The sequence below is a fragment of the Stenella coeruleoalba genome, assembly GCF_951394435.1.
Source record: "Stenella coeruleoalba genome assembly, chromosome: 10".
Lineage (NCBI taxonomy): Eukaryota > Metazoa > Chordata > Mammalia > Artiodactyla > Delphinidae > Stenella > Stenella coeruleoalba.
This window is the reverse complement of record NC_137156.1, coordinates 100,414,187-100,542,829: the sequence shown is the minus strand read 5'-3', so window position 1 is coordinate 100,542,829 and position 128,643 is coordinate 100,414,187. Positions and strand designations below refer to the sequence as shown.

Here is a 128,643-nt window from a genome sequence, read left to right as displayed (position 1 = left end):
TGAGGAACAGAATATCATCCCCATTTTACAGATGTAGAAACTGACTCTCAGCACAGTCGAGGAATTTCCCATGTCACGGCACAGGGAAGCCAAAAACCAGCTTGCATGGGCCCCTCATTCCTCTGTTCCATGCTTCCTCCAGGCTGGAGTTCCCACAGCAGCCCCCAAAGCGTGTGGGGAGCTCCAAGGTGACCACCCTGGAAAGAGAACTGCCGTTTACACACTCGCCCTGAATTTGTCATAAATATATACCATTAACTCCATTATTCAGATGAGGAAACAGAGACAGTTTCTCCCAGGCTGGTATAACCCTGCACTATTTCTCACCTCAGCACATGACTTGGGATCAGCAAATACCACAGAGACCCCCAGCCCACCCAGCTGGCTCTAGGCCTGAGCTGGGGCTGAGGTTCACTGACCCCCAGGAAAGGTCACTAAAGGACCACCTCCAAATCAGTAGCGGCTTAAGTTAGTTTTTTCTTTTTATGAAGGAAAAATAATCCCCCCACACACACACATTAATCAGGAGTAAGAGCCAGGACAGAAAAATTCGTACAATTTAAACAAAATCCCAAAAATACCAGTTCTAGAATTGAGAACAGAAAAATGAGAAAAGTAAACAATTTTTAGCTTTAAAAATAGCCTCTTCCTGTAGTGCCTTCTGGGCGGAGATTCTTTATCTTTTCAAATTCTCTATTCTGATCACTGATGCCTTTTTATTAAGCAGCAGACTTTCTAGTCTAAGTTATTTACACAATTTGATAAGAATTTTTTGGGGGGGTGTGATGCTAGAATGTTTTCTGCAGAACTATCAGGAAGTACGAAAAGCCTGAAGAAAATAAAAGCTACCCTAACCCACCCATGGTTAAAATCTGAGAGCATGCCATTCCAAACTCCAAATCGTGTGCCTGCCTGGGTCGGAGGCTGAGGAGTGATAATCGAGATCAGGATGTACTCACCATTTCGCAGCTGCCTCATCCCCCATGCAACATCTTCCTATGCCATTAACTATTCCATGGCCTGTTTTAATGCCTGATTAACATGCAATTCCTTCTTGAAGCTTAAAAACGCATTTGCACAGGGAGGACATCTCTAGTTTCTAGGGTCATTTCTCGGCACAGAAGGTGGCCAACCACTGTGAACCACCCCCAGTCCTTGTCTGGGGCCCTGAAGACTTGCCTTGCAGCTACAGGTGTCCCTTAGCTCCGTCTGAGGGTCACAGGAGGTGGAAACTTTGGCGTAATGTCTGTCCTCAAGCAGGGGAGGAGGCCCTCCCAAGTCTCGTGGGTGCTGGGTGCTGTCCGGCCTCTGCCAGGTCAGGGCTACTGGCCTGCTGCCAGCTCGTGGGGGTGGGATGCCCGGTGATGCCCAACCGCCCCCCCCAGAAGCTGCCCAGGGTGCCTCCCCCAACCAGAACCCCTAAGGGGGAAGCGCCAACCCAGCTCACTACCGTCTGCTCACTGTGCCCCTCGGGGCTCTGCTGGCAGCCACGTTACAGATGCCCCAGGGAAGCCAGGAAGCCATCGGCAGTGAGACAAAGCCTCACGTGGGATTCGGGGACGCGAGAGCAGGGCTGAGGGAGCAGCGGCAGAAAGGGGACAGTCTGATGCTCCATGCTGGGCTGCCTCAGTTTCCCTTTGTGTCCCATCTTCCCCTTCCCAAGTGCCATCCAGCTTACCTCTGACTCCCTTCAAATCCACCCCTTCCGTCTCTGCGCACTCCCTGGCTCAGCAGTCACCCCTCATCTGGACCTCCTCTTGGCAGCCCCCTGAACGAGCTGTTCTCGCCCCAGGAGGTGATCGCCACACAAGCACTTGTGTGGACCCCAAACTGTGGACCCCTTTCTACATCCACTCCCTCAGCATATCCCATCCACCCTGCTTAAACCTCTACCCAGAATCCACTACTTCTAACCCCTCCCTCCATGGCGGCCCACCCCTCAGCTGGACCATTGCAGGGGTCGCCTCCTTAGCCCCCTGCTGCTTCCCGTGTCCCCCCTGCAGGCACTCCGCTGCTCACTGGCCTCTAATGGCTGTTCATCACAATTAAACAAAACCCAAAATTCCTACCCTGGCTTACAAGGCCCTTCAGGATCTTGCCCTAGTCTACCCTGCAGCCCTTGTTATGGTATCTACTGCTGCGTAACAAACCACCCCAATACATTTGTGGTGCTTATGTGTCTGCCTGGGGCAGGGCTCGGCAGGGAAGGCCCGTCCCTGTTCTACGTGGTGTCAGGGGGGCCACTCAACTGGGATAGGCGATCCATTTCCAAGATGGTGCACTCCCATGGCTGGCAAATTGGTGCTGGCTGGTCAGGGAGCCCAGCTGGGGCTGACAACTGGGGTGCCTCAATTCTTCTCCACCGGCTGTTTGGGTTTCCACACAGCATGGTGGCTGAGTTCTAAGAGCAACTATTAAAAAGCGAAAAAACAACAAGAAACAACCCCCACACAGGAAGTAGAAGCTGCCAGTCTCTTAAGGCCTGAGCCCAGCAACTGTCCTAACGTGAATTCCACTGTAGTCTATTGGTCAAGCAATCAACGAGCCCAGGTTCAAGGGGCAGGGGCACAGACTCCAGCTCTCCATGGGAACAGTGTCACATACGTTTTTAAAACACCCCAGACCTCACCTCTGTCTCCATCTGGGCTTTAGCCACACATGCCTGTCAAGAGCATTCCCACCCCACAGCCTTTGCGCTTTCTCTTCCTTCTGAGGATTCCCGAGGGGCCCACAGTCCTACTCAGTGACTAGTCGAACAGTCCACACCTCCTCTCAGCTCCTCTAACCCCTCCTCTCCGCAGCCACAGGGATCCTTCTCAACACACACCACGTCAGCCTCTTCCCTGCCTATAACCCACCCTGGCTCCCCAATGCCCCCAAGACGATGTCTGCCCTCCTTAGTCCACCCTTCCACACCTTCCTGCCCCATCTCCATGGCCCGGGGCTCATGCCACCCCTCCCCCACCTGTTCTCCTCTCAAAACTACAAATCCCCATCCTCCCAGCTCCACCCCACATTCTGGGCCCTCTGCCTGCAAGGCCCTTCCCCTCATCTATCTGGCAATTCCTACTCATCCTTTAAAACCAAAAGCTGCCCCCTCCAGGAAGCAGTCCCAGATCTCAGGCTGCATTAAACACCTTTCCAGTGCCTCCACGGGTGCCTAGGTGACTTTGGATCCCTGCAGCGGTCTGCATCTCCCCAGGGCAGAAGCTTCTATCTGGGTCCTAGCACTGGCTGGCCAAATCCTTAGACCTCAGCCTCCTTCCACACCAATTTGTGGGGGGAAAAGTCTTTATTGATAAATAGGTTACAGTGAAATAGAGTGATAGTTTTTAGGGGAATAAAAAAGTAGAATCTCAGTCTGTCTCCACCCCGCCTCTAGTTCTCGGCTTCTGCCTTCTTACTGGCCGCTTTGGACGCAGAGGACTTGGTGGGAATGCCAGGCTTTCTCGGGCCTTTAGGGGCCTCTGCCTTCCTGGCCAGTGGTACAGGCTCCATCTTGGACCCACTGCCCTTGGGAGGAACAGGGGCCTTGGCTTTAGGCCCCTCCCCGGCCCCCTGCGCAGCAGCCTTTTTAGGGACCTTGCTGCCCATCTTCTTTTTGGCTGGGGAAGCAGCAGCATCCTCGCCCTATAAGAAAGCAAACCAGGAGCAAGGGGACAGAGCTGGGCAGGGCTGGGTGCACAGCTCAGAGCCCACGAACTTAGGGGTGAAATCCCAGCGCTGGGTCACTTTCGACAAGTGACCTCACCTCTCTAAGTCTCAGCCTCTTATCTATAAAATGGGGATGGTGATCCTCACGGCGCTGAAGGGCCGGGGAGGGGAGGAAAGTGCTCTGTACTTTGTAGGAAAATAAGTTGCCCCCTTCCTCGGCTGACCCCTCTGGGGCCGGGTGGGGATGCCCAAGCTCTGGTCGCTGGAGACCCGGAGCAGGAAGTCACCCAGGCACCTACCTTGGTGACCGTGGGTTTGGAACTCTGACTCCCAGGCTTTGTTTTCCTGTGGGCCTTGGTATCTGCTGGAAGAGGGGATGGCATGTGAGAAACACCCCTTTCAGGAGGAGCTGCTGCTGGGCAGGAAGGTTCAGGGGTCCCACAGCCCTCGTCCTGCCCAGGGCCCAGTCCTCACTCTGACACTTGCAGGCTGTGTGACCTGGAGCAAGTAGTTTAGCCTCTCTGAGTCTGGGTGCCCTAGTCTGCCAACTGAAGGTAGCAGCCTCTCTCCCACGGACAGTTGGAGGATTAACTGGGCAGTGGATGACCACCCCTCACTCCGTTCACAGCTCCACGCCTGCCCACACCAAATGCCCCCGACAGGTGTATCTGCCTCTAGCCTTTAACCCATCTTCCACATGGCAGCCAGGATACATTTTTCTTTTATTATTATTATTTTTTTGCAATACGTGGGCCTCTCACTGCTGTGGCCTCTCCCGTTGCGGAGCACAGGCTCCGGACGCGCAGGCTCAGCGGCCATGGCTCACGGGCCCAGCCGCTCCGCGGCATGTGGGATCTTCCCGGACCGGGGCACGAACCCGTGTCCCCTGCATCGGCAGGCGGACTCTCAACCACTGCGCCACGAGGGAAGCCCCAGGATACATTTTTAAGAACACCTTGGGCCCTAGCTGTCCCCTGTTCAGAGTCTTTCTGTGGCTCCTCATCGTCCTCCAGATAAAGTCCAGCCTCCTGCTGCCCTTCACAACCTCCCCTCCCCCTCCCCCAGTGCACACAGACACAACTATTTGTACTTCTTCCACCTTCTTCAAGCTTCCAGGCCTCTGCACAAGCTGTTCTGCCTGGGACACCTCCTCCAGGAAGCCTCCCCTGATCCTTCTCAGAGATGACCCCTCCTCCTCTCTCTGCGCTCTTCTCCCCCATACCCACCCCCACCAGCTACCATGCATTCTCTGTCTCTCTGAGTCAAGCCAAGTGCTCAGGGCACACTGGCTAGAAACCCCTCCTCCCAGAGCTGGCCCCTCCATTCCAGCTCATGTCCCGTGGCTGCCAGAAACCCCCTCCCATGCCCTCCTCTCACCCCATTCACATCCATACCTCGGCTGCTCCTTCCACCTTTGACCTCTGACTTCCCGCTGGGCCCACTGGCAATGGGAGGGGCCTTTGTGGCCTTGTCTGGCTGTTGGGAGGACTTCTTGGCCTCACCCAGTCTTGCCTCTTGGTCCTTGGTCTGCTGGCCTTTCTTGGGGGCCTTCTTGGCTGCACCTGGTTTGGGGGGAGCTGTCCTCCCCTCTCCCGGCTTCCTGGATCCTTTTTTCACATCGCCTGGGTTGGGTGGGTTCTTCTTTGACTCAGTTGGTTTCTTGGAGTCCTTTCCCTCAGCTTGACCAGGCCTCCTGGGGGCCGTCATGGTGGACGTCTTCCGGGGCTGGATTTTCCTTTTGTCTTTGGGAACTAACTGGAGGAGGAGAGAACGGGGTGGGATTGAGAGCAGAGGTTCTGGATGTCTTACGCCCCTATACCCTACATGAGGCTCAGAGAAGACCCCATCCCAAAGGAGGGGGAGAGGAAGGCGGCCAAGGGCTTGCGGAGAGCACGCAAAACCACCTCCTAAATGCCGGCTGCCAGTAGTGCATTCCACCCATTCATGCACTGTGAGGAACGGTGCTGCCATTAGGAGCTAAGGAACCCGAGTCTCCAAAACTCGCCCAAGCTTCTCCTACCCTCCCTGCACAGGTGGCGGGCACGCGCCTCCCACCCCCGCACCCGGAAGCCTCAGAGCCAGGCTTCTGGGAGCACATCGTGCACACTGAGCCCTAACGGTATCTCTGAGATGCTAACCTATACTCTCCTTTGACCCCCCAACACCATCCACAGACTGTGGCTCGGACTCCCCACCTCCCCGCCTCACACCACTGTGTCCCCAAGTCTCCCTGCCGCTTCGCTTCTGTGTAGCTGGACACGGACATGGAAGTCAGACGGCTGAGAGTTCGTGGCTTCCTGGGGCCTCAACCCCAGCCCAAGGGCGACTCGCCCAGGTCTTCTCCTCCCCCTCTGGTCTCGGTCTCCTCATCTTTACAATGGGGCCAACAGAGAGGGTACAAGTGGCAGGAGGATGCAAGCGTCCCCGGCAAACAGGTGGTCCCTGCCCCTCTAGAGCCCAGCTGATGACGCTGCTCCCAGCATCCCTGGACCCTCATGGCTCCCCGTTACCCACCAAGACCAGAATCAACTCCCACTCTCTGCACACACACATTCCTGACTCCGTGGTACCCAAGACCCCCTTCCCTGCCTCCCAGCTCGTTGGCCCACTTTCCTGACCGTCTCCCAGTCACACGCACTCCCAGTGCCCTCTCTTGCTTCCCTTCACCCCACCCTGTGCCCCTGGCCTTGCCATGGCTGGTGTCCAATCTCTGACCCACACACCCAGAGTTCCAGGAGGGGGGATCCCCTGTGCTCAGCCACCCTATTCCCACAGGGATTGGAACGTGGAGGTTGAGAACGTTCCACCGTGTTCCATGGAGCCTGTCAGAGGAACTGCTACTTGCTGGGGCACAGCAGTGACAAGACAGACCCCATGTCTGTGTCACTGAGATTTCCCTGGTGGCAGCTGGCAGTCATGATGCTGGGGCTTAATTCTGTGGCCAAATTTGCCCTTAGCTCTGGGTGACCCTCCCCTTTGAAAGAGGAGGATGTAGGGGCTCAGGGAGGTGTCAGCCCTGGTCTGGAGACCACGGGTCTGGAGCCAGACAGCACGGGGAACAAACCCCATTTCTGTAACCCCGTAGAGGCCAAGGTTGGGTCTGTGCCGCCCGTGGTAAGGAATTCCAGGAAGGGGTCACGGACGCCAAGGACCCAGAAATGGAACAGCTGAGACGGTCTCTGGTCACTCAACACACCCGACAGGGATGGAGGCGGAAGCAGCAGGGTGACTGGGGCCGTGTGGGTGCTCAGCTTTCCCGGGGAGACGGGGGGTCTCGGCAAAGACAGAGGAAGAACGAGAAGAGAAAGAAGGAGAGAGGGAACAGGGCAGGGAACCAGCACCCAGAGGCTGGGAAGAAAGAGCTGGAATTGGGGTTCAAGCCCTCGGGCAAGTCCACCTGCACCCTGGGGCCTCTCGCCACCCCCCACCCCATTCCCAGTGCCTGACTTTGAAGCTGCCAGTGGCTCCCCGGGCCTTGGAGTTGACGGGCCTGACAAGGAGGCCGCGGTGCATGCCTGTGGCCAAGGCCTGCTTCAGCAGGTACTTGAACCGGAGGACGTTCACTGTCGGGTACTTCTGCAGGATGTAAACCTTGATGGCCGCCACCGAGGTACCCCGGCGCTGCTCCCCCGCCTGCAGCGCCTCCAGCACCATGCGCAGCACCGGAGGGTGGCGGCGGGGCTCTCGGACGCCGCTCCGGATCAGGCCTACGGACAGACAGCAGGACATCACCCGGGGCCCAGACCTCCCTCAGACCCCGCTGAGGACAAACATGCCTAGTGAAACACCCACTAGGCGCTGGCCAGGCCCCACTGTGTGTGAGCAAGCGGCCGGGGGATCAAGTACACACCCCTCACCCCCACCCCAGGTCAGGGCCACTGCCCCCTGGCCTGGGAGCAGACGTGGGGGCACTGCTTGGCCACCCGGGGTCTCCCGGTGCCCACCGTGGGGCTGGGCACGCAGCAGCCCTCCACGAAGGCTCAATAAAAGCATTAAAGCGTTCTTTAACAAACAAACCTACACCAGGTCAGTTGTCTAGCTCTAACTACCAGTTTACAGGAAATGCAAGGGCCACGGGCATGAAATCAGTAAAACCCAGACTGTGAGGAACGCTCCAGAACACACGGCCCGGTTTCTCCTACAAACAAGCAAGGAGGAAAAGACAATGTGGGAAGGGCCCCAGAGAGGAAAGATCCTAAGAACCCCTTTAACCAAATGCAACATGGGGGCCTTGCTGAGACTCAGAATAGGATTTGGACAATCCAACTGGAAAAAAAAAAAAGGCAACTAGACAAATGTGAACATTGGAATATTTCATGATATTCAGGATGATACTGTTTCCAGTGTGCTGATGGTATTGCAATTATTTTAAGAGGTTCTTATCTTTTAAAGATAAATACTGAACTGGGACTTCCTCGGTGGCACAGTGGGTAAGACTCCGTGCTCCCAGCATAGGAGGCCTGCGTTCGATCCTTGGTCAGGAAACTAGATTCCATATACATGCCACAACTAAGAGTTTGCATGCCACAACTAAGGAGCCCATGTGCTGCAACTAAGGAGCTGGTGGGCTGCAACAAAGGAGCCTGCCTGCCACAACTAAGACCACGTGCAGCCAAATAAATAAATAAATAAAAGATAAATACAGAACTGTTTACAGATGAAATGATAAGTCTAGCATTTACTTCGAAATAAGACAGTAGGTGAAACAAGGGTACCTAAAGGCTGTTAGCTGTTGAAGTCGGGTGATGGCTGCCTGGGGTAGGGGCGCAGGTCACTGTATCATTCAGTCTAATTTTGTGTCCATTTAAAAGTTTTCATCGGGGCTTCCCTGGTGGTGCAGTGGTTGAGAGTCCGCCTGCCAATGCAGGGGACGCGTGTTCGATCCCTGGTCCGGGAAGATCCCACATGCCGCAGAACAACCAAACCCATGCGCCACAACTACTGAGCCTGTGCTCTAGAGCCTGTGAGCCACAACTACTGAGCCTGCATGCCACAACTACTGAAGCCCACACACCTAGAGCCCACGTTCCACAACAAGAGAAGCCACTTCAATGAAAAGCCCATGCACCACAACAAAGAGTAGCCCCCGCGCACCACAACTAGAGAAAACCCGTGCGCAGCAATGAAGACCCAACACAGCCAAAAATAAAATATAAATAAATCAATTTATTTAAAAAAAAGAGTTTTCATCATAAAAAGTAACAAAAGAATTTCACTCCTATGCCCAAGAGAAAAGCAAATATACATCCACACAAAAATGTGTACACAGATGTTCATAGCAGCATTATTTATAATAGCCCAAAAGCAGAAACAACCCCAAAGTCCATAAACTAGTGAATGGATAAATAAAACGTGTTATAGACGTAAAATACAATGTCATCCAGGCAACAGGAGGAATGAAGTACTTCCTTGAAAACATTATGCAGAGTGAAAGCAGCCAGTCACAAAAAGTCATATATTGTATGAGTTAGTTTATATGAAATGTCCAGAATGGGCAAATCAGAGCCAGAAGGTAGATTAGTGGTTGCCAGGGGCTGGGAGGTGGGCAGGGATGGGGAGTGACAGCTAATGGGTACAGGTTTTCTTTAGAGAGGATGGAAATATTCTAAAATTGACTGTGGAGATGGGTACACAACTGTGAATATACTAAAAGCCATTGTACACTTTAAATGGGTGAATTGCATGGTATGTGAATTGTTGAGATATCTCGATAAGCTGTTGTTTTTTTTTCCTCAGTACGCGGGCCTCTCACTGTTCTGACCTCTCCCGTTGCGGAGCACAGGCTCCAGACGCGCAAGCTCAGCGGCCATGGCTCACGGGCCTAGCCGCTCCGCGGCATGTGGAATCTTCCCAGACCGGGGCACGAACCTGTGTCCCCTGCATCTGCAGGCGGACTCTCAACCACTGCGCCACCAGGGAAGCCCGATAAGCTGTTATTTTTAAAAAGTTGCAAAGGAGAGTAGGACCCAAGGGTGAGGAGGGAGACAGTGTGAGAAGTTGTCAGTCACCGTAAATCACATAAAAGTGGTTTAATTATGAAACCTGATTTAAACATTGTGATTAGAAATGTTGATTTCCAACCAATTTGCAAAAACTAAAGACAAAAAAGGAATCAAGTGGCTAAAATATATATATATATATATATATATATTTTTTTTTTTTTTTTTTTTTTTTTGAGGTACGCGGGCCTCTCACTGTTGTGGCCTCTCCCGTTGCGGAGCACAGGCTCCAGACACGTAGGCTCAGCTGCCATGGCTCACGGGCCTAGCCACTCCGTGGCATGTGGGATCTTCCCGGACCGGAGCACAAACTCGTGTCCCCTGCATCGGCAGGTGGACTCTCAACCAGTGCGCCACCAGGGAAGCCCATAAAAAATATATTTTTTAAAAAACCACATTTTAAAGTGAAAAAATAAAACAACCTTGTACATATACAGACTGCTATATCAAAGCCACGTGGGAACTACAAACCAAAAAACTACAATAGATACACACACAAAAAAGAAAAAGCAACCCAAACACAACACTAAAGATAGTCATCAAACCACAAGAGAAGAGAACAAAAGAAGGGAAGAAAGAAGAGCAACAAAAACAAATCCAAAACAATTAAGAAAATGGAAATAGGAACACATGTATTGATAACTACCTTAAATGTAAATGGATTAAATGCTCCAACCAAAAGACATAGACTGGCTGAACGGATACAAAAAAAGACCCATCTATATGCTGTCTACAAGAGACCCACTTCAGACCTAGGGACACATACAGACTGAAAGTGAGGGGATGGAAAAAGATATTCCATGCAAATGGAAAACAAAGAAAGCTGGAGTAGCAATACTCATATCAGACACAATCAACTTTAAAATAAAGACTGTTACAAGAGACAAGGAAGGACACTACACAATGATCAAGGGATCAACCCAAGATATAAAAATTATAAATATGTATGCACCCAACGTACAAGCAGCTCAATATATAAAGCAAATACTAACAGCCATAAAGGGAGAAATTGACAGTAACACAATAAAAGTGGGGGACTTTAACCCCCCCACTGACACCAATGGACAGATCATCCAGACAGAAAATCAATAAGGAAACACAGGCCTTAAATGACACTTTACACTAGATGGACTTAATTGATATTTATAGAACATTCCATCCAAAAGGAGCAGAATACACATTCTTCTCAGGTGCACATGGAACATTCTCCAGGACTGACCACATGCTGGGCCACAAAGCCAGCCTCAGTAAATTTAAGAAAATTGAAATATCAAGCATCTTTTCTGACCACAACGTTATGAGATTAGAAATAAAAAATACAGGAAAAAAAACTGTAAAAAACACAAACTCGTGGAGGCTAAACAATATGTTACTAAACAACCAATGGATCACTGAAGAAATCAAAGAGGAAATTAAGAGAGACAAATGAAAATAAAAACACAACAATCCAAAACCTATGGAATGTAGCAAAAGCAGTTCTAAGAGGGAAGTTTATAGCAATACAATCTTATCTCAGGAAACAAGAAACATCTCAAATAAACAACCTAATCTTACACCTAAAGCAACTAGAGAAAGAAGAACAAACAAAACCCAAAGTTAGGAGAAGGAAAGAAATCAAAGATCAGAGCAGAAATAAATGAAACAGAGATGAAGATAACAATAGAAAAGATCAATGAAACTAAAACCTGGTTCTTTAAAAAGATAAACGAAACTGGTAAACCTTTACTAGACTCATCAGAGAAAAAAGGGACAGGCTTCCCCTTTCAATAAGATTAGAAATGAAAAAGGAGACTACTACAAGCAACTATACACCAATAAATGGACAACCTGGAAGAAATGGACAAATTCTTAGAAAGGTACAACCTTCCAAGACTGAACCAGGAAGAGATAGAAAATATGAACAGACCAATCATGAGTACTGAAATTGAAACTGTGATTTAAAAACTTCCAACAAACAAAAGTCCAGGACCAGATGGCTTCACAGGCACATTCTATCAAACATTTAGAGAAGAGCTAACACCCATCCTTCTCACTCTTCCAAAAAAAATTGCAGAAGAAGGAACACTCCCATTCTACAAGGCCACCATCAGCCTGATACCAAAACCAGACAAAGATACCACAAAAAAAGAAAATTATAGGCCAATATCACTGATGAACCTTGATGCAAAAATCCTCAACAAAATACTACAAACCAAATCCAACAACATGTTAAAAGGATCATACAGCATGATCAAGTGGGATTTATCCCAGGGATGCAAGGATTCTTCTATATCTGCAAATCAACCACTATGATATACCACATCAACAGACTGAAGAATAAAAACCATATGATCATCTCAGTAGATGCAGGAAAAGCTTCTGACAAAATTCAACACCGATTTATGATAAAAACTCTTCAGAAAGTGGGCACAGAGGGAACCTACCTCAACATAATAAAGGCCATATATGACAAACCCACAGGAAACATCTCAATGGTGAAAAAATGAAAGCATTTCCTCTAAGATCAGGAACAAGACAAGGAAGTCCACCCTGACGACTATTATTCAACATAATTTTGGAAGTCCTAGCTACAGTAATCAGAGAAGAAAAAGAAATAAAAGGAATCCAAATTGGAAAAGAAGAAGTAAAGCTGTCACTGTTTGCAGATGACATGATACTATAGAGAATCTTAAAGATGCCACCAGAAAACTACTAGAGCTCATCAATGAATTTGGTAAAGTTGCAGGATATGAAATTAATGCACAGAAATCTCTTGCATTCCTATACACTAACAATGAAAGATTAGAAAGAGAAATTAAGGAAACAATTCCATTTACCATTGCAACAAAAAGAATAAAATACCTAGGAATAAACTTACCTAAGGAGGCAAAAGACCTGTACTCAGAAAAGAAAGAAATCAAAGATGACACAAACAGATGTTCTTAGATTGGAAGAATCAACATTGTGAAAATGACTATATTACCCAAAGCAATCTACAGATTCAATGCAATCCCTACCAAATTACCAATGGCATTTTTCACAGAATTAGAACCAAAAATTTTACAATTTGTATGGAAACACAAAAGACCCCAAATAGCCAAAGCAATCTTGAGAAAGAAAACAGAGCTGCAGGAATCTGGCTCCCTGACTTCAGACTATATTAGAAAGCTACAGTAATCAAAACAGTTTCATTGCAGCACTATTTACAATAGTGAGGACATGGAAGCAACCTAAATGTCCATCAACAGAGGATTGGAAAAAGAAGATGTGGGGACTTCCCTGGCAGTCCAGTGGTTAAGACTCTGTGCTCCCAATGTAGGGGGCACAGGTTCGATCCCTGGTCGGGGAACTAAGATCCTGCGTGCTGCAGCCAAAAAAAAAAAAAAAAAAAAGATGTGCTACATATATACAATGGAATATTACTCAGCCATAACAAAGAACACAATAATGCCATTTGCAGCAACATGGATAGATCTAGAGGTTTTCGTACTGAGTGAAGTAAGTCAGAGAAAGACAAATATCATATGATATCACTTATATGTGGACTCTAAAAAAAGGGTACAAATCAACTTGTTTACAAAACAGAAGGGTCACAGATAAAGAAAACAAATTTAAGGGCTTCCCTGGTGGTGCAGTGGTTAAGAATCTGCCTGCCAATGCAAAGGACAAGGTTTTGAGCCCTGTTCTAGGAATATCCCATATGCTGCAGAGCAACTGAGGCTGTGTGCCACAGCTACAGAGCCTGCATTCTAGAGCCCACAAGCCACAACTACTGAAGCCCGCATGCCACAACTGCTGAAGCCTGCACACCTAGAGCCTATGCTCTGCAACAAGAGATGCCACCACAATAAGAAGCCCACGCACTACAACAAAGAGTACCCCTGCTCGCCGCAACTAAATAAAGCCCGCACGCAGCAACGAAGACCCAACACAGTCAAGAATAAATAAATAAGTAAATGATTTTAAAAAAGAAAACAAATTTATGGTTACCAGGGGATAAGTGGGGGGAGGGATAAATTGGGAGGTTGGGATTGACATATACACACTACTATATATAAAATAAATAACTTATAAGATCCTGCTGTATAGCACAGGGAACTCTACTCAACAATCTGTAATGGCATATATAGGAAAAGAATCTTTAAAAAAAAAAAAGGAGTGGATATATGTATATGTATAACTGATTCACTTTGCTGTACACCTGAAACTAACAACATTGTAAATCAACTATACTCCAATACAAATTTTTTTAAAATGAGACCCAATTAAACTTAAAACTTTTGCACAGAAAAAATAAACAAAAAGACAACCCATGAAATGGGAGAAAATATTTGCAAATGAAGTGACTGACAAGGGATTAATCTCCAAAACATATGAACAGCTCATGCAGTTCAATATCAAAAAAACAAACAAACAATGTAATCCAATCAAAAAATAGGCAGAAGATCTAACTAGACATTTCTCAAAAGAAATACAGATGGCCAAAAAGCACATGAAAAGATGCTCAACATCACTAATTATTAGAGAAACGCATATCAAAACTACAATGAGGTTTCACCTCATACCAGTCAGAATGGCCATCATCAAAAAGTCTACAAACAATATATGATGGAGAGGGTATGGAGAAAAGGGAACTCTCCTACAGTGTGGGTGGGAATGTAAATTGGTACAGCCACTGTGGAGAACAGTATGGAGATTCCTTATAAAACTAAACATAGGGCTTCCCTGGTGACGCAGTGGTTGAGAGTCCGCCTGCCGATGCAAGGGATGCGGGTTTGTGCCCTGGTCCGGGAAGGTCCCACATGCCGCAGAGCGGCTGGGCCCGTGAGCCATGGTCGCTGAGCCTGCGCATCCAGAGCCTGTGCTCCGCAACGGGAGAGGCCACAACAGTGAGAAGCCCACATACCGCAAAAAAAAAACAAAAACAAAAACACAGAACTACCATATCATCCAGCAATTCCACTCCCAGGCATATATCCAGAGAAAACCATTATTCAAAAAGATACATGCACCCCAAGGTGCATTGCATCACTATTTACAATAGCCAAAACACGGAAGCAATCAACATGTCCATGGAAAGATGGATAAATAAAGAAGATGTGGTACATATATACAATATATACAATGGAATATGACTCAGCCATGAAAAAACCGAAATAATGCTATTTGTAGCAACACCGATGGACCTAGAGATGATCATACTAAGTGAAGTCAGTCACACAGAGAAAGACACATATCGTATGATATCACTCATATGTGGAAGCTGAAAAAAACAAGGTACAAATGAACTTATTTACAAAACAGAAATAGAGTCACAGATGTAGAAAACAAACTTACAGTTACTGGGGGGAAAGGGAGGAGGGATAAATTGGGAGATTGGGATTGACATTTACACACTACTATATATAAAACAGGTAACTACTAAGGACATACTGTATAGCACAGGGAACTCTACTCAATACTCTGTAATGACCTATATGGGAAAAGAATCTAAAAAAGCGTGGATATATGTATACTGTACCCTGAAACCAACACAAAATTGTAAATCAACTATACTCCAATAAAAATTAAAAAAATAAAATAAAGTGGGAAAAAACCCACCTGAAAACTCTAGATCTCAGCAAAAATTGTAAAGAGGCTTAATCAAATTCAACCTCTATTGCCTCCTGGCCAGGAAGGGCCCAGTGTCTGAGAATATTCATTTTGGGGCCAGAGCCTGCTAATCAGTAGAGTCTGAGATCAGTCAGGACCTCTGGAGTCTCACTCTCCTCTTGCAAATAAAAACTTCCCCATCTCCCATGGTGGGGAGGGGGCCCTAAGGAGCTCTGAGCCCTCCCAACTGCAGTGACAGAGGGTTTCTGGAGGGGCCTGGCCTGGCGTGACAGCTCTGAGACAGGCTGGGACCTGGGATCGTCTGCTGCAGTGCTTGCACCTGGACAGACATCTCCTCAAACATCTACATACAGAGAAACTATAAGGGACTAAAAATAACTGCATGCATGCCCAGTGGGGCAAATTATGGACAACAAGAATCAGAAAAACCAAAAACCCAACTGCTACTTCTGAAGAGCTGAGAGCAAAAGCAGGGTACTGCGCATGCCCCCTGCACACACCACCTAAGGGGTGGGCAGACCACCTAAGCGCCCCCTGTGGCCCGACCCCTGGACACACCCTTCCCCCCCACCCCATATGCGGAAGCAGTTTGCACCCCTCCCTCAGCAAGTGAGCAAGGGAAACTGTTACTTGTTTTCGCTCCCCTGCTGCTGCAGCAGGGGTCCCAATAAAGCCTTGTCTGAATTTTTTTTTTTAATTTGTTTTTGGCTGCCTTGGGTCTTCGTTGCTGCGCGCGGGCTCTCTCTAGTTGAAGCGGGCGGGGGCTACTCTTCATTGCGGTGCGTGGGCTTCCCACTGCGGTGGCTTCTCTTGTTGCAGAGCACGGGCTCTAAGCACGCGAGCCTCAGGAGTTGTGGCACATGGGCTCAGTAGTTGTGGCTCGTGGGCTCTAGAGCACAGGCTCAGTAGTTGTGGCACACGGGCTTAGTTGCTCTGCGGCATGTGGGATCTTCCCGGACCAGGGCTTGAACCCGTGTCCCCTGCGTTGGCAGGCGGATTCTCAACCACTGCCCCACGAGGCAAGTCCCTTTGCCTGAATTTCTTATCTGGCCACTGATCAATTTCTATTGATAAGGAGGCCAAGAACCCTGTTCAGTAACATACTTTGTGGTGACACCTCAAAGGGACAATTGTTCGCTTCCCAGAAGAGCATCTATGCACCTCCGGACCACTGAACACAGCTTCCCCATGGGTGATAAATGGGCTTCTGAACCTCGTGTTTCAGGGTCACCTCATTTGGTAAGTCTGCCTTCCTGGCCCCTGGGGGCCTCAGTACCCTCATTCAGGCAACTCTTTCCCCTTCCCCTTTGTCCTTTTTCCCTCCCCGCTTTCCCTTTGTCCCTTTTCCTCTCCTGAAATCTCTCTGCTTCTCTCTCTGTCCTCTCCTACTGCTGTCCTGTCTTTCCAAGAGAGTGGACATCGGGCAGCTACAGCATCACTCCTCTCAGCTTGTGAGACCTGCTCGCTCTGGCCGGCAACAGCTCACCTCGACAGGTGACAAGCAGAGGTGGGAGAGGCTCGCCTCACACAGTGCAGATCCTGGTCCAGCAGGCTCTCCTGACAGGAGATTTATGAGAATGATAGAGGTTCAAACCTGAACATGTGGCTGGAAGTCCGATCATCCCAATATTCTCACCTTTATTTTCCTGCCACCCAGAGAAGTCCCCTTAGACAATAAATGCTGGAGAGGGTGTGGAGAGAAGGGAACCCTCCTATACTTTTTGTGGGAATGTAAATTGGTACAGCCACTATGGAGAACAGTATGGAGGTTCCTTAAAAAATTAAAAAGAGAGCTACCATATGATCCTGCAATCCCACTCCTGGGCATATATCCAGAGAAGAACATGGTCTGAAAGCATACCTGCACCCCAGTGTTCATTGCAGCACTGTCTACGATAGCCAAGACATGAAAGCAACCTAAATGTCTATCAACAGAGGAGTGGATAAAGACGACGTGGTACATGTGTACAATGGAATACTACTCAGCCATAAAAAAAGAATGAAATAATGACATTTGCAGCAACATGGATGGACCTAGAGATGGTCATACTGAGTGAAGTAAGTCAGACAGAGAAAGAGAAATATTGCATGATATCGCTTATATGCGGAATCTAAAAAGAAATGATACTGGACTTCCCTGGTGGCGCAGTGGTTAGGAATCCACCTGCCAATGCAGGGGACACGGGTTCAAGCCCTGGTCCGGGAGGACCTTGCGTACCGCATAGCAACTAGGCCCCGGCGCCACAATTACTGAAGCCCGCACATCTGGAGCCCGTGCTCCGCAACAGAAGTCACCCGCAGTGAGGGGCCCACGCGCCGCAGTGAAGAGTGGCCCCGCTCGTCACAACTAGAGAAAGCCTGTGCATGGCAAGGATGATTCAACACAGAAAAAAAATGAATAATTAAAGAAATAAATTTAAAAAGAAATGATACAAACAAGCTTATTTACAAAACAGAAACAGACTCACAAACTTAGAGAATGAATTTATGGTTACCAGGGGGGAAGGGTTGGGGGAAGGGATAGTTAGGGATTTTCAGACTGACATGTATACACTGTTGTATTTAAAATGAATAACCAACAAGTATCTACTGTATAGCACAGGGAACTCTGCTCAATATTATAAGATAACCTAAATGGGGAAAGAATTTGAAAAAGAATAGATACGTGTATATGTATAACTGAATCACCTTGCTGTACACCTGAAACTATCACAATGTTGTTAATCAACAATACTCCAACAGAAAATTAAAAGTTTAAAAAAAGGAAAAGGAGAAGTCCCACTGGGAATGGACTAAAGCGGCAGTTTTCTATATACTGGTGTATGCGTGGGTGAGACTCCCACAGATGATGTACAACTGGCTGATTTCCAGGCTTGATCACCGCAACGGGCAGTGGATAGGGTCTTCCCTCCTTCACTGGCTCTTTCTGGAAGCACGCAGGTTGGTGCCTGAATAGATACCCACAGGGGGCGGGTTGAAAGGGCAATCTCTCTCTCTCTTTCAGTCTTTTCTTTCCCTCTTCCCTTCACCTGTCCCTCGGTTCCCAGCCCTGCACTCTCATACCCTTAATCCTAAAGATTTCTTGTTTGTGTGTTTAAGTTTTTGTCACTGGTGTCTTTGTATTATGTAGTCTTGTCTGTCCAACTGCTCTTGCAAGTCTCTGCCAAAGCACAGTGGAGCATTTAAGCCTTGAAGTACAAACACACACAGCCACATCGCCTGAAACTCCAGTCGTGGGTTACTTGGTGGGATTTTAAAGAACAACAACAAAAAAAAAAAAAAAAGAGAGAGAGGGGCTTGCATTTCTCTCCTTTGCCTTTGCAATGTAACTATTTGGCCTGAGCTCCAAGAATCACCTGATCCATCTGTAGTCCCCTAGTCTGAGGGAAAAAAAGAGGCCTTTTTAATTTCAAGAGGGAAAACTATGAGATCTCTGATTCTGTAGAAATTAACTTGTCTAACTTAAGCTTGTCAGTTTAATTGATACAGACCTGTCTTTAGAGTCATCAACATTAATTATAATATTTCATTTGTACCTAGGGTTACTGAAAGTCAATAAGTACATATTGTTCCTGTTTTAAAATCTGTCATCAAGGAGAATGACATGATGTGATTAAACTTTTAAGTAAATTTAACTATGATAAGAGCTTTTTGATAAACTCTATGGGAATAATTATGTTTTGGAAACTTCCATCTACAATAGTCCCTCCAAATTTTGGTAACGTAAAACTAAATTAAGGCAAATGATAGGAATCCATCGAGTATCCAGGCCATTTCAAATGAGATGAAATACTGGAACATCAATGGCTAAACAGGTCTGTATTTACCTACTTTTGTCTTCTTGTGAGAGGGAAACTAAAGATGTTTGGGTTTATTAGACACATGTCTTGCACCACATTAAGGAAAGAAATTGTGTTTTGGGAAGATACATGTTTCTAGATGTTATGAGATATTCCAATCAAGGAATGCTAATGTAAAAGACAGTTCATGGTTGCTTAAGGAAAGTAGGATGTGTGTTTTCAGAAAAGAAGGTATGAGGGTGGCTTCCTTGGTGGCACAGTGGTTAAGAATCCGCCTGCCCCATGTTAACCACCAGGAGGGTGTCGAGCTAGAAGTCCTTGTCCCTGCGTGCTCCTTCTCCCTGTCACCTTTCACCATTCTTGTCAAGCTGCCCAGCTTGGAGTTGTCTGTCGTGCGCTAGTGTCCCATGGTTATAGTTAGAAGAGCAAGAATCTCCTGATAATGCGTAATAGCTTGAGAAGAAGTTCTTTTTTCCTGCTAACCAGGTAAGCAGTCTGAGGAGAGCATGGGCATCGTTTCTGTGTTTGTTGGGATCCTGGTCAGGGTGAGACTGGGACTTAGATAAGATTCCTCTTGGGACATCCTTAATATTTATTAGCTTCTAACTAGTGTTGTAAGCCCAGTTGCCAATTTGGAGATCTCAGTTCTTCTGTTCATGGATTTTTATTCACTGTGACTAATAAGCTTCCTAATAAATCCTTGCCAGACTTAAAAAAAAAAAAAAAAAGAATCCGCCTGCCAATGCAGGGGACACGGGTTCAAGCCCTGGTCCGGGAAGATTCCACATGCCACGGAACAACTAAGCCCGTGCGCCACAACTATTGAGGCTGCACTCTAGAGCCCACGAGCCACAACTACTGAGCCCGCATGCCACAACTACTGAAGCCTGCGTGCCTAGAGCCCGTGCTCCGCAACAAGAGAAGCCACTGCAATTAGAAGCCCATGCACTGCAATGAAGAGTAGCCCCCGCTCGCCGCAACTAGAGAAAGCCAATGTGCAGCAACGAATACCTAACGCAGCCAAAAAATAAATTAATTTAAAAAAAAAAGATATGAGGAACAGAAATATATTTTATTAAAAGGAAAAAGTGATTTTTGTCCTAGGGCTGATTATTTCTGAATGGAAAGAATAAGGGACAGGATAATATGGCTACACAAAGTTGCAGAAGGTTTGTAGAAAAGGATCATTGGAAAAAGAATTTTGTATGTGGTCAGGACTTTCTAAGGTTGGGTCAAATTTAATTAGGAAAATGGATTTTATTAAGAGGAGGCTGATGCAAGACTGGATTTGGTTTCTCTCTCTAGGAGAACAAAATTGTCCTGGAGTGCTGCTTGTGATAAAAGATCGTATGAGTTCCTGTATTTACTTTTGAAATCTTTTTTTCACCTTAGCTTAAGGAGTAACTACTCTCACTTTATTCTATGTCCAAAAATCCCCTGTGGGAATACTCCCACCTCTAGGCCCTCAGGTTCTGACCCCTGTGGCCTTTTCCATTGAGAATCTGTAAGGAGAGGTTTGGCAGGTTCTCAGAGAACTCTGACAAGTTTAGGGACGAATTTATCAGGCTGGGGTTGACATTCTCTCTCACCTGGCAGGACATCATGGTTATTCTGGCCCACTGTCGCACCCTGGATTAAAAGGAGTGCATACTGAGAAAGGCCAGGGAACACGCAGATGGCCTGGGGGCCACCAATCCACACCACCAAATTTATCAGGTGGGTGGGGATGCAATCCTAGAACATGACCCCCACTGGGACTGTGGAGATTGTGCAGGCCAAGCTAGGATGAAACATTATATTACTTGTCTATCAGAAGGAAGGAAATGGTATATGGTGAAGCCTTTAAATTATGATAAGGTCTGAGAGGTTACACAGGAAAAAGATGAAAATCTGGCAGTCTTCCCGAGCCGAGCCGGGCGACAGAGGCATTCAGGAAGGACACCAGTACAGACTCTGAGTCCACAGAAGGGAGGACACTGTTGGCCATGCATTTTATCACCCAGGCTACTCTTGATATCAGGAGAAAATTACAAAAGCTTGAGGCTAGGCCCCAAGCCCTGTTGTCAATCTTGGTAGAGGAGGCCTTCAAGGTCTGTAACAACCAAGACTTAACGGAGGAGACCAATAAGAATAAGAGGCTAATAAAGAAAATGCAACTTTTGGCTGCTCTGATCCATCCACCACCTCGAGGGGATCCTGGAGGGCCGAGAAGGCTGGACAGACGGCCAAGAAGCTGCCTAGGCCAGAACCAGTGTGCCTTTTGTTGGAAGGGGGCACTGGAAGGGGGAATGTCCTGAGGGCCCTCCTGTGGGATGCCCTAGGGGCAACCCTGCCCCACCCCAGTTCCTTGCAAATCTCTCAGATAAGAGATTCCTGCACACCGACTGAGGGGGCCGGAGCGCCTGCCTGCCTGGCTCCAGATCCCACTGATCCATCCTCATCACTCCAGGGGAGCCTTAGGTCACCCCTGATGTGGCAGGTAGGAGAACTGACTTTCTTGCAGACCCTGGAGGCTCCTGTTCTGTTCCGATTTGGCCAGCTGGCCCTCTCTCCAACCGTGACTACTGTGACGGGAGTCGATGGGCAGCCAAAGGTAAGGCAATTTAGGTCTCCCCTTGCCCGTGGAATTGGGTCCATTATTATTACTCACTCCTTTCTGTATATGGCAGAATGCCCTGTCCCCCTCCTCAGAAGAAATTTGCTAAATAAATTAAGAGCTAGTATATTCTTAGGACAGGGGAATCCAAGGAGGTAAAGAATTAAAAAAGAGAATGCATCTATTTGTAGCCCCAGATGGCCCACCTGCTGGTCATCAAAATGTTCCCCAAGACATCCCCCAGGAAATTAGAGAACCGGTAGATCCTGCAGTTTGAGATACCTCGGTGCCAGGAAGGGCAAAACTTGTTCCTCCAATAAAAATATGGTTAAGGCCTGGGGAAAAATACCCCTGGAAAAGACAATATCCTTTAGATGCCACATGCCTGGTCTTGTGCTGCTCGCTAGGGGTGTTGCCTTAGAGATTTGCATGGGCTGCGCTTGTGAAAGGATCAACATGCCTTTGGCTAGCGATTCCAAGATCCTTCCTTGGAAATGAAAAGAAAAAACATAAAAAGAAATGGCTCGGGGCTTCCCTGGTGGCACAGTGGTTAAGACTCCGCCTGCTAATGCAGGGGACACAGGTTTGAGCCCTGGTCCGGGAAGATCCCACATGCCGCGGAGCAACTAAGCCTGTGCACCACAACTGCTGAGCCTGTGCTCTAGAGCCCGTGTGCCACAACTACTGAACCCGCATGCCACAGCTGCTGAGCCTGAGTTCTAGAGCCTGCGAGCCACAACTACTGAAGCCCGCACACCTAGAGCCCGCGCTCCGCAACAAGAGACGCCACTGCCATGAGAAATGAGAAGCCCACACACCACAACGAAGAGTAGCCCCTGCTCGCTGCAGCTAGAGAAAGCCCACGCGCAGCAATGAAGACCCAACACAGCCAAAAGTAAATAAATAAAATTAATTAATTAAAAAAAAAGAAACAGCTGGTTCAAAGCACAAATTCTTATTTTATGGATGTAAAATGTCCAGGTTGCTACAAGATTACCACGGTTTTCAGCTGTGCTCAGACAGTGGTGCTTTACGTAGGTTCCTGAATTTGTGTTCTATCGCAGAAAGCCTTATCAGTTCAGTAATTCCAGTTAATCTACCAAGATAATGTAATTATGTTTAATTCTGTAAGGTATACAACAGCGCTCTTCTAGTTGGGTGTCAGTTTTTCAATCGAGTTTTGATTATGGGGAAAAAAAAAAACGCACAATATCCTTTAAAGCCTGAAGCCCTGAGAGGAATCCAACCACTGCTCATCAAATTCCTAAAACACAAACTCATTAGGCCCTGCCAGCCCCCTTGCAATACCCCAATCCTCCCCGTTCAGAAGCCTAACAGGGAGTACTGGTTTGTGCAAGGCTTATGAGCAGTGAATGAGGCCGTCATCCCTATGCACCCACTGGTGTCAAACCCATACACCTCCACACCCAAGTGCCAAGGGGCACGCAGTATTTCTCTGTTTTGGACCTCACTGATGTATTTTTCTGTATTCCCCTAAATCCAGACTCTCCATACCTTTATGCCTTTGAATGGAGGGACGCTGACACCTGGAGGCTACCCAATACACCCGGACAGTACTTCCGCAGGGTTTTCAGGACAGCTCCCATCTTTTTGGAAACACGTTAGCAAGGGAACCGAGGGAATTGAGCCTTGAGAAGGGAACTCTGCTACAATATGTTGATGATTTCTTGATAAGTAGTGAGACCAAATAAGATTCAGATAAAAATACTGTTACGGTCCTAAATTTTCTGGCAAGAAGGGGATATAAAGTATCTTCAACCAATATAAAGTATCTTCAACCAGCAACAGTTTCAATATTTAGGATTGGGTTTGACCCCAGGGGCACCAGCACTTGCCATAGATTGAAAAACAGCAGTTAATGCATTACTATCTCCAACCATAAAAAGGCAATTCTGAGGCTTTCTCAGGATGGCTAGGTTCTGTCGTATCTGGATTCCAAATTATAGCCTTATAGCAAAACCCCTATGTGAGGGTCTAAAGGGAGAAGAAAGGGAACCCCTTCAACGGAATAAGGACCACCAGCAGGCCTTTAAGACTCTGAAGACTGCGGTGAGTAGAGCACCAGTGCTGGGGCTTCCAAATTCGCACAAGCCCCTTACCCTACACGTTCGTGAGAGGTCAGGGATAGCACCACGAGTCCTGACCAAAAAGCTGGGACCGGATCAGAGACCAGTGGCTTACTTCTCAGCACAGTTGGACTCAGTGGCCCTGGGATGGTCAAGCTGCCGGCAGGCAGTAGTGGCCACATCCCTGTCGGTAAATGAGCTTCCAAGCCCACCCTGGGACAACACTTAGGCGTGTCAACCCCTCATCAGGTACAATTTGTGCTGGAAGTCAAAGGACATCATTGGTTGACTGGAGGAAGGTTAACAAAATATCAGGCCCTCCTATTGGACGCCCCCGGCATTATCTTAAAGGTGTGCCAAACCCTGCGACTCTGCTTCCAGCTGTCTAGAGTGGAGACTTAGTGCATCAGCGTAAAGAGACCATAGAACAAACTTGCTCCAGCAGGTCTCATCTAGATGAGCCCCTTGACAGCCCTGAGGTCAAACAGTTTACTGATAGGAGCAGTTTTATAGAAATGGGAACCCAAAAGGCGGGGTATGCCAGTTAGTCTAGATGAACGGAATCGAAGCCAAGGCCCTGCCCGCCACAGACATCAGCCCAGAAAGCTGAACTAATTGCATTAATGAGAGCTTTGCAATTAGGGACGGATAAGAAATTAAATATTTTTACTGACTGTAAATATGGGTTCCACGTGCTACATTCTCATGCTGCCATTTGGAAAGAGCAACGTTAATCGCTACAAATTCCCCCATAAAATATAAAGATTTGATTCTGGCTCTTTTAGAAGCAGTGCAGCTCCTGACCCAGGTAACAGTAATCCGCTGCAGGGGCCATCAGAGGGGTGGATCCCTTGCGAGTCAAAAGAACAGCAAAGATGATCAAACTGCAAAACAGGCAGCTCAATTGCAAGAGCCTGAGCAAATTATGGCCCCAGTGATTGGCCCCCCTGAACTCCCTAGCCTTCTCCAGTATTCCCCACAGGAACAGGAAAATGCTGAGAAACGGGGCTATGAGAAGAGAAGCACAGGCCGGTATAGAAAGGAGGATACGGTTCTAATTCCTGAGGCCCAAAAATGGAAACTCACTAAGAGCTTACACGGTGCCACCCACTATGGGAGGGATCACTGCGGGACTTGATGCAAAAGGCTTTTTCAGGGAAGGGGCTTGAAAGAACAGTAAAACAAGCAACACTTGTCTGTGATTTATGTGCCCATAATAACCCACAGGCCCATCCAATCCCCCCTTCGTTACTCAGGCCAATTCAATGCCGAGGGACATATCAGGGGGAAGACTGACAGTTAGGTTTCACCCAAATGCCCCCGCGGTCAGGATATAAATATCTTATGGTGTTTGTCAATACTTTCACAGGATGGGCTGAAGCCTTCCCCATCCAATCTGAAAAGGCTATGGAAGCCTGTAGGTCCCTTTTAAAAGAAGCAGTTCCTCGGTTTGGACTTCCAAAGTTCCTCCACAGTGATAACGGGCCTTGTTTTATAGCCAGAATCACACAGGGGCTCACAATGGCCCTAGGGATAGACTACAAACTACACACCTCTTGGCACCCCTAGTCTTCAGGGAAGGTAGAGAAAATGAACCATCCTTTGAAGAAAACCTTAGCAAAACTCTGCCAAGAGACTCATGTACCCTGGACCAACTCGCTTCCTACTGCACCCCTCAGGGTCCATGTAGCCCCAGGAGTGGTCTGAGGCTTAGCCCATCTGAAATGACCTATGGGAAGCCTCTTCTTACTACTGACATTCTACTGGATGAGGAAGTGAACCAGGCCCTGAGATATATTATTAATCTAGGACAAGTTCAGGAGGCAATCCAGGACTGTGCCCACAAGGCACTGCCAGCCCCCACTAACACTACAGAGGAAGGAGCAGGGCCTTCACAAATAAACCCCGGGGACCAGGTTCTTCTTAGAACTGGAAAGAGGGGTCCCCCAAAGACCAACGATTGCTAAAATGGAAGAGCCCCTATAAAGTAATTTTAACCACCCCTACTGCTGTCAAACTGCAAGGGATATCTAGTTGGGTACATTTGTCCAGACTAAAGCTTTTACCTCCAGAAACCTGGCAGGTTCCAACAGAACAATACACCTGTGAGCCAGTGGAAAATGTGAGATACCTATTCAAAGACAGGCACCATCAACAGATGAGTAAAATGATGTGGTAGACTGGGCTCCAATTTTCCATTCTTGCTATTGTGCTCAGCAGGAGCATACACGAGCATCTTGTTAAAAATGTTGTAGAGCTTTATGTGCTGAATTATCAACATGAGGGTCTGCTGTCTGCTAATTTTTTTAAAATTAATTAATTAATTTATTTTTGGCTGCATTGAGTCCTCGTTGCTGCACGCAGGCTTTCTCTGGTTGCAGCGAGCAGGGGCTACTCTTCGTTGTGGTGCGCGGGCTTCTCATTGCAGTGGCTTCTCTTGTTGCGGAGCACGGGCTCTAGGCGCACGGGCTTCAGTAGCAGCATGTGGGCTCAGTAGTTGTGGCTTACGGGCTCCATAGTTTTGGTACAGGCTTAGTTGCTCTGTGGCACGTGGGATCCTCCAGGACCAGGGCTCAAACCCGTGTCCCCTGTGCTGGCAGGTGGATTCTTAACCACTGCGCCACCAGGGAAGCCCTATCCCCTAATTTTTTAAGTACTAACAAGAGTTATGTCCTTCAAGGACTGTCCTCTCTTAACAACCGTGAGACAGACATTCAGTTCTGCACCCCAGAAGTGTTTGTTTTTCCTCTGCGGACACCCAAACCATCAGATGTTATGGAATTATGGCCAGGCCCCTGTCCTTTTCCAACCAAGCTATAGCATATAAATGCATTGATAATGTTCACTTCATAGGAGAGTGCACTCTAGGGACTATAGGGATAAGAGGGGGTTTTATTGGTAACAGGACCACTCCAGCTCATCCGCGAACCCAGAGAGCACTAGAAATGATCTTAACAGGGGCAGGGCTGGCCATAGGGCTGGCAGCTCCGTGGGGAGGCTTTACCTATCATGAAACAACACTGAGAAATCTCACTAGACAGCTTGGTTATATGATGGAACAGACAAGACAAGCCTTAACGGGACTGAAGATCTCTTGTTTCTTTGGCTAATGTAGTTCTTGACAATCGTCTAGCTCTTGATTACCTTCTGGCAGAACGAAGTAGAGTTTGTGCGATAATTAATACATCCTGCTGCACCTGGACCAATGCAACAGGACAGGTAGAATTTAATATTAGGGAAATATATGCCCAGGCAGAGCAGCTTCACAATTTTGGCAGGGGCGACATCGCCTCCGCTGTCTGGTCAACAGTTAAGGAAGCCCTCCCAAAGTTAACCTGGTGCCTTCCCTTTCTAGGCCCTTTAATGGCTATTGTTGTTCTTCTCCTTTAGGGCCCTTGTTTGTTCAACCTTCTGGTTAAGTTTGTGTCTTCCAGCCTCCAACAGTTTCAAGTAAAGACTCATGATGTCTCAAGGAATTCAACCCATTCCAGTGGAGAGGGGCCCAGGTCCATACAGGTCCTTGGAATAGTCAGTGAGGGACTTCTACACCACTAGGGTAGGCTAGGGTCTGCGGCCCCCGTCTAGCAGGAAGTTTCAAAAGGAGAGACCTTTGGCCCCTTACCCTTTAAGAATAAGGGGTGTAGAATCCCTCAGGGGGGAATGAGACAGGCTGGGACCTGGGACACTTTGCTGCAGTGCTTGCCCCTGGACAAATGTCTCCTCGATCAATGACATACAAAGAAACTCTGAGGGACTTATGTATGTGTATAGCTGATTCACTTTGTTATAAAGCAGAAACTAACACACCATTGTAAAGCAATTATACTCCAATAAAGATGTTAAAAAAAAAAAAAAGAAACTATAAGGGACTAAAAATAACTGCGTGCATGCCCAGTTGGGGCAAATTATAGACAAGATACAAAAAGACCAAGGTGCCCAAGTGCTTCTTCTGAAGATCCAGGAGCCAAAGCAGGGTACTGGGCACGCCCCCTGCACACAACACCACCACAGAGGTGGGCAAGCCTCCTAGGCCACCCCTCTGGCCTGATCCCTGGACACACTCCTACTCTCACCCCATAGAAGGAAAAAGTTTGCCTCCCACCTGAGTGAGCAAGCTAGCAAGGGAAACTGTTACTTGTTCTCAATCCCTGCTGCTGCAGCAGGGGCCCCAGTAAAGCCTTGCCTGAATTTCTTATCTGGCCTCTGATCAATTTCTATTGATTAAGGAGGCCAAGAACAGCTGGTTGGTAACATATGTGTGGGTGGGGAAGCTGGGAGTCACCGTACCATTCAGTCTACTTTTCTGTCCGCTTGAAAGTTTTCATCATAAAAAGTAACAAAAGAATTTCACTCCTAGGTATATACTCAAGAGAAAAGAAAATACAGGTCCACACCTAAACGTGTACACAAATGTTCATAGCAGCATTATTTGTAACAGCCAAAAAGTAGAAACAACCCAAAAGTCCATAAACTAATGAATGCATAAACAAACCGTGGTATAGCCATAAACTGCAATGTCATCCAGGCAACAGGAGGAATGAAGTACTTCCTAGAAAACATTATGCAGAGTGAAAGCAGCCCGTCACAAAAAGTCATATATTGTATGAGTTAGTTTATATGAAATGTCCAGAATGGGCAAATCAGAGCCAGAAGGTAGATTAGTGGTTGCCAGGGGCTGGGAGGTGGGCAGGGATGGGGAGTGGCAACTAATGGGTACAGGTTTTCATTTAGAAGGGATGAAAATATTCTAAAATTGACTGTGGAGATGGGTACACAACTGTGAATATACTAAAAGCCATTGTACACTTTAAACGGGTGGATCGTATGCTATGTGAATTACTGAGGTATCTCAATAAGCTGGGTTTTTTTCTTTTAAGTTGCAAAAGAGAGTAGGATCCAGGGGTGAGGAGAGAGACAGTTGTCAGTCACCATAAAGCACATAAAAGTGGTTTAAATATGAAAGCTGATTTAAACATGGTGATTAGAAATGTTGATTTCTGACCAATCTGCAAAAACTGAAGACTCAAAAAAGGAATCACATGGCTAAAACATATTTTTTTAAAAAACCGCATTTTAAAGTAGAAAAAAACCACCATCCCAAAACTCTAGATCTCAGCAAAACTTGTAAAGAGACTTCATCAAATTCAACCTCTTTTGTTTCCTGGCCAGGAGGAGCCCAGTGACTGAGAATATTCGTTTTGCTAATCGGTAGAACCTGAGGTCAGCCGGGACCTCAGGAGAGTCTCATTCTCCCCATCCCCCATCTCCCACGGTGGGGAGGGGCCCTAAGGCAGTCTGAGCCCTCCCAGCTGCAGTGTTAGAGGGTTTCTGGAGGGGCCTAGCCTGGGGTGACAGCTCTAACCCTTGCCCTGTCTCCCCCAAACCATGCCCTGTCCCAGGGAGCCACCCCCAACTCTCCTTCCTCCCCCCCACCCCCACCCTCCACCTGTGTTCAGCTTCTCATTCCAGTTATCCGATGCCTGCTGTATACCAGGATGTCCAGAACAGAGCTCACAGGTCCCCGAAAACCTGTCCCCCATCTTCTCTCCCCCACAAATGTGCCCACCCCCACACCTACCCAGACACCCAAACAAGTGCCCGGGGAACATCCTGGAACCTCTCCTGCTCCCCATAGGCTTCTCTACCTCCATCCCCAGGGCACAGTCTCCTCCCCCTTTCCGACCCTCTCCTCCATTACCTTCAGTACAAGGGCTAACACACCTGACCTGGCCTTGGAGGCCCAGTCTGATCAGCCCCTGCCCCCATCACCGCGTTTCCCCCAACTCTGCTCCAGCCAGCTGGAAGACGGCGCAGCTCCCAAGCACTCCACCAGCACTCTCCCCTCCAGGCCACAACCTGTGCCATGCTGTTCCCTAGGCCTGGGCGGCCGTGGCCACCCAAGCAGCTTTCATTCATCCTTCAAGGCCTAAACATCACCGAGATTTGGACCCCAGCCAAACTGAGCAACTCTCCCTGTGCTTCCCAGGCAGATGGGACCCCTCACTTCCTCCAGAGGAGTCTTTGCAAGTACTCAGAACATTTGCCCTGCCTCAGCCCTCCTTCCCCTGAGTGAGGCTTATCCCTCCTTCAGAGTCACCTCCTCTAGGAAGCCTTCCTTGACCTCCCAGAGGGGGTTAGGCGACTCCTCTGGGCTCCTACAGCCCTCTGGGTCCCCACCACTAAAGCACACGCCACATTATCAAATGGCATCTATAATGAGGCAAGCTCGCCTACCAGACTGGGAGCACCTGGAAGGAATGAAATGGGTCTCTTTGCCTCAGTGGACCCCATATCCAGAGAATCCTTGAGGCGTTGTCCGTTGATTGAAAATTGGGACGCAGCCCTAAATCCAAAGCCCAGTCAAGCGTCGAACGCTTGCTTCGTTGTTGCTCCGACCCCTTCAACTAGCTGCCCTGCAGCTGCAGCTGGGCTGCCAGCCCTCGCCCACAGCAAATGGGCTCCAGCTGGGGAGGCCCCCCTCTGCTCTCTTCCCTGGCCCCCGCTACCACTGGCATCAGCTCTTCTGCCCCTGGGGTGGGTTCAGGGGCCAGACTGAGAGAGGAGGAGCAGGGTCGGGGAAGAAGGGTTCAGGACACCCAGGGAACGGGCTCGCGCGGATGAGGGAGGAGCCGCTCCCTTTGCTTACCTGGCTTTTCAGACCCAGATGACCTGGACGACCCCAGTGTGGAGGTTGAGGAGGTGTCGCTGGAGGCGAGGCTCCCAGGAGCCATTTCACAGGCAGATGCAGATGGCCCCCTACCCAGGCGTGAGGCCCCCAGGCCTGCCTGCTCGCCTTACATACCAGCAGGCCCGGCCCCACCACTCCAATTAGCCCCTGATTGGGCTGGAGGCTCTGAGCCGCTGATTGGGCAGGAAAGCTGAGAGGGGGGCACTGCAGCCCTGCCTTGCGTGCTGATGCCTCAGCCGGGCCACCTGCTCCTATGTGAACTTGGGTGTATCGGCTTGACTTCTCTGGGTCTCAGCCCCCATGGCAACATGATGGGGGCTGAGATGCCTGATCCCTCCTGCGCCCTCTGCTCAGCAGAACCTGGAATGCTGATGGGGAACTGGGCACACCTGGGCTGTGGAGGTAGCTGCTGAGGCCCTCCAATCCCACTGCCCCAGGGTCCACTCCTGTTCCCAGGCCACTGCTGGCCTTGGTCCCTCAGGAAGCAGCAGTTGGGGGCCGACCAGTGGGTTTACCTGGAACAGACACCCCAGGTCAACCTGTGGCCTCCTTTTGTTTTATAAGAAAGAATTTTTAAGGGATGAATGAGCAATTTTTAAATTACTTCCCAAAAGTCTCCATAAAAAAGGACAATGTCCTCTGGGAAAATAAACAAAGAATATTGATTCATCAGAAAGGCTGATAAGCACAGGAAAATATCTTCGACTTCTTTGACACTCAGGAAATTTTAAATTGAAACAATGATGAGATACTATTTTCTCATCACATTGACAAAAATTGAAGACAAAGCGTTGGCAAGGATGCAGGGAACCAGGCCCTCATTGCCTTTTCCAGGGGCATAAATTGGGTGCAGCCTACTTGGAAAAGGTATTCCCTTGAGCCCAGCACTCCACTTCTCTCTCCTAGGAGTGCATTAGTCGGAAAAGAAATAATTGCTGCATTATTTGGAAAAGGAAAAAAAAAGAAGTTCCAAATGAATCACTCAGGCTCTGGCTGAATTACACCCTTACTGCAGAATACTCTGCAGCCATTTAAAATGACGAGATGGATTAAAACAAGGATGAGGTGGTATTTCACACCCAGTAGAATGACAAATATTTAAATGCCCATCAATACCGCGTTGTCTAGGATGTGAAGAAAGGCACAGCTGTCGGGAAGGTAAGTTGGTGGCCACATAGAAAGAATTGAGTAACGTCTAATACAACTAAGATAGATTCGTGCCACATCCCATCCATGTCATTCTGGGTATAAATCTGAGAGGAACTCTTACACTGATACACTGCAATCTTAGCAAAAATTCAAAACAACCTAAATGCCCGCCAAGGGGAGATTGGACAAATAAACTGTGATCTGTTCACACGGTGGAATAGTACACAGCAGTGAAAATGAAATAAAACAGAAAGTATCTGTGGAATATGTCCCCACTTCTGAGAAGACAGAACTCGTGTGTGTGTGTGTGTGTGTGTGTGTAAGTGAAGCCACAGAAGAAGGTCTGAAAGGGTTCATTCTAAGGTAATAGCAGTGGTTACCTCTGAGGAGGGTGTAGGATTTGAAGGGGACAGGTTTAGAACAGACTTGCAGTTTTCTCTCTGTAGTCCTATTGTTGGGATTTTTCCAGGGGACTCTCCATCACCAGAGGTCTGGATTGAGGGAGGCAACGTGTTCTAAAGTGAAACTGGGTATCACTGCCCTGCCTAGCACCCTTCGTGGCTCCCCACTGCCATGGGTGAAAGCTTGACCTCTGTCTTATGGAGCCTCCTTCCCCCTGGAAACCCACAGTCCAACCACAATGAGGCTCTTGGAACTGGTTAGGTGTTGAGAGCTGGGTTTTCCCCTTTGTGTTTCCTCTGTGTGTGTATCTGTTAGATTGATGTCACAATGGCCCCAGTTTTTCACCCCTGTCCATATCCATGCCCATTTGCAGTATAAGTTTGCAGCTCCTCCTACATGCCTTGAATCTGAGCTCGCCTTATGACTTGCTTTGACCAACCCTGCATGGTGGACATGATGTCCAGTCCCAGTCCCATGTGAACAAGGCTTCTGGATGCTGAGCATCCCATGGCCCAGTCTCCCCTGTCACCCAGCCCACAGCCAACTAGCCAGCCCTCCAGCTGACCACAGATGCTTGAATGAACCCAGCAGAGATCAGCCAAGCTTGGTCCAGATCACCTGGCTGACCCGCAGAGTCACGAGCAACAATACATGGTGTGTTGTTTGAAGCATGAGATTTGGGGGTTGTTTGTCACACAGCATAAGCTAGCTGATACACTCTTCCTAGAAGGCCCTCCTTTATCTCCACCTACCTTCTCTGGACCATTTCTCACTCATCCTTTTGGCCTCAGTGTAGACATCACTTCCTCAGAAAAGCCCTCCCTGACACCCTAGGATGTTTGGGGCCCCTGCTTGTGCTGCCAGCAGCCCCTCAACTTGCTCTGTGGGAGCCTCTAGCACCCCAAGTTAAAACACTGCCTTACCTGTCTCCTTGAGTTCTGAGAGGGAGTGGGGGTGGGCAGGGCTGTGTCTATCTTGTTCCTGGTGGTGTTCCTTGGTGCCCAGCACAGCACCTGGCACGCAGTAGGTTCTCAGCACCCATTGCTGTGGAAGCCCCAGTGCCAGAACCCAGCTTGGCTGAGTGGAGGGAGGCCTGAAAACCATCTGCGAGAACCATCTAGAGCAGGAGATGAAATGAGGCAAAGAGGCGCATGGAAGCTGGTGCCAATGGGGGCAGCAATTTTGATCACATTTCCAAGAACTGAGAAGTAGAGAAAGACTCAGTGATACAAACATTCCCACGAGCTTCATCTGAAACCCTGCTCCAGGGCTGTGCCAGGACAGAGTTTTGCATTTGGAGGGAAGAAGTTCTAAAATGTGCTACGTGATCTAAAAATTCTTCTAGAGGATTGCCTTTTCACAGGGAAATGGTAATTGTGGGGATCAGGCTTCTGGAGAGAGGACAGGTTCCTTGGTGAACTCATGAGACGCGTTTACTGAGGCCTGTACGAAATGTAAGTTTTGCCAAAAACTTTTTTTGCCATCTTGTAACGTTGAATGAAGTCCTCCTATGTGTGAACTTACAGTTCTGCAGGTTTCAGTTCTAAACTCTTTGAAGCAGTGCCTGTTTTGTGTTAACTCTAACCCCTGTAGCATGAGGACATCTGTGACTTTAGGTCAATAAATGCATAGACGGCAGGGTAGAAAGAGCTGCCATGTTCAATGTCCACATATTTTATATTCACTGTTATATTTATACGTGAAAAAGCTAAAGTTCAGAGAGGACCTGCATCAGGTCTCCCTAAGTCCAGACCCTGGGCTACAACCTGGAAGCTCTCTGCTTTAGTTAAGAAACCATCCCTGACTCCAAAATAACAGTGGCTTCAACATGAAACCAGGAGACTGTTCTCTCATGAAACCCCTCAAGCCTCGGTTGTGCAGGGCTGGTGAGGCAGCATGGGAGACCCAGGCTCCTTCCTTCTTGATGCTCTGCCATTATCTGCCCACAGATTCTACCTCATGATCCAAGAAGCTGTTGCAGTGCTGGTCATCATGACCACATTCTAGCCACCAGGAAGGAAAGAAGAGAGGACATGGTGGACACCTCCATTCTCTGAAATGCACAACCCAGAGACTGCACATATCACTTCTGATTATAGTCCTTTGGCTAGACCTTAATGTCACCTACATGCCATTGCAGATGCAGGGGAAGCTGGGAGATGCAGTCTTGTGCTGGGTGGCAAGGTGCCTAGCTAGAACTTGGGCTGATAATACTAAAAGAAAGAAAGGGAATGAATACTGAGGGCAGTTAGCACTTGCTTCCCCCTTTCCTGAGACACCTCCAGTATTTTAATCTCTCTACACATCTATCTCTCACTATAACAGGAGCTGCTCCTTTGAACTTCGTTCATGTCTCTGGGACGGGAACTCACATTTATTGAATGCCTATTATGCACCTCATCTCTTGTATCAATAATCTCAGTCCCTTTAGACAATTCTACCAACTGGGATGATTGATTCTCCCCTTTAAAGCTGAAGGGCCTGAGCCCTAGTGAGGTTCAAGGATTTGGCCTGAGGTCACACAGCTGGGAAGGGCACCCACTGTCTCCCAGGGGCACTTTGGGGTATGTGGAACACATGTCTCTACTAGAGGGCAAGGGGCAGGCTGTCATCAAGCCCTGCTGCCTTGGGGTGGAGGTTCATGCGCTCTCCTCCCAGAGGCAAAATCAGGGGTGAGAGAGTTCTGTGGCCCCGACGCTGGCCAGGTCACAGCCCAGAGACTTGCTCCCTCCAATCCATCTCTGAGTCCCCAGCACGTCCTGGCCTAGGGTCAGCTTCCTTAGACTGGGTTGAGTGATGATACGATTGTACACAACAGGCACTCCATAAACCTGTTGGCTTCCTGGAGCCTGGACATGAGCTGGGTGACACCCTCTCTCCAGCCTCAGTCAGCAGCTCTTTGCCTTTATTTATGGCGGGTTCTCCATCAGTGGCTGTCAAATCAATTATAAATTAAGGAAGTAAGGAGGCTTTTCTCTCTATCAGGAAAAGCCAGCGAATGTTCTGGTTTTAGAGTAAATTTTTTCTCTGGATGTGAGACTGAATCCCCGCTGTGGGGGGAGGCTGGACTAGCTGGGCGTCACCGACATAGAGTCCCTCCCCTCTGGCCCGCTGTTGGTTCTGGCCACGCTGTCTCTGGCCCTCCTCCTCTAGAAACAAGCCCCTGAGGTTTTCTTTGGGCTCCTTCCTGTCCCCACCCTCAGACCATTTGGTTTCTGTGGGGTTAACTCTACCTTTGGCTGCAGAGGCAAGCAGGTAACCCAGGCCTGGCCAGTCAGAGGATGAATCCCCATCCCAGCCTGATCATAGGCTTAGGGGCTATCAGGTGACCCAGGCCTGGCCGACGAGAGCCCTACCTGGGAACTGTGCTGGAACAGATGAGAAAGGGAAGACCACGTTCTGTAGGCCTTGCAGAGCCTGGAACTGCTGGTGGCCTTTATGCCACCTCTTGAGAACAGTCAGCCTTGCATGAAGCCAGCACAGAGGAAAGTGCAGCCAGAGCGGAGACGTACAAGCCAGATTAACATCATCCGAGCACTGCATCCAGCTGTGCCTGATGCCCTGAGAGTTTCATTTCTGGGAGCCAATAATTTTTCCCTTTTGCTTCAGTGCTATTGAGTGGGATTTCCTGTCACTTGCAGCCAAAGTAATCCTGACCGACATCACCTAGGGAGACAGAGTTAAGAGGGGCATTACCCGCTCCAGTCCCTCCATGGCACTGGAGATCTTCCTTCTCAGGCTCCTGCCGCCCTTTCCTACCTTGGAGGATGAGGGTAATTTGGGAGCTACATCTCCATCCCATTCCCCTTGGAGATGAGGTCCCTGGTAGGGCCAGCTCTGAGCCAAGGCTCCGGTAATGCCAAAAGTCTCCCACTGTCTGCTGTGTCCAGGAAGCAGGTTGGCTGCATACTGAAAGCTCAGCAGATCCCATCAAGGTCAGCTTTGAGATTCCTTTTTGCACATAAGGAGGCTCAGAGAGGTGACAAAACTTGCTTGCGGCTTCACGGGTCACCTGGATCTCTGTGACTCCAAAGTTGGGGGCTTTTCTCATTCCCAGGCCTGCTCCCCCCACCTCGTACTCCCAGGGGGCTCTGACGTTGCCCAAACCAGGCAACCCAGGGTCAAGGGTCAGGTGGACGCCGCCCTGTTCCAATCCATCCTGCAGATAAAGAGCTTGAGAGTGACACAAACCACCACCATCAACACCAGGTATAGGAGCTGAGCTTTTAATACCCCAATTTGCCTTCGTCTCCAGGCAGAGCTGGGGAGAGGTAGAGCTTCCAGCTTTGGTTACGTGGAGGAGCAGGGGCAGTTGCTGAAGCAGCTCAGTTTCGATGCCCCAGCGTCCCAGCCAGTTTCACAGCAAGGACTCTCCGCAGTGCAGAATGGACTGGAGCTGCGGAAGGCTCGGCCAGCAAGGGAGCCGAAATCTGAGACCTGTGGACATCCCCAGGGAAGGTGGGCCCAGCCAGATTTCCCATTCTTTGTTTCTAAGCTCTGTGAGACAAGGGTGACATTGGGGACCCAGCTCCCCATTAAATGTGGGCAGGTAAGCATGGCTTCTAGAAGCTCCATACTGGCCCAGAGACGCTGCAGCCTGAGTGCTGGGGAGGAGAACAAGTGGTTTCCGGAAGCTGAGAGAAAGGCCTGTCTCTCCATGGGCCACACAGAAAAGGGGTGGCCCTAGTCCTGGGGCTCCATGCTGGAGGTGAGATTCCCCAGGCCTCGGTCCCACACTCTGAACCCCCCATGTTTTTTCAGTCCTGATGACTGCGTTCTGCACTTCCTTGACTGTCCCTCCCGTGGCCCGACACCCAGCCCTGGTCTGGCCTTGACGTCTGGCTCATTTTTATAAACCTGCTGAGGCTGGTTGCTCAGGGCCTTGCCCAATCTCAAAATGGTCACTATCAAGAGGAGATGATCATAGCAATGAATTAATTATATACATTGATATTATTTATAATGTTAACTACAGCCTGTACAGCTCCTTACCATTTACAAAGTGCTCACACACACATACACACACGCACACGCACACACACAATCTCATTTGATCTTCACAGCAGCTGTGTGGGGGATTTGGAATTTCCACTTTATGGGGCAAGAAAGTGAGGCCCAAGGAGGAAAACAACTGCTCAAGGGCATCAGACAAGGGTGAGCTGCTGCTGCTAACATGGTTTTGAGAGGATAGATATGCTCTCCCTGCCCATTCATCTCTCCATTCATGTCTCCATTCATTCCTTCCTTCAACCATCTAGCATTTATTAAGCACCTACTATGTGCCCCACTCTGTGCTACACACTTATCCCTAAGCTGGGACACTTTTCCAGAGCAAGAGTTCTCGTGTGCCTGAGAGATGAGTTTGGGGGGAAAGGGGGGTACAGATCCCACCGGCCCCTGGGAAATCAGGACTCCAGACTGGGCCGTCCCTGCCAAGTGAGGAGCCTCATTTTTCTCTCATTAATTCTCTTTTTGTTTGTTTGTTTAAACTCAGGGAGCCTGTGTGACCTGGTTCCGACAGGCACGGCTCCTGATGGGGTGGCTGGGGTGGGGGGCGGGGGCTGGGAGACTCCTACAGTTGTCCACAGAGTCCTTAGGCAGGCGCCACCTGGCTGGTCTCTGTCTTGGAGGCAGTGGTGGAGGCCTCATCGTCACCCAGTGGGTTCCTGCCACAGCACAGGGTGGTGAGCATGCAGTTCCGGAACTGGAAGAAAGGGCATGAGTCAGTGTCAGGGTCCCCCAAAATGTGGGTGGCAACCGGCATGGTCGGTGAGATTTGCCTCCACCCCCGTCCCGCTTCTGGCCTTCCCAGCCTCCACTCCCCTCTCAAATGGCTCCCTGTAGGAACTTACTAAGCCTTCACGACCCCACCCGGAAATGCCAGGACCAAACCTCAGGGGGCTTTGTCACTGGTAATCCATGATGCCTTCTGTGTGCCAAGGGCTATCTGTAAATTATCTCATTTAACCCAAGAGTTTAGGAGTTCACCCTTCCTATGGATGAAGAAACTGATGCCCAAAGAAGGGAAGTGACTTGCCCAAGGTCACACAGCTAGAAACTAGCAGAGCTGGGATTTGAACCCAATATGTCTGACTCCATGTTTTCCCCACTGGATCAAGGGATCCGCAGAGGAACCACTGGTCTGTGTTAAAGGACCGCTTTATCCTTTCATTCCTTGGAACAAGACTTTTTAGCTCCCTGTCCAGCTGTGCGGAAACTGTCACCTATTCCCAGGCTTGGGACTTTGACCGTTTGACCTTTAAAGCAGGCCTCCGAAACCATCTGGATGGGTGCTTCTCATTCTTGAGCCAGCATCAGAGCCACCTGGAGGGCTTGCTAGAAATGCAGGTTCCTGGGCCCACCCTGAGCCTCTAATCAGAAGGTCTGGGGGTTGGCCCAGGAGTCTGAATTTCTCCCAGATGACTCTGACACCCCGGGGAAGACCAACTCCCTGACCATTTTGCAGGTGGAAAGACCGAGGGCCCAGTCAAGAATGTGGCTCGTCCTCTTGTGGCCTTGGGGGACCTGGACCCTCCCGCCTCACCAGCAGGCACCTGCTTGTTCATCATGATGTAGATGACGGGGTTGTAGATGGAGGAACTCTTGGCAAAGAATGACGGGATGGTCATGAAGATGGGGCCAAAGTCGGAGCCCTGGTGGGTGAAAATGTAGAACGCCACGCTGGCATAGGGCACCCAGCAGATCAGGAAAGCAACGACCATGATGATGACCATGCGAGTGACCTCCTTCTCGGCCTTCTGCGTGGTGGCTGACTCCTGCTGTTGGGCAGCTGCCTGCGGGGAAACAGGGCCTGGTGTTCAGACTGAGGCTCCTCTGGGACGGGGGCTGGGCTCAGCCCAGTCAATGTGCGTGTCCCCAGCGCCCAGCATAGGACCATACCTCCTTGACTGTGAAGACCAGCTGCCCGTAGCAGAAGAATATGATGACCAGGGGGATGGTGAAGTGGACCACGAACATGTAGATGACGAAGGACTCATTGTTGACCTCTGGCGAGAGCGTGTAGTAGTCAATCCCGCACGAGCACTGCATTCCCTCTGGGATGTACCTGAGGACCGGTGGGGAGATGGGGCGGGAGGGGCAAAGGGAGACCCACATGTGAGGGACTTGGGAACAGGCCCAGCTGACCAGAGTCCCCTGCCACCGCCTACTGTAGGGCTGGTCTCACTCTGGGCCTCACTTTCCCTCTCTGTAAAATGGGGATAATAAACCTCTCCTTGGTTGTGTGACTGAGGATCACATTGACTGAGGTAAGCGATTCAAATGTACCTGTGGAAACAGTGTTGTTTCACTGTTCGTTCAGCGCCGTGTTATCCCGGGACCACAGTCTCTCCAAGTCTCTCATTCCAGAGGCACGCCCCCAACCCTGTGCCCACCACCGCGCCGCTCTGCCCCGCCCCTCCCAGCCTGCCACTCCCCAGCAGCCGGAGGCCAGGCTTTGGGCCACACAGGGCACAGGTTGGTGGGGAGAAGGGAAAAGCCCTGCCAAGCTCTGTATTTGAGGCGCCCAGGTCTTTCTAGGCCAAAGAGGGGTACACAGGGTAACTAAGGGATCTTTGCACTTTCTGGAAACAAGAGGCCCCGGGGCATCTGGTTAAGATGTTTGGGTGATTTCAGACGATGGTGACACTGGACCAACCTCGGAAAACCCAGTGTCTGTTAGCTGTGCCTACCAGGATGTAACCGGGCCAGACTGGAGAAGACAGGGAAGGGGACCAGAGTTGTTTGTCCCTTGCTGAATTGCTCAAATTCAGCACGGGGCAAAGAACACTGGCCCCAGGAAGACTGAGAGAGGAGGAAAGTGGAGAGAGATGGGAGTTTCCCGGAAGCAGAGGGACACGAGGCCGCCTACAGAGTCACTAGTCCAATGTCCGGAACCACTGTCCACCGCAACCCCAGCTCATCTCAGCCCATTTGGAGATAACAGCCTAGAGTCTGGACAGGACTGCTTCCCAGAGGCTACAATGTCACACCTGCACGAGGAAGGCTCTGCCTCCCCAGGTGCTGAGGCCTAAGGTCAGAGGAACTGCTCAACAGGGCGCTGGACCAAAGAGGATTGGAATCTGGCCCTGGCTTAGTTGCGGATTAGGGGCACAGCCAAGGTGAAGGGTTGGGGCGTCTTGGAGTCCCCTTGACATGGGGACCAGCCCCATAGCAGTGTCAGGGGCTGACCCTCTCTTCCCTGCCCTAAACCTCAACCCCATGACAGCTGCCAGCTCGGGACCTGGAACCAGACAGCCCCCCTGGCTGGAGGACCCTACAAAGAGCCCTGGAGACCCTTCCTTCCCTTCCACTCGGTGATGTTACCTGGACCAGCCGACGAGGGGGGGCGCGGCACAGGCCATTGCCATGATCCAGGTGAGGGCGAGGCCCATGATGGCATGGTTCTCCCCGAAGCGGAAGTTGCTCATGGGCTTACACACCACCACGTACCTCTCGATGGCCAGGACCACCAAGGACCACAGGGCAATTTCACCTGCAAGGTAGCCAGCTGTCAGTCAACACACCACGTGGCTGGACCTGTCTAAGGAGGGGGAGCTCCCCTGAGGGATGGGGTGAGGGCAGTCAGGAAAGCACCTGGGGGCGGGCCTGGAGCAAGGCCTTAGGTTGCGGAGGGCCTGGACATTGAAGAGCGGGTGCGGGGCAGAGGGGCCTATATGCCGCGCAGAGTAACTCCCAGGAAGGTTAGTTCAGCTCAAGGGCTCTGGGTTCTTGAGGGACACAGAAATCGGGTCACGGGGTCATGGCTGGACCGGGAGCCCTGTAGGAAGTTTTTATAGAAAAATGTGTCCTTCATGGGGCAACAGGCAGAGTTCCTGTCAAAAGATATTGCAGAGGCAGCAGAAGCCTGGAGTTGGGAAGCCTTCCCTCCCTCCTGGGCAGCGGCCTCTCCCCTCCAGGGAAATGTAACAACATGAGTTATGTGGGACCCTCTCCTAGGAGCCAAGGAACTGCATAATGTTTTGCTCAGAGAAAGGAGGAGGAAATAATGATGTGATTCAGACATCTGCCCTGCATATCACCCCAGAAACTCAGGAGGGAGGGTGGCCATAGGAATTATCAACCAAACTAGGACATTTCTGAGTGAAAGGGAACACTAGTGAGTATTCCAGGACCATAGTTGTAGCAGAGACGAGTCCGCCTGTGTGTGGCACCCTTCTGGCCTGAGACTGTGTGACTGTGGTCACTGAAGGTGACAAACACCCAGTGATGGCCAGAGTCCCAGGAATGGGGCGGAGGCAGCAGCCTGGACACAGGTGGGAGAGAGAAGACAGGAGGCAGAGCGTCCTTGTGGCTGGTTCTAGGCTCTCCCTGTCACCCTGGCTTTGTAATAATGACCTCTCGTGTCTCCTGCTTGCCTGAGAGGCCATGTGTCCCCAGAGAACGTTCCTCGATCTGAGCCAGGAGACCTAGGTCCTGGTCACTGCCCTGCCATATCCCTGAGTCACTCTTCCCCTCTGCACACTGCAGTTTTCTCATCTGCTAAATGGGATCTATTCTCTGCAGAGAATCAGTTTTTCAGTTAAAGAAAGTATTTTAAACTATGGTTCAGAGCTACACAGATCACCTCACAGGTCTAACGTCTCCCTGTAAATGGACTCATCAACGCAGAAAGCATTCAAGCATGGCAGAGAGGCTGGAGGTGGGCTGGGAGGGAGTCAGCTAGATGTTGGAGAAGGACCGAGCCCATCGCCCAGTACAGGCAGTCAGTGACTGGAGGACTCAGAGCCCTCCTCCCGCCCCAGGCTGGGAGCCCTGAACACAGGGATCTGTCTTGTCCAGCTCTATCCCCAGTGCCCGGCGTGGGTCTGACCCAGCACAGCTGCTGCGAGGGAAGCAGAATATGTCCTGAAGGGCCTCAGAGACATGGGCTTGAAACTGAGCCCCGCCAGACACTTGATGTGACCCCAGCAAGGCCCTTGACTTCTCTCATCTGTTTCCTTGCTGGAAAGCAAGACAATGACCCCACTCCAAGTGAGATCAACAGTGTTCAGTGCCCACCCTCGACAAACGGCAGCCTAGCTCATCATCACTAAAGTGTTTGTTGATTAAGTGAGGGCTTTGGATAATGGCCTCTCAGCCACCATCCCCAAGGCATAGGCTGTCCCCAGACACTGGCCCCCTCACGCCGCAAGCTCCCGGCTCCTGTAGCCCCCGTCACCCGCACCCCAGCTCATACCGCCCAGGGTGGCAAAGAAGCCCTCCAGATTGCATCCCGTGGGCCCGAAGACGAAGTACGCGTGCAGAGAGGTGTAGAGGGTGGTGGTGAAGCCACCGAAGACCATGAAGAGGTTGGCCACGGCCAGGTTGAGCAGGATGTAGTTGAGAGGCGTGCGCAGCTTCTTGTGCTGGACCGTGACGTAGAGCGTGAGGAAGTTGATGGGGAAGCCGAGCACGATCAGCAGGAACATGTAGGCGGCCAGCACGGAGAACTGCCACGGCTCAGCCAGGTAGTACTGCGGGTACTCGAAGGGGCTGCGCACCACGCCTGTCTTGTTAGAGAAAGGCACGTAGAAGTTCAGGCCCTCCGTCCCGTTCATGGCTGCGGCCCTTGTGGCTGCCCTGCGGCAGCTCCAACCGGAGGATGCTGCTGAGGCCTGAGCTCAGCCACGCAGGGCTCCGGCTGGATGACTCCAGGCTCTGAAACCCGCCCCCCCCCCCCAGGCCCTTATAAAGTGACCTCCCCTCCCTAAGCTCCTGGCTGAATCAGCACCTGCGAGATTGGGGGCGTTATTAATCATATTAATCCTCACTGCTGCAACTGGGGGCCTAATTGGCTTCCAAGAGGGGCCAAGGTGACTCCAGGTAGAAGGCTTCTGTCCGGGAAGGGAGGTGCTGGGGACCCTGGGAAAGGGCAGGAGGCCCGCCCCCAACTCTCCTGTCCCCGAGGAATCTCTGTCATCTCAGCTGATGGCCTTGGCCTGACATTGGGACCTCTGACTCCATACCCCCACTTCCCTCTGGCTTAGTGCAAGCAAACTTCGTCTTCCTCCCAAATGGACCATGAGCTCCCAGAGGGCAGAGGTGCCGGTTATTCTCTCATCCCCTCACTCAGCCCCTCACCCATTCCTTCCCCACCTAAGTCACCTCCTGGCTCATGCAGTAACCGCATACTGAGAGTAGCCCATCTGCCAGGTTGTGAGCTTCGCAAGGGCAGGGCACTCCCCATGGCAGACACAAGCCCGGCATCACCCAGGAGCTCAAAAAGCATTTGTTACATTGAATTGGAATTCACTCGCTCACTCGTTCCACAATCATTTATGTGCAGGCCACTGGGGAGCCGAAGCTTGAGGAAGGAGGAGCTTACAGGCTGAGGAAGACTCCCGTGTGGGAAGAACAGCTCCTGGCCCAGGGAGGAAGCGTGCCTACCTGTGGAGATGTCCAGGGAGATAACATTTTGAGGGAGGGGGGACACTGTGCCAGGTTGCCAAGTGGGGAAGACAGCGTAGACTGAAGACAAAGGCTGGGCAGAGGCCTGAGGCCCACGTGGGATGTGGCCAGCTCTGGTGGGGCTTAGTGCCAGGGGCTTTATCCAGGGGCAGGGGGCAGTGCCTTGGGCAGATCTCGGCAACAGAAAGGTGGCTCAAAAGCCCTCAAAGATGGATTGAAGGGAGCGAGGATGGAGGAGGGTACCAAGCGGGGGCGGGGGGGTTGACCGAAGCAGGGAGGGGACAGAGGCCCTCGGGGCTCCGGAAGGAAGGCCCTTGACTGCAGGAGGTGAGCTGTGCCAAACGCGTGTCAGGCACCAGATCCCTGCAATGAGCGAGGCAGGCGTGGTCCTGGGCACCCCCGCATGAAGGGGAGGTGGACCCCGGAAACAGGACTGGGTGGACACTGCAGCACACAGGATGCGACCCGGGATGTCTGGTCAGGCTGGGTTGGGACCATGGGCCTTGGATGCCAGGTGACAGGCAATGCCATGAGGGTGGGTCCCAGGACAGCGGGATGAGCTCTGGGGGAAAATGAGGGCCCCCATGTATAGCAGGATGGTGAGGACATCCCCCAGGAGTGAACTGGGAGCCTGGCCTTCAGGTGCTCATTGACCACGGGCCAGCCACAAATTTTTTTTTTTTTTTTTTTTGTGGTATGCGGGCCTCTCACTGTTGTGGCCTCTCCCGCTGCGAAGCACAGCCTCCGGACGCGCAGGCTCAGCGTCCATGGCTCACAGGCTCAGCTGCTCCACGGCATGTGGGATCTTTCTGGACTGGGGCACGAACCCGTGTCCCCTGCATCGGCAGGCAGACTCTCAACCACTGCGCCACCAGGGAAGCCCCCAGCCACAAATTTTTATCCAGCACCTACTGTGATCCACACAAGGTGCTCAGTTCTGGGGGACAGAGTGGACAAGAAGGACCAAGGCCCTATCTGCAGGAAGTGTTTTTCTTGGACACAGGAGAGCAAGGAGGGCCCCACAAACAAATAATGAAACCAGTAACAACAGGGTAAGTTCAGATGGCAACTTACTCCCAGAGCATGGTTGTCTAGAGCAGCCCAGGAAGGCCTCTCTGAGAACTCAAGGGTGGAAGGAGTTCTGTGGGGGTAGAGACGCTCAGCGAGAGAGAACAGCACGTGCAAAGGTCCTGAGTCTGGGAATACAGGCCGGCCAGGGAAGTGTACCAGTCTTCAAGACTTCCATCACTTAAGTTCCCTCATGCTAGTTTCTCTTCCCACCTGGGTTTCCTACACCTGTCTGCTTAGAAATGTGCCCCCTTCCCTCCAGCCCACCTGGGGCTCCAGACCCCTGAGGCCCCGGGCAGGGTCAGGACTCGTGCACAGAAGCCTGATGAAATGTGTGCTGGTGAATGAGCCAGGGGCAGGCGTGGCGGGTGGGTGGGGCGTGGTCCCTCAAAGTGCAAGGCGCTTGGCCCAGTGATTAGGCCTGTTGTTAATGAGGTCAAGGGGAAGAGTTTCTGACGCGGCCCTTGGTAGCCAGACAGAAGGAGAGACAGTGGACACCCTGGGTCAACACCAGCCCACACAGCCCTGCCCAGGCCGGGCTGATCCCTCGACCCTCGACCTCAGGACCTTGCTTGTTACCTCCTAGTGCTTATGACAATCTGGAAGCTTTTAATTCCTATTCTGTTCATGTGTCTTTTGTCCATCTCCTAGGCTGTAACGTTTGAGTCCCTCGGGGTAGGCTGGGGCCTGTCCTGCTCACCACAGGGCCCCAGAGCCCAGCTCCACACACAGCAGGAGCATGGAAATCATTTTCCCTGAAACTGAATGAGCTGGGATTTCTGTTTGGTTCACTGAAGTATTCCCTGAGGTCCGGCACATAATAGGTGCTCAAGAAATATTTGTGGACTGAGGCGATGGATCTAGGTTACATCAGGAAGTGCTTCCCTTCTCTAAGACTCAGGTTCACCCTCTGTAGGACAGTCTAATAATCCCACACTCACAGGGTGAGGAGATGGGGGGTTAAAGGCCATCCCTGATGTGATGGAGCTCTGTTCTGTAACGCATGATAAAAAACTAAAAAAAAAAAAAAAAAAGCTCTTTTTGTTCAGAGGAACAGGCTCATGGAGCGAGCAGGAAGGTCATTAAAAGACACCTACTCTGACCCCCTCCTTGCCGCATTTTGCAGGTGGGGAGACCAAGGCCCCTAGTTGGCAGGGAGTCACCCAGGTCATGTGACAAACCTGCCTGGCCACATCTCCCTCCTGCCCCAAAGACGGCTCTCAGGAAGAGCTTCCCTTCATAACTCACACCACGCTGCCAATGACAAAAGAGGGCTGCGCTGGGGTGCTGGAAAAGGCCTGACTGAGTCGGTCAAGCCTGGGCAGCAGTGGTGGAGGCGGCACTGGGCTCAAGCCTGTGGCTCTCGGTCGCCAAGAGAGCCCCGGAAGACCCGCTTCCCCTCTCAGTTTGCTGGGGCTAGAAAACTCTGGGGATCCCCGCCCACCTGCATGGTAAACCTGACCCGCTTTCCCCACCAGGGAAAGCACTCACAGACCTTCAGGCCTGACGATACAGGTCTCATGGTCCTCCCTCGCTGGACTGAGGCTCTGCGGCCACAGCGCCAGGTGTAGCCCAGCCCTCCCCACTTCCCTGTGCCTCAGTTTCCTGTAGGTGATCAGTGAGCATTGCTGAAAGCGTTATCCTCTTCTGAACCTCGTTCAATCCACAGCCATGGAGCGCCCCCGCCAGCTCTAAACGTCTGGGCACCCACCCATCACACATTCATTTCCTATTCGGTAGTCATCACTGTTAGCAACGGTCTTATGTGTCTCCTGATTGACGGCCCATCTCTCTCTAGAAGGCAGGGCTGGCTCGGCCTGTTCTTGGCTACACCTGAGCTCGCAGCCCAGAGTAGGTGCTCAGTAAAGATTTGCCCAGTGAAGGAACATCTGCTCCCAGCCCCGTGAGGAGGCCTCAGTCCCCTCTGACCACTGGGGGAAATGATGTTCCTCGGCAGAACCGGAATGGAGGCCAGGCGGCTAGCCCTCCAGCCTGAGCTCTTTTGTCCCCTGTGTCAGGAGGTTTAGAGAGCGGCTCAGAGCACACGAGGGCCAAGTCCGGGTGTGGGCAACCTTCTGAGCCGCTGCCCCTCTTGGCCAGGCTGAGAACAAGCTGCGAGGAGCCGTGAGGGGTGGCGCCGGGGCCGCCGGGGTTGGTCGTCTCTGCTTCCCCGGGCCAGCCCCTCTGGCACGCCAGGGGTAGGGCTCCTACTTGGCCATGCAGGATTAGGGCTTAGGGGACAGCGCGCAAATAGCTCGTAAGCCTCTGCGTGGAGGTGCTGCTTGGTCAGCAGCACCCCCCCCCCGCTGCCTCCCCTCACTGGCTTAACCCCACAGGCTGCGTCACCACAGCTGAGTGATGCCTTAGACTGAGCTGAGAATGTCAAGGGGGGAGAGGGAAGGAGAGGCCGACTCTCCTCTCCTTCCGGCCTCCTCTCCTCCCACCCCACTTCCTTCCTCCTTCTTCCTTCCCTCCCACTGCAACATTTGGCCTGAGCTGGGTGCTGGGGACACTGAGATGAATCCTAGACAGTCCCCGTCCTCAAGGAGCGCCCAGGCTTAGGAGGCAGCAGACAAAGGGAAAACTAATAACCGTGAGAGGTGGGAATACGCTCCAGCCCCAGTGCTGTGGGGGCCCAGAGGAGTGAGATTTGGACCAGGAAGTGGCGAAGCTCCCCAGCCTAGGCAGGGGGACAGCTGGGTCCAGGTCCAAGGAGGGAAGGGCCGGCTGGCGTAGAGGTGCTGGGGCCGCGGGATGGGATGGCAGGGGAGGCAGGAGCGCCTACGAGTCCGGGGGGCCAGCTGGCGGCCAGCAGGGGCCACTAAAGTTACAAGCAGGGGAGGGGCGTGGCCGGGTTCCATTCTAGGAGATGTTCTGGAGTCTGGCTGGAGGAGTATCAGGGTGTACTTGGGCAAGTGCTGGGCCCAGGGTGACAGCTCTGCCCAGTGGTGGCCTCTCTGCTGGGGCTCCTACCTACCCTGAGGTCAGGGCTGGCACAAGTGGAAGGTCATCTGGTATCTGCCACCGGCAGCAACCTTGGAGAAGGGGCACCTGCCCACCTGTTCGAGAGCCATGAGGGGCTCCCGGCTTCGGCAGCCTTGCTGGGGGTAGGTGCAGACACCAGTGGGCTGAGGCCGGGCCAGAGCCAGGGCCACCTAAGGTCTGGCCTGGGGCTCTTTCTGGGCCACCCAATCCCTGCTTCCGTACCTCCTCCTTCCAGGAACTGGGAACAGTGCTGAGGACCTGGAGCCAAGAGGTCAGGATCAAGTCGCAGCCTGAACCACTTCCAAGCTGCACAGCCTCTGGCAGCCGCTCCCCTCCCCGGGCCTCAGTCTCCTCTTAGTGAGACAGGCATCTCGAGACCCCCGTGGTGCCTGCCTCACTGTGGCATGGGAGGGGCTGTCAGGGTCATCTGACACAGACTGAGGCTGGAACCTCAGTGTCAGAGCTGGAGGGGCCTCTTGTACAGATGGGAAAACAGCCTTGGAGAGAGGGCTGGACCTGGCCAAGGCCTTGTCCAGGTTGGAACAGGAGAGCAGCAGGACACAGTGCTCACGCACAAAGGCTGTGCCTGCCTGTGACTCTGTCTCGACTCAGTAAATATTTGATGAATGAAAGAAAAGAGAATGTCACTGAGCCTCAGTCTCAGCATCTGTACAATGGACATCCTTGAAGACGGAGAGGGTTACAGAAGATGGTGCATGGGAAGTGCTCGGCACCATGTCTGGCGCTCGGTCAGGGCCAGACTTAACGGGAGCTCAGACCCAGGCCTCTGGCACTCAGCTCCCCTGTGGCAGCAGAACCCGGCACAGCACACCCTCACCTCTGCGTCGTTCGGCTGACAGGATGCACGCTGGAGTCTCAGGCTGGGCCCCTCCCCTGCCTCTAGCCTCTATCTTATCTGTCACTGTGATTGACGCCTGTTAGGTGGCGGGGGGCTGTTTTTTCCCTCTCCTTTCTCCCAGCCATATGCAAGTGCTTTCAGTTCAAGTAATGCGCTAATGGAAACCCTAACACATTAATAAATGTTTAGCGAGAGAGAGAGCATGCATGATCGTACGTAATTAGACACTCAACGGAGGAGTTCTGTTGGCACAACTCTCTGGCTCCCTTTCTGTATTTTCCTCCATCATCCCCTAAGAGAGATGCAGAGGGAGGCAGGGAGGAGAGGGTGGGGCAGGGTTCAGCTCTGGACTCACCACTGGGTGGCCTCTGCAGCTGCTCCCTTCTCCAGGCCTCAGGGTCTTCATCCCTCCAATGGGGACATTTGTCCCGCTCTGCCCACTTCACAGATGCCCTGTAAAGTATCAATATCTAATCACCAGGGTGGTTTTCCACACATTCCCTGGCAGCCCAGTTCCCTTCTTCCTGCCGTCAGGACTTTGTATAAAGCACTGGACTGCTCGCTGCCTCCTGGGCAGGTAGAGCGGAGGGCGAAGGGAGAGGCCTCAGGACAGGACAGGGGCTTCGCAGCCAGGGCCCCAGCACCTCCACTAGCCCCCATGGCAGCAGAAGGGAAATCACCCCCCTCCGTCACTGAGCCAGCCTATGAAGCACGGCGGGCACAGAAAAGGTCCCCAAAAAACGTCAGCTCCCCTCCCCAGCTTCTCATCGGCCCTCGAGCTGCCGAATCGGACACTTGCCGGTGCTCGGGAGAAGGGACCTTCCTGGAACTTCAAACGAAACCCACCCGCTCCAGGAGCTGAAGGAAGGGGAAAGCTTCAGGTCACCTTGGGGGGCTAGGGGATGGTGGGGAGCAGGGGGGCCTGGCCCCAGCTGGGAAGTAGAGAGTCGACTCCAGAGCCCCTGGGAGCGGCAGCCCTCTTTGCCACCTTCTTTAGAGCCAGATATCTTATCTTCTCGTTGAGATGGAGCCCCGTTAAAACCAAAATAAATAAATATTTTTAAAAACCCGTTCCCCTACCATTCCCATTTCGATTAGATTAAATTTTAAGAGCACACAAATGTAATGTTCCTCTCAGATCAAATTAGAAACAGGTGCACTTTTGCATAAGGAAATTAAGTTGCAGACAATACGAAGATTTGTGAAAATGCAGGCACGGATGATGAAAATAAGTAGCCCTTTTATTTGTAATTATTGAGGCAATCTGTTCACAAAGTGTACATGTTAATGGTCTGACAGATCTGTGGACTCCAGCAGGCTGCCGTGAACAACTCAGAGCCGTTCTGAAAGTAACAGATTTTTTTTTCTTAGAAAATATATGTACATTCTCTTCTCCCTCTCCTGGCAGTATTTACAAGGCATGAAATGCCATAAATAGGAATTCCGTGGTTACACAAGGCCCCTCCCTAGAGTTCAAACTTGATCTGGGCAGAAGACACATTCTGACAGTTTAACTCTTCCTTCGATAGCCCAGCTGCCTGCAAGGCGGCCGGGAGGGGGCAGGTGGTCCCGAGGCTGCCGGTCAAGGGCTGGGGTCGTCGATGCGCCTCCGGCAGTAGGGGCAGCAGGTGTGCTGAAGCACCAGCAGCTCGTAGTCCTCTGAGTGGAACATCTGAGGAGAGACGGCCGGGACCCCAGGCCGCAGCTCTGGGCGCTCAGCAGCCCCAAGCTTGGTGGGGACCACTGACCTTCCAAGGGCAGGTGGCTTGGCAGTGAGTCGGGACTAGAAACACCACATCCAGGCCACCTTTGTCTGAGGACTGGGAGGGAGGGGGAGAAGGTCGGAGGCCCCTTTTTTTCCTAAATGAAGTTCAAAGGTGCATCACATTTGCCCAGCCCTCCTGGTTTAAGGGCAGGTACAGAAAGCACAGGGTCAGGGGCAAGTCCACTCCAGACAGCCCATGGAATGCATGTGAGAGTGGGGAGGGCCTAAGGATGGCCGAGTCTTTCTCCCAACTCGGAGCCCTGGTCTTGGCCTTGGCCGCTGAGGGACACCTGTGTTCCTCCCAGATGCCTGGCCTCCCTAAGGGGACATCTGGGAAATGGAAAAGCAGTGGAGACGAGAAACTGGGAACCACACACGAGCTGCAGGCAGCAGGCAAGGTACCTGGAAGCAGGAGGGGCACATGGTGATGGAGGCGTCGGGCAGGAGGGAGCGGAAGTACTGCCACCGCAGGGGCGGGGGCCAGCGCTTGATGAGCACGTCCCGCCGGCTCATGGAGCGCAGCACCGAGCGGTTCACCACCACGGGCACAAACTCCAAGCCACCTTGCTGTAGGGCAGGCGGGGAGAGGGGCACCAGGGCCCTCACTCAGCCACGGGGACATGTTTACGTGGATTATGATCCCACAGAGGACCCCAGACACTTCCCCCACCGGGTCCCTCAATAGAACCTGGCCAGGCCACCTCTGTGAAGGCACCTTCTCTCCCCCGAGTGGCCCCGACAGGGAGTGTGCGCAGAAAAGGGACCCAAGACCACCCTGCCAGCAGGCCTCATGGGCCTCAGAAGCCCGTCACTCAGAGGGGCGCCCTCACCTCAAAGCTGAGCTTGGCTGTGAAGGGGTCATCGTCTCCCATGGAGTCCAGGGTCTCGTCCAGCCTCAGAGTCTGGGAAGCTGCAGGAGCTAGTCAAGGACGGGACCTGAGGCCGAGGGACAGGCCCCAACCTCCACCCGATGCGTTGAGACCCACGGGAGCTCCCTCCAGGCCTTGAGTGGCACTCTCCCTACCAGCCGTGGGGAAGCGTGGCAAGGTCTGTGGAGTGGCTTTCCAGATGGAGGGATGGAGGGAATGTGGGCCGGGGTGACGCCGCGGTCACACGAGGCCGGGGCCACACCCAGAGCACAGGTGGGGAAGGAGGAGACAAGGGGCTCTGACGGGCCTCTGCTGCCTCCTCAGACCAGGCACGGCTCATGGAGACCGGCGAGAAGCGCCGTGTGAGCGGAGGCCTGTGGGCCTGCTGGTGTGGGAGCAGCAACGATGGGCCTGGCTGGGAACCACGGCCGGCAAACCCGCCAGCTCCTGGAGAAACACTCAGCAGCTGCCGGGTGGTCTGCAGGCACCTGAGGTGGCCTCGCAGATCCTGTTTCAGGGAGAAGGCGGAGAGCGCCTGCGGATCCCAGGGAGCCGCCCCTCTGCCAGGCTGGCTGGGTCCGATGAGGAAGGGCCCCCCAGGGGAAGGGAGGCTGCTGGTGCCGAGTCAGGCGCGGGACATGGCCCCGCACAGCAGCTACGACCCAGCCTAAGCATCTGACGTGAGTGTGTAGAGGGTGGGCGTGAGTGCAGATACGGTTCCCGTCTCTGTCCTTCAGTAAACAACTGCCTGGGTGTTCCTCAATCCTGCTCCTCCAAACGTGGTCCACAGACCAGCGGCATCGGCCTCGTCTGAAAGCTCGTAGAAACACCGGCTCCCAGTCCACCGAGACCTGCCCACCCAGCTGCCGTGTGCTCACAAGGCCCACCGTGTGCACGCCGTAGCTCGGCTGGGACCACGACTGCGGTCCTGGCCACAGGGACACCTGACGTGTTCCAGGGAGGGCGTGCCCCGGGGTTTATGCTGACACGCTGGGAGAAGCGCCGGGGGTCGCAGGGCTGATGGGATGCAGGCTGGGCACTGCTGGTGGGGACAGGGCAGGTGCGGCCTACGAATGAAGCTACCAGAGGATAGCAGGCCCCAGAGGACAGGAGGCAGGCTCCCGTCAGCGCTGAGCAAGCATCTGGGTGAGGCTGAGCACCCGTCCATGCTAGGTTTCTCTACACCCTTTTGTTGCCTGGCCTGTCCAAGTTGTGTCTCTGTCCCTTGTCCATAAAAGTGACCTGACCAGAAGAGCTGGGCCACCGATACAGGCGTCATACGCCGCGTTGGCTGCTCACCAGCCCCACACAGCCAGAAGCAGGGGAGCGCCTTTCAGGAGCCAGGGGTGGGTGGGAGGCCCTCCTGGGTGGAAGGCCAAGGCGGCATCTCCACTTCCATGTGCCACTTCTGGCCTGTGGGCACGTGCTGTCCCCTCCTGCACCGCTGCACCCTGGCCAGCGCTCTGCCCATTTCTGGCCCTATGCCTGCTCCCACATGGTCCTCACCATCACACAGGGTGGCCTGCCCTGCCCTGGCCTTACCCCCCAAGGCCCCTGCCTCCTGGCGTGCTCCCAGGCCGACGCTCAGCTGACCCACACAGGGTCTGGCCAGCACCCAGGATACTGTTGCTTGCGATCTCTTGCCATTTATTCTCACGCTTGTGTCTTGGCGCCTCCAGGTCAATTAGGGAGACGGCTTCTTCATCAGTAATCCCCTCCTCCAGGTGGAATTCAACCAGGTGCAGCACCTCTGCAGGCACAGGGAGGGGGAGGGGCTGGGGCTGGAATGCTCTCACCAGGCAGCGCGAGGGGGTGGAAGGGTCCCAGAGCTCCTTCCCCACCCAGCACAGGCCTCTCTGAAAGCTGGCAGGTGCAGCATTGCTGCCTGCCACACATCTGGGGTAAGCAAGCATGTGTGCGTGTACGTGTGTGTGCGTGCAGGCATGCGTGTGTACGCAAGGGTGAGCACCGGGGGCCTTTACCCCTGCTCTGTCCCCCTAGGAGCCGGAGGGACTCCTCTACAACGGAAGAGAAGCGTCTCTGCACAGCTACTGGGAAAGGGCTTTTGACCCTCGTCAACATGGAAGAAGCTGGGGCTTGAGAGCCACATCAGCCTCGCAGATGGAGGGCCTGACTAGCAGCGCCTCTTCCCAGGCATTTTCATCAGGCAGCGCTGCACACTGGGCTCTGAGGGGTGGGTGCTTCAGGTCGGGGCAGCACTGGGGTCCTGCCTCTGGGAACCTGGAGTGACTGTGTGTGTCAGGCGGGGTGGGGGTCTCACAGTCCCCGATTTCCAAAGGAGGACACAGGTGCCCCACCCACATGCCGGCCGCCCCAACCGCACACAGCACTCACCATAGGAAGAGGCTGAGAAGACGAAGGGCTGGCGGCAATTGATGCAAACGTTGCCCAGGTTGTTTAGCAGCGGGTTGTTGGTGGAGCAGCGGTAGCACAAGGGCACCAGCTCCTACAAAACGCCAGCACCACAAAGGCCCGAGGGCCCAGCAGGGGTGGGGTGGGGTCCAGCCCCGTCTCCTCCCCTGGCTTCAGCTCCCTGGGGCCTGGCGGCTGAGAGGAAAGGCCACCTGGGTAGGTGGGGAGGGGGCACTGGAGAGGGCACAGCACACAGGCTCTGAGCTGTGGCAAAGCAGCATAAGGGCCTACAGGGACCACAGCGGTGCTGGACACCCCCTTCCCAGGCAGGGCTCAGCAGCGCGGTTCTCCTGGCAGGAATGACAACCACCGCGGCCCCCGTTTACCAGCCAGTCCCTGTGCTCCATGGACTGCGCTAAGCACATTACCCACGTTGGCTCACTTCTCTTCACAGCTTCTCGTGGGAAAGCTATTAGGTGCATCCCCATTTCATAGAGCTGGAGACCGAGGAAATGGGGGAACTGGGATTTGAACCTAGATCTGTCTGATGCCAAGTCTCCACTCTGTGCTTGAAGGAGGGGACTGTGAAAGAGACAGCGGCTGGTTGGGTTGGAGGAAGGCGGGCTGGGGCACTGACTGAGCTGCAGACACTCGGAGTAGATTTGCTGGTAAGTGACAAACCGGTTCCAGAAGGGGTGGGCTAGGGGAGGGGCTCCTAGGCTGAGGTGAAGGCAGGGCCAACCTGGGCACTGGGGCAAAGCAGACCTGGAGCCTCGGGAGAGCTAGGAAGCAAGGGAGGGCAGGGCTGTGGCGGAGAAGAGAGGACACAGAGAGGGAAGAGGGGAGAGAGTTGGCAAGCCAGGGCTTGGGTGGCGGGCGGGCGGGAGCGCAAAGCCCCAGGAGCACGGCAGCCATCTACAAATGAACCCAGGTCGCACTAGGAGGTGTCAGGAGAAGCCTCCTGCCCGAGGGGGCCGCGCCCTCACCTCGCTGTCCTGGAAGGGCTTGGAGCGGATGGTCAGGCTGCCCAGCTCAATGGACTTCTGGAACCTGGCGGGGGTCTGCAGGCCCTGCAGTTTGTCATAGGCGTGCCGGGCCAGCTTGTAGGCACCCAGTGCTTTGCTCTGTTTGGCTAGAGTGAAGAGCGTGTTCCTGCCAATAACGACGTTAAGGACAGTAGAGGTCACTCCAGGCCCGAGAGCTGGCACTGCCCACCTCTGGAGCGAGCTCCGTGCTGGAACGCAGCTCGTGCTGGTGCCAGGAGAGCACGGGAAGGAGTCTGAGCACTGCCTCGCTCATTCGTGGGATGTAAGTATATTTCTCAGGTATCAAGGCCCAGAGATTTTTCCAGAGATAGAGACAGCGTAGTTTCCATTAATATTTTGATCTTGCTTGGGGTTTCTGGGCCTGCTGACGGCTCACTCTGTACCCTGCCCAAGCCAAAACGGCTCCCTTGGCCTCACCCAGCCTGCCAGCCAGGCCCTAGGATGCCTGGCACCAAGCACCCCCCTGCTCCAGCCCCGCCAACGGAGCCTGGTCCCAGACCGCCCCGGTGCAGACACTCCTGTGCCTGCACTTCACCAAGGCCATGGCGAGCTCTGAGCGCAGCCTCCCTTGCTCCAAGGCCCTCCTTGGAACTCCTAGGCTTTGTGCTCCATCTCAGGTCACCTCAAAGGCCGGCTGTGCCCAGGCCTGGCCTGCCCTTCCTCCCCTCCCTCCACCTATGACTGCCCTTCCCCACTTCTCCCTAACACGCCTCAGCTAAATGAGGCCCAGGCCCAACCTCCTCCCCACTCTCCCTCCCCAGGCTCCTGTTCCCCACACCCCCAGCGTGGCCCCGCCCACCCCAGCAGTCACGTGGAGGCCAGTTTCCTTGTCTGTGTCTCCACCGTGCCTGATCAGAGTCAGGCGCTGTGTTGGGAGCTGTTTCCACATCCCCAGTGGACAGCAAGGGTGAAGCTCAGGGCAAGGGTTCAGTCAAACTCTGCTGACTTCAACAGAACTTGCAGCAAAGGCCGGGTGTAGGTCCCGAGAGCCCCTTGGTCTGTGGCAGCTTCCCCTGAAATGTAAATGACGGGCCTGAAACCCTTTAGAGAAGCTAGTTCTCACCTCTGAACCCTCGACTGGGAGGGTTTTTTACTCAAGGAAAGAAGGCAGGGTTGGGTGGGGCTGGGAAGGGGCTTAGAGATAGTGGTGTTTAGAAGAGGACATGGGTTTATTACGACTTTTATCACTTTGAGGACCTTCAGGATTTGGGGTCATTTCCTGGTCGTTTCTGGCAGCACAGGCCCTCAGGCCCTGCCTCCGCTCACGGCCCCTCCGTGGCCCTTACCAGACAGAGAAGGAGAGTCCGGGTCACAGGGAGGCCCTCAGGCCGCTGCCCCTCCAGCCTGGCACGCAGGGGGCCTTCAGCTCCTCCCTCCCCCCACCTCACTTCCCTCCAAGCCCTTCCAGGCGCTGGGCGCTCCCCTGGAACATGTACTCCACGTCTTCCCTGGTTACCTCAGCCTACAGGATGGCTGTCACCTCCTCTAGGCAGCCTTCGCCAACCCTGGCCCCGGCCTAGCTGCATTCCACCCTGGGACACAGCACACGCCCCACTGAACCAGGCCCTGACACTTGTCACCTCCCCATTTGATGGCAGTTTGTCGCCTACTGCCTGGTCCGGGGCCGGGGATGCAGCAGGTGCTCTGTCCACCTGGGCTGAATAAACGGTCCCCCCCCACCCCCCAGGGAAGTGCCCAATATTCCAAGCCCCGAAGGCCTGGCGTTTCCTTCACTTCAGTCACACCCTCATCTGTGGGTTCTGGGAGGGCCTGGACAGTGTGTTGGCCAGAGGCCTGCTGCAGGGCCCAGCCCAGAGAGCCCTGAAAACTAATCCTCCCTTGGCGCTCCCTCGGTCTCCCTGGCTGAGCCTCTCTTCCAGCCGAACAGCAGTGGCAGGGCGAGCTCTCTCCCCTCCCCGAGGCAGCTGGAGAGAGGGAAACTTCTGCCAGCAAAGTGCTCTGGCCATTAGACAAGAGGGGCGGGACAGAGGGTGGGGTGAGAGAAAGGATACACTTTAGAGATGCCCAGGGGAGTGTCCTTGGTCAGGCTGTGCAGCAGGAACCTGGAGATGTTGAAGAGCGTTTCGGGAAGGTGGAAACTGAACGGCTCCTCCTGCCGTGAGGAAAGCAAACAGGATTGAATTTCTCAGCCGAGCTGCTGCTGGGCTGGGCGAGAGGCAGACACCAGTAACTCCAAGCGACTTCAACAGAACAGCAGACCCACCCAGTGGGCACCTACTGTGTGCCGGGCGCCTGCAGCCACTGCCTCTGGTGGTCCCCAACCCAATCCCGTGAGGGAAGCATTGTCATCCTCACTGTGCTGACGAGAAAACCGAGGCCTCGAGAGATGATCTGCCCAAGTCACCAGCTAGAAAGGAGTGGAGCTGGGATTCAAACCCAGGTCTGATCCCAAAGCCCAACAATGTCTTTCTCCCAAGCTCACTGCCTCTGGGGTCAGTAAGGATTCCACTTCCCTGAGCTCAAGCTGTCTCCAAGTAGCTCTAGAAGAGGAGACCTTTATGCGGTTTAAGACATGACCTCCATATAAGCACGTCTTTAAGCGGAGGCAATTAACCCCTTGTAGGATGAAATCGCAGGCCTCTTCTCTGCTGTACAGCAGCAGCCTGACTGTGCGACGCCCACAGGTGTGCCAGGCGCTGGGGCTCCCAGCTGCATCCCTCCGCCCCCAGAGCCCGGCACAGGCCCTGACAGACAGGCACTCAAGACATGCTGAGTTGAAGGAACAGGTCTTCTGCACCCAGAGGCTGCCAGAAGCTCAACACAGTAGAGCAGAGGGAACTTTCTATCAGGAGGAGTCTATAAAAGATTAAGAAAACCCTGTTTCGAAGGAATCTGGCGCGTGGCTTTAGATGACAAGATGAAAGCAGGCCAGCTACCCACCCCCAGCCCCCACCAGTGAGCACCTAATGGTAATAAAACTGACATTTCCTGAAGGGTCTTGCTAGGCCACAGTCATCACTGAGCCACCAGGACTTAGGCCCTCAGTTTGTGAGGGTCTTAGGTCTCAGTTTGTGAGGACTCACTTTACACTACTTCTTTGGTCCAGAACCCAGCATTCTCTCTTTAGTTCTCACTTAAATTTCTATAGCTTCTGTTAGTTCCAAGAACCCAAGAAAACCTGAGAGTGCATCCTTTTCTGGGTGACAGCCAGGGAGAAGCCTGCCTCTGGTTATACTGCACTAGATGTGGAAGCTAAGAAATGTCCCAGAAAGAGGAGGGAGTGTGTGTGTTGGGGGGGGGGTCCTCGGGATTCGCACCTCTCCTCTGGGAAGGACGCCATTATCTCAGAAAAGGTCTGATGCTTCCCTTTCCAGCCTGCTCTCAATCAGAGCTGCTCTGCCGGGCCCTGATGCCAAACCCTAAAACACCACACCCACCTCCAGACCTTTGCTCCCGCTGTGACCTCTGCCAGGAATGCCCTTCCTCGTCCTCTTCACTTGCCCCATTCTTACTTATCTCCCACCTCTTGGCTTGGGGGCCACCTCTCCGAGGAAGTCCTCTAAGCGTCTCCTTTGCGGGAACTGCACTGCAGTCGCCTGTTACTAGACTATGAGCTCCTGGGGGGCAGGGACAATGTCTCCTTCAGCACTGTGCCCGAGGTCTTGGCACAGGGCGTGTCACACAGCGGGCATTTGTTGAATGAAGGAAGGGCCCAGTGAAGAAGCCTGAGCTGGGATGAAGAGCCAGGCCCTGCAAGTGAGTGTGAAGCTGCCACAAGCTCACAGCTGCATCAGGTCCTGGGGCAGAGCTCAGCTGTTCCAGAGAGGAGACCGCCAGGCCCCTGCCTCCAGGGGCCAAGGGCGATGAAGAGCAGGGAGAGACGGAGCTGGGTCCCAAAGTGGCTCAGGCAAATTGAGACCGGGCTGGGCCCTGACTTCCACCCTGAGTTTGGGGTCTTTAATTTGGAGGGCTTCCTTCCAGGTAAGCACCTGATAGAGATAAGGGGCCCCAAAAAGACTGTAGGGAAGATGAGGTCCCTCGAGACCACTGGGCCTGGTGCGGGGAAGAGGTGAGATGCAGGGCTAATGGCTCAGGCAGGGAACCTCCCCTCCCCACAAGAGTCATTCTTGCCAGACTTCCCCCAGAGGCAGAGAATGTGCCAGGAGCTCAGCACAAATGAGGGGAAAGAGGCACCAAGGGTGGAAGGCAGGGCCTTTGAGACACCCAAAGGCAACTGCTCAGCCTGCGGGGAGTGGGCCAATGGAAAACTGGTTTGAGGCCTCCGCACAGGGCAGTGGGAAGAGCTGAGACTCGTGCAGGGTCACTCTTCCAAGTGCTTCCCAATATTAACTCACTGAATCCTCACAACAATGCCATCAGGTAGGTACTGTTATTATCCTCCTTTTACAGAGAAGGAAGCTGAAGCACAGAGGAAAGTAAACGACTTGCCCAAGGTCACACAGTGGAGCTGGGGCGTGAGGCCAGGGGTCTGCCTTCTCTAAATTAGTGGGGTGGGGGGCTAAGAGCACAGGCTCAAAGTCAGCCTGCCTGGGTTCAAGTCCTGGCTCTGCTACTTACTAGCTGTGGGATCTCTCTGTCCAGTGCCTCAGTTTCTTCATCTGTAAGATGGGGATGACAGCACTTATCTCACTGCATGGTTGAAAGGCTGACACAATAAAGCCCTCAGCACATTGCCTGGTATGTAGCAAGTGCTCAATAAAGGTCGTCTATTGATATTACCCTCTGGCTTACGAGCACAGGATAAGCTCACGTTGTTGAGTGATCGAAGGTACACAAAATAGGGAGGCTGATAACAATCTGTCACCTGTTCCCTACTGTCAGGAGGCAGATTTAAAATGGCTTAATCAGAAGGATCCAGGAGTAACTAAAAAGAACTATTTGGGTCTCTGGAGATCAAGGCAACACTCTTCTTTATAGAGAAGGAAACTGAGGGTCAGAGAGGAGAAGTAAATTGCTCAAGGTCACATAGCAGGTCAGTGGCAGGGCCAGGGAAGAGACCTCAGGCCTTTGGTTAGAGCTAGACCTTCACCCACCTAGAAGAGAGGGCCCCAGGCAACGTCCCCCACCGATCACTTAGAGAGACGGCACTTTAAGTGGCTAATCCAGTCTGCCTGAGTCATCCAAACCTGAAGCAAGCAACCAGAAGGGCCCACTCCAGCTCTGGCTTGCTAATTCTGAAGCCCACATGCTGCACCTCAAACAAGTAACCAATCAAGGAAAATCAAAGTTCCAAACTGTCTCCCAGGAGGAGACGAGGATTTCTCAGCAGGTCATCATGCCCTGGGTTTACCCTCCATCCAGAGGTCTGCTGCTCTGTTAAGACGTACCCAGGGCTCCCAGCTCAGCCGGGACTGGTGCCCCCGCCAGGACTCATCTCCCGGCCACCTTACCGTGTACCGCTGAATGGCGTGGTAGCCGTGGTACAGCTCAGCCAAGTGCTGGAAGTGGTGGAACTTGCCGAGCATCACGTCCTTCTGGGCAGGGTCTGCAGGGCACAGCGGGAGGGGAGCAGGGCAGGAGGGAGAGGACGTGTCAGACTGTGCAGGTTCTCCCCCGACACCAGACCTAAGCCAGGGAGATGGGAATGGCACTCTGCGCAGGAGCTGCGCTATCCTGAGGCAGCTAACGTCTCGGCGGGGCAGAGCACACAGCAGGACTTCTCTCAGGGTCATTCCCTGGGGGAGGGCCAGCTGTGCGAGAGGGCGATCACTGGCATCCAGACAAGCCAGAGCCACCTGGCAGGGAGGGTGGACAGACGTCAAGTTCATTCACGCTCACCTCATGGCTCTTCCCTCTGTGTCCTTGCGTATCAAATCACAAACCACTGGCCAGAACAAAAAATGCCACCTTCTGCTAGAGCTTGACAGCTTTCAAACTATAACCATGGTTCTGGGAGGCTCACAGCAGCCTTATGAAGGAAGCAGGGCGGGATGACCCCCACGCTACAGATGGGGCTGCAGTGCTGAGGAAGGACTGTGACTTGTTACGAGTCGCCTAGCTGCTCCAATGCCAGTGTCTTTCCCACTCCTGCAGGCTGGCCTCGGCCCAGTGGAGAGCATCTCCCTGCCCCGTCCGCTTCCAGAACTCCCTCAGTGCATCATGGGAAGTCTTGTGAAAGAAAGCAACATCGAAACTATCTTCCTGCCTGGGATGAGCGAGAATCTGGAGTGTGTTACTGTAAAAGGATCTCTTTTTCACCTTTTCATTTAGTTCAACATTTTGAAACCACGGCTCAGCCAGGTCCAGTTACAGGTTCCCAGGTAGCAGGGAAAAGATATGTTCTGAATTAGCAACACAGGGCAAAGCCCAGGGCTTTAATTAAAACCTCGCAGCTCTTCCGATGTTTATCTTGGTGCCAGAGTGGGGCCGGGAAAACAAGCGGCCCTGCTGATGTTTACTTACCTTGAGCTATATCGAGGCACTGCATGGACAGCATCCAGTAATAATAGGCAGCGTCATTAAATCTGCTCTCGACCACGGCATTGTGTGTGAGCTGCTCCAGCACCCTGACTGCTTCCCCCTGCCGCCCGGCCTTGTGGAACGCTGCAGGGGCACAAAAGCACACACCATGGGGGGAGTTGGGTGGAATTCTGCAGGGCTTGCAAGGGGCTGCTGTAGAAGTAGGACCCTTGTCGGAGCATCTGCAGCACCGCGCTGCTGGGATGCGCCTCTCAGGCCAGAGGCTATAAATAACCAAGGCTACATCCTGAAAAAAAGTACAGAGAGATATACGCCTTTTTGGCTGGGAAAAGGCAACCCGCTTTGGCAAGGCATGGCAGACAGAGAAAGCTGAGGGGCCAAACTGCAGGGCAAAGTCCAAGGACAGAAGCGTTGCTCACCGTCAGTGAGGTTCTGCCCCCTGCCCTGTTCCAGGACAAAGCCTAGTGACTCCCCAGGTGACTAACAGGACCTGGCACTCTAACGGCCTCGGTGGTTTTACAGAGTGCTTTTGTTGATGATTCCCTCACAACAGAATCTGTGAGTCTGTTGGATCGTCACAACAGATCTAGGAAGACGCTTTTGAATGCACTCGCAAGGGGGAGGTAAAGTGGCACACCCAAGGTCACAGAACCGAGCCCGACTCAAGTGCTTGGTCAGTCTCCAACTGAATGCTTTTTGATGACAACCTTGGAAAATCTGGCTTGGTTCTAGCAACCAAACATTTGTGAAAACAAGCAAAGATTTCTCAGTCGTTCTCACATCCACTTAACAGAAATTTCTTGAGTCCCTACTGTGTGGCCAGACCCGCGGGATGTTGGGGGCAGCTGGGGAAGCACTTCTAGCTGTGATGCTTGCCCACATGTGGGTGGCTCAGATGATCCAAATCCTCTGCGTTAGGGAAGGAAAAGGTCTGGCCTTTGTTCCAGTCTCATCTCCAATCTCTTGTCTGAGTACCAAGTTACTATGGCGATGGATTCTTGGAAGGACAGACCAGACAGATGGATAGGTTGATGTGTTTTGCCCAAACATGCACATACTTCAGCAACTGGGTACTCTGGAAATGCTGAAGCAATGGAGAACATGCTGTCCTTCAACGGGGCCTTTCAGCTGAGGAGCTTCCACAGGGAGCCACTCCGAAATGTGTCCGGAGGTGGCAACTGTTCCCACAGAGAAGTGCAAATGGGATGCTATGGAACATGACACATCCAACTGCAATTAGAATACTTCCTAGAGAGGCAGTGAACCCTAGTTGGGAGAATCAGCCTCCCCAGTCTGACAGATCCTGGTCCAATTCTGGCTTTGCCACTCTGTGGCTTTGGGACTTTGCAGGGCACAGTTAGCCTCTGCGTCTCTGTAGGCTACTGCCGAGGTGCAAGGTTATGTGGTTAAGCACCCAGTCAGTGCCTGACACACAGAAGGCCATCACATTTAAAAATTATTATTACCATTTAAAGCGCTAGACTTCCTCTCACTCCTGTGCCCAGCCGTTTTACCACTGGGTATGCTGAGGAGCAGAGGACACCCCGTTTCCCTGAGCCAGAAGCAGAACCCAAGTTTCTCTTCCGGGTGAGGAAAGTGGCAGGTGGACCATTCTGGCCATTCTGCGGCCACTCTCCTTCCGTCCTCCCCCACCCTGCCTCAAATTCCCTCTCTGCCACCTCCTAGCTGTGGGACTTCAGACAAATCCCTTTACCTCTTCCAACCTCAGTTTTCTCACCTACAAAACGGTACCTACATCACAGGGCTGCTGCGAGGAATAAACAGGAAGATACACTGGAGCTCACGGTGCTTTGCTCAGAGAGGAGACAGGACCTGCTGAAGGTCCTGGGGCATGTGAGTGGTGGGCCCGGGTGCATCCCACGCAGAGCCCGTGCTCCTCCCACGGCTCCATGGCCTTTCAGCACCAAGCACATCACAGCCGCCGAGGAAGCTGTCTGTCTTGGGGCCCACGGCAGGAGGGCTGGGCAGCCTACCTGACGCGTGTGTCTTGGCAGTGCTTTCTCCTGCCCCTTGTGCAAGGTGCCAGTCTATGTGGCCTACCTTTCTGGGCTTCCTCAAAACGATCGTTCTCTGCTAGCCACTGAGCGTAGGGCACGTAGATGTCATCCTTAAACTCGGGATGCTTCTCACCCAAGGCGAAGGCCTAGAGGAAGGAGCAAATGGCTTCTTAATAAAGCAGCCCCCGCAGCCCCCATGAAAACACGGGCGCTTGGCTGAATCCATCAGGGATGTCATATTTTGCCAGCCTGACAACTCGGAGGAGGAGAGTGCCTCCCCCCCCCCACACCCCCAGAAACGCAAAAACAAATCAGCTCTTTGAAAACAAAAGGCAATTAACAGCAATATGCAAGCAACTGGATTCAGTAACAACACAGTCTGTTTCTGAACCACAGAAGTGGCACAGAATCGGAAACATTTTATTTTGAGGCTTTGCGTGGGCTCCTGTCGCGCTGCAAACAGATTTCTTTTAATTGCAGGCGACACCTAAGGAAAGATAATTGACATTATCATCATTGCTGCTTATTAGCTGTCAAAGATGACCGTGGTCGTGGTGCTGCATGGGACCCGGTGACTGCTTCATCTAAGCCTCAGAACCACCTGTCAGACCGGGAGAACCGGAAATGAGTCACGGGGGAAAATATGTGGCAACGGGGAGAAAGTCTGCCTCATGCACAGCCAAGATGCTCTAATTTATGCTGCTTGAGAAATCTGATAAATGTATCTTGAGAAGCCATTATTGCCTCTGTCCCTGGCTCCACCTTTTCTCATCAGTGACCCTGTCACCTCACCAAATGGAGCCAATTAGCGGGGAGACAAGAGTCAGACAGCTCTTACCAGCAAAGGCCTTGCAGCGGCTCTGCAGACCAGACCACAGTGGGTGGGTGGGGAGGGTGAGGACGGTGTGCACAGCTCTCATCCCCTCGAGGATGAATTTTAATCCAGGGCACAGGGAGCCAGTCAGCTGGAGGGCGGGACTTAAGCCACAGAGGGGCAGCACACCAGCTGCTCCACCAGCCCCACCACAGCCATCTCTCCCGCTGGCCTGGCTAATTCTCTGACCGACCCTCACGACAGAGGAGTCGGGGGGAGGGGGCCGGGAAGAGGAGGAGGAGCTGGCCCCTGAAATGGCTCCGGCCGTTTCAGGGAAAGTACGGGTGGCATCTTCTGCCAAAATGCCAGCCAGCAGGTTTTAAATGTCACACAGGTGTGCCTCCCTGTCTGCGATGCTTCAGCCCGTGGTGCTGGTCAGAGGCAGCTCAGACCAACAGCAGGCAGTGGGGGCTGTCACGTTAACTCCCACATCCTTGGGGTCCATCACTGGGCTGGCACACAGCCAGCAGGCCATAAAGATTTTCCAAATGAATGAACGAATAAGCGAACAAACAGAAAGCGAGTACGGAGAGGCCCTCCAGGATACTCTGGCTCAGAGAATTCACAGGTGAGTCTCGTGACTGCCAGGCCAATGTTCACACCCACAAGGAGGACAGCTGCTCTCCACCCAAACCCCCCAAATCCCCATGTCCCGGGGCTCAGGGAGGGCCCCCTATACTCACCTCATCCCAGCGCTGGGTGTCCACGTGCAGGTGAACCAAGGACTTCAGGTCACCAATCTTCAGGTAGGTCTCGGCAGCATAGCCAGGGTTATCCAGCTTCTTGAAGTAGTGGGCGCACATCAGCAGGGGCTCCCGCTCGGCCTTGTCCAGCTTACGGGCAATGTCGATGAGCCTGGAGCGGCGAGAGCAAAGGGAGGAGATGGACTCCCAGGAAGGGAGCCCGGTGGAAGGAAGCGAGCGTCTGCGTCTTCCCAGGGCAGGCTCGGTGTTGATTCATGCTGACGTCCCCAGGCCTCCGTATGGCGCCATGGCCCCTGGTGCTTGACGGGAGGTTATTAATTGAGTGAATACTTAATCCAGAAACGCTGCTTGGTAAAGGACACCAGTTCCCCCACCTCTTGCGCCTTTCACAGGAGTTACGAACCTATCCAGCAAGCTTTACTCATCACCTACGGGCGTCAAGCTCAGCGCCATGAGCTTTCGCATGTGTGATCTCACTGAACCTTCACCGCCCTAAGGGGGTGGTACTGCTATTCCCATTTAACACATGAGGAGACTAGAGGCTAGGGTGAAAGGTGAAGCAACCTGCCCAAGACTCTGCAGCCAGGAAGTGGCAGAGTGCCCTTTCCAGCACCATTTGAGGAATTCTCACAGGAAAGTAGAAGCAGAGGTGGGAGATGTCTTCTGGGACAGGACCTCTCAAGGAAGAGGCATGTGCGGTTCTGCTCTGAGCTCTGGAAGGAAGGCCTGCAGGGAATCTTGACTGTGCCTCTCCTCCTGGCCAAAGTGCTGACCAGGCTGAGGGGCCATGGGGACCACTGGTTCACCACTTTTCCCCAGTGGTAGCCAGCCCTGCCACTGCTCGTGGGCTCATGAGGCTGCGTGGAAAGTGCTTGTTCCCTCTGGTCAGGCCGGGGTTTTGAGTAAAACCAGCTCTCCCAAGGGAAAGGGGTTCTACCCAGCTCGCTCTTTGTGAGAAGCAGCTGTAGCAAAGCCCTGTCTCAGAGACAGGCGAGCTCAGGGAGGCCTGTCAATCTGTCCTTAGAATAATAATGGCATCTAAAAATAACACTTCTCAGCAAAGAAAGGACACGTGTTGAGGGAAAGGTGGCACAGGCAGCACCTCCGCCCCCGCCCCGCCCATTAACCCTAATGTCCCTGGAGGAGAAGCACCTTTTACAGCCAGGCCTGGAAGAAGGACAGAACATGCTTAATGTCTCCTTTCTGCACTAGTTAAGTATCCCCAGGGTAACCTGATTCATATAAGCTGCAAATGAAAGTGACAGGCAAAACCAGAGGATTGAGTGGGGGACCTAAAGCTGCCTGGCTCTCTCCTGTACCACACCTTTCATGAACAGAATAACTGGGGGGCAAAATCTGCACCTCTATCTTCAAGAAACGTTATCCTTGGACAAGAGAAAGATGGGGTAGTAGGTCACCCACCCAGGTCCCTTTGTGAGGGACCACACCAACCACCTGACTTAGCCATCAACCAGCCCCTCCCCCTCCCAGGTCCCGGGCCACTGCTACCTGTTTCTAGAACAGCCAACAGCTTTCAGGGCTTAGACTGAGCCAAACTCAGGAGCCACTCCCTCACCTCTTCTCCTGTGCCAGCTGTAGCAGCCGATACGTGTGTACATGTGTGAGCACAAAGCCCACTCTCCCTGACGGTGGGAGGAGAAAGCCCTCTGCCTGAAGGTCTGATGCTCTAAGAGTCCTAAGACCAAATCCATGCTCTGTCTGGCAGCTCCACCGCAAGTCCCCGTTGCTTCTGTTCTCTGCCTTGAGTGAAATCACTGACCACCAGGCCCAGAGCTCAGAATCAGCTCTGCCGGCCCTGCCCCGACGCACCCTGCCTTGGGTCCTGTCAGTTCACCTCCTCCACGTCTCTCTCATTCTCTCAGCTGCCACACTGGCCACTTACCTGGTCCTCCTCTAGTTTCCCCTCCATCCCCCCACCTGCTGCCTGAGTGGGCTTCTGAGAGCACAGCCCCGACCAGGGGTCCTCACCACCTACTGACAAATCTAAACGCCTCAGTTTGGCTGGCCCCGGAGGCCCTCCCCGTGAGGCCAGCCCCGATGCCCCTGCCACAGCCTGCATCCTCCACCCTCACCTGGACCCTTCATGTGACCAACGCCAACTTGTCCTGCTTGGGCAGTTCTTCCACCTGCACGATCTTCCCTTCCTACCAACTCTACCTCCTGAAATTCGTCAAATGACCTTCGTGCAAAGACTACCTCTCAGGAGAAGACATCCAGGGCTCCTCCCGTGAGAATTCACGTCTCCTTCCCTGACATGCTTAGGACTTTTCTTGTTCTTTTCAGGGCCTACCATCATACCGGTTATGGGCACTGAGATCAGTCTGTAGCTCTGCTCCACAAATTCCCAGCTACCTGGCCTTATACGATCACTTGGTCCCTGAACCTTGGTTTCCTCCTTTGAAGGTGGGCATGGAAACACCAACGCGGAGGGTGTGGGGGAGAACCGAAGGCCGGCTCGGCTCGTAGGGAGGGCTCAGGGAATGGCAGCCCCGGGACCTGGGTGGCTCCCCCCTCAGTCCCCACCACCCTTTCCCCAGGGCCTTGCTGAGCTTCCCAAAGGCAGCGACTGCCTCGTTCAGTCTCTGTGTCTCCCAAAAACCAAGTCACCATCACCTTCGGATCAGATACTTAGAGAAACACTAGTTTTTTCCTTGTCAGTCAAAACCAAGAGCTGACATGACATGACATGCTGCCAAATGCCTCTTGGGGCAGGGACTGAAAACCTACGTGTCAACCCAGCCGTGGTCGCCGCTGATCTCTATGGCCTTGCCGTGCTCGCCCGCCGAGATGTACATCTCCACGGCGGCTTTGGGCTCGTTGATATTTCGAGCCCAGTCGGCCTGTTTGGTGATTAGCATCTTTGTTTCTTTGGGGTCTCCAGATCCAAGGAAATCCTGAGGAAGCACAACAAACAAAAACATTCCGGATTAGAACTTCCTGCTGCCAGCATTACGTCAGGCTGCTGAAGGCTGCAGCAAGGAAGGGCCCCATTTGGCTGCAGCAGGCGGTCAGGATGCAGGCATGAGCCCGTACCCTCGGGGCGGACTGCAGGGCAGGCCCAAGTGCTGGGGAGGAGGGCTCGCAGGCCGCCCCACAGGTGCTCCTGGGGGTACGAGGTCAGTGTCAAGGACTATGGCCCTCAATGTTTCTTGCCCTTCCCACTAATGGACGTTTGTTCTTCAGCTAAACAACACTTTCCTGACTCTCTGGAGTACTGCACACAACCCCGCAGTGTGGGAGGTTTATGATCAGAGTACTTTGTTTCTCTCTCATATAGAGTTTGATGTATGTGTAACTATTCCTTTATAGTGACTTTACAAAATTTCAAACAGTCAGACCTAAAATCTTTATTCAGAGTGTAAGGATGATACCACACGCCTCAGAGTGAGGCTGAGTATGTGGTCCCCTGAACTTAAAGGAGGCAAGATGGTTTACAGAGTTCTACGACGGCCCCTCAGCCATCACCACACTGCAAGTATCACTGGCATCCGTTTTCTGACTCTGTTCACGTTCTGCTGCCTGAACTCAGGGCGTTGTCCCCTCGGCTTTGCCCCAGCTGTTTGCCTGGGGCCGACAAGGAGCAGGAGTGGTTTTGGTTATGGTTAATTACTTCTCAACAGGATAGTATCAGACCCTGTCTTGAGATCAGGTCTGCAGGGGTGGGGAGAGCAGGAGGCCGTGGGGGATCTGAGGCAGGGGGAAGGGGTTGGGAGAGAACCCATGAAGGAGGAGAGGCCTGTGTTCCTTCCACCGCAACAGGGGCCTCTGAGGGGCCGTGCCCAGCTTCCCCAGGTTGGCCTTAGAATTCGCAAGAAACAGTCTCAGAATATCACCTCTTTTCAGGATACAGTTACCCAAAACATGTGTTGAGGGTTGCCATAGTTGAGGCAGCTTTTGGTGCTGACAATTTGAAAGGTGGGGCTTTTCAAAAAGGGAAATTGAGAGTGCTTGGAGCCCAGCTCTGCACTCCTCCTAAGAAGCAGTTTGTCTCAGGAATAATGTACCCTGCAGAGGCTGCGCTGTGTCAAGCTCACAAAGCATAAGAAAGCACTCCTTTCTCCACTGTACATTCCTGCCTCTTTTATCAAAGATAACGTGACCACATGTGCATGGGTTTATCTCTGGGCTTTCTATCCTGTTCCACTGATCTATATTTCTGTTTCTGTGCCAGTACCATACTGTCTTGATTACTGTAGCTTTGTAGTATAGTCTGAAGTCAGGGAGCCTGATTCCTCCGGCTCCATTTTTCGTTCTCAAGATTGCTTTGGCTATTCGGGGTCTTTTGTGTTTCCATACAAATTGTGAACTTTTTTGTTCTAGTTCTGTGAAAAATGCCAGTGGTAGTTTGATAGGGATTGCATTGAATCTGTAGATTGCTTTGGGTAGTAGAGTCATTTTCACAATGTAGAGCAGAGAAAGGACAGCCTCTTCAATAAGTGGTGCTGGGACAACTGGACAGCTACATGTAAAAGTATGAGATTAGAACACTCCCTAACACCATACACAAAAATAAGCTCAAAATGGATTAAAGACCTAAATGTAAGGCCAGAAACTATCAAACTCTTAGAGGAAAACATAGGCAGAACACTCCATGACATAAATCACTGCAAGATTCTTTTTGACCCACCTTCTAGAGAAATGGAAATAAAAACAAAAATAAACAAATGGGACCTAATGAAACTTCAAAGCTTTTGCACAGCAAAGGAAACCATAAACAAGACCAAAAGACAACCCTCAGAATGGGAGAAAATATCTGCAAATGAAGCAACTGACAAAGGATTAATCTCCAAAATTTACCAGCAGCTCATGCAGCTCAACAACAAGAAAACAAACAACCCAATCCAAAAATGGGCAGAAGACCTAAATAGACATTTCTCCAAAGAAGATATACAGATGGCCAACAAACACATGAAAGAATGCTCAACATCATTAATCATTAGAGAAATGCAAATCAAAACTACAATGAGATATCATCTCACACCGGTCAGAATGGCCATCATCAAAAAATCTAGAAACAATAAATGCTGGAGAGGGTGTGGAGAAAAGGGAACACTCTTGCACTGCTGGTGGGAATGTGAATTGGTACAGCCACTATGGAGAACAGTATGGAGGTTCCTTAAAAAACTACAAATAGAACTACCATATGACCCAGCAATCCCACTACTGGGCATATACCCTGAGAAAACCATAATTCAAAAAGAGTCATGTACCAAAATGTTCACTGCAGCTCTATTTACAATAGCCAGGAGATGGAAGCAACCTAAGTGTCCATCATCGGATGAATGGATAAAGAAGATGTGGCACATATATACAATGGAATATTACTCAGCCATAAAAAGAAACGAAATTGAGTTATTTGTAGTGAGGTGGATGGACCTAGAGTCTGTCATACAGAGTGAATTAAGTCAGAAAGAGAAAGACAAATACCGTATGCTAACACATATATATGGAATCTAAGGAAAAAAAATGTCATGAAGAACCTAGGGGTAAGATGGAAATAAAGACACAGACCTACTAGAGAATGGACTTGAGGATATGGGGAGAGGGAAGGGTGAGCTGGGACAAAGTGAGAGAGTGGCATGGACATATATACACTACCAAATGTAAAATAGCTAGCTAGTGGGAAGCAGCCGCATAGCACAGGGAGATCAGCTCAGTGCTTTGTGACCACCTAGAGGGGTGGGATAGGGAGGGTGGGAGGCAAGGAGACCTAAGAGGGAAGAAATATGGAAACATATGTATATGTATAACTGATTCACTTTGTTATAAAGCAGAAACTAGCACACCATTGTAAAGCAATTATACTCCAATAAAGATGTTAAAAAAAAAAAAAAGAAAGCACTCCTTTCCCCTGATTAGCACTCACTTGTCAGAAAAGTACAGTCAATGTATGCTAAAAACCCACTTGAACAATTAGCGTTCTCTTTTCTTCCATTTGCTTTCAGGGTAATTGGGTAGCCCCTAAAATAACATATTAGACTGGCCTAAGACAAGCGATTCTTTTCAGGAGAGGAAGGAGCATCATGACTCTGATGCTGAGGATCCAATAAAAGACAGGCCCGCCTCGCTGGCTTGGGGCTTTCTGCAGTGCACACAGGTGAAGGGGCTGGAAGGCAGCCGCTGACTACCTGCAGATGCCTGGTTTGGGCTGTTACAGACCCAGCCTTTACTCTTGGCAGCTACAACGTGTACTCTTTATGCCAACACAAAGCCGGAAACTCTTCTTTAACCTGGTTGGCTAAATGAGGTTAGCAGCTGGGGAAAACAGGCATCGTGAGAGAACAGGAATGTCCTTCAAAGGGAGTGCTCAGTGGACTCCGGGTGTCTCACTCTGTAGTGAGAAGGGTCAGAGGCTAAGAGCAAGCCATAAATTTGGGTCGTCAGTGTGGAGACCAGGCAGGGACACAGCTCCCGGGCTTGAAAGAGCCTCCTCCAGCCCCACGCTCCAGCTCCTGGAGCTCGGACCTAATAGAAGTTAAGTCTAAATGGTGCTTCAAGGCTCAGCAAACTGGGTTTCCAAAGGTTCTCTGGTCCCATGAAGCTAATTTACACGTTATCTGGGGCCACGGCAAAGACTCTGTCCCGGAGTGGACAGAAAGAGGCTGTGCTGAGTGATGAATGAGACTAAACAGTGTTCTCATGCTTGGTGATTTTGATAAGGATATACGACATAAGAGTTAAGAGCATTATAATTCCCTTTATCTCCATATAAACATGTCACTTCCCCGGAAAGCATACAATTTATTTGTACGTGGGAATGTAATTTAAAAATTTTCTGAAAACCAGATTGAATCTTGGGAAGCAATTTTCAAGTAAACAAAAACATGCCATGTTAATAAGCACTGTATCTTCCCCCACCCCCCGACATAATGTGTACGTACACATTTTCTCAAATTCAGACTGTCGGGGGTCGGGGGGGGGAATGAAATGGAAGCAACCTACTTGGATCCTACTTGGAATTGTGATCAAAACCTGAAACCGGAAACAACCCCCAGCATATTTACCTTCATGGAGAGGCAGACCAGACGGACTGCGTAAACGGGCTGCCTTTCTGGGTGGAAGAGCGTAGGCGCACAAAGCCCACTGGAAGTGTGAGGAGGGGCTTCAGTGCAGGGCGGGGTGGGGCTGGCGGGGGCCGGTCTGAAGGACGGCCATGCTATGGTCACGCCTGGCTCCACTCACTCTCCCAGCCTTTCTACAGCTCGGCCTTTGTAAAGGGCTTCCTCGTGGGTTCATTTCTGCAATTCTCAGAACTGAGCTCAGCTGGACAAGGCGACCCTCCAAGAAGGAAATGGAAGCTGGCAAAGTGCGGAGTCTCCCCCAGGTCACCCACAGGGAGGCTGAGACTCACGCCCGCTCTCTGGGCACCACGGCAAGGTGCTGTCTCCTACGCCACAGCTGCCCACCAGGACTTTGCAGAGGACCCGGGAAGCGCTGTTGGTCCAGAAGAACAACTAAGCCTAGCTGTTCCTAAAGCCTGAATTCTACCCTCAGGGATTCGATCCTTTAGTTCAAGGTTTTATCCTTGGTTTAAATGTTGTCACCCCCAGAAAGAGACACCCTGATTTATGTGTTCTCAGTGTGAACGCACTGTTAAATTGTGTGTGTGTGTGTGTGTGTGTGTGTGTGTGTGTGTGTGTGTGTGTGTGTGTGATGTGTGTGGTGTGTGTGGTGGGGTTTGGGGGAAGATACAAAAGTTGAAGAGGGCAAAAAGGGGGCTACCTAAAGCACCCAGATCTGAGAGTTGGGGTGAAGGAGCCACCAAGGAAGAGACAGACTGGAGCCCAGGTGCTTGGCCAGGTACTGATGACCAGCAACTCCCGGGCCGCATCACAGGGACCCATGGATGGTAGAAGATAAAAGAGCACGCAGACATCTCCAGGAACAGAAAAGCAGGGGAAAAAATGGGGAGAATTTTCCATCTTGAACTCGTTAGCTAATTACCATTAATAGCCTCTAACTGGTTGTGGCTGATGACTCACTGAACATTCTGAAGCCTCTCTGAGGTTACCCAGAGACAGGTTAACAAAGGCACCTCCGTGGAAGGAAGATCCTGGCTGTTCCAGGCACCCACCCTCTTTTCACCCGCGCTAGGCGAACCTGCATGTGTCCTGGTGGTCTGGGGTCCTCAGTGGGACTCAGTCTCACACAAGCCACCAGGAGCTGCTCCAGGAAGACTGCCCTCACGTACCTTTAAAGGCCCAGACCTGTTGGGGACTAACCTTAACAGGGGCCCTCCAAATGCAAGAGGATATCTCCCCCAACCCCAGGCGAGCGATGGGGGCACAGTGTGCTCACAGTGGCGGCAAGGTCTCTGTCACAGCGCCTTTGAGGCCCAGTGCGAAGCCCAGCACCAAGCAGAGCAGGCACTTAGGAAACCTTGGCTGGAGTGAACCACGCTGGCCGGTGTGACGACAACGGCAGAACCAGCTCATGCCTGAGGACACAGGTTCTCAGTGGCTTCTGACAAAGGTTTGAGAGACTTTGTGGGAAACAGAACCCCGAACCCTTAACAAAGGGACTATGCTGGTTAGGACTCACCGTCCATCCAGTTCTGTCACTGACAAAGCTCTGAACCGTTACACTCTGTCCCTTTTGACATCAGCCTGAAAGGTCAGTTGTAGGTCAGCTTTAACCAGTGGCCTCCGATGGTTCCTCGTTTATCAATGTGCCCACAGCTGTTCTGAGGCCACAGCTACCGTCTGTCCGCACCACCTCTGGGGTAGACAGCCTGGAAGCCGCAGGGTCGGGATGGCAGTGGGCAGGCCGTGGCCGGGTTACCTTGGCGTACTCGAACATGCGGAGGTCTGTGTACATGTCGAGTGCGAGGTTCTCGTGCCCACTCCTCTTGTACAGTCTGGCGGCCTCGTGGAACTTCCCCTGGTAGGAAAACACATCTGCCAGAAACAGGTCATTGTTGGTCTCTCCCCGCTTCTTCCTCTCCTGGAAAAATTAGAAGCACAGGAAACGGCCTCTGCAGCCATGGCAGGAAGCAGCCTTTACAAAAGTTAGATGTTGCTATTTCAGGTTAAGCCCCTGGGCCTTCCTACTGGAACCTACGCTTGGCTCCTGGGCTGTTGTGTCTCTCACCTAGGTTTCTGGTGGGAATGCTTGACAACAAAAGCAGATTTTTTTTTTCCAGATGAGTGAAGATCAAAAGAGATGCAAACTTTTGTTTGTTTAATGGAAATTCCTCACGGCTGCTTCCTTATATATTAGTGAGGATGGTGTGTACCGCCCACTCGTAGGGGGCCCCCAAGCTCTAAGAGCTCCGAAATCCCCAGGCCTGGTTTGGCCGAGTTGTTACTCATGATAATGGTGGACAAGGACAAAGTTTAGGGTTTCTTCCCAAGAAAAAGACCAACAAAACAGGATAGAGAATCTTACTACGTCCCTGTCTCTAAAGAGAAGGCAAGCAACGCCGTGTGTTGAGAACCCACTAGGCGCCGGCTACTCCTCACCCAAGTGTCACACTGCGGGAAGCCGGGACTCGGGAGAGGGGCAGGTCGCGATCACACAGAACTGGCGTTTGGACTCTGGCTGACTCCAGATGCTCTCTGTTCCACATAATACACCCTTCGGAAACTCGTGATGGCCCCCAACAATACACCTGTGCGCGCAGGCAAACACACACACACACACACACACACACACACACACACAGAGATAGCAGTGCTGAGAATGAGAAGTAACTGGCACTCTCCCCTCCCTCCTGTGTTAGGGAACAGTCAATAGTCTACAGCTCAAGTATTTGTAAACACTCAATAGCACCCAATATCTCATCCCCAGCAGTCTCCTTTTGCTTGTTTTCCAGCAAGTGTATCACAGTGGAGGAAGATGAAACATTGAATCAAACTCCTAGGCAAGGACTTCCCTGGTGGCACAGTGGTTGGGAGTCCGCCTGCCAATGCAGGGGACACGGCGGGTTCAACCCCTGGTCCGGGAGGATCCCACATGCTGCGGAGCAGCTAAGCCCGGGCGCCACAGCTATGGAGCCTGTGCTCTGCAGCCCACGAGCCACAGCTACTGAGCCCACATACTACAACTAAAGCCCACGCGCACCTAGAGCCTGTGCTCTGCAACAAGAGGAGCCCCCACTCGCTGCAACTAGAGAAAGCCTGCACGCAGCAACGAAGACCCAATGCAGCCAAAATTTAAAATTAATTAATTAATTTAAAAAAAAAAACAACTCCTAGGCAAGCCGGTGAAAGTTATAACAGCTGCAGGCAATATGTTTCCCCCGACAGAAATAATTTTTAACCCCCCCCCAAAAAAACCCCAAACTACACATAGTTTAGGCTAATCTGCCAAATAAACTAACTCCTAATAGTAGGAAATGAATTAAAATCTTGCAGTGAGACAAAGAAATAGGTTTCACTAGGCGTGGAATTTAGGCCAAATCTGTTCCGGGCCCCAGAACCCCACCATGATCAGTACAAAGGATTCCACACACTCAGTGTGTAAGAGCCACATGGACAGATGCCGTTCCTCCTGCTATCAGCACAGTTGCATCTCGCCCATCCAAAAGAAGCGCAGTAAAGAACCCCAGTTCTCTGGAACAATGCTGAATGCCTAGAAGCAAGCAACTAAGGCCTCAGAGCAAACAAAATGGATCCGCACTCAGAGGCACTTTGCTCTTTTTCAAGAGGCAATTCTTACAAGTTTACTTTGCCCAGCTCACAGCACACCGGAAGAGACAGTACACGGGATCTCAGTAAGACGTGATAAGTGGCCAGAGTTGGTCCTCACAGAGGTCGGTTACTTTTACACAGAGAAAAATTATGTTCCATGGCCTCATGTTAAGACCCCTAGATCCAGACCAGCTGATCTACAAATATGGCCCCTAGTAGTAAGTGGTACTGGGCATCATGGGTAGGTGGCTCTGAAGAAACCCTTCACCGTGCAGGTGAGGAATGAACAGAAGACAGAGATGCTCCTTGTGACTGTGCTGGGGGAGGGAGAGGGTGTGCAGGGCAAGCGCCAGGAGCAACTTCCGAGAGGGCAACACGGCCCAGAGGAAAGACAGCGGGAGCTTGGAAAACAAAACTGGCTTAAATTCCAACCCATCTTTTTGCCCTGGGGATGTGACCCAGCCTTTCTGGGCCTTAGTTTCCTTATTTATCAAATAGAGCTAAGAACAGCAGCTGCCTCATCAAGTGGCTGTGAGGATTTCAAATCGTGTGCACGTCAATCACGCGTGTGGCATGGAGCAGGCACTCAACAAACGGCAACTATTACTAGGCCAAGCAGGCTGTGAGCTCCCGCAGGCCTCTTCCACTCAGCTCTCTGCCCACTGGGCTCAGCCACACGGCTTGGCCCACGACAGGTGTTTATTATGCTGAACTGAATCGAAGGGAGGAGACATTTGCTGATCTCCTCACTGCTTCCATATGTGAATTCAAATGTATCTCACATTCCCGGAGCCTCACAATGAATCTGTTCAGAAGAAGAAATATGTAAACCTTTTTACGGACAGACAGCCTGAAGATGCACAGGAATGAAAAATATTTTCTCCCATCACCCAGCAAATGGTGCAGCTAGAACCAGCCTCTTTAGGCCCCCATCCGCCTCTGGGTGTGGCTGACGAGGTCCAGACCGGGACTGGTGGGCTGCGGGGAGGGCTCAGAGCTCCGCAGGCGCCAGCTGGGTCACACGCCTCCCTCCCCAGGGCCCATCCCTGCAGGTGGGTGCAGACCATGTGCATCTGGGAAATGCCTCCTACACTGGCACGTTGTTGGAGCCCTAGAGGGGGGTAGCAAGCTAACAGCCACTGCGAGGATGAAATCCGGTTACTGAGAACTGTTTAATCCTCCCAGCAACCCTGTGAGGTAGGTCTCATCCCATTTCACAGACAAGAGACCGAATCTGTGAGAGATTAGGGACCCACCTGCCTCACCCAGCTAACAAGTGACAGACTGTACTCCCGGTTCCCACGTGCTGGCTCCCCCCACGTGGCACTCTGCCCCCCAGAGCAAGGCTGTGGCCCGGACGCCCAGACACCAGTGGGCTCTGTCCACGTGTCCTCAAGACCCTCGCCTGCCGGAAGAGCCGCCTGCAAACCCCAGACAGCGCATCTGCGCTTCCCTGAGAATCAAGAACGCTTCATCTTTTACCTCAATGCTGTTGATGAGCTCTAAATACCGGAGGTCTTGTACTCTGGTGAAGGCCTACAGGGGAAGAAATGAAAGAACAAAATCAGCTGCCTTCTGGGCTTCAAAAGTGCGTGATTGGCTGGGGGTGGGAGTCAAGCTTTAGAAAGTGAACCAGTAAGGAGGGAAAGAAACAAGCACTGATTAATCACCGTGTGTACTGGGAGGGTCCTGCCACCCAGGGAAGCGTGGCTTTATCCCTGGGATTAGTCCATATGAAGAACAGCAAAGAAGCCCTGGTTGCATCACTCACTTTGGGACGAGGTAGACAAAACTCGGATACTGCAGTCAGTGATGCGGCTGGCTTGGAGGAATCTCTATGCGAAAGGGAAGACCAGGCTGATCTGAGCCTCTGAGGCAGCAGCACAGGAGTGGGAGTGAGGGGACGTGCTGACGGAGGAGAGGCCGCACGTCCACCTCAGTGACCAGGATGGAGCACAGGAGACAGCCTTGCTTCCCGGCAGGGCACAAACACAGGGCCTGTGGTGCCGGCACAGGGGGAGGAGAAGAGGGGAAAGCTGAGAAGGAACAAAGATGGCTTCGGGAAGGAAGGGGGAGGTAGGGAATGAATCACTCCAAGTCTCTGGAAGGCAAACTCTTATGTAAATCCTAAAAGTGGAGCTCTTGCGTTGGACTCGCAGTAAAGCCAGAGATTTTAACCCATGGGCTACTAGAAACTTCTAGGCAGCCTTCTGCAAGCAAACTGATGTTAGCTAAGCCCCTTGTGCTGCTTTCAGATTCTGCAAGGGTTTTAGAGGAACATAACCCACCCTGTCAGGCGGATCTTCATGTGGCTTTGCTGCCAGCATCTCCTCCCATTTAATTCCTCCCAGGCGGGCTTCTCTACAGCGTCCCATATGAAATGGGCTGACACATGCCTGGAGGAGGCAGCAGGTCCAGGAGCCTTCGAATTTAAAATGCAGAACAACAACCCTGGCCAACTGCTCTCTCTGCTCAGCTGCACGACATCCTCCACCTAAAAAGCCAGGAGATTAGCAGGTCATCCAGCCTCTGGCTGCCTCACAGATGACCAAAATGTGACTTTATCTCTTCATCCTGCAGGGCCAGGCATCCTATCAGGGGCTGGGGACCCAGAGACGAACATGACTTGGCCCTTGTCCCCCTCTGTGATTCAGGGGCCCATATTTTAAAAGGGGAGGCAGGCAGATTAAACAGATCATGAACTCTCCCTGAGCCAAGAGCTATACAATTCCGAACTAGATGCCCTGGAGAACACAGATTCACTGTCTGGAAACGGGCAGGGGCAGGAGGCTGGAGCCTGGACTAAGCAAAGCATCACAGGGTAGGAACCTGACAGATGGGACCTGAAGAGGGGTCCCTTGAAAGGGTCAGGCAGGCATCACATAAGCAAAGGGATGAGGGCTCAAAGCACCCATTTTCCACACAGGAGGGCTTACAAGCTATCATCTAGATCTGGGCTTCCTGAAAGCAACATGAGGGGGAAGCCTGGGGTGTCTGGCAAGGTGGCAGAGAGGAAAGAAGGAGCATTCTAGGTCTCAGTCCTGGCTCTGAGACCTTCCAGCTGGGGGGCCCTGAACCTAACCCTTGCCCGCCTCCAGGCTGCCAACAACTTCCTTATGGAAAGGGGCAAGCTAGCGAGGTCCTCTCCACGGCCTTCCTAGTTCTGCTCTGCTAGGATTTGAGGACTTGTCACCGTGAGAAACGTGTTTCTTCAGCGCTGACACATTCTGCAGAGTGAGGGGTGCCCTGGTCGGAGCGGTCTGAGTCACAAGGCCCGTGGATAACCTCAAGCAGAGGGAAGTGTGGGAACAGGGCCGCATCTGCAGTTCTGCTTGGGGCTGCCTTCCCAGGTGTGAAGCAGCTCTCCTCCGCCATCTAGTGGAGACACTGGCCTATCGCAGGGAACCACCCTCCATCCCCGTGTGCCTGAGACTTGGGCAAAGCAGAAAAAGAAAGGCTGGGGAATGGGAATTTGGATAAAATGATCAAGTTCTAGTCTATGGTTAAAGTCTTGTGGGCTTCACACAATAATCTCTATTCTCAGGGAGCGTTTGGAGGATACAGGGTGGGGAGGAGGGGTTCCAGTTTAGTTTGCGTCAAACGTTTCAAACGTTTGCTGAGCGCCTAATGGTCTATGGCACCGTGCTTGGCGGTGTTGGCTGATGCTAGGATGAGGCTGACGCTTAGTTGCGGGGTGTAAGGAACTGACAATCTCTCCGGAAGACTTCTAATTTCGTTCCAGGCTAAAACCAAGCAAAACACATTCTAGGAATCCTTTGTCATTCTTCATCCCTCCTGGCATTTCTGGGTGGGGCAGGAGAGGGAAGCTCCCTCCACGGACTTGCTTCCTCCTCCTCTGAATTCTTAAGAATTCCTAATAGCCCTCCTCTATTACCACTTTTCTTATGCTAACTAGATCTAAAACTATGATACAGATAATTATCGTATCACGGTGATTTTACTTGTTGTAATAATGGTTGGCACTTGTACAACCACTGCCAGTTTTAGAATCCCTCTTACAACGTGGGGGTTACGCCTAATGACACTGTCACGCAAGCCTGTCAGTCCTGTTTTCACCGTCCCGCTGTGGGAGTGGGAGGGCTGAAGCTCCAAGAGAAGCGGCTGGCTGGGGTCATCCAGCCCGTGCAGGCACTGCTGGGCCTCAACCAGGCTGCTGAGTCCCAGCCTGGTCCCCATCCACTCTCTTTTCAGGCCTAGAAGTCCCACCCTAGCACAGGGCAGGCACCACACATTTCTGCAACCACTTGCCCACCAGCCAGGAGTATGGGCTAAATGAGGGCCTGGCTAATTGACTGCAGGGAAGAAAAAGAGGGGAGGGAGGAGTAGGGCAGGGGGGTTTGGAAGCCACTCGTTTCCCCACCTCAGGCTCCAGACGAAAACCCATCTCAGAGACGGAGCTGGGCTTTTTCTAATGTGGGGAAAGGGGGCAAATGTTTTCAACCATTTCTGTAGTTTTAATAGACTAGGCCAGGAAACAACACCACGAATCAAGGCCATGAATCATGCATGCCATGAAGGTATGTGTGGAGTGACACTGCCGTCAGAATCAGAGAACTTGACCATTTCTTCCAATGTACTTAGCGGAGTGCCAAGAAAAACAGCATTGTGTAATAAGTGGCCCTAATACCAGTAAGTGCTTATACCAATGATAAAAGCTCCCGGTGACTGAGCACTGACGATGTGCAGGCTTTGCTGTGAGCTGTGCATGGACGGTCACTCATAAGGCTGACAGCTACAGTCTATCAGATGCCCCTTCTTCTGTGTTAGGCTTTACAGGCATTATCCATTAGATCCTTATAACTCCATGAGGATGGGGCCTGTCATCACCCTAATTTTACAGATGAGCAACCTCAGAAAGGCTGTTACCTGCTGAGGCTCACGGAGGTGGCTGTGCTGGGATCCCAGCCCAGGTCAGTCTAACTCCAGAGCCTATGACAGTAGGCATCTGCCTCCTCAAGGGAGCCTGCGAGGACCAAATTCCAGCTCACGCTGACTGACGCTTACCTTCTTTGCTGTTTCAAACTCCAATCCTTCTAAAGCTTCCATGGCCAGCTCGCGCCAGTCAGTGTCTGTCACGCCCAAGCAAGCAATCTGGTAGGCTTCTCGGAACATCTTCCTATCCAGGTACTGGTACATCGGAGCAGACTGGAGGATTTCATCAAAAGGAAAGAAGACTGCTTTCAGAGCAATGGAAGAGTCAGACGCACACAAAGCCCGATTCCACGTGTGTGCACCAACTTAATGACGAATGTCACAGCGCAAGGCCACAATGACCCATCAGCACCCTGCTCAGCCTCACCCCGGCCCACCTGATGCCCTTCCATTCGGCCACCCCTTTCACAGCCATTGTATTGAACCACCGTATTTAGCAGCACTAACTTCCACCCGCCTCCCCTCCACCACCACCGGCTTTCCCCACCTCCAGGGTGGCCGGATCACAAGATGTCACCCTTGCCTGGAATGCCTTTGCCCCTCCTCACCCTCTGCAAAGTACCTAATTGGCTTTAAAGGCCCTGTTAAAATGTCACCTCTTCTGTAAAGTCTTCACTGACCCCTCAAGGGGTTTTATTTTTATTTTTTTAATATTTGTTCATTTATCTGGTTGCGCGGGGTCTTAGTTGCAGGCTCCTTAGTTGTGGCTCGTGGACTCCTTAGTTGCAGCTCGCCAGCTCCTTAGTTGTGGTAGGCGGGCTCCTTGGTTGTGGCACGCGAACTCTTAGTTGCAGCATGCATGTGGGATCTAGTTCCCTGACCAGGGATTGAACCCGGGTCCCCTGCATTGGGAGCATGGAGTCTTAACCAGTGTGCTACCAGGGAAGTCACTCTGGCTGTATTTTAATTAAAAGTCTGTCCCCATAAGGCTGTGCACAACCTGAGGGTGGCGGTGGGGTCGTACTTAACTCCCTCAGCAGGCCCTCAGTCTACGTTTGCTGAAGGAATGAACAACGTTACTGAGGAAGGGGCCTGGGATGGCCTCTTACGAAGAGGGCGGAAAAACCTGCTTCTCCCAAGAAAGGCTGCCATCTCCTAGTGCCCTGGCCCTGGGAACCTTCCTACCATCCCTCCGTCCAGACAGGGCTGCCTCACCATGACACCTGTGAACAGTTCTTAATAACTTCTTTTTTTAGGTTTACTAAGTTCTTTTGGATCGGTCCCAACAGCCCTGTGTAGTAGGTATTACTGCCCCCTGATTACTGCCCGGAGACTGAGAGGGCAACTGACCTGCTAAGGACACAGAAGTGGCACATGGAAGCCCTGGGGCTGGACTGGGGGCGCGCTGTCCAGGTTCCGTGCTCCTCCCTGCCGTGTGTGTGTGCGTGTGCATGTCTGTGTGTGTTCTTTCGCACACAGAAGAGGTGTGAGCTGGGTCCGGGTGTCCTCAACAACGAAAGGCCAGTCAGCGTGCTAAAGGGACTGCATCCCTCCTTCTGGCTTCCTGTTCTGCAGGGTTTGCTATTTAAAGATTGATAATAACAATAAGAGGAATTGGGCCAGACAAAACCTGAAGGATGGGTGCGTTTAGCTCCACTGCAAGGAAAAGTGAGGCCCAAAGAGTAAAAGGAGCGGCTCAAGGTCACAGCTGGTTGAGACGGCAGAGTCAGAACTCAAACCCACTGCTCCTTCCCCTCGACCGCCCCCAAGGTTGAGCCCCGTAAGGGTGGTTCGGGGACCCAGACAAGCACAGGAGAAGCCAGCCCAGGACAAATGGTTAACACTCGGGCTTGCCTGGGAGGCACCATCTGAGAACGGGAGTTTTAAAAATATACTGAGGGAACAAATGCCCTCTGAGCTCTACTTGATCTCATTGTTGCCTTCCAAGCATGAAGTCACCACTGCCCTGAGAAGCCCGACCAGGGTTCGCCGCCCTACTTGGCAGCCCTGACTAACCAATTCTTGCACAAGATGATGTAAATTTCGAAAGGAAACCAGAAATCCCCAGAGCGGGTCTGCTTTCTCCCTCCTCTCTGGGCCAAAGCCACAGGATGGCTGGAGGCAGAGGCGACAGATAAACAGCCTCTGTCTCGAGGCTGCCTTTCCGAACCCTTGGCAGTAGTGACCTGCTGCATCAGCAGGACGGCCTTCGTGCAGCCAAGGGGGCTCTGGCTGCTGAATCTGAAGGGCTTGGCTTCAGAGGAAGCTCCACGCTGCCCTGCTGGCTCCTCTTGGCGGCCAAAGCCAGGGAGCAGCAGCAGACTGCATTTATCTTCGAGGTCACGATGGCAGTCTTGGAGGAAAACTGTCACTCAGTATGGCCTGTCTGGCACGGTGGAGGAGGACTGTGTTTCTGGTGGCTGTGGAGCCGGGGCTCGGAATGGGGAGCCCTGCGAGGAAACAGTCCAGCAGGGGCGGTTCTTGCCCCTCCTCCTGCCCTGCTTCCACCCACCTCTCTCCCTTCTTTCTCTGGCTTTCTTTTTTGCTCTCTCCTTTTCCTCAGATCTTAATTCTACTACCATTTATTGAATAATTGTTCTGTCAGGCACTATTAATTCCCGAAGCACTAAGTAACAAGGGTATCATCAGCTTAGAGGGAGAAGCGGACCCCAGCCCCAGCCTTTACAAGAAGCCAAGGCAGGGAGCGCGAGTGAAGGTGAGGTGTCTGGAGGGGGCGCAGACGGATGGAGCCCAGCTGAAGGGCAATCTGGAGACACGTCTACAAATCTTTCACATAGACATGACCTCTGACCCAGCAATTTCACTCCTAGGAATTTATACCAAGGAGCTATACTGGGATTGGTGCAAAGACTTAACTAGAAAGATGCCCACTATCTACAATAGGGAAAAAGCTGTAAACAGCATGACCATCAAACAATAGGCGCTGGTTGAGTAAGTTGTGGACATCATGTGACGGGACAAAAAGCAATCATTAAAAACAATGGGGGCAGCAGGAAGGGGGTGTGGTTATAACAGAAGGGCAACCTAACACCAGGGACCTTGTGGGCTGATGGCGGAGGTACCACTCACCTACACAGGTGATAAGTCTGTACTGTGGTTGCCAACTGTTACCAGCGGGAACACCTCAGCAAGTTGTACAAAGGATCTCTGTATGATTTCTTACAATTACATGTGAATCTACAATCACCTCAGTATTTTTAAATGCTAGAGAAGCACGTTTACTAATGTGGAGCCATGTTTCCAGTAGATTGCTGAGTGAAAAAGCCAGAGTGCTAGTTGATGGCCAATAATTCATACAAAGTGATGGGTCTGCAGTATGTAAATGTCAGGTTAATTAGAAGATTATAATCCACATTCAGTAAAGTAAGTACAGTAAACCTGAGGTTTCATCTATAGGAGCAATACTTACAGACAAAAGTCACAAAACAGTATTTACAGTATGGTTCCACTTTTGTTTAAAAATGTTTATATAAAATCATATACTCATAATTGCGTATCACACATCTATTATATGTACATATAGAAACGGTCTGGGTGCATATATTCTACAATCTTTAACAGTGATTCTTGGGCTTCCCTAGTGGCACAGTGGTTAAGAATCTGCCTGCCAATGCAGGGGACATGGGTTTGAGCCCTGGTCTGGGAAGATCCCACATGCCGCAGAGCAACTAAGTCCGTGTGCCACAACTACTGAGCCTGCGCTCTAGAGCCCACGAGCCACAACTACTGAGCCTGCAAGCTACAACTACTGAGCCCGTGAGCCACAACTACAGAAGTCTGTGCGCCTAGAGCCCGTGCTCCGCAACAAGAGAAGCCACCACACTGGGAAGCCCACGCACCGCAACGAAGAGTAATGAAGAGTAGCCCCCGCTCGCCACAACTAGAGAAAGGCCATGCACAGCAACAAAGACCCAACATAGCCAAAAATAAATAAATAAAATAAATTTATTAAAAAAAAAAAAAGAGTGATTCTTGGGAATTTCCTGGTAGTCCAGTGATCAGGACTTACTGCTTTCACTGCCAGGGGCCCGGGTTCAATCCCTGGTCGGGGAACTAAGATCCCACAAGCCTCAACGTACAGAGTGATTCTCTCTCGAGGATGGGAAATTGAGGGCTAGCCTCTCCTTGGCACTTGTTTCTATTTTAAAACAGCTCTACAGAGGGCGCGATTCCCTTGGGGAGAAGACAGGAAGCTGGGGCCGCCGGGGTTAGGCCAGCCCCAACTTGGGTCGTCAATCTCTGCCCTCCTGTCTGTTTCTGCCCTCCCCACTACTCCGTGGCTCTGGACTCCAGCTCCCCCCAACCCCCCACATCTGTTCTGGCCTCCTCCTGGTTTGAGGGACGGGTGCAGACAGTCCCACGCTCCCTTTCTGGCTCAACAGACCTCGGCTCCCACGCCCCGTCCCACCCATATTCTCTCTCACACGCACACACCACCCCCTCACACGCCATGCGGACGCCCTGCTGGACTCCCAGCTGGACTCCCAGCTTTGCCAGCTTGTTCCACTCTGTCCCACGCACGGCTCTCAGTAAAACATGCTGTCTGCTGCCAGACAACCTTGCATACCCCTCCCCGCCCCTCCCAGGAAAGGAGGATCAGAAAGAAATGGAGGCTCAGTGAGGTTGAGCTGTTTGCCCAAAGACAGGCAGGTTGCAAAGGGTGGAGATGGGGTTCAGGTTCAAGTCCAGAGTGCCTTCAATGCTGTCACGGCTGCCACTCTAGTCTCTCTCCCCTCTCTCCTCCCCAGTCTTTCCCAGGCACCACGAGGAGCCTGGCTTTCCTGGTCTCGTCTGCCCTGCCCCGGCTAAGAGCTGACAGGCTCCCAGGTTACCTGTGGCACCTCCACGGCCGACATAGAAAAGGCATGGAGGCAGAAGATCCTGGAGCCGTTGTAGCCGACCACGAAGCCCTGCAGCTTCTGCTGGTGCACAGGGAAAGTGCTGGCCTTGATGTTGAGGTAGCCGCCTCCAGAGAAGCAGAGCATGTCCTCACACTGGGTGTTCCAGGCCACACTGTTGGCGTTCGGCTCCTGAGGAACAGGGATGGTGAGGGTGACAGCCCCGGGCATGGACACCATTCCTACACTCAGACAAGGACTCCTTTTAAAGCCTGAATCACACTAAGTTGCCAAGAGTGGGGTGTAGGGAACGGGGGGAGAAGGGGATCGGACAAAATGGACAGGACACAGAGGCAAGCTCCTCTTTGCACTGTGTGTGTAGGAATTTTTTAATAAGCAAGCATTATTTTTGAAAAAAATATTATTATCCTCAAGTATTAATAATTACATAGTAAGTGAGAAAATCAGCAAGGTGGGTTCTAGTTCTATTAAAGAATGAATATACAAAGCTAGTCATGGAAGAAGGTTTAAAAGGGTATATTCCAAAGAATTAACAGGGATTGTTTGAGGGTGGGTGGAATTGTGGATAATTTTTATTTTCTACATTTTCTGTTTGTCTGAAATTTTCTTTTAGTCCTTGAACATCTATTGTTTTTTATAATAAGAAAAAGAACAGTGAGTTATTTTTAAAATTAGAAAATAATATATTCTCTCTGCATTGACAATTCACACATGTAAAAACTACAGTCTTCCTGGGAGGCACCCCTCCCCCTCACTTCCCCTCCAGAGTATTCTGCTCAGCTCTGGGGCCCCAGGGACCAGCAGATGTTCATACCTTTCTGCCTAGAATCTGTTACAATGCCTGAATCATTTATAATGAGCATGGATTACTTTTATAATGAGAAAAAAACAATATAGCTGTTTTTGCTTGCAGGGGGCTGGGGCAGCTGAGAGGAGAAAAAAAGATAGCTGGGAATGTTTGTGTCTCCTGGCAAGATTGGAGAATCACCTTCCCTGGCTGCCTGCAGAACCCTCAGTGGGGACTGGGAAGGACACACACCCTTCCACTCCTTCAAGGCTCAGGCGCAGATTCACAACTGGGGGCCTGCTAACCTACCTCCAGGGGGTGGGTGTTCAGTCTGGAGAGAAGAGACATAACACCGAGGGCCCTATTCTGTGCCAGGCACTGAGCTAGGTTCTACGGTACCTTATTGAGCCCAGCAGCAATTCTGTGAGGGGGCAAGTACTAGTTGCATGTTAGACGTAAGGAGAAATTGAGGCTCAGAGAGGTTCACTAACTTGCTTGAGATCACACAGTAAGTGATGAAGGCGGGACTGGAGGCAGGTCTGTCTGAAGGCACAGCCTGTGCTCTTTTCTTTCCTCGAAACCACTCTGCCTCCTGGTGATGGGGGCGAGTTGCTATGGGGGAGTCGCCTTGGGCTAGTGGTAGCCAGATGTCCCCTTCCAAATGACTGAGGCCGCACCCCCTGCTGTGCTGATTCTGCTGCCGAGGACAAGGAGGAGCCCTGATAAAGGGTCCTCAATCTGCCATGACACAGGGACACCTGCAGTGGCTGAGGAAGCCAGTCAGGGGAGGCTTTAGCTCTGGGCGGACCCGCCTCAGGCAAATGGCCCTGACCGTTTACAAAGCCCTAAAGAGGCAAAGAGCAGCACCGAGTCCAGCAGAAAGCCAGCGGACGCTGGGCACGGAGCCTGTGGGCGGCTCTTCTCCGGGGACACCCCTCCTCCAGCCACAGGACCAAGCAGTGTGTAAGCAACTACTGTCCCCCGCACACTCCACCTCCTGTTGGCTCTTACAGTATCCTTGGGAAACAGCAGAGGAAGGGCTGCCCCCATCCCTTCCCTTCTTTCAGATGACAAAACCGGTCCTATTTCCTGACCGTGTCTCAGGGCACTGGCAGACACAGGCAGGCCTCCAGCCGGTGAGCAGCAGACTTCTTCAAAAGAATCATCTTCACATTAACCCACCTACTGAGAGCCCACCTATGAGCCCCACTTAGACTGATTATTATTCATTTACTGCTCACAGTAACCTCATAAGAAAGGTGTAACTTGCCCACCTTACCTGTGAGGAAACCGAAGTCCACGAGGCTCGCCCAGCTCCCGCCGCTCGCGTGCAAGGTGCAGGCTGGGCCCGGCCTCTTGGACTCTGTGCTGCCGTGTGGTCCCCACACGCTACACCTCACTGCTCTCCCCGGAGGCCCGCCTGGGAGCCAGAGTGTGAGCCCTTCCTGCAGGGACTGGGAAGCCAGGGGAGGGTCTCTAGGCAAGGACCTCGTCCTGGGCACTCTTGGGGGTCACCTGAAATAGCAACTCCTTGGTGTGGATGTCATACACCAGGCACGTGTCGTTTTCATCCACCACGGCCAACTTGTTGCGGGAGGCGCTCATGTCCAGGCAGCGCACGGCTGTGGCCTGCTTTAGCAGGACGATGGCAAAGAGACTGTCCACAAAGATCTTCAGGATCTGGCAAAATTTCAGAGGAAAACTGTGAGTCCCCAAGGCAACAACACCCTGGAGCACCGCCAGGCCGTTGGAACCGTGTGCTCTACAAGAATAACTCCCACTAACTTCACCAGAGGCTCTGTGTGGAGAAAAGGACCCATCAAAAGAAAGAGAACGGGGCTTTCTCCATAGGAGACCGGGAGTGTGGTCCGTCAGAGGTCGCCAAGGTAATGACAGTCCCCAAGACACAACCAACTCACTTGAGTGTCTGCTTGACTGGGGACTATTAACAACATTACCCAAACTGCAGGTTAGGAGACAGCATCTAACGAGAGCTGAGTCACAAACTACCACGGGAAGAGGCGCCTGTAAACACTAACAAGACATCTGGTGTAGCCACAGCAAGATGACGATGATGATGCTGGTGGTGGGGATGATGAGAATTTTGATGATGGAGTTGATGATGTACATAGCTATCAGTTATTGACCATTTTTGACAACCCTGTGAAACATGTGGTATTCTCTTCATTTGTAAAACCTGAGCCCCAGAGAGGTGAAGTGACTTGCCTAGGGTCACACAGCTAATGAGTAGCTACAGACGAACATGACCCCAGGTCCACCTGCCCACAAAGCCCATGCTCTCCAGCCTCGCACTGGAAGTGACAGCTGACAGAGAGAAGGAAGCTGGCTTTCCTTCCCTGTGGTGTTGCTACACTGTGGCCCCTGCCAATCTCAACTTCCATGACTTCCGTCCCCAGGAAAGGCCTGACAAGGCTCAGCCACAAGCCATCTGCTAGACAGCTTGACTCTCAGGCTAAAGCAGTTATATTTTTCCTTTCAAATTTCCATGTAACCCACTTAGAACTTTCTTCTTCTGAGCAAAGCGCGCGCACACACACACACACACACACACACCTGCTTAACATTTTGTAACCTAGATTTTCCACATCTATTTGAGCAAAGGGTCCATTTGTCTTAAACATCGAGTAACAGCGTGAGGACTAGTACCCTCTGGGATACAAGCTAGAACACATGCCTTGATCCATTCATTGCTCTAACCAGGACCTGACCTAAGGAACGAGCTCTGCCTTCCTCTCTAGCAAGGCACTGAAACTGAATCTCTAACAAGTCTCCCACTTTCTGGGTGACCTTAAATCCACTAACCCACTCTACAGCAGCCCAGAGGCTGCAGGGCCGACTCTGTCAGAACTCGGCAGGCTATGAGTCGGAGCATCTTTGGCCTGAAGCTGTCCTCATAAAATGGAACTCTGGGATGCCCTCCAATGTGCCTGGGGCGGGGGGTGGGGTGAGGCAGGGGAGCCTTGCTCCTGCCCCGGGGAACCCACCTCAGGGTCACAACCAGTCTGGTCGCCAGTGTCTGCCTGCAGATAAGCAGCCTGATGGGAGACGTGAGGGAGCACTCACCTGTCCGTTCTTCAGGCCGACTAACAGACCCTCCCTTCCTGGGGGGCCGCCGATCACCTTGATGTAGCGAATGAGAGACTCCATCTGCCACTCCCGCTCCTTCACTCCGCTGAAGGACAGGCACTGCAGCCGCTTCTCCTAGAAAGCAAGTGCAGCTCTGCGTGATATTCAACAGAATAAGCATGCCCAGCCCTCCCAAGGAGGTCTGCCTGCACCTAAGGGATGAAAAACACCTACACGCTCAGTACCTACTGAACCCCATCTAGACCCCCTGCCTGGCACCACTACCCCTGCACACAAGTTTTCCCCACGAAGCCCAGCTCAGCCTCAGTTCTTGAGCAGACCTCCAGGTGGCCACAGCCAGAGGCAGCAACCAAAAGCACAGCTTTTTGCCACACCTATCCTATAACCTGTGGTACCCCTAAACTGCCTGAAGTTCTAGATTTTTAGAGAGATTTTAATAGTATTTTACATCCAGTGATTCCTAAAGGATTTCTTCCATTTTATCACTTCCAACAGGCCTAGTTTCTTGAAACCAAATCCACCTCTACTTCCAAGAAAGATGCTGGGCTGGCCTTCTCTTAAAGTCTTTCCAAACCCGCCTGGCGTTGACCTAGACATTTCTAGGAAGCTCTAAGTTGAGAAATGTTTTTCTGTGAAAAAAGTTCTCAGAAGTAAAATTTCCTTTATGACTGTGAGTTGATATAATATTTTTTGTTGTTTAACTGAAAGTTATCACAAATTTTTAGGTGTATATGTTTACCAAAAAATATTGATCTTCCTTTTGCGGGATATCAATGTATGCTTTAAGTCATTAAAATATATATACAACCGCAGTTTAACAAAGTGCTTTGCAATACAAAAAAGTATTTTCCAGTTTATGGCCCATGACTTTCTGGTAGAGTGTGACTCATCTAGATGCCAATAAAATGAAAGCAATGAATAGCCACTGAGCTTGATGGAAAGGGACTTGCTTCCTAGTGACCAATTTTAAAGCTGTGAGTTGGGTACCCCACTCTTGGAGGAAGCATGAAGTGGATGCGGCCCACCCTCCCAGCCACCGCTGCCCACCTGGCAGAGGATGATGTGGTCGGCACACACCACCAGGAGGTTACATTCGAACTTCCTAACAATCTTCTCCTTCATCCGGTACCGCATGTCCAACGAGTCATCTGAATACAACTCGTGGATGAGGATTTTCTCGGGCAGCTGGACAGCTAATCGATTTTTGTAGATGGCAATTTTCTTGACAAGCTCTTTGCATTTAATCCGAACTGTCAAAGAGAAAAACAAACAAACAAAAACCCAGCTCTACCAAGAGGCTGTTAAGTAAGGTAGAAGGCAGAGAAATTAAAAGCCACCATTTAGTTACTGCTATTGGCAATTAAAGGAGACACTCTCATCAAAATATCTTTACAGAGTGTCTAATATGTACAATCAGCTCTGCTAAACTGAGATCCAAAATTGTATACAATGTTTGTGGTCCAAAGCTTACAACTGGCTATGGAAAGTAAAATTCTCTGTGCTACCATCACTTGCTGAATATAAATCTAATTCCTCTGCATGGCACTAATGGCCCCTGATGATCGGGAGCCCGTCTGGGTAACGGCCTACACCTCTGGCCACTTCCCACCCCCGACCCTTGACAACAGGGAACCAAAGGTAGTTTCTGGTACACACTAGGGTCTCACACTCTTGCTACAGACCAGGTGGAGAAAATGTCCTCAGGAAGGAAACCGGGGAGCTACCCAAGTAGCTACACCCTCACCATCATAGCTGGAATCTTCAACCAGAGGTGCTGCTCCCAGATGAGGACCAGAGGATGCCACCTGAATCTGCAGGACAACCCTTGACCTGGATCCCTACCCACAGGCCCCCAGCAGTGTGCTGTGGCCAGCACATCTGGATACGAATGCACTTGAAGTCAGTGCATTTAACCAGCATGGCCACTTGGGTGGACAGAGGAGGAGACTGACTACACTAGGCCTGGAACCCCGATCTTCTGACCAAGCCTGTGCAACCCACTGCGGGCTTATCTCTGGGAGAAGGACCCGCCAGGAGGCGAGTGGACACGGAGCTGACAGAGCAGCACCCCCGAAGGGACTGTGACCAGAGAGGATACAGGTCCACAGAGACCCATGCAGGTCAGCCCCAACCCCCAGCTCTAACTTGTGATATGTTTCCCTCCTTAGCCAGGGAGCCCACGTTCCCCTCAGTACTACCTGCGAAATTTTCTGAGTCTGTGCTTTTTTCTTTTTGTTTTGGAGAGAGGGTTTACTGCTTTCAAAGACATCTACATCCTCTCCACACCCCACCACAAAAAAAAAGCAAGAGCTGGTGGTCCAGTGTGTTTCCAAAAGACCAAGGAGAAACATTTCCTACCATTTCATTTGCCCTGTCAGGAGCCCTCTCAACCTGCCCCTCTTCCCAGTGCCTGGAGGCCAGAGGGGCCATACCTGCCTTTTACCTTTCTGCTCGGTGATCAGGTGCTGCACGATGACATCAGTCATGCTATCCCTGTAGGCATATCGGTCCTTGTAGAGTCCGTGGACTGTGCTGAAAATAAGCTGGTAGAAGGAAATGGTGCCATCCTGGCAGCCTACCACCTGCAGAGGAAGACAGTGTCAATTCCCAGCTCTCTGTGGAGAAAGCGTCGACCCTCCCGCTTGTCATGAACGAGCGTCAATGATCTGACTGGCTAAACATGGCTGATGTTCAGTGACTACTCTGGCAATGGCCCATCAAATGAACTCCCCCTTCTTACCACATAGTTGGAATCGGGTTTCACTTTACACGTCCACACCCAGGAGTTCTGCTCCCCAACAGTCCCGAGGCGCACTCCATCCTTGGTGAAAAGGGATACTTGCTTGTCTGACCCCCCCAGCAAAATGTACTCCCCTTTAGTAAAGTAGCTGAGGCAGCAGGGATCAAAGTTCAGTGACCGATCCTTCCCAATCTGAGGAAAGAGAACACGCCAAGGGAAATCTACTTCTGAATTCATAATAATCACAACACAATCAAGGGCTTTTCCCTCCAACTTTTAGAGGGAGCTGGGAAGACTGGGGAGAGCTGGCCAGCATTCTCCCGCGTGTGACTGATTCCATCATGAACGCAGGCCAGTCCTCTGGAGCACCCTACCTCTCCCCTCCTCACAGCCAAATCCTCCAGTGTCTTCCCCAGTCCCATCCAGCTGCTCCAGGGGTGTGTCTTAGCTCCTCAGCCAACCTGCACCCGAGATGGTCTTTCTCCCACAGGCCTTCCTCCGCACATAGCCTTTACTAGGGTTCAGGACTCCCCTCAGCTTCTTTTCTTCTTCCTTTTCTTTCCTCCCTCCCTCCCTTCTTTCCTTTCTTTTTTTGTATTTCACAAGACTAAGTCCATTCAATTTTCTAAAAACTAACTTCTCTTTATAACAACCTTATTGAGGAATTTCACATACCATACAATTCACCCACTTAAAGTGTACAATTCATCGGCTTTTAATATATTTGGAGTTGTGCAACCATCATCACTAATTCTGGAACATTTCCAACACCCCAGAAAGAAACCCTGTACCTGTTAGCAGTCAATCCCCATTCCCTCCTCTTTCCACCCCCAGGCAACCACTAATCTACTTCGTGTCTATAGATTTGCCTATTTTGGACATTTCATATAAATGGAATCATAAAATATGGGACCTTTCGTGACTGGTTCACCCTTGCTGTAGTATGTATCAGTACTTCATTCCTTTCCATTGCTGGATAATATTCCATTGTATGGATATTCCCCATTTTATTTATCCATTCATCAGTTGATGGACATTTGGGTTCTCCCTATTTTTGGCTATTATGAATAATGCTGATACGAATATTTGTGTACAAATTTTTGTGTAGACATATGTTTTCATCTTTCTTAGATACACATACCTAGGAGTAGAATTGCTGGGTCATACAGTAACTTCATGTTTAATGTTTTAGGAACTACCAGACTTTTTAAAAGTGGCTGGCTGTACCATTTTATATTCATATCAGTAGTAAATAAGGGTTCCAATTTCTCCATCCTACTGGGTGTGAACTGGTGTCTCATTGTGAATTTGACTTGCATTTCCCTGGTAGCTAATGATGTTGAACATCTTTTCATGTGCTTACTGGCCACAAGTATATCTTGCTTGAAGAAACGTCTATTCAGATCCCTTTCCCATTTTTCAATTAGGTTGTCTTATTATTGAGTTGTAGGAGTTTTTACATATTCTAGATGCAAGTCCCTTATCAGATAAGCAATTTGTAAAACTTCTCTCCCACTCTGTGCACTGTTTTTTCACTTCTGATGGCGCCCCCTCTGCTTTCAGAATGAAGGTCAAGCTCCTGAGCTCTGTTCCCAAGATCCTTCTCTCAGCCAAAATGAATTTCTTCTAGTTTCCTGAGTGGCCCATGCTCTTTCAATCCTCCATAATGACATGACATAGGTGCCATTCTCCACACCACCCCAGCCCTGGCCAAGAGTGCCCTTTCCCTCTTCTTCTCTGCCAGGTGTCATCTCCTCCAGGAAGCATCCCCCAATCTCCCTGCCCACCCAAGGCCTAATTAAGACCCATCTCCCTGTGCTGGCCTCTCCCACAGCACTTCGCTTACTGCTCTGTAATTGCACATTTAACCTGATGTCTCCCCACTAAAGTCCACGGGTCCTCTGCTGCCCCTGAGTGTGCCTTCTGTGACAAAAGACTATTTTTTATTATCATTATTAAACTAATAATCACTTTACTATAGAAATAACTCTAAAATTCTTGTTTCTCCTTAAGTTTTGTTCAACTTACAAATATTTTCCTATTTATAAACCTAGTAAAAATAAGCAACCAGGGCTTCCCTGGTGGCGCAGTGGTTAGGAATCCGCCTGCCGATGCTGGGGACACGGATTCGAGCCCTGCTCCGGGAGGATCCCACATGCCGCGGAGCAGCTAGGCCCGTGTGCCACAACTGCTGAGCCTGCGCTCTGGAGCCTGCGAGCCACAACTGCTGTGCCCACGTGCCACAACTACTGAAGCCCGCATGCCTGGAGCCCGTGCTCTGCAACGGGGGAAGCCACCACAATGAGAAGCCCACGCACCACAACGAAGAATAGCCCCCGCTCGCCACAACTAGAGAAAAGCCCGCGCCCAGCAACAAAGACCCAACGCAGCCAAAAATAAAAATAAATAAATTAATTTAAAAAATAAGCAACCAACTGAAAAGGAGTCTTTCATTAAACTTTACGGAATTCAATTTTGAACAGACCATAAAATCCCTTAGTCTCATTTACAACTTAGTTAATTTCCTTAAACTAATTTAAACTGCAGTTATTAACTTAATATATTCAATTTTCCTTCTTAAGAATTTCAAATGCCTAATAATCAAAAGTTCCCCTCGTACTTACATAATGATAGTAGCTCTAATGAGAAAACTAAAAAATCGCATGAGTCATGGCACGGAAGGCGTGCAGCTTCTGGTAATGCTCACTAGTTGCCACTGGACCAACTCTCCTACAGGTAACAACTGTAAACTCTGGACCAACTATAAACTACAACCACCTGGAGGCAGTGGAGAGCAACCAGAAGCAGAAAGAGACGTAAGACACAAATGCATCTGGAAGAAGGGAATGGCATTAAGTGAGTTTCTCATTTTTTTAATGGCTTTTTGCCTGAGGGCAGGCACTGTCAGTGACCTGATGGATGAGCACAGAACTTGGAGCGACCACAGCAGCTTGCAATTGAGGCAGGAAATCCCAGAAAAGAGACAGATGCAGAGGGGGAGCCCCAATCCTGCACATACACTGCTGAATATCTGGAGCCCCTTGAACTACACACACCACGTGTGGGGCAGATGCCAAGCAGCCTAGCAAAGGCTGAAGAGACACTCCAGCTGCTGCCCACACAGGAAAGGTACAATTTAAATGTTGAGTCCAGCAAAGTTAACTACCTGCTTAAGAAAAAAAAAAAACAAACTACACAATAATCTTAAGAGAAACATGACAGATGTTCCCTACGCTGTATCATTCACAATGTTCAGAATATAACCCAAAATTCCAAAAAGCAGAAAAGTGTGAACCATATTCAAGAGAAAAGACAACCAATAGAGACTGACCCCAAGATGATTCAGAATTTAGAATTAGCAGATGAGAATTTTAAAATAGCTATTTTAGGGCTTCCCTGGTGGTGCAGTGGTTGAGAGTCCACCTGCCAATGCAGGGGACATGGGTTCGTGCCCCGGTCCAGGAAGATCCCACATGCCACGGAGCGGCTGGGCCTGTGAGCCATGGCCACTGAGCCTGTGCATCCGGAGCCTGTGCTCCGCAACGGGAGAGGCCACAACAGTGAGAGGCCTGCGTACCGCAAAAAAATAAATAAATAAATAAAAATAAAAATAGCTATTTTAGGGAATTCCCTGGTGGTCCAGTGGTTAGGGCTCTGAGCTTCCACTGCAGTTGGAGGCACAGGTTCGATCCCTGGTAAGGGAACAAATATCCCGCATATCACGTGGCACAGCCAAAAAAAAGAAGAAAAAAGCCATTATAACTATGGTCAAGAATATAAAGGAAAATATACTTGTAATGAATGAACAAATACGAAAGAAGAGCTAAATAGAAATTCTAGAGCTGAAAAATACAATAACTGAAACAAAAATTCACTGGATGGGCTTAAGAGAAATATTACAGATGACAGAAGAGTCAGTGAAGTTGAAGACTGAGAAACAGAAATCCTCCAATCTCAAGATCAGAGGGGAAAAAAAAGATTTAAAAAATGAACAGGGCCTCCATGACCTGGAGAACAATATCAAAAGGTCTAACATGTATAACTGGAGTCCCAGAAGGACAGGAGAGAATGGGGAAGAAAAGTTGTTTGAAGAAATAATAACCAAAAAATTTTCTATATTTGGTGAAATAATAAAGACATAGATGTATAGAATCAAGAAGCTCAGTGACCTCCCCCACAATCCCAAGCCAGAAAATATAATAAATCTCTTTAACATTCCAATATTGCTTAGGTACTTAATAAAAATTTCTTTTATCTTTCAATTTAAAATTGGAAGAATAAGGGAGTTCGCTTCCACTGCCATGGGCCTGGGTTCAATCCCTGCTCGGGGAACTAAGATCCTGCAAGCTGTGCAGCATGGCCAAAAAAAACCTGGAAGAATAAAATTGATTACTAGATTATGTCTTTTAAATGGTCATCATAAGACAAATCTGATAGAGATTCTAATAGGGATTCTAGTACCAGTCTGCCTGGGTTCCAATCCAGGCTTGACCATTAACTAAACTGTGTGTCTTTGGGTAATTACTGAACCTCTCTGTGCCTCAATTTTCTTAGATGTAAAGCGGTGATAATAGTATCTACCTCATAGAGTTGTTATAAAGATTAAAAGAATTAACATTATAAAGAGTTTATACAATGCCTGAAACTCAATAAATGTTAGCTATTGTCATTATTAAGCCAGATCCCCTTAAACATTACAAACACTTAAAATGCCAAAAGTACACATTATACCTAAGCCTAACACAAAAGTATAGATTTGATCTACTTCATCACTGTATATTTAATTCTAAATCTTCCCAGATTTAGAAGACACTCAGCCACTGAGGAAACAATTTTACTGTCCCAAACAAGTTATCTCAGCAGAGTGAGGTTGCTTATCATTCAAAAACTCAGGGCCACAACATGAGCTCTGGAGCTGCATACATGCAAGATATCTCCCATGGCCTGGCCCCCACGTTGAGCTCTTCTTTGTGGTCACTATAGCAACGAGACCCCATTCCTTCCCTGTGTAGTGTGGATTTTTGTTCCCATGAACTTCCAATACCCACACCCGATGTCCACTACACAGTAGATACGCAATAAATATTTGTTGAATGATGATGTACACACATTAAGTGGAAGAATAGATAGGGCCAGGGCTAGATGCAAGATGATAAAAATGAGGGTTTGGGGAAATCAGCCATGGGAAACTGAGAAAACACTCCTTATTTTTTCTTTACTTAATTATAAAAGAAATGACCAACAGTAAGATGAGGTAGAAGAAACGGCCCCAAAGGTAGGCTACACATAGCTGATACCTTTCCCTTCTAGCATGACATTTTTTGAGGAGTAAGGATGTTGTTAAACAAAGGCTCCATTGAACAGGCTGTAATTCTCACCTGCTTGTATGCGGTTCAAGCCACCCCCAATACCTTCGCTCTAATCCTCAGTGTCTTCTGCCTACTAACAGATTTTCCTACTACCAGGCTCTCTCTACCTTAATCCACCCTCCACAGAAACAAGGAAATCTTCTGAAATGGGAATCTGACCACGTCACTCCCTCCCTGGATCTATGGCTCCTGAATACTTACAGTAGATGATGTTCAAACTCCTTATTCTCACTAGTCAGGTATACAGTCATGTCCCCATCTTCCTTTCTAGCTCCATCTTTGTCCACAAGTCTGGGGATCCAGTCACCCTAAACAAATCACTGTCGCCTGAACTGTCACATATTTTCATTCTTCCCTGCCTTTGCAGATGCTATTTCCTCTGCCTGAAACGCCATTCCCATTGTCCTCTGCCTAGCGAACTCCTCCTTGTCCTGCTCAAAGCTCACCTCTACAAAATCTCCGGTCTCCACCAAGCAGTGCTGCCATCTTTTTTTGTGTCCCTATAGCTGTCTATCTGTACAATTCTCTCTCATGCCATGGATCACACTGCACAGGAACTGCTGGCTATCCCCACCAGCCTGTGAGCTCTCGCAGAGCAGAGGCAATGACTTACACAGCGCTATGTCAGCAGCTCCTAATAGGTGAAGGGCTGGCCTAGTGGCTGCTCATAACTGTTCACAAGGTGAATAAGTCAAATACAGGAAGGTAGAGTCATGACTAGAACCAAGACCTTACAGACCAAGCTGCGTTTCAATCCCAGGTGCCATAATTTACTAGCAGTGCGAGACCTTGGACGTGATATTTATTTCACTGCTCTAAGTATTATCTACTCATTTCTGAAAAGTTGATCAAAGTACCTACTTCAAAAGGTTTTGTAAGAATTAAATGAGATAAAGTATGCATAGCACTGAGCACCGAAGCTGGTATCACAGTAAATGCTCAATAAACAGGAGCTAACAAAAATAATGTACAATTATTATTAATACAATCTCCAAACATGAAAATACACTAAAACAGGCATGACCGAAACTGTTTCTCCCATCGGGCTTGTATAGAGCTACATACCTGTTTTCCACTCAGCTGGTAGAAGGAAAGTTTCTGTCCCCAGTCAGCTACAGCCAGGATGTCATTATGTTCCTCTCTAATCAACAGAAGACAAAAAAGGTTACGTGGGGCCATGGCCTGCTCAGGAGTGTAGCCCTCATCAGCATCTACATCTCAGTGTAGCCTGAGAGTTTAACAAACAACAGGAAAAAGAAAGCCCTGGCCAGGCTGTCAGATTGCCAAATGTTGGACAAGAGTACAGAGGCCAAAAGTTGTAATGCGGGCCTACCCATCAATCAGTCCAATGGGAAGGGACCAGGTGAGATTCAGCCCTCCCGGTATCTGTTATTTCACTGAATGCCCCACCACTCAGGTGCTCGTGGTGCCAAGACACTGCCACAATGAAGAGGTGAAACCTCTCATTTCAGTTTCCTAGGAGCAAAGCTAAGAAACAGCATGGTTGCAGATCCAAGAGTGCTTCTCTCTTACATACTATAAAACAAGGGGAGGGCATCCCTGGTGGCGCAGTGGTTGAGAGTCCACCTGCTGATGCAGGGGACATGGGTTCGTGCCCCGGTCTAGGAAGATCCCACATGCTGCGGAGCGGCTGGGCCTGTGAGCCATGGCCGCTGAGCCTGCGCATCCGGAGCCTGTGCTCCGCAACGGGAGAGGCCACAACAGTGAGAGGCCCGTGTACCGCAAAAAAAAAAAACATGGGGAGATGGTGGAGAGATATGTCTTCTGCACTGGGAAGGCATGGATCGTCTGATTTTTTTAATGGCCAGAGGGGAACTTGGCTTGCCTCTCCTCAAGCGGGAAATTAACACCTAAAACTAGGTTCTCTCACAGTTGGGGTTTTTGCACAGGTGAAAAGGTTGACTGGATCGAATTTAAAAAAAAAAAAGACCAACAACTGTCTTTGAAACTGAGTGCCTATCAGGATCAGTGTCTAGGAACTGGGGCTGTAGGACCAGCACAGGAGAAACCTCCTCAGCTAAGGCTGGGGATCAGCTACTCAGGAATCTAGTTCAAGAGAGAGACATTCCCAGCCCTTGAGTCCTGGTCTTAATCCACCTAATGTTGCCTCCTCTTTCCTTACTAATTCCAGCTTTTTGAGCCCAGGGCCTTGCGGTCATCTGGCAGCACCATGAGATATGCAGGCAAAGCATGGTGCAGCCCTATCTGCAAAACCCAGCCAAGAGTGGCAAAATAGCACTAATTCGTAACTAAGGGAAAAAAGACAAAGATGGAGAGGGATGGAGCGGACCCACAGGTGAACTCTGTGTGAATGGCACTGAAATCCAAACACATCCAGAGGCCCAGGCTACAGTGAGCCCTCTTGAGGAGACCACATACAGCTCTGGGCCAGGTTCAGCCCCACGAGCTGGATGGGTGGTTTTCAACCTTCTTTTCCCCTTTTTTCCCCCGGCAGTGGGACTCCTTACCAAAACAAACACTTGTGCTAACAATTAAAGGGTCTGCTCTGGCTGAAGCACAGATAGGAACCTGAAACCCACACTTTCCTCCCTTCCTTGTCCCCCACCTCCCACCTTCTTTTTCCAAGGAACCCCAGGCACCACAGAACACAGTTTGAAAAGTCCTAAGCTCAATCACTTTTGCCCAATCAGAATATCCTGGCTCCCGCACTCCAGCCTGCAGTGTTTTCCCTACAGGTAACCTCGACTGAAGAGAAGGAAGGACAGCTGGACAGCGAGGATTTGGTGTGAGGACTGCGGGTAAGATGGGGGCCTCCTCTCTGATACGTGTCCTAGCAAATACAAGGTGAGGTGCGGCATGGAAACAGGCTAAGAAAGTGCACAGTAAGAGAAGAAGCGTTCACTGAACTCCTGGGCGGCCATGCCAAGGGCACACGAGGCAGGCACTAAAAATCATGTTTCTCAAAGGACCGCTAATGTTACCGGAAAAAGTGCACTCTATGATGTTAAGTGGAAAAAAAGGAAGTACGATATGATTTGGTTCATTATATGAATACACTAAAAGCCTGAGAGGAAATACTAAATGCTAACAGTGGTATCCTCAGGGGATGGGGTTTTATAGAAAAGTCAAACTTTCTCCCTTAGACTTTTCAGTATTTCCTCAAGTCTCTCAAAGAAGAATTTTATAACTCACAAGTTTTGAGGGAGTGTCCCCCTTGCTGGAGGAGCTTTAACCAGCAACACCCCCACCCCCGGTCCCTTTTAGAAAGGAGCTTCGGAGCAGCACCTGCCCCAGTAGGTCTACACTGGGGGCTGGACCCTTCCAAGGAGGGTTCTCGCTCCTCGGGACACACTCACAAGTTGTCGTCCCTGGGACTGTCGTCCTCTTCCTCTGGCTCTTCCTCCTCTGCCTCACTACCCTGACTACTGTACACTGCTGACTTCAGAGTGGAAGAGATTTCCTGAAAATATCTGTTGACAATGACTTCCTCGGCATCCTCGTTCTCTCTGTTCATCCAGAAACTCTCCCATCGGCTGCAGACAGTAAGTGGTTGTTCACAATCACGTTGCCTAGAACTACACTAAAGCTTAATTTCAAAACCTGTCAAGGAGCCCCTGAACCCCGCCCGGAAGAGGACAGCAACCAGGTACACTGGGTGTGCTGCTTCTCATGAATTAAAAATGGTACCCTGAAGCCACAAAGTCATCTGTGGCCACAAAAATCAAACAGCAGGAACTCTGGGGTAGGCTAATGGCCTCTGAAGGCATTAGACATACATGGTACAGCCCTGGGCTGGACAAAATGATTCAGGAAGAAGCATAATAATCTGATGTAAGAAAAGCAATGAAATTAAACTACCTTCTAAATCAAGTAGGCACCACCTGTAAAATGACATTGGGCTGGTAAACATTAAGTTCTTTACCTTCAGAGGACTCTGTGGGGGATATTGGTGGTTTAATAATATCACAGAATTATACAAAGAGGATGTAAAGCTGTTAGTCCACCATCAAAGTCACATGAGCACAGTAAGGAAAACGTGTGTAAGGTTAGAGAAGGTAGATGCCAACTGTTTGTGCAATTATAGGCTTTGGGGACATTTATACTTAATTTTGATGTTTTTTTGACAAGGGCAGCAAAATAGGCTCATGAAAAAGTAAAAAAGGCTCATGAAAAAGCACATCTTCTGCTCAGACTTGGAGGGAAGAACTGAAAGGTGGAAAAGACCAAAATAAAGCCACAGCAGAGAGGTGAGCTCTCGATTCCTAAGGAAATGGCTCTCCTGTGTCACATGCGTACATACTCTCTCTCCCTCTCCCTCTCATGCACACACACACTGAGCTGGTCTAGATAGCTCATCTGCTCAGCTAAATTTCTGGGATTCATTCCAAAACTCAAGATGGGCTCTTTAAAAATTCCATTCACATGGAATAGGTTCCAAAACAGATCAGTCAAATGGGGTGAGAAGCCTCTGAATCATGGAGCCCTCGGGGGAAAGAACTCAGCCCACTAAGAAGGCCTTCTCCACAGAGTTTCCGTCCTAGGAGGAGGACAGCTGTGCGGTCACCTTGAAGGGCTCCAGCAGATGGACCACAGCGGGGAGAGGGAGCCCCCTGGCCGCTCAATCTTCACCTTCTCCTCCCCGTTTCTGTTCCGTATGCTGATGACCCCGCTGAACATCCCCAGAGCCAGGTACTGACCGTCATTTGTCCAGCTGTTCAAACAACCAACAATGGGCATGGGGAGGGGAAAGGAACACAGAGAAAGTCAAAGTTGCAAGGATGATACCTTGGTTGAAACAATCTGATGAGGCAGCAATGGCTGGGCTCATCCTGACCCTGATGTAAAAATCAGAGGGCCAAACTGAGCGTCCCATTTCTTCCTGGAGTGGAGGGTGAGATGTGAAGGCGGGAGCACCTTCTTGGTGCCCATAGTCTCTGTCTGCACTGCCACGACGGCCCTCAGCTTTGCCTGCATTGCGGGGTCAGCCTCCATTCCCCGCTCGCCATTTCAACCTCCTCCCACTTCCAGTGCACCTGAAGAACAGAATCTGCGTCTTGGTTGTTGCTAGCCTCTAGAACAGGTGCCTAACAAATGCTGAATGGAAAGAAAGGCTACACTCAGAAGCTGCGCAGCAAGACCAGCCACCATTTGAGAGCGTCTACCGTGTGCAGGCACCGCGCTGCTTGCTTTAAACTCATTAGCTCGTGTACATTTCACAACAGCCCCATCAAGTCAGCATCTTAATCCCCATTTGTCAAATAAGGAACCTCCTGAGGTCACAGAGCCTGTCAGCCACTGAATGTGGATTCGAATCCAGATCTAATATCAAAGCCCGAGCTTTCTCCAGCGCATGTGCTGCCTGCACCAGGACAGCCTCAGGTCCCCAGAGCCTCCCCTGAGCACAGCTTGAGGCTGCGGAGGCCTGCTGCTGGACAACTGCTCAAAAGCAACCTGCAGTTCTCTTTTGCTTGCCGATCAAAAGCACAGGTTCTTCCCATCAAGGAGACCACGAGAAAAGAAAAGAGGAAACATGGGGCCCAAACCAACTAGGTGGCACAAGACCTTCTCTACTGTGTGAACTAACCAGACTTTGAGAGTCTGTTTGAAGAGCGGGGAACAAAAAACTACCTTCAGAGCTGCCCTTAACTTACCTGCAGCAGGTGATCTTGCTGCTAGATTTGTGCTTAGAGACAGACTTCTGTTCAGGAGACCATAAGCCTTCAACACAAAATAATATAAAAGAAGAGAGGTTGGTTGGAACATTACTCAGCAACAAAAAGGAACAAACTATTGATACACACTACAATTTAGATGGATCTCCAGGGTTTTATGCCGAGTTTAAAAAGCCAGTCTCAAAAGGTCATATGCTATATGATTCCATCTTATATAAAGATGGGGAACAGATGAATGGTTACCAGGTACAAGGGGTTAGTGCTAACAGGAGATGGGGGAGATGAGGGTAAAGGAGTATCTTTGTGGTGATGGTAATCTACACAGGGGATGAAATGACAGAACTATGTACACACATTGTGCCAGGCCCCACCTCCTGATTTTGATACCGTACAACAGTTACATAAGATGTATCCATTGGGGAAACAGGAAGAAGGGTACATAAGACCTCTCAACTATCTTTGCAACTTACTGTGAATCTATAATTATTTCAAAAGAAAAAAGAGAGGAAGATATATTGGTGAATTGATAGCCAACTTTTCAGGAGTTTAAGTCAAAGAAATGGCAACTTCACTGTTCGTAATTATTACACTGCAACCAGAGTACAACTTAGCATTCAAAGTAATGAATGACGCTTTCTGAAAATCCAGTCTCTCCTGACCCTATCTGGGCTGTGCCATGTCCCTGGCACACTGGTCACCTTCGGCTTGCTCCCTCCTGCCAGTGACTCAGTGGCCCACAACAGGTGTAGGTCTGGGCAACAAAAGCAAATTCTACTCTTTGCCTGAGCCATGAAGCACAGCCAAGGAAGTAATCCTAGGGCAGAAACGCATTTACACAGCAAGGTGCAACATCAAACAATGTGCTTCCCCTCTCCCCTGCCCAGAATGCCTCCCCCCGGCATTTCAGCCTATGCACACCTTACCTGTGGTCCACCGAGGCCCCCTCAGAGCCTGCTGCTGGAGGAAACCACACCCTCCAGGCCCCTGAGGCAGCACTGACCAGAGCAGACTCTAGATGCAATCACACGGCCTAGGTCCAAGCCCTGGGTCCATCCCTTACCCGCTGGGTAACCTCAAGTGAGTCACTGGACCACTCTAAGCTCAAGTTCTGTTCCTCAGTGGAGTGGGGATGAGAATAATACCTGACCTCAGACCTCAGAGGTCGTCACAGAGCTCACACAGGAATTTGTTTCAACTCTCAGCACAGTGCCTAGCATATCACAAACATTCAACAAATATTATTCCTTAATAATATATTTTTACAAATTCTTCCTCCCTACCTGCCCCCAACCACAAGCTCTTTGAGGGCAGGAATTCTATTTTGTCTTTTTCACCCCAAAAGTAAGCACCCAGACCAATGCCTCACATGGAGAAAATGCTAAATTTTTAATGAATGACAGTCCCTTCCCCTTTTATTTATACAACATGCTTTCAATTACATTCTCTCTTTGGAACCTCAGAATTGTATCAGTGGATGGACTGGGGGATGCATTCATCTTAGATCAGGAGGGAAACTGAAAGGGATTAGATCTCTCGCTCCTTGACTTCAACAATGGCTGTTCTGTTGTAACCACTATCTCTTAGCAAGGAAGACAGAACTTACGAGCTGTAAGCCAGAATCGACCTTGAAAAGAGAACATGCAAGCCTCTGCTCGAGTTCCTGCCTCTTCGCTGACGTCTCACTGCTTCTCCTCTGCGCCAGGACCACACCAGTGCCGTGTGTGGGGTGGGTGAACTCCTCGGGGCATTCAGCCCCTCAGGAAGGACAGCCACAGCCACTGAACAACTAATGGGGACACGCCGCACAAGAAGCACAGCGAAGCTTTCCACACATACACGGGCGCTGGGGGACCCGGAAGTGGGGACAACTGAACCATCCCTGCCAGGGTGGGGCGGGGAAGGCTTCCCAGAGGTGGCAACACCAACTTAACGCCTGTGCTCTCCCATCTCTCTCACCATCTCCCTCCCAGGGCCCTTCCCGCTGTCTCCTAGACTTCTTACCAGACTCAGTGCCATCACTCACTCTCTTGGTTTCTACACAATTTAAAGAACAAGTGCCAGCCTCCCTTCAGCCATTGACGGTGGGTAGAACGGTATTAACTCTCTCAGGACAAAACCACCACATTCTGGATAGATTTCAGCACTTTCTGCCAATTTTCAGTTATTCCCAGACAAGACACTGGGAATCAGAACCTACCAAAGTCACTGGAGGAACAGGATGCCAGCTGGTGGGTAACAGGGTTGTAGGAGACACACTGGATAGAATCATTGTGCCTGGGAAGTAAACAAATGTAGATGATTATGCAGCAAACCACAAATGCTTCAGTGGCTACAGCTCAAGATTTTAATGATGGGTCCACAGCCTCTCTGACTCCACACCGTGAACTCTGATGCAAGTGACCAATTAAAAGCACAGGGATGAGTTCTCCCCTCCTGGGCTACCCCCCAGCCACTATTTTCCTCTCTCAAACATTACCCACCCATCAGACTGGCCTAGCTTAAATGCCACCTCCTCCAAGACTAGTGTGCTGCACACCTCTGGTGTGCCAGCTAGTAAGAGCATGATGTAAATCACCTCGCCTAGTGCCAGATGCCTAAGAAGTGCCATATTAATGGCCCTCACACTTATTGCTTTGTGGAGGCCTGGAAATACATTCATTAATACAGGATGGAGGTCCAATGAAAATACTAGACCAATATCTGGAAACATCTGAGATAACAATGAAAGCTGAGTGAGTCATGTACCACACGGGGCATCTCAGCCTGAGTTGTTTTTTGTTTTTGTTTTTGTTTTTGTTTTTGTTTTTGTGGTACACGGGCCTCTCACTAGAAGCACAGGCTCCGGACGCGCAGGCTCAGCGGCCATGGCTCACGGGCCCAGCCGCTCCGCGGCATGTGAGATCTTCCCGGACCGGGGCACGAACCCGTGTCCCCTGCATTGGCAGGCGGACTCTCAACCACTGCACCACCAGGGAAGCCCTGTTTTTTGTTTTTAATTAATTAATTAATTTTTATTTTTGGCTGTACTGGGTCTTCGTTGCTGCACATGGGCTTTCTCTAGTTGCAGTGAGCGGGGGCTACTCTTTGTTGCGGTGTGTGGGCTTCTCATCGCAGTGGCTTCTCTTGTTGTGGAGCACGGGCTCTAGGCACACAGGCTTCACTAGTTGTGGCACGCGGGCTCAGCAGTTGTGGCTCATGGGCTCTGGAGTGCAGGCTCAGTAGTTGTGGCACACGGGCTTAGTTGCTCTGCGGCATGTGGGATCTTCCCGGACCAGGGCTCAAACCCATGTCCCCTGCATTGGCAGGTGGATTCTTAACCACTGTGCCACCAGGGAAGTCCCTCAACCTGAGTTTTATTCCTCCACTTCTGGGTAATACTTTACTTACAACCTCATTCATTCATTCATTTATTCATTCATTCAAATATTGATTTGTTGATTTGCACATCGGTGTTCACAGCAGCATTATTCTGAATAGCCAAGAGGTGGAAGTAACCCAAATGTCCGTCAACAACAGATGAATGGATAAACAAAATATGCTCTGTACATACACCAGAATATTATTCAGCATTAAAATGTAAGGGAGTTCTGACACAGGAACCTTGAGGACATTATGCTCAGTGAAATAAACCAGTTACAAGAGGACAAACACCATAGTATTCCACTTATATACGGTACCCAGAGTAGTCAAATTCATAGAGACAGAAAGTAGAATGGTGGTGCCTAGGGCTGGGGGAGGGGGAATGGAAGTGGCTGCTTAATGGGTGTGGAGCTTCAGTTTTGCAAGATGAAAAATAGTCCTGGAGACTGGCTGCACGACAACACGGATGTACTTAGCACTACCGAACTGTACACTTAAAAATGCTTAGGATGATATGTTATGTGTGTTTTACCACAATTAAAAAGAAAAACGGGCTTCCCTGGTGGCGCAGTGGTTGAGAATCTGCCTGCCAATGCAGGGGACACGGGTTCGAGCCCTGGTCTGGGAAGATCCCACATGCCGCGGAGCAACTAGGCCTGTGAGCCACAATTACTGAGCCTGCGTGTCTGGAGCCTGTGCTCCGCAACAAGAGAGGCTGCGATAGTGAGAGGCCCGCGCACCACGACGAAGGGTGGCCCCCACTTGCCGCAACTAGAGAAAGCCCTCGTACAGAAACGAAGACGCAACACCGCCATAAATAAATAAATAAATTTTTAAAAAAAAGAAAGAAAAACGATCATTTGTTGAGTACCTACTACAGGCCAGGCATTGCACTAGGCACCAGTGACACAGCATGAGCAAAACAAGACGCAGTGTCTGCCCTCATGGAGCTTACAGGTTGATGGGAGATATCAATCAGCCACCAGAATAAATGTAAAACTACAGCCGTTAGGGACTTCCCTGGCTGTCCAGTGGTTAAGACTCCATGCTCCCACTGCTCAGGGCACAGGTTCAGTCCCTGGTCGGGGAACTAAGATCCCACATGCCACACGTTACGGCCAAAAGAAAAAAAAAACTACAGCTGTGAGAAGCACCATGAAGGAGACCCAATCAAGGCTCCAGGGGCAGGAAAGGCTTCACAGAAGAAGCAACATCTGAGATGTGCAGAGTGAGTAGGGGTTAACCAGGCGGAGGGATGGGGAAGAAGAGGAGGAGAGCCTCTGCACTGAGAGGGGCCTGAAGCACACTGACCCCAAGTCTCAGGGTGTCAACGGTGGCTGGATGTGAGGCTCTTGAAAAAGGACAGGTCGGGGTGGGGTGGAATGTGCGATATCAGATTAACTAAACTGAGCTACACGAAAACACCTAGCCCAGTGCTGGCCAAGCCAGCAGTGCTCAAGAACTGTTCCCTCACTTACTCATTCCCCAACCCTCCCAGCGCACAACCCCACAACTTCACTTGAAGTTCAACTGCAGAGAAAAAAGTCCTTCCTGATAGCTTTGCTAAGGGCCTTTTGCTACAGTAGCTCAGTAAGAGGCAAACTAATAATACTGTAAACCTAAACGGTTACTTACGTGTACTTCAGAATGCCTTCCAATTTTGACGTCCAGATAATAACACTTTTGTCAGCTGATCCAGAAGCAAAGCGCTTGCCTAAAAGTGTTTTTAAAAAGAATAAATTTTCACATTCATTTAGGCCAGCATTTTGCAAAGTATTTCTTAGAAAATGACTTCTTTAAGGTCCCTAGTATGTGTCAGTTGCTTCTCTACCCCTTCTTCATATCTGTACTGAGTGGCAGTACTTTGGAGTCAGGAAGTTTGAGCTCATATCCTGCTCTGCCTGGCACTAACAAAGATGTGCTGAGGGCCTATCACATGCCAGCATCATGTTCTGTGCTCAGAATCAAGTAGTGATTAAAACATACATGCTGTCTACCTTCATAGAGTTTGTCTGGTGGGAAAAGTAGGCATTAAATTAAATTCATCCAATTCAAATACGACGTAGTGAGAAAAAAAAGCAGGCCCTATAAAAGAGAATACCTGAGGACCCAATTTTGGTGAGGGAGGTTTCTGTGAGAATGCTATCTTTCATTGAGACCTAAAGGTTGAGCAAAGCTTAGCCAGGTGCAACGAGAGGAGAAAGACCTATCCATATGGGTCAAACAGATGTGCAAAGGCCCTGAGGCAGAAAAAACCTACATGTGTGAGGAGGTGAGAGGCAGCCAGCATGGAACATCAAGGGCAAAGGGTGAGGTGGGTGGGGGAGGGATCTCTAGGGGCTTCGGGGCCACAGTAAGATCCTGCTCTCTATCCCAAAGAAAGGCTTTAAGCAAAAGAGTGACAGATGAGATTTTCATTTTCACACTGCTTGGGCCATGTGACACTGCTGCAAATACTAAATAATAGAAGCTGCTCTTATTTATTATTTCTGTCACTGCTCCCTTACACTGGCAGGCAGCAGGTGATGAAGAGTGTGGACTAAGGGCTCAGAGTCGGAGCTGGAATCCCCAGCGACGTCACCCACCAGCTGCAGGACCAGGAACAAGCTACTGAACATCTCTAGGCCTTCATTTCCTCATGTGAAAAGTGGACGCAACAACAGTATTTACCTCATAGTTGTTGTGAAGATTAAATGAGATTAAAGTGCTTAGGTCTGTGCCTGGCCTAGAATGAATGCTAAACAAAAGTAGCTATTATTATTATTTCCTTACATTGCCTTGTATTGCTTTCCTTGAAGAAAAACTAGCTCTTAATACACCTTTGTATCATAGTTGCTCATTAAATACTTATTCAATTTAAGGGGGAAATCAGAAACAAGCAAAATCATCATTTTTTAAAGAGCAAAACCAAATTCAGTGTATCCTCACTTCTAGATCCAAGGGGAAAAGACTTCCTTATCATTACATGAGTGTCATGAGGGGCAGCATGATACACCAGAAAGAACAAGGGCTCTGCAGTCAGAGGATACAGGTCAGGCCCAGCTCTGCCACCGTCACCCGTAATCGCTCCAAGCCTGTTTTCTGATCCGTGAGAGGAGCTGCGATCCCTTCCCTGCCTCCTTCAGAGGGCTGCTGGGAGATCAAACGTGAAGATGTGTGTGGCAGGACTATGCAAAACGCGGACAAATGCCCCGATAGCAGGTCTCACTCTAAGATCCTCAAGGGCCTTGATGGTGCTGCAGGCCAAAGACGCCCTAGGCTTATAAACTCTGAGGCCTCACAGGTCTCCCCACGGTACTACTCTGAACTTAAACTCAAACACGCACATAAAAAAATATGACTACCGTGGCACAGGGCTCCTGACTACCAGGCAAGAACTAGCGTTGTCTTTGCCACTACCTCGCTGTATGACCTCAGCCAGTCGTGGGACTTCTCTAAATCTTTATGTAGGTGTAACATGAAGAGATTGGGCTAGATCAGACTAACACTGTGTGCCCCAAATTGTGTGTATACATGAAGTAGGTGCATTTTTCTAGAGAGGGGTCTATAGCTTTCATCAGATTCTCAAAGAGGTCTGTCATCTAAAAGAAATTAAAAACCTGGAGCCTGAATGATCTCCATGGTTCATTTAAGCACCGTGCCATCGATTCTGCGACTTCTCGGCAGTGGTCACAGAGGGCCACCTCTAATCCTATATCCACTTGACACATGAGGAAATCGAGACTCAGACAGGGTCAATAACCACCTCAGACTCACAGAGCTTTTCGGGTTGGAGCTGTCTCATCCCAAAGTCCATGCTCTTCCCATTGATGCTATGCTGTGCGTAGCATGGATTTACTTTTAACTCTCAACGTCAGTTTCACGCAGCCGATGTGACCACCACCTCTCCTCTTTCTCACCCCACCTGGTGCCCTAACGCCAATGACTCTTCAACCCCACTAGAACCTCCCTCACCCCTTGTGGTCCTCTCACCCCTCATTACTCAGCAACAAGGTTGCTCACCCCTCATTACTCAAGGTCAATGTATATAATCATTCCTTTGCATACATCCTCTGCCCTTGCCCTCTCACTGCATCTTCAGAGGTGCTTGTAAACCTACCACTCTGGTTAAATCCAACTCTCCACCTCCTCTGTCCCTGTATCTGTGCAGCTCAAAGTGATGGAGAAAAAGACACAATCGCACCACTGATCTCACTTTCAATTCATGACCACCAGCTTTGGGTGGGCCCTTCGTGTAGCTAGGGTCTCACTATACCTCCCGGGGCCATTCACTCAGCCCCTCAACTAGGTGGTGTTGTACTCTTTCTTCTTTTTCCTCAACTCTCGGACACCTCCTTCCCCATCCTCACTCTCAGATGTTGCTGCTTCCTATTTCACTGAAAAAACGGAAGAGAATTCTGTTAGACTCCTACTACGACATGTCCCCGCTGCCAGCACTTGCAGTGACATCCTCCACTTCCCACCATGCTCACCTCTGCCCTGGATCCCCTCTCCTCTTCCCACTCAGCAACTCTGCTCCAGCAATTCCGCCCCCACCTCTACAGCGTCAACTTTCCTCAAACTCAACACGTCTGAAACTGAACTCCGGATCTCCTGCTGTAAGTTTCTCGGCCTGCACCCTTCCCCACCTCAGTGGAGGGCAACTCCATCCTTTCAGTCATTCAGGTCAAAAACCATGGAGTCACCCCCGACTCCTTTCTTCACGCCCCACATTCTGTCAAGCAATCCTACTGGCTCCACCTTCCAACTGTATTCAGACTCTGACCACTGCTCCCCACTTTCTCTGCTCCTACAGGGGTCTGAGCTGCCATCACCAGTGGCTGACGCTTCTTCACTCGTCTTTCTGCCCAACCCTCAGCCCTTGCAGGCCGTTTGGGGTACAGCATCTGGAGGGATCCTTTTAAAATATAAATCCAATCAGATTTCTCCTCTGCTCAGAACTCTTTAGTGGTTCCCCATTTTCAGTGAGAATCAAAGCCAAAGTTCTACAACAGCCAACAGAATCCAGCCAGCCCACACCTGCTACCTCTCTACCTTCTTCCCCTATTGCTCCCCACCGATTCTCTCTGTCCCAGCCCCAGAAAGGCACACCCCACCTGAGGGCCTCTGCAATGGCTCTTCCCTCTGTGAGGAGCTCTCTTTCCCCAGATGCTCAGTCATTATTTCCCTGCCTCCCCACCTTCAAGTCTTTGCTTGCCTGTCCCCATCTCAATGAGCCACAATGACTACCCTGTTCAACACTGTACCCAATGCCCTGCCCACACAGCACTCTCAATCCCCCTTATTCTGTCCTACTTTTTCTTCTTCCTAACACCACCTTCCGCCGTACTGTTCAATTTACTTATTTACCATGTTTATTGTATGCCTTCCCTCATACTCTCTCTCCTTCCCCCACACCCCCCGCCACATAGATAAAAGCCCCATAAGGGCAGGGATCTTTGTTTTGCTCTCTGAAATATCTCAAGCAGCTAGAACAACGCCTGACACACAGATGGGCCTCAATAAATACTTGAATGACTGAATTGAATCGAATGACTGAACTGAAGTCTAAGAGACTAACTATCTTCCGAAACTGCAAGCTGTACTTGAGCTCACTCAACACGACGAAGGCGCAGCCAAGGAGAGAAATGAGTGGCTGTGAGGCCATTACACACACTAAACCCAGAGCAGCCTCTCACCATCCTTCGCATATGCCACACAGTACACAGTATCTTTGTGTCCCTTTAGGGGCTGAAGTAAGGTGCCATCAGACGTGTCGTAAACCTGGCAAAAAAGAGACAAAAGTACAGATTACCCGCGTGGCGTCCAGTCGTCAGAACCCCTGCAAGTTGCTGCTGCTATTTTTGTTGTCAAAACAACACATTTGTCAATATTCTAAATTTGCACCAAGTAAAAACTGAACCAAGAAACCAGAAAGAATGTGACTTAAAGTTGGGAAACCCAAGAAGGAGAGGCTCTGATTCTGCCCATTACACGGCCGGAAATGTGCCATTAATGCTCGAGAAACAAAACTTCACTCCGTGAAACTTCTCTACACAGTTCACTCCCCTTGCATGTATTTGGATATATGACCAAACAAGCTAGGCCCTCCCTAATAGAGCCAGCACAAAGAGCCCAGCTAGAGCATGATTAAATGCCAGTGTAGCCCTGCCCTACTACCAACATCACAGAGAGATGTTTCATACTTGCTACCAAGAGTTGGAAGTCACAGACCTGAACTCTGGGTTTGCAAATTGTAGGGAGTGTTATAAAACCCATCTGTAACGTGCATTTATGATTTTATAGCTGTGTAACATGTACAAATATGTGGAGATTTAAAAAACACACCATCTGAGAAATAAAAGCAAAACCCTCCAGAAATGGTCAGTGTTGGAGAAGATAACCTATGGGAAAAACCTAAAAGGATTTGGATTGTTTACCCTGGACAGAAGAAGTCTGCAGAACAATTTACCCGCGGCTTTCAGATTATGTAGTTACCATGCACAGAATGGAGATCAGGCCCTCTGCATATCTCGAGACAACAGAGCAAGAGGAAGCGGACTTACGCAGGAGGAAGGGGAGATCATGCAAAGGGTTTTAGGTCAAACATAAAGAGTTCTCTGAAAATTACTTTTATACACTGGGACAGGTTCCAGAGACAGCTTACGTTCTTTGAAAATATGAAAAATAGGACAGCATCCATATGGAATTGTTTAGGAAGGCCAGTGCCTAAAAGCTGGGGTCAGGCTATCTGGCTTCTCACAGAGGGAGCCCCTTCAGGCCTGTTGTTTGAATTTTTCAGGGGGACAAAATATGAACTGACAAAGGCTCACTTTCAAAGGCATTTAAATTATTTTGAACTCTTTCGTGGGTGTCTCAAAGTAAAAAGGGAAAGATTAATGACTCCAAAGGAGGTATTGTTCACAGGTTCCTATCTAATAGACAGTTTACCTACCTGTTTTAAGTAGCCCATTTCCTTCCCTATTAAAAAATAATGACTGGTTTTTCCACCTTGCCTTTTTTATCTTAAAAAAAGGGTCAAATTTCAGAGCACTTACAAGAGGCAGAGGAAAAAAAGCGCTTAAAAAGGAAACTCAGACAAAATCCTACCAGTAATCTGTTTCCTGCAGCCAAAATCAGTTGGGTTCCGTCGGGCTTAAATGCGAGGTCATATACACTAAACGGGAGACAAGACAAGACAAAAGGACAATTAGGAACCAAAATGATGAGGTCTGCTAATGGCCGGGAAAGCAAACTTTATTTCCATTACGAAGCACTGATTGTGTCTGAGGGAGAAAAATAATAGCTAAGAATTGCATTTGGTTGCAAATTCCATTCAACTACCACACCTTCGATCACAATTCACTTGGCAGTTAGCTGTTGTGTCCCAATTTCCACCTGTCCAGAAGCCAGACGCCAGACATGATTCAAAGAGTAAACAGTGGAGGGCACTACCTCATCTAATAATACCATGAAGGCTACACAAACTGAGAGAACGTGTGAGGGCTAGCAAATCCACAGGTCTCTGAAAAAGTTGGTCATTTATTAAAATATCATTACTGGACTTCCCTGGTGGTCCAGTGGTTAAGACTCCACACTTCCAATGCAGGGGGCACGGGTTCGATCCCTGGGTGGGGAAGTTCCACATGCCGCGAGGCACAGGCCAAAAAAAAAAAACATTACTCTTTCCAATTAATCAGATACTTACCAAGTGCCTCTTAGGGGCTAGGAGCTAAGAGACACAAGATGAGTAAATCACAGACCCTCCCCGCCCTCAAGGAAATTACCATCCTGAGGAAAGGTGATGGATGCTCAGACACCCACAAAGAATCACGTCATCAATTGTAAAGCACACGTTTTTTTCACATTTGAACATTTCTAATTTTGGGATGTGTCTTATAATTGATGATGTGTCAGTTTAACTGGCAGCATTTTTTGCTTTCTTAGTCGTATGTAAAATAATGATATTTTACAATCAGTGACCTCTTAGACTGGATGAAATATAGAATAATACTGTGATAGAGGCTTTAGGAGACACATTAAAGCATATATTGTAGGATTCCAAGGAGTGGACACAGTGTTCTGATTTGGAGAGGATCAGATAAAGCTTCATGAAGAAAACAATATGTGAAAAAGGTAGGGCTTCTGAGACATGCAGGAGGAGACTGGGTAGGCGCAGCATTTCAGGCACAGAAAACAGAACAAGCAAAGACAAGACAGTGGGAATAGCAAATATCTAAATAACCTAATTTGACTGAAACATTTGGCTATGTGCAAGGCAATAGGGAGCGATAAGGCTGGAAAAAACAGGCTGGAGCCGTATTACAAAGATTCTCAAATGCCCCCAGGCAGAGGGTTTCATTAGTTCAGGTGACCCTAGTAAGAGTGTGTCAGACAGCACTGCCAAGATGGCCTATTGTAAAAGTTGAACATGGAATAAATTAACCTGGCACCTGTGAGTGATCGAAAAATATACACCCTGGAGTATTCCCTGGCGGTCCAGGGGTTAAGGCTCCACAATTTCATTGCCGAAGGCGCGGGCTTGATCCCTGGTCAGGGAAATAAGATCCCAAAAGCCACAGGCAGTGCGGCCAAAAAAAAATCACACCCTGGTAACTACTTGGAGCATTTACCACAGACACCCAATGCTGAGCTCTTCAAATGCATTATTTTATTCTGTCCTCACAAGCATTCTATGAGGTAAGAATTACTACTCAATTTTGTGGTTGAGGACACCACAGTTCAGAGAGGTCAAGTATCTTGCCCAACATCACACAGCAAGTGAAAGGGCCAGAATTTTAACTCAGGTCTGACTTTACAGTCTGTGCTATATGGCCTTCCACTCTCCTGAATTACTGTCAAGTATAACAAATCTATGCCACCCTCAATACTTTAACAACAGTGACTAATATTTATTAAGCACATTTATTTACGTGTGCAAAGTACAGTTTAAATGCTTTACATGTATTAACTCACTTAATTTTCACAACAACCTTATATCTGTTTTGCAGATGAGAAAACTAAGGCACAGAGAAGTTAACTAACTTGCCTGAAAATAAACTGCTACTGAGTAGAGGTGGAGCCAGAATTCAAGCGCAAGCAGTCTGACTCTGTAGCCCAAGCTCTAACCACTACGCGTGTGGCCTCCATTATAATTATTATTTGCATATGCCAAAGTTGACAAAATAATTAGCAAGAGTCTCCATGTTTCATCAGCAGGAAAAAAAAAAGTGTTATCATCTACTCAAGGCATCACACATAGAATTCAGAGTTCTTATATAGGCTCCATTGACCTCAGAAGCTTCCTTTAATAAAAATAATTCTTCACAAATATTCAAGAGTTAAGAGTTGTTGAAGAGGGTAAATTTACATGATCTCATTTGACCTTATGCTAACATAATGCCTCAGGCAGGCAGGCATTATTGGCCCATTTTTACTGATGAGGAAACCGAAGTACACAGGCGAGTCATCTGTCTGCTGTCATACAGCTGGCTGATGGAGAAGCTGGAACACAGCGATTGCTACCCCTCTCCAGTTGGGCATCCCTCGTGATAGAAGCAAACACAAACCCTGAGTCCTTCAGCTTCCTTGCTGTTATGTGGTAACAGACCTGAGCCTTCCCGTCTCTCAGGCTTTCTTTCTCAGAACCTAGGGGACAACGTACTGGGTGCATTTCACACTCTGCAGAGAAGCGGGGGGGAGAGGGGAAAGCGGGGGGAGCTGGGGCCAGAAGGGCTGACCTCCGGCCTGAGCTGTGGTCCTCACCTACACAGCAAGGCTAGGGAGCTGCCCTCCCGCCTCGCAGGGTACACAAGCACCACCTCCTGTGGGGAGCTGGTGAGGCACGAGGTTTGGGAGGGGTCTGCACCTCTCTTCCACAGTCATCTTGGTCGTGTGGCTCCCTTCCTGCCTTGTACATATCTGAGCCCATCAAAGTGGTTCCCGTGTAGCTTCTTCTTCACTAGGATCATTCTGGGCTGAATTATTAGCAAATCATTTCTGAGCATCTCACTTGAGCCAAGTCTTTAGCTACCTTCCTTTCAGATGTGAAAATTCATTTTCTCTGCATTTCTTGAAGTTTGCTTTTCTAAAGTATAACATACATGTCTGATTTACCCCAATCCAAATTCTTACTGTACTTAGAATCTGTACAGTTCAACTTAAGAGTTATATAATCTTCTGTATTTACACTGTTTCAGATACTATCTTATCCCCTTAATTACAGTCATATGCAATTTCAGGGTAATGACCCTATTTTAGACATTTGTGGACCCACAGTACATGGCATTGTCCTAGACACAAAATGAGTATAACTGACAAACTGACAAGATTTTTATCTTGAACCCCTTGGGCTTTAATTACATCATAAGACCACAGAAACTTTCCCAAACTATTGGGAAAGACCCTAGACCCTGTCATATAGCCCAACTCCCCTACCAGGGCAGGAACTCCCTATTGATGGATCCAGCCTCTGCTTGAGCACTTCCAGGGCTGGGGAGCTCACTCGTCTGCAGACAGTACGGTAGGATGGCTCTCTCTCCCCACCTGCCCCCTTTTAAGAAAAATGGACATTGTCAGATTCCATTGCAGAGAGACAGAGGGTGGGTCCTGCAAACTGTCCTCTGCCAACCCTGTGCCCACCCCACTGCCAACTGAAGTCTCAAGGTGCCTCTCCAAATCCTGCACAACCTGATCCAGCCCCCACTTACTTGATTTGAATCTTAAGCAAATTGTTACCTCATTAAGTCTCAGTTTCTTCATCTGTAAATGGGGTAACAATTCCAACCTCAAAGGCTGCTGTGGAGATTAAACAAGATAAGGCATGTAAACGGTCTGGCCCACAGCTGCTGTGGATGAGGGGCAGAGCAGATGGCAGCCTGCCTGGAATAAGGCATCATGGTTGAGAAGAATCTAGAGCACTGCTTTGAAGGGAGAAAAGAAGGAGCTCAGAGAAGAATAAGAGAACATTTGGGAAGGGCCTTTAGACAGGAGAATGGAGTTTACAGCTGAACTGAAAAGCATAAATTTAAATCTTAGCAAAAGGGGGCAGGGTGGGGCAGGGGAAGGACCACCTAATTAAGTGCACAATCTGACATGGAAGGTAATGGGGAGTCACTCTGGGTTGATGAGAGGTGGAGTAACGGATCACACAGCAACAGGACTCAAAAAAGAGAATTCCTGCTGCTACAGGAAGGTTAGACGGAAGCAAAAGAGCAGACCAGCAGGCGGAGCTGTTTCAGTGTGGAGGAAGAATCTTTGACATCTGGGATTTTGGAGCTCTACTATTTATTTTTATAGTTTTTTGTTTTGTCTCATTCTGGGCTATCAGCTTGCATATGTAGCTGCCATCAGTATTGCTGGTCCCTAGAACCCCTAAAGCCCCTACACTAGAATAGCTGTAATGGGCCAAAACCCAAATAACCGATCTTCATTCATCATTCATTCACTCACCTCTTCATTCATTCATGAATACCTCTATCCATGAAATAATCACAACAAACACTGTCTAGGCTCTAGAATAAGGCTTGGAAATGAGTAAGACATAGCCATTGCTTTTAAGGGGTTTATAGACTTCTGGGATCAACAGTTTCCCATAAACTCTTGCACTAGACAGACTCTAAGTACCACAAAAGAAGAATGAACAAAATCCTATGCCAGGGGGTGAAAACTAGGAGCCAATCAGGCTATATTTGGCCAGCAAACGTTTTGTTTGGCCCATATGGTATTTTATTTTGTGTATATATATATATATATATATATATATATATATATATATTTTTACAGATTAGGTGCCAACATTTAAAAATTAGGACATTTCACATAAAAACCCAGATCCCTGGTTTCTGGTGAAAACAGGAAGCTCTGAGCCACGCTGGGCCAAATTCCTGCAGGGTGGTAACTAGCAGAAGCAGAGCAGCTGTTGTCCCTTTCAGTCAGAGCATGCGCTCTCCAGTTTGCCACAGTCCTTGCCACTTCTTAGTATCTGGCAGCAAAATCAAATGCTCAGCTGCTAGCTATCAGCAGCTTGTGCTATGAATACTTTTATAACAGTTAAGAGAAAAGTAAAAAAAAAAAATTCTTTTTTACTCAAATCTCTATTAAGAGTAGAAGTGAAAGATACAGTTGTAGGGCTATACGTTTCAAGAAAAGTGCAGTAGAGAAAAGAAGAATACTCCTAGGGAAAACAAACAATTCCTTGTGTTCAAGATGCAAATAAACATCTCGCATTTACGTTGCCTGCCTGATTCCTGCAGGCACTTGAGTTTGCAGCCTCTCTAACACCAGGAATAATTAATGCAGTGGCTAAGAGCATTGGCTCTGGAGTGAGGAAGAAAGCTGGCTCCACCACTTACTCACTGTGTGACCCTGGCAAATTATTTACCCACTCTGTGCTTCAGTCGCCTCATATGTAAAACAGAAATAAGTATAGTACCTATGTCAGGTACTGTTGTGAGGTGACAATGAGATAAAAGATATGAAGTTCTTAGCCAGTGCCTAGTACAAAGTAAGCATTAGCTATTACTGGTGCAGAGTACAAAGAGAGCGACCATCTCCAAAGAGAGGCTTAAGGACGTTTAGGATTTCACTGTGAGGAGATGAAGGCCTCACACAGAGAGGCCAAAGAAAAGACAGAGAGGGAATGGCTCTGTTCCAGTAGCCAAAGCAGAGGCTTCACGATGAAGCTGAAAAGATCATGTAGGAAGTTTTGAAAGTCAGGCTGAGGAGAACTGCCCAATACGTCAGTATGCCCCCAAATGTGTTGTTATATGATGGATTTGGGGGATAAAAATGGAACAGGACATTAAACAACGGTGAATCATAAAGTGAGAAAGTCATTCTCTTTCGATACTCTTTCAAACCTTCTAACAAAACATAGGAGAAAGTCTTGCTTTGATGCTATTCAACTCAAGCACCTCTCCAACCACACTTGCTAAATCTCTAGCTCTAGAAACACTACACCTGAGGCTCAGAGGTTCCCTAGCAACAGTATCTAGCTACAACTTGTTAACGCCGTTTTGTTTCTCCCTGCTTTAAGTTCTACAGTTATCTTACATTTACAGCAATTGCTACTGGTTTTCATACACGGTGTAATAAAGTTTCCCTGTAGAATGTAAAAGCATGTTTAAAGGAAAATAAGTGGGACAATTTAGAAAAAAGGTTAAGTAAACAAGAGTATAGGTAATACGCGGAAGTGGCATAAGTTGTGAAGATGGAAAACACTGATGAGCCCAGGATGGATTTTGAGTAAAGGAACGACAAGATCAGACTGTGATTATGTGTAAAGCCGCCTCCACAGGCCACTACCTCACGCGTGGTATATCCCCTTGCTCCCTCTCCAGGCCTCAGTTTCTCCATCCGCAAAGCGGTGGGAAGGCGACCCTGCAGTCGCCCAGAGCCGGGACTCAGGGCCCTCAGCCCAGCCCGCAGGCCCGTTACCCTTGGCAACCACCAGGGTTCACGCCATAGCGCCCGCCATCCCCGCTGGGGCTCAGCCTCCCGCTCCTCCCGGACTGCCCCGCTCCTCACCACTGCTCGGCTTTATCTCTCCACGTCAACACGGCCCTCATAGCGGTTTCCCTCACGCCTCGGGCCCCTCCTCCCTGCCTCAGCAACAGGCCTAACTCCTCGAGCCACTTTGTCTCCCTGCGCTACCCCGGCAACGCACATGCGCAATGAGCTACGCGCGAGGCAGAGCGCTCCGAGTGCGCATGTCTACAAGGGAGGGCTAGAAGGAAGGAACGGGAGGCTGGCTAGAAGGCCTCCTCATATCTAGGACGCGCCCGATTGGTCGGAATGGGTAGGGGGCGGTGCGTCTTCCTCGACAAAGGATTTGATTGGCTGAGCCGTGGAAATGGCGGCTGTAGTCGAGGGGGGCGGCCGGAAAGCAGCTGAGCAGTCGGATAGACTTTCACTGCCTTCATCTTTTAGTTCCATCCTAGAGCTCCGAGCTGAAGAAGTGTTCACCTCTTATTCCGCTCCACACCCAGAGCGACGCACCCTCTCGGCCTATTACTGCAGCTGGAGACCGCTTGAGGGACACGTCTGGGATGGAGAGTCCGAGCCTGGGGGACTGCGGAGCTGCCCCCTCGGTCATCGCCAACCAGCGCCTAGTCCCCGACCGGCCGTGTGACCTCCGGCAAGTTATTGTCCCCTTCGGACCTCAGTTTCACCACCTGTAAAATGGGAGCGGGGGAGTAGAAGGTGGGTGGGCCTTTCTTACCTAGGGTGGATGGACCCTTGGAGGCCGGCAGGGTTAGTTCCTGCGAACAAGGGCTGGAGTTCTGAGTACTTGTGTATGTGCGGTGTGGGGCTAAGATGATTTACCTACTTTTTTTTCCCCCAAAAAACATGTGATTCTCAGAACTACCGTGAAAGAGGTATTACTTCCTTTTTACAGATGGAGAAAGAGACTTTGACAGGTTAAGTAACTTGCTCTTGGACCCCATAGGTAGTAAATGGCAGAGCTGGGATTTGAACCCAGTCTGTTGATTTTAAAGTTCGTGCTGTTTTCACCAGGATTCAGTTTCCTTATCGCCAAAATTGTGAACGGTATAATTTCTTAAGATCCACCCAGATCCCCCAAATTATTTAACCCCATATTGCATCAGAAGACTTTGATTCTAATTCTAGTTAGTCACTGGCTCGTGCTTTGTTTCCCTATTTGTAGAAAAGAAGTTGGTTAGACATCTCTAGAGACTCATCCAACTTTGAAAATGTAAATATGATTAAGTGATTAGGATACACTCTACTGAAGTTTTTCAACAATAGTAGAGGGGGAGAAGTATTAGACCAAGATTTAGTAGACCTAGGTCCTGGAATCAGTTCTGCAAATAACTTAATCTTCCTGTCACTCAATTCTGTCAATAAAATGAGAGTAATCCTTATCCTACCTACCTCAGAAGGTTATTGGATCAAGAATGAAAGAGAGTTTGAAAATTCTTTATCAAGTGTTCTTTACCTTTTAGAGGATTACAACCTCTGATGAAAGTAATAGACACTGTCCCCCCACCGCCCCCAAAATGCACATATATATAAAAATTTTACCTCACTTATTTCGGGGGGAGGACGGTGTCTCACTGACTCATTTAAGCTGTTCTGTGGATCCCCAGGTTAAGAGCTCAGCTATTGGTTCATATTTTTAAACTTATGCCAAGTGTCACCAGAAATCTCTATAACAGAGCTATTCAATGATTAACAGCAAAAAAAATTCTTTCTAGCAAGTAGCTTGAGCTTTTCATTGTGCAGAGACTTCCAACCCTTTTTAACCATGTTGGAGGACAGGAAGATATTGGAGAGGAGGAAGATACTTATAGCATGACTGAGCCACACTGATTTTAATCTCTCCCATAGTCCAAATAGTCCATGTGGTTCCTTCTCTGTTATGGACTGAAATTGAATAAGCAGAGTCTAATTAATTTTAAATGAGCTAATCACTTGGAGTTTGTTTTTTTTCAGGGAGGAAGGTGTTGCTTTGGGATCAGAAAGAGTGGGAGAAGATGAGAAACAAATGGTGACAAAAAGCAGCAGTGAGTGTAATCCCCCGCTACAAGAACCCATTGCTTCTGCTCAATTTGGTGGTAGCGCAATGGCAGAGTGCCATAAGTCTGTACCATGTGGATGGGAAAGAGTTGTGAAGCAAAGGTTATCTGGGAAAACAGCAGGAAGATATGACGTATATTTCATCAGGTGAGCGTGCAAGATGGTAAAGATAGTACAGCCAAATAATTTTGTCTAGACAGGTGGTAGGAAAGCATAGCAGGAGTTTTGGCTTTTTTCTGTTTTTACCATAAAACCATTACGGATTCTGTTCCTTCACTGTCACTGGTTACTTACATCAGGTGATTTGGGGACAAATACTTACATTTTCTCCTACTGTGAATGGCTACTGGTAAGGTTGCACTTAAGCTATATTTGTAAAATTATGTTCTGTTGTCATAGAGGAAACTATTTTAAAGTATCACTTAATCACTTTTTTTTATTTTAAATGACAAATGCCCGTGAAAGTTTGGAAATTATTACTAAAAAATCCGAAATATGGTCCAGGTTTTTTTTTAAAGTCACTTTTATTAACTAGCAATAAGTTTTCTTTAATATCATTTTCTAGCCCACAGGGACTGAAGTTCCGATCCAAAAGTTCACTTGCTAATTATCTTCACAAAAGTGGAGAGACTTCTCTTAAGCCGGAAGATTTTGATTTTACTGTACTTCATAAAAGGAGCATCAAGTCAGGATGTAAAGACCAAAGCATGGCAGCTCTGCCATCCCAGCTGCAAAACGAAAGTAGCAATTCAAACCGGAGCCTCAGGACACGAAGCAGGTGGAAAAAAGATGTGGTTTCTTTGCCAAGTGCTAGTTTGGAATTGCAAGACAGCAGAGGACTCTCTAACTTTACTTCCATTCGTTGGCTTTTGAAAGAAGATGATGGTGTTAATGATGCTGACTCCAGAAAGGTTAGAAAGTCCAAAAGAAAGGTGACTGTTTTGAAAGCGATTCAAATTAAGAAAACTAAAACAGGGTGCCGGAGGAGTCTTCCAGATCCTGTTCAAAGTAGTAGAAAAAGAGCATCTGTGTATAATAAGGCAGCAGATGCTGAAAGTGAGCCTCTTGCACAAGAAAATCAGCTTGAGAGAACTTGCTGCGTCTCTGATGCCAGAGCGAGCGACAAGACCCTCACTGTGACCAGTGAAGAGGAGAGGCTTGGTAAAGAAAAATCATTGTGTTCAGGGTCAGATTTTGAACAGACCACTTCTGGCATCATAAACAAATTACGTTCAACCGAAGGAGCAGGACACAACAAGAAGTGTGAGGGTACCTTTTTAGAATCTGAGGAAATAAGAACCGAAGTAGAAGTTGGGGAAAGGAAGGAGCATTTGCATATTGACATTTCAAAAGGTGGCTCTGAAATGGACAACAGCTCACAAACGGAGAAAGACTCTGCTTCTGCGAAAATATTCCAAGGTATTCAGTGCACTAAAGTGCTGTTAAACATGTGATGAGGATTTTGCACTTCATGCCTGTACCCAGTTAGCATGTGGGAATAGAATGAAGAAGTAGGGCCAAATATCAGATACATTCTACCAGTTGGTCCTAGTGCCTTGGGTAACTGATATTTAAGCCCTTTTGTACGGCAAAGAATCAGCTGGCTACTGCCCCCAACAGAGGGCAATTGTGCCATTAACCGTTGCCACCATCCTGGTACAACACCTGGGACTCTCCTCCACAGTGCTCTCCCATCTTCCCTTTTTTCCAGCCAATAATCTTACAACTTTAGGGGAAATAAAAAGGTTTCACTTGTGAAAAGATTTGGGGAAGACTCCTTTTATACATAAACTGGTTGAAAATAGTCAGTATCTTCTCTTTGCACCCCTCCTGTTACTTATTACTGATGTGTGACTTCCAATTTAATTTTGTATATATCATAGTCATTTTTATCTTCTATTGTAATGCTTCTCTAAAATGCTTTAGAGCTCTAAGTAATTCAAAACTGTAATCACATAGTTATCTATTATTTGTAATATGCTCTTAATACAGAGTTCAGAGCTTAGCACTTTTGCCTTTATAATACCTCAGTGAATAAGAGATAAAAGAAAGGAGACCTTTGAGCAACCCTATATTAGTTATTCATTATGCCATTATGGTATAATGAGTAACTCCTTTAAAGAAGAATAGTAATTTTACTTAAAGTCCTATGGGGAGACAGCATGGAGATTAGTAGAGCAGGTGGTTAGAGTTGGTTCCTGCTCTTGGTCCCACTCATGATTTTATTATGTCTTTGCTGTGCCTGGAATTTCTCTGCCTTGAACAGAAGATGACCACGTACACCTAGGAACTGCATAAAAATTCTCCAATGTGTCCTTTAAAGACCTTGAGCTTCCTAAAGCCTTGAGGTTTATGTAGATTTATTGCTAGTAAAATGGGCAAGTAAAATATCAGAAACATCCTTTTGTGACTAAAATGGAAGTATGCTAGTCATCCTATGCATAAAGAAGTCTAGTTCTCAACATAAGTACGTTTACTGTAGGTAATAGGTATCCAATGGAGTAGTAAAGACTTTCCCAGTGCCTTAGTTAGAAATTGCCACGTAAATTGAGCTTAGTCTCCTAGTAATAAAGGAGGCTAGTCAGTAATTATCTATAGGAGCCCACAGAAGAAATTATCAAGTAGGTAGTAAGAGCAGTTTCCTTTGTTCTGACTCTGTTTTACTTTCCACTGGGCTTTGCCTATTCAAACTAGAATAGCAAAAAACACTAGACTGATTATCTGGAGGCGTGGATACTTGTCCCAATCTATAGTCAATCCCACTATTGTTTTCAGATAGTTGCTTAATTTCTAAGCCTTAGAGTCTTCATCTGTAAAACACAGGTAATAACCCTCACCAGTCCTGTTTTTCACATCATGAATATTGTAAAATGAGAAGTGAAAAAGACGCCTTCACGCTAGACAAATGCAAGGTGTTATTAACTGACATTCAAATTTAGAGGGTATGGCTATGGGAGTATTAAATGTGATGATTTTAGAAACTTGAAAGCCTAATAATGGTAGTCAAAGAGTCTTTGTTAAATTAAACTTCCCAGTAGATAGTGGCTTTAGGTGTTCTAAGGTCCAAATCTTAGGCTTTCCTGCAGGTTCTGTTTTATCTGTATCCTTTTTTTTGTTTGGTTTTTGGTTTTTGGTTTTTTTTTTTGCAGTACGCGGGCCTCTCACTGTTGTGGCCTCTCCCGTTGCGGAGCACAGGCTCCGGACGCGCAGGCTCAGCGGCCATGGCTTACGGGCCTACCCGCTCCGTGGCATGTGGGATCTTCCTGGACCAGGTCACGAACCCGTGTCCCCTGCATCAGCAGGCGGACTCTCAACTACTGCGCCACCAGGGAATCCCTGTTTTTTGTTTTTTTTAGTAAAAGTATTCACTGCAGAATATTTGGAAAATATGGAAAATTAAAAGAAAAGAAAAACTAGCAACAACCATTATACCATTATGCCATTTTGGTTTATTCTAATTTCTATCACATTTTTTCTTTTTTTGTTAAATTGGGATCATATGTAGAATATTGCTTTTATCACTTAAAAATTAATGACATGGGAAAAATTCATGATGTAGTCTCAAAATATTTTAATAACCACATTGTACAAATGTCATAATTTAAAATATTCTATATTATTTCCAATTTTTCAATGTAGTGAACTCTGAACAAAAATCATAGAGAACTAGTATAATAGTGGTTAAAGGCATGGACTCAGGAACCAGACTGCCTGGATTAGAATTTCAGCTCTTGACACTTACTAGCTGTGGGACCTTGGGCAAGTTACCTAGCATCTCTGTACCTCAATTTCCTTATTTGTAAAGTGGAGACAAAATAGTACCTACCTTGCTCATAGGTCATTAGTAGGATTAAACTGGTTAATTTAGAATAGTGCTAAACTGAACGTTTTATAGTAGTAATGTGGTGTTGTTATTTGCAGCCCTGAATATTTCTTTAGGCTAAACCATAGATTCTGTAAACAATTTTCACTCTTTCCTTTTCAGAAGATGCCATCCCACAGACACAAATAGAAAAAAGGAAAACAAGCCTGTATTTTTCCAGCAAATATAACAAAGAAGGTATCCCTTTTCCAATCAGAAAACCAGACTTTAAACCTATTTCAAGTGTTCCCCTCTAATACAGTGTTTTTGTTTAGTTCTTAGTCCCCCACGACGCAAGGCCTTTAAGAAGTGGACACCTCCTCGGTCACCTTTTAATCTTATCCAAGAAACACTTTTCCATGATCCGTGGAAGCTCCTCATTGCGACTATATTCCTCAACCGGACCTCAGGTTTGTGGATTCTTTTAATCTTTGTCTTAGTAGAGACAGTGTGATGAGGAGAATTGATCAGGAAACCTTGTCTCAAGTTTGATTTTGACCTCAGGTAAGGCCGCCTTCTTTCGGTCAGTCCTCAAACTCTTCACCTATAGACTAGATGACATCCAACAGCCTTTTTAGCATTAAAGAGCAGATTTTCATTTATGTTCTACTTCCAAATTACTTTTAGTCATCACTGAAAATCTGTTACTTAACCTTCCTCCTCTCTGTGTCATGTATAAAAGCATTTCTTTTTCATTGGATGCTTTCTTTAATGTCGCTGGCACCTTATGTTCTGTATGCTTTTACACTAGTTATATGATGATCTGATTATTTAAAAACCGATATCATACAAGGCCAGGTTTTGGCATAATTTGGACAGTTAACCAAATTGGTTGATGGTGTTGGATTTTGACTCTGAGAGTGGTTGCTGATTTAGGTAATGTCTTCTCATCAGTGGTTTAAAAAGAAAGAAAGAAAAAAACTCTCTATATGAGATTTCTAGATAAAGAAGTACGTGAGCCTAAAATCAGCCCATCAGGAGGCTGGCAGTCACGTAGTTACTTTTACTTCCCAGGCAAAATGGCAATCCCTGTGCTTTGGCAGTTTCTGGAGAAGTATCCTTCAGCTGAGGTAGCGAGAACTGCAAACTGGAGAGATGTTTCAGAACTTCTTAAACCTCTTGGTCTCTACGATCTTCGAGCAAAAACCATTATCAAGTTCTCAGGTACTTTCCCATATACCCAAAGGGAAGAACATAAATTGTGCCTATTTAAGAGAGCCACACCTTACACTTTAATGTCCTCAGTTGCGACATTAATAGAGGTCATTCAGCTCAAGCACTGAAGGCCTTTGAACACAGTTCGTTTGCCCCAAAGTGCAGTCTCCCGCTGACCCAGGTGATAAATCTTTGCCCAGCACCAGGTCAGGCCGTGTGGGCAGGATTAGAGGAAGAAGTCAGTGAAGCAGAAAGTCCAGTTGACCTCAGGGACATTACCCCTGTCTCGTTAGGTCAGCACAAAACAATAACGGTTAGTCAGTGGCAGACAAGCAGGTCAGACGGGGGCGGTGGCTGCAGGAATTCAGAAGAAAGCAGCCACAAGCGAGGCTGTTAGGAGAGACTCTTTCCCGTCCCTTTCTGTTGTTCCTCCTTTCCGGGGAAGGTGTTTTCCTAGAGGCTGACCTGATATGTGGGTGTTGTATTCTCAGATGAATATCTGACAAAGCAGTGGAGGTATCCAATTGAGCTTCATGGGATTGGCAAATATGGCAACGACTCTTACCGAATTTTTTGTGTCAATGAGTGGAAGCAGGTAAGGCCCGTCTCTGGCACATTTTGTCTCTGAGGTAAAGTAAGTCCACCGTTATGGTTAGAACTATTTCTTGGACACACGTGCCATTACAGTCACAACCAGCTTTGTTCCAAGCTTGAGGGGCAGTGGTGGCTTGGGGTTATTGACAGCAGGAGAGGGTCCATAGATTTCCCCAAGTCCACAAAAACTCCCTGGTTTCTGACTGACCTCCACTGGTTTGCCACTTCTAGCCCTGTTCCTGTCATTTCCATTCACGTACTGTCTCTAGGCCTAATGTGGCTTTCCTCCTGTCACAGTCATACTCGCCTTCAAAAGCACGCCACTGAGGGGAAGCAGGCAGGTGCAGGATTGGAGGGCATGCTTGTCGGGTTTCTTCTAGTGGTCTCAGACTATTTTTGTGGTACATGGATCCTACTTCGGCTGCCCATTCTATTGAGTATGCCCAGCCCACGGGCATCTGGGTGGCATCCTGGCAGCTGATAGGCACTGCCACATAGCCTGTACACTGCCCTCTTAGTCTGTGACTTGCCCTAAAGCATTTAGCTGGGAGGTCTGGCCAAGCCCATCCCTGCTTCACCATTTATTGTGACCTGAGCAGTCCATTTAACTCTCAGGGTCTGTAGGCTCCTGGAAAATGGCATATTAATACTTGACTCATGTTATCACCACCCTCCACACTGAGTCCCAGTGAAGATCAGTACCAAATTGGAAAGTACTTTGTAAACTGTAAAGGATTGCTTTGATGTAAGCTATAATTTTAACCATTCATGAATCTCATTAGGGTAAAGGTTATCATTTTCAGGTATATTATCATAAGGTACTGTTCCCCCACCATATCTTTAAAAAGCCAATTTAAAAAATGTATTTCTGATTAACTTACATAAGGCCTCTGTCTCCTAATGTGTTGTATTTCTTCCAGGTACACCCTGAAGACCACAAGTTAAATAAATATCATGACTGGCTTTGGGAAAATCACGAAAAATTAAGTCTATCTTAAAACTCTTTGACGTTTTCAAGCTTGTTTTTATGCATCGCTTTGCACTTTGATTCTTAAAAGCTCCACTAAGCACAACCGCCTTCCCAGGTGTATAGATTCCAATCAGCCCAACTAGAAACCTAATGTGTGTCTTCGTAACGTGTGTACCACCGGAAGATCTTTGCTACTGAATGTGCTACGACATGTTCTGAGATTTTTTTAAAAAATAAATTGTTATTTGACAACAATCCTGAAAATGTATATGACTTTTCCAATAATGAAATGTGATTTGAAGTTTAAAAAAACTTTCCTCAGTTATTAATAATATGAAGCAAATTTCTATCAACCTTGCCTGAGGGAAGATTAGACCTCCTGTTGTCCTTCTATAGAAAATGATATCACACAATTGTTATATGAAGAAGCAAAGAGTTTTCAGCCACACATGTCAGAAAAGATATGATAGGGTAAATTAAGCAGTTAATTAATAAAGTATTTTTATTAAAAAACACTAACCTCCAAAGAAAAATAAGATTATTTTGTCATTCTGTGTCCTTGATGACTGTCTGCTGGCTTTTAGGAGTTGGAGATTTGACTGTTTGATAACCTAATGTGCATATCTGCCTGTAGTTCTGTTGCAGAGTGTTGGCTTCTGGCTCACGCATTTACCTTGATCCCTATGTGAAAACTCGAGCATTTACCCATCTCCCATCTTCCAGCTGGAGGACAGGACCTTTTAAGTTTTATGCCTTTTTTT

At 49.8% G+C, this 128,643-nt stretch overlaps 4 protein-coding genes across 12 annotated transcripts; 1 reads left to right on the top strand and 3 right to left on the bottom strand.

Moving 5' to 3' along the window:
* Positions 1–3,378: 3,378 nt before the first annotated feature.
* On the bottom strand, positions 3,379–30,562 carry H1-8 (H1.8 linker histone; the record flags this gene model as incomplete). Its single annotated transcript, XM_079934352.1, has 5 exons — positions 30,375–30,562; positions 7,102–7,361; positions 5,049–5,409; positions 3,954–4,018; positions 3,379–3,630 (listed from the first exon to the last, which is right to left on the bottom strand). The coding sequence occupies exons 1-5, from the start codon at positions 30,457–30,459 to the stop codon at positions 3,379–3,381; spliced, it is 1,023 nt and encodes a 340-aa protein (XP_079790478.1). The 5' UTR covers positions 30,460–30,562.
* A 6,998-nt stretch (positions 30,563–37,560) lies between these two features.
* On the bottom strand, positions 37,561–42,541 carry RHO (rhodopsin; the record flags this gene model as incomplete). The annotated part of the gene is made up of 5 exons (XM_079933895.1): positions 42,166–42,541; positions 40,293–40,461; positions 38,868–39,033; positions 38,522–38,761; positions 37,561–37,671 (listed from the first exon to the last, which is right to left on the bottom strand). Exons 1-5 carry the CDS (start codon positions 42,524–42,526, stop codon positions 37,561–37,563), a joined length of 1,047 nt encoding a protein of 348 aa, XP_079790021.1. The 5' UTR covers positions 42,527–42,541.
* A 6,936-nt stretch (positions 42,542–49,477) lies between these two features.
* On the bottom strand, positions 49,478–119,473 carry IFT122 (intraflagellar transport 122). Of its 5 annotated transcripts, XM_079933885.1 has the most exons (30): positions 119,289–119,473; positions 112,872–112,938; positions 111,461–111,545; positions 107,418–107,496; positions 104,620–104,696; positions 102,402–102,468; positions 101,315–101,461; positions 100,107–100,283; positions 97,834–97,909; positions 91,400–91,591; positions 91,103–91,241; positions 89,707–89,909; positions 88,636–88,773; positions 87,067–87,231; positions 84,738–84,935; positions 80,017–80,157; positions 76,474–76,527; positions 73,142–73,303; positions 67,088–67,254; positions 64,319–64,490; positions 62,805–62,907; positions 60,726–60,866; positions 59,714–59,808; positions 56,354–56,454; positions 54,282–54,447; positions 53,278–53,389; positions 52,547–52,672; positions 50,884–50,963; positions 50,456–50,620; positions 49,478–49,960 (listed from the first exon to the last, which is right to left on the bottom strand). In XM_079933885.1, exons 1-30 carry the CDS (start codon positions 119,327–119,329, stop codon positions 49,871–49,873), a joined length of 3,726 nt encoding a protein of 1,241 aa, XP_079790011.1. In that variant the 5' UTR covers positions 119,330–119,473; the 3' UTR covers positions 49,478–49,870. The 5 variants fall into 5 exon arrangements, with proteins under 5 accessions (XP_079790011.1, XP_079790009.1, XP_079790008.1 ...); XM_079933881.1 differs by lacking the exon at positions 100,107–100,283 and having other exon boundaries at positions 49,480–49,960; XM_079933883.1 differs by lacking the exons at positions 91,400–91,591; positions 100,107–100,283 and having other exon boundaries at positions 49,479–49,960.
* Positions 119,474–119,660: 187 nt separating this feature from the next.
* Positions 119,661–128,404, top strand: MBD4 (methyl-CpG binding domain 4, DNA glycosylase). Of its 5 annotated transcripts, none has more exons than XM_079933892.1 (8): positions 119,661–119,902; positions 121,222–121,448; positions 121,867–122,720; positions 125,290–125,361; positions 125,439–125,573; positions 126,178–126,327; positions 126,810–126,913; positions 127,833–128,404. In XM_079933892.1, exons 1-8 carry the CDS (start codon positions 119,810–119,812, stop codon positions 127,908–127,910), a joined length of 1,713 nt encoding a protein of 570 aa, XP_079790018.1. In that variant the 5' UTR covers positions 119,661–119,809; the 3' UTR covers positions 127,911–128,404. The 5 variants fall into 5 exon arrangements, with proteins under 5 accessions (XP_079790018.1, XP_079790017.1, XP_079790016.1 ...); XM_079933891.1 differs by having other exon boundaries at positions 119,663–119,898; positions 121,218–121,448; positions 125,287–125,361; XM_079933890.1 differs by having other exon boundaries at positions 119,663–119,902; positions 125,287–125,361.
* The last annotated feature ends 239 nt before the right edge of the window (positions 128,405–128,643 follow it).

What these genes read in the sequence shown, in the direction of transcription:
- MBD4 (XM_079933891.1), top strand. Translation starts at nt 119,810, where the DNA reads ATGGAGAGTCCGAGCCTGGGGGACTGCGGAGCTGCCCCCTCGGTCATC. An exon ending in TATGACGTATATTTCATCAG is followed by an intron (nt 121,449 to 121,866) that starts GTGAGCGTGCAA and finishes ATCATTTTCTAG; the next exon opens with CCCACAGGGACTGAAGTTCC. An exon ending in CAGCAAATATAACAAAGAAG is followed by an intron (nt 125,362 to 125,438) that starts GTATCCCTTTTC and finishes GTTTTTGTTTAG; the next exon opens with TTCTTAGTCCCCCACGACGC.
- IFT122 (XM_079933885.1), bottom strand. Translation starts at nt 119,329, where the DNA reads ATGAGGGCCGTGTTGACGTGGAGAGATAAAGCCGAGCAGTG. An exon ending in TTTTGAGGAAGCCCAGAAAG is followed by an intron (nt 60,867 to 62,804) that starts GTAGGCCACATA and finishes GTGCCCCTGCAG; the next exon opens with CGTTCCACAAGGCCGGGCGG. An exon ending in CAGCCAAGCTCAGCTTTGAG is followed by an intron (nt 50,621 to 50,883) that starts GTGAGGGCGCCC and finishes CCTGCCCTACAG; the next exon opens with CAAGGTGGCTTGGAGTTTGT.